This window comes from Humulus lupulus, chromosome 8, assembly GCF_963169125.1.
Source record: "Humulus lupulus chromosome 8, drHumLupu1.1, whole genome shotgun sequence".
NCBI classification, from domain to species: Eukaryota; Viridiplantae; Streptophyta; class Magnoliopsida; order Rosales; family Cannabaceae; genus Humulus; species Humulus lupulus.
In genome coordinates, this window is record NC_084800.1 from 8,180,643 (window position 1) to 8,319,061 (window position 138,419).

At 34.6% G+C, this 138,419-nt stretch overlaps 11 protein-coding genes and 8 non-coding genes across 24 annotated transcripts; 5 read left to right on the forward strand and 14 right to left on the reverse strand.

Moving 5' to 3' along the window:
• The first annotated feature begins 5,030 nt into the window (after positions 1-5,030).
• LOC133794430 (ESCRT-related protein CHMP1B-like) lies at positions 5,031-6,572 on the forward strand. Its single transcript, XM_062231650.1, has one exon. It carries the CDS (start codon positions 5,699-5,701, stop codon positions 6,308-6,310), a length of 612 nt encoding a protein of 203 aa, XP_062087634.1. The 5' UTR covers positions 5,031-5,698; the 3' UTR covers positions 6,311-6,572.
• A 3,728-nt stretch (positions 6,573-10,300) lies between these two features.
• LOC133794431 (anoctamin-like protein At1g73020) lies at positions 10,301-15,443 on the forward strand. 2 transcript variants are annotated; one of them, XM_062231652.1, is made up of 17 exons: positions 10,301-10,427; positions 10,833-11,017; positions 11,194-11,263; positions 11,387-11,502; positions 11,914-12,040; positions 12,119-12,219; positions 12,287-12,378; positions 12,480-12,584; positions 12,696-12,965; positions 13,156-13,288; positions 13,379-13,492; positions 13,576-13,643; positions 13,752-13,882; positions 14,134-14,216; positions 14,302-14,409; positions 14,514-14,672; positions 14,808-15,443. In XM_062231652.1, exons 2-17 carry the CDS (start codon positions 10,844-10,846, stop codon positions 14,982-14,984), a joined length of 2,028 nt encoding a protein of 675 aa, XP_062087636.1. In that variant the 5' UTR covers positions 10,301-10,427; positions 10,833-10,843; the 3' UTR covers positions 14,985-15,443. The 2 variants fall into 2 exon arrangements, with proteins under 2 accessions (XP_062087636.1, XP_062087635.1); XM_062231651.1 differs by having other exon boundaries at positions 10,338-10,467.
• A 1,475-nt stretch (positions 15,444-16,918) lies between these two features.
• Positions 16,919-19,172, forward strand: LOC133794432 (ras-related protein RIC1-like). Its single transcript, XM_062231653.1, has 8 exons — positions 16,919-17,212; positions 17,716-17,788; positions 18,013-18,060; positions 18,147-18,194; positions 18,280-18,351; positions 18,446-18,601; positions 18,713-18,816; positions 18,894-19,172. Exons 1-8 carry the CDS (start codon positions 17,199-17,201, stop codon positions 18,985-18,987), a joined length of 609 nt encoding a protein of 202 aa, XP_062087637.1. The 5' UTR covers positions 16,919-17,198; the 3' UTR covers positions 18,988-19,172.
• Positions 19,173-19,442: 270 nt separating this feature from the next.
• Positions 19,443-22,994, reverse strand: LOC133794433 (large ribosomal subunit protein eL28y-like). The gene is made up of 4 exons (XM_062231654.1): positions 22,843-22,994; positions 22,602-22,760; positions 22,068-22,231; positions 19,443-19,810 (listed from the first exon to the last, which is right to left on the reverse strand). The coding sequence occupies exons 2-4, from the start codon at positions 22,747-22,749 to the stop codon at positions 19,670-19,672; spliced, it is 453 nt and encodes a 150-aa protein (XP_062087638.1). The 5' UTR covers positions 22,750-22,760; positions 22,843-22,994; the 3' UTR covers positions 19,443-19,669.
• Positions 19,946-20,037, reverse strand: LOC133799158 (small nucleolar RNA R24). Its single transcript, XR_009876354.1, has one exon. It is a non-coding gene; the product is annotated as a small nucleolar RNA R24 (small nucleolar RNA).
• LOC133799157 (small nucleolar RNA R24) lies at positions 20,198-20,288 on the reverse strand. The gene has a single exon (XR_009876353.1). It is a non-coding gene; the product is annotated as a small nucleolar RNA R24 (small nucleolar RNA).
• On the reverse strand, positions 20,466-20,556 carry LOC133799159 (small nucleolar RNA R24). The gene has a single exon (XR_009876355.1). It is a non-coding gene; the product is annotated as a small nucleolar RNA R24 (small nucleolar RNA).
• Positions 20,710-20,799, reverse strand: LOC133799160 (small nucleolar RNA R24). The gene has a single exon (XR_009876356.1). It is a non-coding gene; the product is annotated as a small nucleolar RNA R24 (small nucleolar RNA).
• LOC133799162 (small nucleolar RNA R24) lies at positions 20,978-21,068 on the reverse strand. Its single transcript, XR_009876358.1, has one exon. It is a non-coding gene; the product is annotated as a small nucleolar RNA R24 (small nucleolar RNA).
• LOC133799161 (small nucleolar RNA R24) lies at positions 21,255-21,345 on the reverse strand. The gene has a single exon (XR_009876357.1). It is a non-coding gene; the product is annotated as a small nucleolar RNA R24 (small nucleolar RNA).
• On the reverse strand, positions 21,532-21,622 carry LOC133799163 (small nucleolar RNA R24). The gene has a single exon (XR_009876359.1). It is a non-coding gene; the product is annotated as a small nucleolar RNA R24 (small nucleolar RNA).
• Positions 21,789-21,880, reverse strand: LOC133799156 (small nucleolar RNA R24). Its single transcript, XR_009876352.1, has one exon. It is a non-coding gene; the product is annotated as a small nucleolar RNA R24 (small nucleolar RNA).
• Positions 22,995-64,471: 41,477 nt separating the features above from the next.
• Positions 64,472-69,362, reverse strand: LOC133794434 (uncharacterized protein At1g51745-like). Of its 2 annotated transcripts, XM_062231656.1 has the most exons (5): positions 68,967-69,362; positions 68,446-68,807; positions 67,284-67,581; positions 66,530-67,175; positions 64,472-65,871 (listed from the first exon to the last, which is right to left on the reverse strand). In XM_062231656.1, exons 2-5 carry the CDS (start codon positions 68,634-68,636, stop codon positions 64,769-64,771), a joined length of 2,238 nt encoding a protein of 745 aa, XP_062087640.1. In that variant the 5' UTR covers positions 68,637-68,807; positions 68,967-69,362; the 3' UTR covers positions 64,472-64,768. The 2 variants fall into 2 exon arrangements, with proteins under 2 accessions (XP_062087640.1, XP_062087639.1); XM_062231655.1 differs by having other exon boundaries at positions 66,530-67,581.
• A 2,711-nt stretch (positions 69,363-72,073) lies between these two features.
• Positions 72,074-76,803, forward strand: LOC133794437 (uncharacterized). The gene is made up of 11 exons (XM_062231662.1): positions 72,074-72,327; positions 73,369-73,434; positions 73,555-73,622; positions 73,893-73,923; positions 74,019-74,088; positions 74,643-74,700; positions 75,002-75,130; positions 75,585-75,676; positions 75,902-75,980; positions 76,185-76,266; positions 76,421-76,803. The coding sequence occupies exons 1-11, from the start codon at positions 72,321-72,323 to the stop codon at positions 76,498-76,500; spliced, it is 762 nt and encodes a 253-aa protein (XP_062087646.1). The 5' UTR covers positions 72,074-72,320; the 3' UTR covers positions 76,501-76,803.
• An 88-nt stretch (positions 76,804-76,891) lies between these two features.
• On the reverse strand, positions 76,892-83,922 carry LOC133794436 (uncharacterized). Of its 4 annotated transcripts, none has more exons than XM_062231657.1 (17): positions 83,610-83,922; positions 82,770-82,898; positions 82,056-82,665; positions 81,267-81,396; positions 80,963-81,164; positions 80,616-80,702; positions 80,467-80,526; positions 80,300-80,386; positions 80,017-80,088; positions 79,763-79,818; positions 79,344-79,429; positions 78,833-78,923; positions 78,594-78,751; positions 78,380-78,471; positions 77,926-78,006; positions 77,705-77,778; positions 76,892-77,414 (listed from the first exon to the last, which is right to left on the reverse strand). In XM_062231657.1, the coding sequence occupies exons 3-17, from the start codon at positions 82,615-82,617 to the stop codon at positions 77,339-77,341; spliced, it is 1,914 nt and encodes a 637-aa protein (XP_062087641.1). In that variant the 5' UTR covers positions 82,618-82,665; positions 82,770-82,898; positions 83,610-83,922; the 3' UTR covers positions 76,892-77,338. The 4 variants fall into 4 exon arrangements, with proteins under 4 accessions (XP_062087641.1, XP_062087643.1, XP_062087644.1 ...); XM_062231659.1 differs by having other exon boundaries at positions 82,770-82,904; XM_062231660.1 differs by having other exon boundaries at positions 83,576-83,922.
• Positions 83,923-86,832: 2,910 nt separating this feature from the next.
• Positions 86,833-94,272, reverse strand: LOC133794438 (uncharacterized). The gene is made up of 12 exons (XM_062231663.1): positions 93,792-94,272; positions 93,173-93,399; positions 92,991-93,061; positions 92,654-92,725; positions 91,972-92,324; positions 91,734-91,802; positions 91,564-91,652; positions 88,696-90,891; positions 88,471-88,548; positions 88,239-88,350; positions 87,559-87,609; positions 86,833-87,431 (listed from the first exon to the last, which is right to left on the reverse strand). Exons 1-12 carry the CDS (start codon positions 94,158-94,160, stop codon positions 87,381-87,383), a joined length of 3,738 nt encoding a protein of 1,245 aa, XP_062087647.1. The 5' UTR covers positions 94,161-94,272; the 3' UTR covers positions 86,833-87,380.
• Positions 94,273-101,311: 7,039 nt separating this feature from the next.
• On the forward strand, positions 101,312-107,519 carry LOC133794439 (ubiquitin carboxyl-terminal hydrolase 6-like). Its single transcript, XM_062231664.1, has 18 exons — positions 101,312-101,439; positions 101,969-102,114; positions 102,290-102,325; positions 102,427-102,534; positions 103,059-103,159; positions 103,240-103,366; positions 104,248-104,307; positions 104,395-104,462; positions 104,864-104,914; positions 105,240-105,348; positions 105,564-105,652; positions 106,008-106,077; positions 106,300-106,380; positions 106,486-106,575; positions 106,665-106,713; positions 106,806-106,925; positions 107,022-107,096; positions 107,185-107,519. Exons 1-18 carry the CDS (start codon positions 101,430-101,432, stop codon positions 107,238-107,240), a joined length of 1,446 nt encoding a protein of 481 aa, XP_062087648.1. The 5' UTR covers positions 101,312-101,429; the 3' UTR covers positions 107,241-107,519.
• A 4,060-nt stretch (positions 107,520-111,579) lies between these two features.
• Positions 111,580-113,265, reverse strand: LOC133794440 (inorganic pyrophosphatase 1). The gene is made up of 4 exons (XM_062231665.1): positions 113,000-113,265; positions 112,771-112,892; positions 112,462-112,669; positions 111,580-112,138 (listed from the first exon to the last, which is right to left on the reverse strand). The coding sequence occupies exons 1-4, from the start codon at positions 113,138-113,140 to the stop codon at positions 111,788-111,790; spliced, it is 822 nt and encodes a 273-aa protein (XP_062087649.1). The 5' UTR covers positions 113,141-113,265; the 3' UTR covers positions 111,580-111,787.
• Positions 113,266-116,829: 3,564 nt separating this feature from the next.
• LOC133794441 (inorganic pyrophosphatase 1-like) lies at positions 116,830-118,640 on the reverse strand. The gene is made up of 4 exons (XM_062231666.1): positions 118,401-118,640; positions 118,133-118,254; positions 117,800-118,007; positions 116,830-117,424 (listed from the first exon to the last, which is right to left on the reverse strand). The coding sequence occupies exons 1-4, from the start codon at positions 118,539-118,541 to the stop codon at positions 117,074-117,076; spliced, it is 822 nt and encodes a 273-aa protein (XP_062087650.1). The 5' UTR covers positions 118,542-118,640; the 3' UTR covers positions 116,830-117,073.
• Between the last annotated feature and the right edge of the window lie 19,779 nt (positions 118,641-138,419).

Sequence of the window (138,419 nt, forward strand, 5' to 3'; positions counted from 1 at the left end):
CACAAAAAGTCATATTTTGGTAGCATTATTTTTTTTTTTGTCCATATTTATAAAGGCAAATTCTTTAGTCCCCCACGGGACTTAGTCCAACAAGTGGGACCCAAAAAAGTTGCCAAGTGTCAAGCTATTAAATTCTTTGGTGTTTTATTATTAAAATTTTATACTTGAAGAGCCAGTAATGTGAACCGGTTGTGAAAAAATATGTTAGGATGGTTTGAAAAGTATGGGCAAAACAATAATTTGCAGGTAAAAAAAGTCTACAGTGGAGGGCAATAAGGTAAAATTAGTATTGTGTTTATTTACGATATTGGGAAAGTAATGTTTAGGGGTCACTTAGTAATTTTTAAAGGAGTGGTGAGGAATAACGTTGTATCTAAAAGTAATGAATTTTCCAGTAACTTATTTGCACATAAGTAACATTTTGATGTTGGTAAGTAATATTCAATAGAGTGGTTAGTAATAACATAATAGCTGAAAGTAAAAAAAAAACCGAAAGTAATTATTGTTTGTTTTTTTGCGAGTAACAAATGAATTATCTTAGTGAATATCTCAGTTTTGTTTGACTTGTTTAATGGTTAGAAGAATGAATTACATTTTATTATGTAGCTTTAGGTTGTATAGTTAATATAGAATGAATTTTGGCCATTATATGGTATTTGGTATGTAAGACTTTCCCTTTGCATAAGTAATTTTATAATCCCTTGATGTGTAACACAATTAGAGTATCATAATAATAATACCACTAAACGTACCATATTAAGTTAAAATAATTATATAGTTGCTCGATTAGGAGTCACTACTTGGTTAAAAAAAAAGTGTGATTGAAATATTTCTGTCATAAATTGAGAATAAAAATTTAATCTCATACAATATAAAAAGATGATTAATTGATGAATCATTGGTACTATACTTTTGTAAGTTCATTTGACATGTACGATAAAGTACATAGGTTTAAATTGCAAACCACATTGGTGGCTTAGTTGACGAGGAACCAAAAACTAAAGTGTTTAATCATGGTTATGAACAAAATAGAGACATTAGTCACAAAATAAATTGTATGACTAAGCTTTTGATGTACAAAATTAATAATTGTAGCACGTAATTATCAACAAATTGACTTTTATGGGTCAACAATCATGAAATCAACCACCAATTTGTTACTTTCTCATTATCTTACATCATTTCTTACAATCCATGATTGTCCATTTTTGACAAACAAATCCATACTCAGGAGCAGGAGTAGTAGAACTATCGGGGATAAATTGGAACCTAGAGCAATTAAATGCATGCTTCTAGGATACCCAGAAGGAGTCAAAGCATACAGGTTATGGTGCTTAGAACCTGGTTACAAGAAATGTATTATTAGTCGTGATGTGGTCTTTAATGAGAACAAAATGGCCTACAAATCTGATGCTGAAAAGACTCAGTCCAGTTTAAATCCCAGCAAAGTTCATAGTACTAAAAGTGTAGAGTTTGAGGTGGAGCATAATGGAAAACTTGAAGAAGAACAAACTGGAAGTTGGTTACTTGAAGAGGAGGAACCAGATAAAGAGTAGCAAGGAACTGATAGCTATTGGTTAGCACGTGACAGAAGCAGAAGAGAGATTAAGCCTCCTTAAAGATATGGATATGCAGCTTTAATTGCATTCTCTTTGATTGCTGCAAGTGAAGTGCTAGAAGAAGAACCAAGAAGTTTCAAGGCAGCTTTAGCTAGTAAGGAGAGGCGTGAATGGCTTAAGGCTATGAATGAAGAAATAAAGTCCCTGCATGACAATCATACTTGGGGCTTGATTGTGAACCCTACGAACTCCAAAATAGTAAGTTGCAAGTGGATTTTCAAAAGGAAGGAAGGGATTCCTGGAGTTGAACCAGCTCAGTTTAAAGAAAGACTTGTTGCTCGTGGCTTCACTCAAAAGGAGGGTATCGATTTTAATGATGTTTTTTCACCTGTGGTTAAACATAGATCTATAAGAATTCTTTTGGCAATGGTAGCAGAATTTGATCTAGAATTGGAACAGATGGATGTAAAAACTGCATTCTTATATGGTGAGCTTGATGAAAACATTTTAATGGCTCAACCTGAAGGATTTAAGGTCAGAGGAAAATAATATCATGTATGCAAGTTAAATAAGTCCTTATATGGATTAAAGCAATCCCCTACACAGTGGAATAGGAGATTTGATGACTTCATGACCAAAATCAAGTTTCACAGAAGCATGTATGATAATTGTGTATATTTCAAGTTCCTTTCTAACAATGATTTTGTTATATTACTGTTATATGTTGATGTTATTCTAATAACAAGTAACAGTAAGTATGAGATAGAAAAGGTAAAAGAAAAGCTAATAATGGAATTTGAGATGAAGGATCTTGGAGCTGCAAAGAAGATCCTGGGAATTGAGATTAGCCGAGACAGGGAAAGGAAACTACTGTATTTGTCTCAGGAAATATATCTCAAGAAGATCCTTAGTAAGTTTGGTATGTTTAATTCTAAACCTGTAATAACTCCTATATCTCAGCAGTATAAACTGAGTGTGGATCAAGCACCAAAGACCAATGAAGATAAGGAATATATGGATAGTATACCATATGCAAATATTGTGGGATCTCTAATGTATGCTATGATTTGTACTCGTCCAAACATAGCTTATGCAGTGAGTATTGTGAGTAGATTTATGTCAAATCCTGGAAAGTCTCATTGGCAAGCTCTAAAGTGGATTCTTAGGTATATCAAAGGATCACTTGGAAGAGTTTTTGTTTATGGTGGAGCTAGAGAGAAGAGTAGAACAGGTGTTATTGAAGGGTTTGTCAACTCAGACTATGCTGGCTGTCTTGATGCAAGGAAGTCACTCACTAGCTATGTTTTTACTGCTTTTGGCACTGCTATCTGCTGGAAAGCAAACTTGCAAAAGGTTGTAGCCTTATCTACCACTAAGGCAGAATACATGGCACTCACCGAAGTTGTTAAGGAAGCTCTATGGTTGGGAGGCATTGCTAGAGAATTGAAGCTGCAGAACCAAGTCATCACAATTTATTGTGATAACCAAAGTGTCATTCACATGTCCAAGAACCAAGTCTATCATGAAAGGACAAAGCATGTAGACATTAAACTACACTTTGTTAGGGAAGTTATAGCTCGTGGATCAGTTATAGTTGAGAAGAATTCTACTGATCATAACCCTTCAGATATGATCACCAAAGTTCTTCCAAGCAATAAGTTCTTTCACTGCTTGGATCTGATTCAGCTGAAAGGAGATTAAGCCCTTTAGGGGGCTTGAAGTGCAGTCACTAAATCTGGACGTGTTACTGATCCAAGGTGGAGATTTATTAGTTATTTGGCTCAGTCAACATTCTGTTATAACATCCTTTTATCGTTTGTAAATCTGTTTTGACAGTTAATAGTCGGTTGCTACTACTATATATATAACTTTTATTGTATAGTTTTATATGATTTCCAGAAACAGAGAAAAACTTGTAATTTGAGAGATTCAGTACTAGAAGAGAGAGTAGTGAGATCTGTACTCAAAGAAAGTTGAAGATCAAGTTCTAATAAAAGTGACTGCCCGTGGATGTAGGTTAGAGTTGTCTTGTCTCTAATTCGAACCACGTAAAAGAATGTTCTGCATTGTGTTTTTCCAGCTCTGTTTTACTGATTTGTTTATGAGTTATTGTGACTTTTAACTTGGTTGTTTAGTTGTGATTCTTGGAGGTTTGTTTTCTATGGTGAACTTCTTTATTGATCCCTACAATCTTAGCATTATCGAACTCCGAAAATGCATCTTAAACTTCACAACTTACAAAATTTCATAAATTGAAGCAATGCCCACTGCAAATTTCGCTAATTTCTACATTTTAAGAAAAAATATTGCCTGAATAAATTCCAAACCTCAGAAGTTTCATAACTACCCAAAGTCAAGATTCATGCAAATATCTTAACTAGTAATTACAAAATGAGGATTTTTGCAAAAAAAAAAAAACCAACACCGAGAGAGATAACAACATACCAATAACAGAACAATTCTTTTCTCCAACTCAGACACTACAAAAGGTGAAATCCACGTAACCAAACACTTTAAACAGTACGTAACCAGGTTCCACCCACAACCCACGAAGCCACTCCAACGATATCTCAATAATAAAAAAACCAGAACGTTATTTCTCAGTCAAACTCGGAGGAGTTGGAGAGGAAGAGGCATTTTTTTTTATCTTGTTTGCTTAAACAAATTAAAAACAAACTAAAGGGTAAATGGCAATCGGTACCCAGTTAAAGGGGGTGCCCAAGAGTATATATGTACTTTTGTATCACTCAATCAACAAATTCAAATCCAACCATCCAACCTAAAAGTTAACACATCTTATGGCTCACAACACTTGTTGGACTAAGTCCTGCAACCGAGGGAGTAAAGAATTACCCATTTATAAAAACTAAGTTTAAATGTACCATTTTTTTTTATAAAAGGTAAATTACCTTCCCGGCAATATATGCTACATCAAAACTGTTGAGGAAACTCTTTTGCGTAAAAAGTTGGTCTAGATCAAGGCCTGAGGGATAAGGAAGCTTTTGAATGGTCGTACTAATAATACAGAAAGGTGTGAATGGGTGATTAGCCCAAAGCATAGCCAAGAGTGAGATAGTTGATCATAATTGGAATATTTTTTTTTTTAAAAAAACTCACATTTATGGATATGGATAACTCATCAATTTGTTACAACTTTGTGATGTTGCAAGAGAAGCCAAAAACAGAACAACTTGAGAGCCAATATGAAGGAGAAAGCAATATACCAAAAGGCAATACGGAGAAAGTTACAATTACAGGAACCTGTGTAATTAATTAATTAATAGTACTAACATAAGTAAGAAGAAAATGTAGATAACAAATTGCAGTAGAAAGAAGAAGAAAAAACAGTAACAAAAGTGAAAAATGAGAGAACTTGAAAAACCCATATTCATATTCAAAGAAATATGCAAATAAAGCAAAAGGCTTTAGTTTGGAAGTAATAACAAGCCCTCCAAGCTCATCAAACATTGAAAAATGACCACTCGAACTGGAATGGAAGGATCTATTCTTGAACACTGATTATTAATACCAACTCAACTCAATATATATATATATATGGAAAGTACAAAGATTAAGTAATCATTTCGAGTCAAATAATCAAACAGTTTGAAGACATGGATAGAGTATCCAATCCCAAATGAAACAGGAAAGATCACTTCTCTACACGTATGTTACCAATGGAGTGATGTACTTACCACATGAAAATTTTGGTGGTGGTGGTGATGGTGGCTCGGGGTGATTCCGAAAAGATGTATTTTGAGTTCGGCGTCGGCGAAATTGATGGATGGAAGCAAATTGCTAGAGTCGAAGCAAGTTACGGCGACGATCGGATTTTCGACGGTGGAAGGATGAGGTCGCCGCCGGTCGTAAAAAAGAAGATCAGTTGGTAAAAAAAAGAAAAAAAAGATATTTTTTTTGTTGTAAAAAAATATTGAAATAGTATAAGGCCCATATGAGCCGCGTTATGTGATGTGAAGTTAGGTCATTTCTTAACCGCGTTTCTCTAAAAGAAAGATATTTAATTAGTCAATATTCACAGATCGAAGGAAGAATCTCATCCTTCTCTTTTGTGCAATTTCAATTTAATCAACAAAAACCTAGAATCTCATCCCAATTTCAAATCCTTCGAAGCGATCGCCATGGGAAACACAGAGAAGCTGCTTAATCAGATCATGGAGTTGAAATTCACATCCAAATCGCTACAACGCCAGTCCCGAAAGTGTGAGAAGGAAGAGAAGTCGGAGAAGCTCAAGATCAAGAAGGCCATGGAGAAAGGCAACGTCGACGGCGCTAGAATCTACGCTGAGAACGCCATCCGTAAGCGAACCGAGCAGATGAACTATCTCAGGCTATCTTCGCGGCTCGATGCCGTTGTGGCTCGCCTCGACACCCAGGCCAAGATGTCCACCATTAACAAGTCCATGGGCTCGATCGTCAAGTCTCTGGAATCTACTTTGGCTACAGGAAACCTACAGAAGATGTCCGAGACAATGGACCAGTTCGAGAAGCAATTCGTGAACATGGAGGTGCAGGCCGAGTTCATGGAGAGCGCCATGGCTGGGTCAACCTCATTGTCCACTCCCGAGGGCGAGGTCAACAGCCTCATGCAACAGGTGGCCGACGATTACGGCCTCGAGGTCTCGGTGGGGCTGCCGCAGCCGGGCGCGCACGCTGTGCCTACCAAGGAGACCGAGACGATCGACGAAGACAATCTTTCCAGGCGCCTTGCCGAGCTCAAGGCTAAAGGTTAAGAATTTTAAAGAACTCATCCCCTGTAAAGAGGATAAAGGATTTCATATGCGATCTCATTACATATATGTGAGGCCATTAATGTGTATCGATTCGAAACTGAGGCTGCTTTTCGAGAAGTTGGAATTTCATATGTAAATTATAGATATTGCATTTGGGTATTTCTCATTTATCTTTTTCTTAACAATGGTGTCAATTTTCTTCCATATTGGCCAGACATTTCCATGATATTTATGGTCTTTGTGAATAACTTAACTTGGAGCAGTGTCTATGGATTTCTTTTCTGGCTTTTAGGTATGATTAGCTAACGTGTGCAATCGGAATATGTACTATCGATATCAACTTCTGTTAAGAGCATTCTCAAATACAGTATTCGTTTGAAGCACTTGTGTTTGATTGAATTCCAGGTTTGCAACATGATTAGTATCATACTTCTATATTTCTAAACATGTATCTTACAGACTTGCATTGTTCTTTTGTATATAGATATGATATGCATTTCTCTCTTTTTGCTCGAGTTTTTTTGGTCTTACACTAGTTACTTATCTTCATAGTTCATACTTTTTGTAGTAAGTTTTTTATAGTTTGGAGTTGGCCTATTATCTTCTATTTATATTATTGGCTGCTTAGCTTCGAAGGTATTCTCCTAAATGCTATGGTCTTGTTGGTCAAACCATCAAATATGAATTGAAAGCTTGCCTTTTTATCAGAAAAGGAATACATCTCGATAGAAATTGTTTTAGTACCCCTTTAGATTGATTGTACCTCGGATAAATTTCAGTCTATTTAGTGAAAAAAGATTAGTGGATTTGAAGAATGCTACTTTGTGAAGCCTCTTCCTTGGCAGTTTTGAAAATTCTCTTTACATCCGAGAATTTGATTCTTGTCTACGTGAAGTGGATTAGCAATTGGGTTGGGTTCTGCATGTATAAGCTTTGAAGCCAAGTTTGCTGCTTTTTTGGATGTTACACCAAACCAGTTTATGAGTCTGTTTTGTTCTCTTTTTGGGGTTTAAGATCTGATCTGGCTGGTTGATTTGGGTGTTTTTATTTACTTTATGCTATAGATTCAAGTTTCTCGAGTTCAGAACTGTTATCTTTTGTGGACGAGCATTTTAGAGACTATTTTCCTTTGGTTAATTGTTTGAACTGTTACCCTTTTGCTTCTATCTAGTTGCTGTTATTGTTTTTATCTAATTGCTGTCATGTACTAACTACATGTCTATCGGATCCAAGGTTATTTTGAGGTGAGGATCCAAGTTTAAACTTTGAAATCAAATAATGTTATACTGATCAATGATCATATTGCTAGTGAATATTGAATAAGGTGATCAAAATTTATCCGATCAAATTCAGGTAACTGTATTTTGGATTAAAAAATCTTAAAATTTGCATTTGTATAAATTAGATACAATTCAATATCAAAAGTAACCGATTCAATACAGTTAGTATAATAAAATATTATTGTTTATGACTTGTGAGTTTAAGAACTTATTGTTGCTATTTATGACTTGTGGGGTAAATAAAAATGGATGTTTTATTATTTCAATATTTGAATGATTTATTAATTTTGTTGATAAAAAAAATATGAATTTCAGTGATTAACTATCAAAATTAATTAACATTTAAAAGAATAATTATTCTGAAACAAACTATCTAATTGAATTGGTCATTAAAAACCAAAAAAAATTGGATGGACTCCCCTAATCTTGCATTCTGTGTTCACTTTAATTTATTAAGAACTAATTGATTTTGACATCTAGAATCTGATTCATGCTATTGTGTTCTCATAATCTTCTTTATCTCCTTAACATTCTCACAGTCACAGGGGTGCGTAAGAATATCGTTATCCTTATCTGCGGTGTTATTTTTGGTCAGAGTCAACAAAAAAAGAGAAAAATAATCTTATGGCTTATTTCCCAGTTCATCCGAATCCAAATCTTGTTATTCATTTAAGATATATACTTTGGTGCCATTCACTGAAATAATCTGTTTCTATATGTGGAAAATTTCATTATATTCAGAAATGAAAATAGGAAATAACAAGAAACGTTGAATTTATTTTCTTTCCAAAACACCTGAAAACAATGAGAGTGCGTTCTAATTGAAATCCATCAAACAAATAAAATGATGAACACACCTACACTTTTTAAATTTCATTTTATTTAGTATTTCTTTTCTGGATACATTTCTCCCATTTTTCTTTAGGTATTATCTTTGATAATTATGCAAATATTACTCAGTTTATAGAAGTCAAAGAGAAAGCAAAAAAGGCAAAAAAAATGAAGAGAAGAAGAGAGGAGCTAAGTATATTGCAAAAAAAGAACAAATGTCTTCTCACCTTAAAATAATCAGTCAAACTTTATAAATATAAGACAAAAAATAATAATAAAACATAAAACACTAAAAAGACTAAAATAACATTTATTTGTGTTTAGTGTGAAGATGGAGTAATGGAATAATAAATAAGTGTATATTTATAAAATTATTTTTTTAGTCTTATAATTATTTTTAATAATATCTTAAAAAATATAATTATAATTTTAAACAAATTATGACGGAAAATATGAATCATTCTATTAATGGAAGGATTCTACATAAGAGGCTAGAGAATTTACTATCCTCTCATCTATTGTCTATTTTCCTCAATCTTTTTTACAAAATAAGAGCACTTATAATCTCCTCTCACATTTTTTCCGTCCAACCAAACATAATATAAGATAATAATTCTATCAATCTTTATTTACCTTCATTGTATCTTCCTATTCTTTTTTATGTAATTGGTTAAGACTATTTTTTTTATAATAAAAAAAATCCAAACAAAAAAACGAAAGTACATTAGGCAGGGATATGTTGTTCCAATGATTGAGGTTAGAAGAAGAGAGTGACAATTACAGAAAAACAAGAGGTGCCTGCAAAATGCCATGGCAGAGTACTGACAAGGAGGAAGTGGATAAAATGTTATTACTGCATTGGAAACCAAACCCTTCTCTCCAATGCTCACAATACAATACAATATTACAATAAATATATCCCAATTTTTCGAATTTATCGCTTCCTATCTTCGTGACCCCTCTTGCTATAATAACAACTAATGACACCATACTTACTACTGCCCAATTTTTATTATTATTTATGGAGAGTTAAAATGAAAATGAAATTTGCCACTTCTGCCTATTTTATTACAAACTAGACAGACACTATATATCCCCTTGAAATGTGTTATACAATTCTAAAGAATAATTAAATGTAATAACATAAATATAATTAAATAATACATTACCTAAAATTGATACTAAATTTGAAAAAAATTGAAATAATAAGAAAAAAATATAATCTACTTTAATAAACTGAATAGGATAGTTGTATAAAATAAAAGGACAATTGTATCTTCAATAATTGATATTGATAGTTTAGATATACTTAATTTGGATTTGCAAAATAAAAAATAAAAATAAATAAATGGACTTTTAAGTTTTTACTAACTCTCTCTTTTATTAGATGGAGTATTTAAAAATAAGAAAATTAACATTGAACTAGGGAACTTATATGAGATGAGACTTTCCATCAAAATTTACCATAATTGTTTTAAGAATATTTGACAATTAATAAAATAAAGATATAAAATTGGGTGATCAAATATATACTAAAATTGGGTATAATATATAGTTAAAATATTTGAGAATGAAATTAGGTAACTGATTAATAATAAAAATGAGGCAGTTGTTAGCATGGTGATTTGCAAGTTTTGGCACGTCCTTATACACCCACAACAAAATGTGTTTTCTTTCCGTAATTCAATTTTTTCTTTAAAAAGAGTTAAGTTCCCTTGTTTATATTTCTATTTTGGGACTAAAAAATAATAATAATAGAAAAAGTTGAGCAAAATAGCTCTAAATTGAAAAAACAAAAGAGGGAAACTTTTGCTTTCTTAACTTTTTTTATTAGCAAGTAATGAAATCCACGAGTCCATGTTACTCGATTGAATGACTAATCTTTGTTATAGCTTCCCTAAGAAGAATAGCAACAAGTGAAAAAGAAGAAAAAAAAGACAGAAGCTTGGCGAGTTCCAGACAAGTGAACAGCGTGTCTGTCTGTCTACATGGTTTGCTTAATCATCGTAAGCCTCACTTCCCCAATACACGTCCACTCGAACACCTGTACTGTTCTGTTCTGTTCTCTCTTTTGCTCTTTTTCGTTACATTCGAAAATTCCCAACATTTTTCAAATGTCATTTAATAACAACAATTAAACAAACAAATCAAATTGCCTTTACATCTCATCACTCATCTCAATCTAAACCCCACCACAGAGGTAGACAGACGCCCGTTATGAGTGAAAGGCATGGACATTTTTTAGTTATTTCTCAACCCAAAACCAAAAGTCTTGTTCTTTGCTCCGAGCGTTCTTTCTTCGATCCATTAATTAAACAATTGGCATAGCAGTGTTTTTGTCGATTTCTGGGTCTGGGGTTGTAAATATTGGTGAAGTTGTTTCCTTTTTGGGACTAATAAGCTTGTTGCAGTGGGGCTGGAGATGAATGAGCCCGAGGAAGAACAGCCTGCGTTCGAGATTGGGGTAGTGGTTCCAAAGAGGAATGTGAAGGCAGAGGATTCGACTTCTGATTCTGTGGAGGTTCTTGTACGCGAATTTAAGAAACTGGGTCTTATAGTTGAGAGAGTCATTGGTGTTGCTGATGAGTTTATCAAGGTTTTACTATTCTCAATTCCTTTCTCCATTAAAGCACTTTCCTTTTTCTTCATGGAATATTCACTTGTGATGTATAAATGTTTTCCCTTTACTGATTTGATAAATTTGCAAAAGGAACACATGTTTTTGTCATGGCTAACAGTAAAGTTTTTAAATTTTAAACCAAATTATCGCAGCTAGCTGCACCTTTAGAGACTTTGGGGAGGGCGGCAGTCAGTTTGCAAATAAAGAAACGGACCCATATTGGTATAATAGTTAGCATATAATGCAAAGATCATCTCAACTTTTTTATTTATTTTCAAATTTGTCCTGTTCTACCTTTCAATTAGTCCAATAATTGAAGGAATTTATCCTAATACCTGATTTCAGGAGTGGATTTACAATTTGAATGGGAGGAGTTTGAAGCTTTTGTGAGACAACCTGATGGTTCACTGTTCAGTTGGAGTGAGCGGTTTCACTGTTATCAGCACTTGATATATAGAATTGTATGTCATTCAATGACTTCGTATGAAAATATTAATTTCCCTTCAGTGTAATAGAGTTTTATATGCTCTCTCTTCGAATTTTAACCATTAGTATTTTATACATGGTTATACTTCTGCCTGTTGTCACCTTTTGGTGTGATGCATCCAATAATTGAGCTTAGATGGTTCAAGGTTGGATAAGTCACTAATGAATACAACTAACTTCAACTTGATTCCTTTTAATGATGATTAAATGCTTTCCATGTAGTCATGTCTGTCATTGGATTTGAAACAAGTAATTACTATGGCTGTCCAATTAGTATTTGTATGCCTACTTTTGTCTATGATCAATAAAATCCCATCAAGGTAGAAGTAAATTTGAACTTACTGTGAGCTTCTCATCTGTTTGCAAATTTGACAAATGTTTAACAGGAGAATAAGAGCCAGTCAGCTATAATACTGAAACATGATGATAAAGAATTAAAGTGGGAAATTGGGGAATGTTTGCTGCAGAAGTTAAAATCGGAGAGTATTGTTAAAGATGTCTTTCCATTGCATGGTACGCATTAATCTCCTAGCAATGGATGCTTATTAGGTATCAATTTAACTCTAAATGAGATATTTCTTTGGTTGATAGATGAAATAAAGAGAAAGAAACTCATTCACAGTTGGGCCTTACATTGGCGGGACTTCACAAAGCAGCCAATAGATGAGATTTACTCGTACTATGGAACAAAGGTTAGTAATTTTATAGAAAATTATTATTGAGGTACTTGTTTGCCTAGCATATTAATCTTTTTCACAGATTGCAGTCTATTTTGCTTTCCTTGGAATGTATACAAGATGGTTGCTGTTTCCAGCTTTCTTCGGCCTCACCTTGCAGATGATTGATTTTGGGTAAGTCTGCAGTCTACTTCTTAATATCCCTACATATTGTTATCACATATTCGTGCATGTGGTGTGATATTGTTTGTAAGAAAGGTTTCTTGCTTTCTTAGGTCATTGCAGTTACTGGTGCTTCCCATTTTCTTCATATGCATTATACTATGGGCAATCATGTTTTCCCAGTTCTGGAAACGTAAAAATGCTGCCCTTTTGGCGAGGTAACTTTTTTGTGTGAATGGCCTTTTCATAATTTTCAGTTTACTTTGTCTTATATTTATATAATGTTTTCCTTTAACTTCTTCTTGTCTCTGTTGGTTTGGGTATTATAGATGGCAAATTAGTTATCCAATTGGAGCTGATGCTGGATGTAAAATTTTGGGCATGGAGTGGGGTTCCTTACAGTCACCCATAGAAATTATAAGAAAATGGGGAACTGACAACACAAAAGAGAAAGAAGTTTTTCAAAGGAATGAGTGGTTTGGACGAATCAAGAGATTCAGAAATGATGCTTTCGTCATCTTAAGTATTATATGCCTCCAATTGCCATTTGAACTGGCCTATGCTCATACTTACGAGGTTATGGAGTCTGATCTTTTGAAGTAAGGAACCAAGTTATCTTGGCAATATTTTCTTTTCATACTTTCCAAACCAACATTCTCTTCGTTCACAGGGATGGACTAAGTTGCTCAACCTAGTTACATTTTAAAAATTAGTGCATATAACATTCATTGTTTCGGTTGTGTGGATCTGTGTCATGAGAATTGACATTTTAATTCTCTTTGTTTTCAGATTTGGGCTTACAACCATTTATCTTTTTGCCATTCAATATGTTACACAAATCGGGGGTAAGATCTCTGTCAAGCTCATTAAGCATGAAAACAATGAAAACACTGAAAAAAGAGCTGACAGCTTGGTGTATAAGGTATTTAACAGAAAGTGATGCACATCTTGGGTTTTCCTTCCTCCCTAAACGATTATTTTCATATATTTAACAGGATTAATTTCCTTGCAGGTGTTTGGTCTGTATTTTATGCAATCATATATAGGTATTTTCTATCATGCACTACTGCACCGCAGTTTTTCGACTCTCCGCCAAGTCTTGATACAGCGCCTTCTTGTGTCTGAGGTAAACTACATAGATGAATTTTCCTCTTTTTTTCCTTTTTTCTTTTCACTACTCACTAATGTGCTTGAAATATCTTTTGTTAGGTGTTGGAAAACCTGTTGGAGAATTCTTTACCTTATCTTAAATATAGTTATAAGAAATATAGAATTAGGTAAGCTTTCTATTTAACTATCCCCCTGGAACTTCTACATTGCTGGTCGTGCCTTGTAGGTTGCCTAAACTCTTCAGCTGATGCATTTATAAATTTTCTTGTATCTAGACGCAAGAAAAAACAAGAAAAGGGATCGCCAGCTGGGAAGATTCTGTTTTCTTTCAGGGTAGAGAAAGAGTATTTGAAACCTTCTTATTCTGCAAGCATAGGCAACGAGCTTGAAGATGGACTCTTTGATGGTAAAATTCAGTGCATCCAAACACATTCTAATATAATGCTAATCTTGTTCTTATATTTCTAAGAATATACTTCCTATAGGTAGAGTGTTCATATCACTTTAGAAACAAGCTTTCATGGAGTTAGCCACTTTGTTATCCTTAATTTTCTTGTATGAAAAATGTGGGATCCTGGATGTAACTTGAAAAATTAGGAATTTCATGGAGCAATTTGATACTTGTTTTGACTAATCAGGTCCTTGAACCACTTGCAGACTTTTTGGAGTTGGCATTGCAGTTTGGACTCATCATGATGTTTGCTTGTGCATTTCCGCTAACATTTGCCTTTGCTTTTCTGGTATATAATGACCTTAATAACACTTGTATCATTGTTCTATCTGGTTCTTGTTAGTTTTTGTATTCTGAAAGGCCACTCCTTGCAGAACAACATCACTGAAATCAGAACAGATGCAGTAAAGCTGCTTACCATGTTTAGGAGGCCTGTTCCTCGTGCTGCCGTAACTGTTGGAGCTTGGCTGAACATTTTTCAGGTACTTGGACCAAAATAAGGTTCTGGACAGCATATATTTCATTGTCATATTAAGTATGATTGTCTAACTAATGTGCGGATCCTATCATGCTATCCTATTTTCAGTTTCTGGTTGTGATGTCTATATGCACCAACTGCGCACTTTTAGCGTGGTTATACGATCAGGAGGGTAAATGGAAGATAGAACCCGGACTTGCCGCTATCCTTATAATGGAACATGTTCTACTCCTGATAAAGTTTGGATTTTCTCGCTTTGTTCCAGAGGTGATTTCTCTCCTCTTGCTCCGGCATTTTTCATCCAAACCTACTTGTCTTTGTTTAACGAGTAGAATTTCAATTGGTGAAAACAAAAGCATAAACCATCTGGGGTAATCTGCATCTGACTCTGGTTTCTTGTAGGAACCGGCATGGGTGAGAGCTAACCGAATGAAGAATGCTACACAGGCTCAGAACATGTGTTCTAAGCAGCTTTTGCGGACCATGTCTGGAGGAGAGAAGGCATTTGGTCAGGTAAAATGTTCTAATCCGGAGTGTAAAACGGTACCCTCATCTGAACCCATTCAGGAAGATCTTTAAACTAACAAGAGTTCGGCAGAATCAGATAGTTCAGTTGTCATGAAGGTGTAGTTTCATCTAGAAGAAGGCCTTTAATTTGCAGAGATCTATATATAAATATATATATCTATACATATTCATTTCGTGGAATGGAAAAGCTTACCATTCTTGGTTTTGTTCATAGCTAAAGTATCTACTATGATAATATCATATATAGAATAGACCATTTCAGGGATTGGCCCAAGTTTCTTACCACTAACCCCATGAAAAAGGCAGCGCATTCAGAATCAGAACGTGCTCTAAACAGCTTATCAGAACCATGTTTTAGAGGAGAAAAGGATTTTTGTTAAGGTAAAGATTAATGGTTGAGTCACATCATGTCATATGAACAAAGAATTCTATGGCTGAATTGCTTTTGCCTATGTAAGTTTTGACATTTCTTGAGACCCTGTTTTTTCAATCAATACAAATTTTTTTGTACATTGGTATTTGACTATCATGTAAACTATAATATGAAATTGAGCAATGAAATTCTATTAACAGAGCGGGCAACAATAGTTTGAGCCATTTGAAAATCGCTGAATATAACACGTAATAAAGCTAAGCAGCAAGAACAATAAGGGGAAATGTCGATTATATATGTATAAATATGTACATCACTTGAGGCAGAGCTCTTTATTTATGTAACCAAGCTGTCTCAAAAGAATTGTTGTCAACCACTATACAAATATTTCCAATTCAATCCAGTGCAGCAAAAAATAAAACAATCAATCAAGCTAATCTAATCCAACTCATATTTACATCTCAAATTTGCATTGTGACTATCCAAGACAAAAATGTTGCTCTTCTTTCCGATCAAAACCAGAGAAAGCATGCTAAAATCATACTTGAATTGGCCTGTCGTAATTAGCTACGGGAGCCTCCGAAACGACCACTGACTTGGCGAGCATAAGCAACAACAGCCTTAGCCCATCTCTTGATATCATATTTCAACTTGTTTGAGTCCATTTCTTTCAGAGTTTTGCCTGGTTCCATCCTCACCTCCGTGAAAGAGAAACAGCGGCCATACTTGCTACGTTTTGCTGAGATTTCGCGGCCTTTCACAGCTTCACCACGGTTTAGAGAAAGAGTTTTCTTGACAGACATGGTGTTTTGGGAGCCTTTTGATTGACCTGTCTAAGCAACTAATTATGCTATTTGATTCGTATTATACGTGTTGGGTCTACATTTATAAAGGTAGAGAATTAAACCAAGACAAGTAACTTGGATGCAAATACGTGTGGCAACATTGACTTGACCATTTCAAAATTCCCATTACATAGTACAATAGACACAAGGTTTTAGTGTCTAAAATACATATATTACTTTATACACAGTTGTTTAGATAACTTGTTCTCACGAAAGAGAATAAAAATATATGATACATCAGAGCTATACCAAATGGTAAGTAGTTTAGTTTATGTTTCAGGTGACTATATTGTCTTTTTATAACTTTGTACTTTAAAATATTCCTTTATTAGTAGTCTCTGCCTTCTTTCCTCTTGGTCAAAGGAATAAACAGTTAAATGAAACACCACACGTTTTCATGTACAATACAAAGACATTAGTTATCTCAGAAAACTCTATTTGAATTTTCTTACGGAGAAAAGTAGATACGTATAATAAAATAGTAACAAGTAATTGAGATCGATAGCGAGCAAGGCTTCTATTTCAGATTCTTGATACGAATATCTTTTCTAGGCCTAAGAACATTCAAATCAAATCAAATAATATATGAAGTTACTATAGTATTCAGTGTGGCAACTACCAATGATTATAATGTTGACTTTTATTTTAAATTAAAAAAATGTATATTTATAAATATCTTTATGTGCAAGTAACCATCATATATACACATAAATATTAGCAAGTTGAATCTTAAAGAACTTTTGCCACTTCCACACAACACCATAATTAATATAAGACCAACTACAGCAATAGATCCTTATATTCCCTTGTTTGACATGAACTGCAAACCTTTCATTAGCAGTACTAATTGGACCAACAAACCAAATCATTAACAAGCGCCCAAGAGAGATACTTTAGCTGCGGTTGAGTACCAAGTCTTTATAAGTCTTCTTCCATTTCTGACTTGCAACTTCTCATTTGTAAGCTCCATTACCCATTTTTTTTGTAACTGGAACACAATAATTCTGCGATTTCTGAAGCTGAAGATCCTTCAACCGTCACTAAGCTATGAATCCAGAATAGTAATCTCTTTAACACTACATATAAGCTTTATTGATGATCTATATGTTAAATAACATATTTATGCTGCGCTTAATTTGATCAATATTGGATTTTGTATCAAACCCACCTCATATTTTTTTCTTGGGAACTATATAAAAAGTAATGGTTTCCAAAATTTTGATATCTGGGTTGCAGTTTATAGTCTTCGATTGAAAGCTTGGTTAGTTGATATGGGTGTTTGACTACTTTGTCAAATGAATTGCCTTTATTTTGAATTGTGTTAGATGTAATAGATTACCCTCTTGTAACGAGTTGAATACTTTTTGGTTCTGACTTTGAATGGTAAAATAGTACGTTAACTTTATGGCTGAAGAACCTTGCTGTTCTCTCCTCAACATTTATTTAGTACTTTGTGTGATGAGAATTTACAGAACGATAATAACTTTTTTGCTTATACAGTTTATGTTTACTATGAGCTTAAAAACATATGACATAAAAGTTTGATCTTTTCCTTTTGTTGCAGTGATTATCTTTTTAAACTTTTGCTAATCGGAGACTCTGCTGTTGGCAAGTCATGTCTTCTGCTGAGATTTGCGGTAGGAATTCAATATTTCATTACTTTACTTCTGGACAATTAAACCAACCAAAAGACACTATAAAATATTTAAACCACAAGAATTTTCTTGTAAATGAAAAACAAAGTACTTATGATACTGATAGAAGATATAGATTGATTTGAGTACTTGTTATAGTTTTGCTTCAATAATGAATGAACAATCCTTATTTTTTTTTTCTGAAAATTTAGTTTCATGTTTTGTAGGATGACTCCTACGTAGAAACTTACATCAGTACCATCGGAGTGGACTTTGTAAGTACAGTAAAGGGAAATGATTGTTCAAGGTTTCATCATTAGAGCTCAACATTTTTTATTACAACTATGCTTTTTCTATGTAGAAAATTCGAACAGTGGAGCAAGATGAGAAGACCATCAAACTTCAGATTGTAAGTACATTTTTTTGGTCTAGAAATGAATGTTTCCCCATCCAGATCATTGAATCTCCATTTTTTTGTTTCCACTTCTTTGTAGTGGGATACCGCTGGTCAAGAACGTTTTCGTACAATCACAAACAGCTACTACCGTGGTGCTCATGGCATTATTGTATGTATTAGTATTATTAACCTTTTCATTTCTTAATTTTGGAACTTGTTTCTGCAAGAATCATAAAGGACTTGTTTTTTTTTCGTTCTGCAAGGTTGTATATGATGTAACTGATGAAGAAAGTTTCAAACATGTCAAAGGCTGGCTGCAAGAAATTGATAAATATACCAAAGGAAATGTGACCAAGCTTTTAGTTGGAAACAAGTGTGACTTAACTGACAAGAAAGTGGTTTCTTATGATACTGCCAAGGTAATATTAGTTGCTAACTTTTCGTTCATAATCATATATGATATATCAGAAATTTTGTTAGAATTCTTTATATATTCGTATTGTTTTAAATGTATTTATGATTTTTGAAAGGCATTTGCCGATGAGGTCGGAATACCATTCTTTGAAACAAGTGCTAAAGATGCCACTAATGTTGAGCAGACTTTCCTGACTATGGTTGCAGATATAAAGAGTCGGTCAGTCATCTAATTTTTTCATTTGTTTAGCAATCAATAATAAAATCTCTCTTACGATTTGTTTTTCCCTTCTTTAGGATGGTCAGTCAACCAACAACTTCGGACAAACCCGCTGTGTGGCGTATGCAGGGCAAGCCAGTGGCTCAAAACTCTTCCTGTTGTTCCTCCTAACCTGCTGCTTTTGACTAACTATATAGTTGTAAAATTCAGCCACGAACAACTTTGTTTTTCGAATTGTTGCTTTGTTTATTTAAATTAGCCCAGTATACAGAAACTCTTTAAAATTTTTAGCTATATTTTATTAACTAATATTAAAAATGGGCAGTTGTCAAATTTAACTTGCCTTTTCTTTCTCAGATAGCAGTTACAGTTAATGCATCTTCCGCTTGATTAATCTCCATCTTGAGATATGATGTTCCTCTTAATAATAATGGTGTTAACAAGTGACCAAAACTGACCAATTTTGTATTTTGTTAGTCTTCTTCAAGGTCAAAATGTTGAGAAATAAGACATTTACGCCCGTCAGTTGAGTAGGAATAAGGAAGTTATGTTAGAATGTTAAGCTTCTTGTTTAGGCAGTCAGCTACTAAAAAGGTCGAATAGCTTCATGCACGTAACACGGTACGAGAAGATAAATATAATTTGTTTACCATGTAATAAGTATTCTCCATTTGAACAAAAAGTGCGCGTCAAGTCGAGAAAAACAAACTTAATCTTTATCCAAAAAAATCCTAATACTGAAACATAAATCATATCCAAAATTAAGATTAACAACCTTAATAAAGAAATTCCAAAATCCATAAGACATCTGGAAATAAAGGACTCAAAATCAGGAATAAAACTAGGGCATCTCTCACTTCCTACCACGGATCTTCAGAGCCTGTCTGTTCCTCTTCTTAACACCAGACTTGGAAACCTTGAGGCTTCTGTGCACAACGCTCAACCTTGCAAGGGCTGCATGCTTTAAATCAGGCCTGTAGTAGTTATCAGACACCTGCATTTAGCGGGAAAAAAACAATAAATACTTGTACAACTTGACATGCAAATTAAAAAAGCGAGCTATTATTTCAAAACAGGAAGATCCTATCTAGAAAGACAAAGTTAGCATCATTGACAACAAACAATAGCATTTGCTCAGAAGCCAAGCGTAACAAAAATATTTCATTGAAGAAACCATTCAGGATGGTCCATCTTACATGTTAAAAGCCTCATCACCGCGAAAGACAAGATCAGATATAAGATTATAGGAATTCTCTACAAAGGTGGATGTAAAGAAAAGTTCTAACAAAAGTACAAAGTATCTAGAGGGACAAGCTGACATCTTTCCTACAAACACAAATCGTATCAACAATGCAAGCCAAAGTGCCAAAAACCTATATCGTGTGCTCAGAAGCCAAGCGTAACAAGAATATCTCATTGAAGAAACCATTCAAGATGGTCCTTCTTACATGTTAAAGCCTCATCACTGCAGAAGACAATCAGCTACAAGAAGATAGGAGTAGTCTGCAAAGGTACAAAAAGTTGGGAGCAATTCATCCTTAAGATAATGGTTTAACAAACGTGTGAAACTATCCAGAGAGACAAGCTAACATCTTTCCTACAGACACAATTATCTACAAGAAAGGCAGAGCCAGAAACAAGCAATAGCATATGCTCAGAAGCCAAGCGTAACAAGAATATCTCATTGAAGAAACCATTCAAGATGGTCCGTCTTACATGTTAAAGCCTCATCACCGCAGAAGACAATCTAAGCTAAACAATATGGGAGCAACCCTATAGAGGTACATGATCCTAATGAACTATATAGAGAGACGAGCTGTCATTTTTCTTACAATGACACACTATCTTCAAAACTTTATACAATAAGGGCAAAGCTTGATTCCATCAATAACATATGCTCAGAAGCCAAGCGTAACAAGAATATCTCATTGACAGACCATCCAAGATAATCCGTCTTACATGTTAAAGCCTCATCACCGCAGAAGACAATATATCAGCTAGACAAGGTTGAGTTTAAAACCACAAAAGGTCATTGTCCTAAAATTATGATTCAAAAAAAGTACAAACTACCTAGAGAGACAATCTGATGTCCTTCCTACAACCACACCACTATCTTCAAAACATTCTCCAAGAAAGGCAAAGTTAGAAACCATCTATGGCATATGCTCAGAAGCCAAGCGTAACAAGAATATCTCACTGACAAAACCATTCAAGATGGGCTGTCTTACATGTTAAAGCCTCATCACCGCAGAAGACAATATATCAGCTAGACGAGGTTGAGTTAAACCCACAAAAGGACGTATTCCTAAAGATAATGATTCTACAAAAGTACAAGCTACCTAGAGAGACTGAGAGACAAGCTGACGTCTTTCCTACAAACACACCACTATCTTCAAAACATTCTGCATGAAAGGCAAAGCTAGAAACCATCTATGGCATATGCTCAGAAGCCAAGCGTAACAAGAATATCTCACTGACAAAACCATTCAAGATGGGCTGTCTTACATGTTAAAGCCTCATCACTGCAGAAGACAATATATCAGCTAGACGAGGTTGAGTTAAACCCACAAAAGGATATATTCCTAAAGATAATGATTCTACAAAAGTACAAGCTACCTAGAGAGACTGAGAGACAAGCTGACGTCTTTCCTACAAACACACCACTATCTTCAAAACATTCTGCATGAAAGGCAAAGCTAGAGACCGTCAATAGCATATCCTCAGAAGCCAGGCGTAACAAGAATAACTCGTTGAAGAAATCATCCAAGATGGTCTGTGTTACATGCTAAAGCCTCTTCACCGCAGAGACTATACGAGTTTAATCCTCAAATTTACACGTTCCTAAAGATAGTAGTGTAACACAAGTACAAAACTAGTAGGAATCATCTAGGAATCTAGATGACATCATACCTACAAAGATGCAACTATCTTCAAAACATTCTATAAAAAGGCAAGCTAGATGCCATTAATGAAATGCTCAGAAGCCAAGCGTAACAAGAGTATTTCATTGAAGAAACCATTCATGATGGATACCTCTTACATGTTAGAGGCTCATCACCGCAGAAGACAATTTACAAACAAGGCATGCATATAAACTTGAAGCAAGCATTCACTGGATCTCACAATTCCTAACTTGACATTCTATTTTGCTAACTAGAGAGAACATGTAAACCAGGGCCAAATCATTCATACAAATAGATTAGTGATTAGTAAAAATAAAACAAAACAATATTATAAGAGACTTGTAATACCTGGTTTTTGACAGCATCAGCCATCCTGCCGAACTCTTTCTTCATAACAGACTTGTGAAGCAAAGCAGCAGGCTTGTTCTGCTTCTTGGTCTTAGATGTTGCAAGCAACACGCCTTGATCTTTACCAGCGGGTTGAACGGTGACAGTCTTCTTGTTAGACAAACCTAATAAAAGAATCCAACAATTGAGTAAACTAACAATATTTAAAATAACCAAGTGTTAAAGCTTCCGACTTTGAACTAGGAGAAATGAAATTTAGCAAAAACATAAAAAAACCTCCATTTTATCATCCAAACTTTCTTATCATTTAACTCATCCATTATTTGAAAATCAAATGACAAACCGGTTTAAGATCTCATCAAACATAATTCACAGTTTCAAATATTCTACGAATTGGCAAACATTAGATATTAAATCATAAAACAAAGGCAAACGAAACGGAAAACAAAAAACAAAAACAAATCTCATCAACCAAACAGTGAAAGCAACATAATCAAATAAAAAAGATCAGCTCAACAAAGCAAATGTAAGTACCAGAGTGCTTGTACGAGTTAAGATTGCACAAGTTGTTGCTCTCCTTGCTGAACTGCACACTTGCGTTTCCTCGCCCGAACTGCTTCACCAGAAATGAGTTGTTCTTCTTAACGATCTCCCAGATCAACTGCCCAGGTACGGTGGCCATTGCTTCCTACCCTGCAACACAGAACAAACATAAGATCACCCATAGCAATCGCTTCAAAACCATTACGTATACACTTTGAGGAAGAGCAAGAACCTCTAGGGTTTTTCTTCGGGCTCTATCGGCGGATCTTCGAAAGAGAGTGAGAGCAGTTAGCAGAAGAAGGCGCCGATGTTAGGTTTTATATACTGAAAAACCCTAATTGCCTCGCACAGAAGCCCTGAAGGAACTTTCTTTATTACATTTAAGCCCTCCAAGAAAATGACCAGACTACCCATGCTCAATATTACTGTAATAGCTACTTTTTGCTATACGACACATCATTTGTTTTGAAAGTGATAAGTATAATGTCGTTTGATTGTAAACCGACATGTCGCTTAAAAACTCAGCAGTATAGATTTATGTTATAAACGACAAACTCTCTGTCAGCCCCTTCCTAAGTTTGCCACTATCCATCAAAAAAACGACAGTCGTTTAAAGTTAACAAGTCACCCTTGGCCCTCGGGGCTGATGTAATTTTTTTTTTAACAAAAGACATGATGAGGTATGTAATTTTTTTTTTTTTTTTTGTCAAAAAGAGAGTATTACAATTACTAGTTGAGTAATGTGCACATAATTTTTGCTACAAAAATTATATAAAAAATGGGGCATCAATTTTATGTCACTATTTTTTTCATACTAATAACAATCGGTACCTAGGATTTCAGTTCATGCTAACTAACTCATAGTAGAATGTAATCTTGCACCAACAACCACTGCTCCTCTATGCTTTTTCCTATGGTTCTTCAATTTGTGCTCAAATCAATTGGGATGATTGTGCTTTCTTCTCTGATTGTTTGATGCTATGTAAGGTATGATTCTTCACTTTTCTATTCTTGTGTTTATGAGTTGTTTGCATTTATGAAATTTTTTTTGTTTTGGATTAGGCATATAATAAGAATGTTCATTCTCTTGTTACTTAGCCTTTAACAACAAAGAGCCCCTGATGTAGTCATCACTTTTCTTTCGGAGATTTAGTTTTGTGAATTTTTTTTTATCAAAAATAAAAAAAAAGTGTGTGGTATAATTTATAAATAAATGGTTCATTCAAATTGTATCACTCACCAACCTAAGTTTTTCAATTAAAGTCATATATAAGGGTTTTTTATTTTTATTTTAAAAAATTGAAGTGCTAATTAAGCTAAGCCTGTTTACTTGTTTTTAAAAAAAAGAGTAATGAATATTTTATTCAATGGCTATAATGAATCATAGTCTTAATTGGTCAAGCAATACTTAAAAAGTGGCATAGTTTTCACAATAGAGAAAGCCTAATAAAGGCTAACCAAAACAAGTACACTAACATAGTAAATCAGCCCAAGTACAATAGTCATTCCTAAATAAGGATAGGCCCTCGTAAGTAGAAAATTGAAAAATACATATCTAATGCCCCATCCAAATGCGTAACACATAAGGTCACATTTTAAAGATCTTGCAATTGAGTAACGGTGCTCCAAATGGAATCGACGACACTATCAAAATACAAACTAGATGAGAGAAGAGATCCTACAAAAATGGTTCAACCCGTTGTGATACAACACCATCATTCTAAAACTAACCTCAATAGAAACAAAACAAACATTTAAACCAAGACAAAATTAGTTAAATCTAAATCCAAACAGCACCAACACTACTACGGAAAAGGTCCACTGTGACCTATATGAACACCCCTACCTCCTTCAGCTCTCAGTAGACCCCAAAAACCCAAGGTTGCCAAGCCCACTCCGAAGCCGCTTGAACATCCCACATTCTACCAAAAGGCGCCAGCCAAACGAATATGAGACCACCACCAAATTGAAGCATGGAGAGAAAGCCCGACAAAGGAAAGCCATTGAGAAGGCAGGAGTCGAGAACCATATAACACAAGTTTAGCCACTACATTCGAAGAAGCCAACCTGTAAAGGGTGATAGCCTCTCGGCTGAAGCATCATTGACGCACATATAGGCGCTAGAGACACTCCAACCGAGATAAAGCCAAAAGACTAAGAAAACCCTGGGGTAGCTAGGGTTTCTTAGGGAGAGCTTTATGAGAGAGTCATTTCGTCCCTTTTTAGATATTAAGTATGTTTGCTTTATATGATACCAAAAGTTAAATTACTTCTTAGAATTTGAAGTAAGAGGTTGATGAACATGAAACTGCTAGTACATTGTGACCATCCTACTAAATGTGTATATATATGAGATATTATTTTCAATAATAAGGAATTTAAATATATAATAATCATTCAGTCATCCAATCCAATTACTCTCGTTACTAATAGGAATGCAAAGAATGAGGCTGAATAAATGTAGGCAATTGAGGTTGTAATAAGCCTTCAATAGTAGTAGCTGTTAGGAATTAATTTATTTGGGGCCACAATTGTATATATTAATTGTGTATTGGGTCATCATATAAATGAGTCAAAATTATGTGATCTATTTTGGAATAAAGTTTATGATTTAAGGGCATGATTTTAATATGTGGAGACCATGAGGATAATAGCTAATCTGATGAGAGGCCAAATTAGAAATAGTCAATAAATATTAGTTACTGTTTTGAGAGTTATTAATAAACAGGTAATGGTCCCCAATTTGTATTACGTACCATTTCACTCTTGAATCCCCATCATCAAGAGACTAAGGTTCCCAAAAGATTTGACTACAAATTCGGAAGATCATAACCTTTGTACAATCGATTCAATGGACTCTGGTACGCTTCTGCTAATCTTTGTTATTCATTGTTTGATTTCTCATGAATTAATTAGGGCTAAATTCATATTAAAATATTTCTACATGTGGTACCAGAGTCATCCCTAAATTAATTCTTGAGGATTTACTATAATATTGTTATGATCTTCTATTATGTTTTGTTTCTTTTAGGTTTATGATGCATATGCGATATCACAATAATGCGATTGGTGATTATTTAGTTTTGTTTCTATAAATTGTGATACGCCTCTATGCATATACATATTTGGTTTGTTTTATATACATTTTATTTCACAAGTCGTAGCTGACATGTAAAGAATATTGATTGTTAGAATAATCATTGTTTTGTTCCTTGTTGAATATAGGAAGGTTTAAAGGATTGATGCGACGATAATATGATATATATTTTTTTTTTTAAATCTTCTTATATATATGTGTGTTTGAATTGATCATAAAGGTGGTTGCCTAAGTAAATGAACTACACTTCCACAATCAATATTAGTATAATATATATATATATGAATGATGGAGGCGTTTAAAACAAACAGAATATTAACAAGGAGATGATAATTATATATGTTCTTAATTGATCGCACAAAGTATAACCATGACACACTGTAGTGTGATATAAATCTCGTCTCTTATAATTTAGGCGCCACCCTATATATATATGATATTGATCTGTTTCTTTTGATTACCCCATATTAGACCTATATATTCTCTCTTAATATTCAAATTTTGTTTCAGATTTTCTTAAGGGTATCTAATATTTTAAATAGATTAATTGAAACAAAATATCACCAAAATGATCACTTTTGTGTAGATTAATTTAATTAAAATATTAAGATAATTGTATGTATGTAATTCATGCGTTTATTAACGAACCCAAAGGTGAGTTAGCATTTGCCCGAATTTCATGCATACATGTGGTGATAAATGTGTGACAATTATATGGTATTTTGTGAGAGCAATATGTTAGTCCAAAGATTGCATATTGTTTGACATAACTCATTGTCAATGTTTGATCGCTACAACAAGAGTATCACTTATAGTTAATATTATTGTCCAAAGACTTGATATTGATGTTATATTTGGTATCTTGAGATGGGATTAACCATTATTTGAATTTATTGTTTTATATGGATTCTTATGTGAGCTTGTTTTGTTATTTTGTTATATATTCAGTTAATTCATCTACTCCTGCCACAATAACTACCAACATTAACTCTATTCCCATGCAAAATGGGACAAATTTCAAGAATTGGAAAGGGAAATTACTTGTAAACCTTGGTTGCATGGAAGTAGACTATGCATTAATGCAAGAACAACCTTCACCTCTTACTGCAGAAAGCACTCCTGATGAAAAGATGGAGTTTGAGAGATCGGATCCTTCTAATCGCATGAGTCTAATGATCATGCAACAATGCATTCCAGAAGCCTTCGGAGGCACAGAATCTGAAGAGATCACTAAGGCCAAGGATTTCCTCGATGCAATTGAAAAACGTTTCGCTATAAATGATAAGGCTGAAATGACTTCACTTCTGGCTTCCTTGATGTCCATGAAGTATAAGGGTCGAGGAAATGTTAGGGAGTACATTATGGAAATGTACCAAATTGCTTCGAAACTTAAGGCACTTAAGATCGAGCTTTATGAGGATTTGCTTGTTCTTATGGTTTTGATATCGCTTCCTGCACAGTTTAACTAATTCAAAATTAGTTATAACTGTCAAAGGGAGAAATGGAATCTAAATGAGCTCATTTCTCACTGTGTGCAAGAGGAAGAAAGGTTGAAGCAAGATAAAACTGAAAGTGCTCATTTGGCCAGCGCCTCTACAGATAAGGGCAAGAAAAGGAAATCTGAGAATGAAGCTGCTAAGGGTCCAACCCAAAAGAAACAACAGAAGGATTCAGATAGTTGTTTCTTTTGTAACAAGCCTGGACATGTGAAGAAAAATTGTACCAAGTATCATGCATGGCGTGTAAACAAAGGTATGATTCTTACGTTGGTTTGTTCTGAGGTTAATTTAGTTTCTATACCTAGAAACACTTGGTGGATAGATTCTGGTGCTACTACTCACATAAGTGTTTTTATGCAGGGTTGCCTGAGCAACCAAAAGCCAAGTGATGATGAAAGACACATCTTCGTGGGCGATGGAAAATCGGTGGAAGTGGAAGCAATTGGGCATTTTAGGTTGTTGTTAGGAACTGGTTTTTATTTGGATTTGAAAGACACTTTTGTTGTACCGTCTTTTAGACAGAATTTAGTTTCTGTTTCTTTGTTGGAAAAATTTGGATATTGTTGTTCTTTTGGAAACAATCAGTTTAGTTTGTCTTTAGATTCAAATGTTGTTGGAACTGGTTATTTGAATGCTTATGACAACCTTTATTTACTAGAAACAATTGTATCCTATAATGAAACCTTGCATGTGGAATCACGTGGTACTAAACGCAAATTAAATAAAGCAAATTCAGCGTCACTATGGCATAAACGCTTAGGTCACATTTCATAAGGTAGAATTGAGCGTTTTGTGTCTGGTGACATTTTAGAGTATCTTGACTTCACAGAATTTGATGTTTGTGTAGACTGCATCAAGGGAAAACAGACCAAAACCAAGAGATTAGGTGCCAACAGAGCTTCAAATGTCTTAGAATTGATTCATTCAGATATTTGTGGGTCATCCACTACGGCATCATGGAATGGTCAACAATATTTTATATCATTCATGGACGATTACTCACGTTATGGGTATCTATATCTCATTCATGAAAAATCTCAATCCGTGGACGTGTTCAAAGCTTATAAAGCTAAAGTTAAGGATCAACTCAACAAAAGGATTAAAAACGTCAGATCCGATCGTGGTGGTGAGTACTACAGTAGATATGATGGCTCAGGCGAACAACGTCTAGGACCATTTGCTAAATTCCTAAAGGAATGTGGTATTGTCCCAAAGTACACCATGTCAGGCTCACCTAGCATGAATGGTGTTGCTGAAAGATGAAATAGGACTCTTAAGGATATGGTAAAGAGCATGATTGCTCATTCTACCTTACTTGAGTCCCTCTGGGGAGAAGCTTTAAAGACACCAGCTTACATTCTAAATAGAGTACCAACTAAAGCAGTTGCAAAAACACCTTATGAGCTTTGGACAGGTCAAAAGCCTAGTCTAAAACACTTTCACATTTGAGGATGTTGTAATGCCCCGAATTTCCTAATAAGGGGTAGGACCTTGAATAGGAGGGCGGGAGGGCCATAATTGAATTATGATGCTATTTAATGATTATATGCATGTTAATGTGAATTATATTATTATATGATGGTAAATGCATGCATATGGGTGTATTTATAATTATAAGGGCATTTTGGTAATTTGGCCTGTTGAGGGCATATTTGTATATTTGGGTGCATATTGTAATTTGTGAATGAGATTTCATTATTATGGAGATATATTCAAGTTATTCGGCATGAGACGATCTTATATTATGAGTTAGCGGTTTTGTCATAACGGGGTCGATTATTGGGTAATAAGAATGTTTATTTGATGATAAATTGGGAGTATTTGAGGTCAGGAGGAAATTCTGGAAGTTTTGACTATTATGTCCCCAGGGGTGTTTTTGAGACCCCGAGCACTAGGTTTTATTTGAGGTTACTTAAGCTTTAAGTAGCTTGTCAGATAGAACGTACGTTAGAAAACAATTCATCTCTCCTTCGTTAGCTCATTTTACCATTCGAAGCCTCTTTGAAGAAATCTTGAGTTCCAGGAGTTGGAATTAAGTGAGGATCGAGGCATAGCGATCCTAGGAAAGATTAGAAGCTTCTTAACCAAAGGATTCGACGGAAAACAACCCAATCGAAGGTAATCTAAGTTTAAGTTTTGAGTTTTTAGAGTTTCTAAGCTTATAATTGGCTTTTGTGAATCGTTGAGTTTTTTGTTCAATTGAGCCTTGGGTTTTGATGGTTTTGGACCATTGGGAAGCTTGGGAACTTTGATTTGATGATTTGGTAATGTTTAGGCATGAATTTGGAGGCTTTGGGATGTTGAAAATCGTGTTTAGGGATGGCTCTGGGTTGGAGGCTGCGGCCCTGTTCTTGGGCGCCGCGGCCCTTGCTTCTAGAGTGGCTGGGGGCCGCGGCCCAAGGTGCTAGGGTCGCAGCCCTTGAGCAAGGTTGAGCCCGTTTGTGCGTTTTGACCTCGGGAACATGGTTTTAGGCCTCGGGATCGTTCCTACTACCTGGATTAGTGGGGATTGATGTCCCGGAGGCTAGATCTTGGTTTGGGAACCCTTGATTATCATTTTATTGATGGTGTCCCGTATTTGGTTATGACTAGGTGGCTGCTAAAGGACTAAAAGTTGATCGTTCTCAAGGGTCGTTCTTTTATTCATTCTATCTCGAATCTTAGGTAAGAAAACTGCACCCTGTGTATATATGACATGCATGGTTATTATTGATGCATGTTGGACTATTAAATGTGGCATGCATGATTATTGTTGAGGCATGTCAAGTGGTTAAATATGATGCATATGATGCACGAGAAACATGTGATTAGGACATGCTTCGTATACTGAGTATGATATTATTCAGAGCTTGAGCCTCTGTGTTTATGCATGATCCTAATTGTGCTAGTATTTGTTAAGTAATCATGTTGAATGCCTTGTATTCGGATATTGGATATGTGATATATGTTTGGTGGCATTGCTTACTTGTATATGGCACTGACTAGTCAGGGATACTGACCTAAGAGTCAGAACCAGCTTAAGCATCCTGAACGCAGGGCCGAATGAAGATTAGATCTAATCGATATCAGCGTTGAATGGCTCTAAGGCATTAACGCTGGACCGACCCTAAGGTCGATGAACTTATAAGTGCTTGGCTAGTCTAGGACTAGTTACTCTCAGAGCCAGGGCCTAAGGCCCAGGTGACCGTTTGTCACATGGCTAGGGAACGATGTTCCAAAGTTATGACTCTATGGTCATGAGGGAGGTTATGTTGGTGACTAGTCACCAAGCATCTATCCTGTTTGAACTAATAAAAGTTCACTTGTCTGTTAAGCCCTGATGACCCTATCGTCACAAGGCTAAAGGGAGCTAGACCCATCTCAGTGACTTTTGCGACTATCACCTATCTGGTTGGACTGAAAGTCCTGGATGATTATTATGATCATTGGTTGATGTGTTATACTCAACATTACATTTCTATTCTGGGTTAAAAGCCCTGGATGACTATTATTGTCATCGGTTGATGTGTTATACTCAACATTACGTGGATCTGTTGCCTACTGGAATAGGGCTATATCTGCTAGGCGTGTGCCTTATGATTTGATGATGTGTACATATGCAGCTGCTCGACCACCACGGCCGAGGTTTGAAGGGGAACTAGGGTTTAACCTTGTTTTGCCGCTTAGATCGGCCGGTTGTAAATATTTTCTTGTAGTAGACTCTGAAATTATATTTTGGGATCCCAATGTATATATTAAACGTTCTAATGAAACATTATATCTTAACCAAAAATTTTAATCCCTAAACCGCTAATCATACTTAGTTACACGATTTTGGCCAAATGAATCGATTAGCGGGTTTAACACTGTTTACAAGGCACACCATAACGGTCCCTGGAGTTAGGGCGTTACAACTTGGTATCAGAGCGAGCCAAGGTTTATGGTTCCTGAAGACAAGCTGGGCATGTACACTCATCACTGAAGATAGCTTCACTTAGGGAATGGTAACTATTTCTATAGTTAAGTGCTTAACTACTTAAATAGAATGCAAATGCTTTACCTGCACATTGTATTAAGGAGCATGAGATTCTGATAAGAGCCAGGCTAAACTCTTGACTATATGATTATATGCTCCATGGATATATTTGTGGATGGGATTATGTGATTACCTGCTCCATGAATTTATTTAAATGTGACATTTGCATGCTGGAGTCGGAGGCATGGTATGAATATTGGAAGAGCAGGGATTATGATAAATGTATGAATGCCATGGGCATGTTTTTAGCACTGCAAGTGGTTGTGATTGTGATGTGGTAAAGATTTATTCAGTGGGGAAAGCTCTTGATATGCTCATCATGTTTAATGGGTCAAATTATTGACTGCAAATTCAATCAGCAGGTTTATATCCCAGGCAGATTATGAGGCCTGGTGGTGGTTATAATGAGGCTGGGAGTTACAGCCTGGGTATCAGTTCTTCATCTGCACCTATGAATTTTCAGCAGATGCTTACAGATTTGCAATCAAAGTTGCAGAAGCATGAGGAAGAGATTAGGTGTTTGAAGCAACAACAGAATCTATTGGGGAGCACCTCTTCCTTTGCTATGCCAGGAGTGGCATCAGCTTTGGCTTAGCCTAGGCTTGAGAATAGATGGAAATTTCTTTGTGGAGGATTCCAGGAATATTACCCTCCAGTCTTCGAAGAAGGCCTAGATCCATTCGGAGCTAAGCAATGGATAGGCATGATCAGTTCCATTCTAGACAGTATGGGGCTGGTAGGTCACGATAGGGTGATCTGTGCGACATATGTATTGCGGGATGATGCCCGGACGTGGTGGGAGGTAGTGTCCCAGACACGAGATATAGCTATGATGGATTGGAAATAATTTAGGCAGCTGTTTAATGAGAAGTATTACCGTGATGCAGCTAAGACTGCTAAGATGAATGAGTTTCTGAATCTTGTTCAAGGAAAGGCAATAGTAACCGAGTATGTTAATAAATTTGATGGGTTGGCCAAGTTTGCTTTTGACATGGTACCCACAGATATAGCTCGGAAGTAAAAGTTTGTTCAGGGATTGAATCCTGGAATAGCTAAGGGCATTAGAGTTGCCCCAGTGCATGAAGTCTCTACCTATGCTAAGGTGGTAGAGAAGGCTCTTGCTGTTGAGAGCATAAAAGATGAGAAGAAGAGTTCCAGGGAGCACGGAGCTCAGATAGTGGTATCTCCACTTATTGGAGCAAGTAAGAATGAAAGCTGGAAAACTCGTCCAATATGCACGCGGTGCAAGAGGCGTCATCTGGGAGAATGCCGAGCGAGGGCATGTTTCGCATGTGTCATGGTTAGGCATTTCAAAAAGGATTGCCCAAGGCTAAGAGAGCTTGAGAAAAAGGGGATAGACCACTCGATTCCAACTCGAGTGTTTATTCCGAGGCAGTCAGAGTCTGAGACCGAGACTAGTTCCTCGGGGGTGGCAGGTCAGTTTTCTAGTTTTGAGTTATGCTGACTGGTTTTGGTGCCATGTTGTTCCTTTATTTGATGTATATAGAGAGGTATAAAGTTGATATACAGGTCATATGGTTATGTTATGATGAAAAGTGATATTGTATCGGTAGTTTAAGTGATCAGGTGTGTTATTGTGGAAGGACTTATCAGTAACTTGGATAAAGCTGGTTATGACTGGCTTTGGTTTGATCCAGGGTATGGATTGGTTAAGTAGTTATGGGGCAATGCTAAATGGCAAGGGAAGTATAGTAACTCTTGAGCTTGAGAGTAGGAAGCTTTGTGGCAGTTGGCACTGTGCATAGATTTGGTATGTTGATGACATCTGTATTGAGAACTAGAGTTTTATGGCAGAGAGATGCATAGAACTCTTAGCTAGTGTGGTGGATACCACTTAGATCGTGCCAGTGAGATCAGGACAGACTGGATTTGTCTGTGAGTTTCTGGATGTGTTTCCAGGTGGTTTGCCAGGGTTTCTTTTATATGAAAGGAGACTAGAATGGTGATTAGATTAGTGCCAGGGATGGAATCAGATGTAAGCACTGTTTTGAATGGCTCAGCGGAGCTGTAAGAATTAAAGGCTTAGTTATGGAGTAAGAGGGAATTCTCTAAGGTGGACCTTGGATCTGGTTAGGACCAGTTAGAGATCAGAGAGGAAGTTATATAAAAGATTGTGTTTGTATTAGATAAGAGCACTGAGAGTGCTGAGTATGCCTTGAGAATTGGTTTAGTGCCAAGTGTTTGTAAATCAGATGAATAGAGCATTCAAAGGTTTATCTGAATGGGATTTGTGATTGTCCTGAACAATGATTTGTGGTATTTTCTCAGCGGAAATTTGCCAAGGTTGAAGAATGCCTTAGGGGCAGGAGTGTTCTTGAGGTGGTAAGGATATTACAGGTGCCTTGGGAAATAGTTCTGAGTCTTCTTGCAGATCAGAACCAGTTAGTAGGTTGTTATGACATCTCAGTGACAGAGAAAAGTAATTGCCTAAGCAATATGTTGGTTAAAGGATCTGGCCAGAACTAGAGTAGAGTTTCTGGTGGGCCAGGTGGCTAGTTTTATGTTTGAGATTATTATCTCAGGGAAGATAAAAAGGAAAGATGGTTAAGTGAGCCACAGATAGGAAAGATTGAATGGAAAGTGTAACATCCTAAATTTCCTAATAAGGCATAGTGCCTGGATTAGGGGGCCGGGAGGCAATAATTGAATTATTATGTGAATTATGTTACAATATAAATCATGCTTGTATTTTAAAGATATTAAATATGTGCATGTGGGCCCGTTTCTTATAAGAAGGGTATATTGGTAAATTGACCCGTTAGGGGTATAAATGCGAATATGTGCTTGTGTGATTGAGACCACATTATTATGTGGATATATTTTGGTTACTTGACGAGAGGCAGTTCCGATGAGCAAGTTAGCGAAAAAGTCACAACGGAATCTAGATACCCGGTTCGAGGTATTCTAGTAATTTAGTACATTACCGGGAAATAGTGGGTAATGGGAATTTATTGGTAACCATGTGAGAATATTGGAAATAGCGGGAATTATAGGATGCAAATTGTGGATGGCGGGATTTAAAGCAAAGGACAAAATTGCCCTTGTGGATATTTGAGGTATAAGCTAAGAGTGAGGGGTATGTAGAGTCCAAGAACTTTACTTAGCTAGTTAGATAGTAGTATAATAGTAATAGTAGTATTATTCTTATGACTGTGGATTTATTGGTTCAAACCGGGATTTATTTGGATACTCATAGTAACACTTGTAGATTTTCTAAGTTTAACCTATAGTCTAGGAATATTAATTTTAACCTAAGATTTGATTAATATGACTGATATTGAGGGTAATATTTATTATATTACAAGGTTTAGATAAGACCCAATAAGATAATAGCACATGTCATGTGTATGTTTAATAATGATTAAGTATTTTGAGGATTAAATTTATTAAGGTTAAAATTTGAATATCCTAGGGTCAGTCAACAGCTTTGAAAACCTTAGAGGGCTTAGTCAAGGTTGTTTACTCAATTCAAATTAAGCTAAAAATGTGTAATTTCGTGTTTAAATATTCAGCGTATGTCGATATATCGCAACTATAGGAGGCGATATATCGCAGCACGAAAGAAAAAAAAAACGTCGCACGATTGCCTCGGGCATACTGGCCCAGGCGATATATCGCCTCCTTCAGGGCATTTTGAAACATTTTGAAAATGTTCTCCATTCAAATCTTCAACCTCTTGATAAGTCCAGTATCTTTCTGAACGAGTCTTCAGCCTCTGCTGAACGATAATTCAAATGTTTTTCACTTAAAAAGCCATTATTTTTATTCAAATTAAATGAAGATCTTTTCATTCCTAAAATCTACAAATAAAACCTAGTGCCCAGCCATTTATTCATTCTTCAAGCTAAGTTCAGAGGCTGCAAGTTGCTAGGTTATTGTGAGAGTGTAAACACTTGGGTTGGGGATCATAAGCTTGATCACTATAAGCTTACCAAACACTTGGGGAAGTAAGGTTTATTCACATTTCGGTTCAAGGTTTAGATTGGTCATATAAGTCTTCAAGGTATTTCCAAACTCTACTTCAATTGGTTTTATTTTCTTTAAGTTCTCATAGTCTTCTACTCAGCATTCTAACCTTATTCTTTATTCTTGGTTAGGAAATCTAAGTTCTTGAGCATAAGATTCTTGGTAAGTGTATTTTGATGGTATAGTTCCTTCATCACTTCCATCCCTTTTCTTCAATATACTCACCCTATTATAAATGGTTTTTAGGAGTGTTCCAAGGTCCCAAACCTATTCTCATATCCCGGTAATTTTGGTAAGGAAAATAGGATAGGATTTATGTGCTATATGATTTATATGTTATCTTATGATTTTATGTTATGTAATATGCTATGCTAAGTATGTTTGTAGACTTGGGCATATGACCTATACAACTAACAAGCCTCAAATAGATTATGGCATATAACTTGTTTAGCTAGCAAGCCCCACTAATCTAATGGGCATATGACTTGTTTAGTTTATGGGACCCCAAGTAATAATGGTCATTATAGTATGTATGTGACATAAGTGTTATGATATGTTTTATGTTTCTTTATGAAATTTATGTATTGGTTTATGTGTTAGATTTTCCTTGCTGGGCATTAGGCTCACTCCTTTTATGTTTATATGTGCAGGAAAATAGCTTTGGTGGCGGGAAAGCTTCTTGGTAGTTTTGGGCATGTGTATTGAGGCGGAATGGATTCAAAGAGCCGAGAGTTTCGATTCGAGGATGAAGTCTTTACTTATGGTTTTATGTGTATTTTTCCGCACTTATATATGTAATCCTTTTTAATTAAAATTATGTTATGTTTTGATTTTAAAACAATGGGATCCCATATCCTACTTGAGTTTTATGTAAGTTTAACATTTGTTTTTACAAGTTTCTAATAAAGTTATGATCATTTCACTTGTAAGTTCTATTAAGGATTAGGGTCTATGTGTAGTTTTCATTAATGGTCCAAAGTCTAGAGTAGTTGGGTCATTACAGGGTAACACAGTCTTTTCCACTCAGGTTTAGAATTTGGCTGGCTGGGATATACACAGAAAGTTTAGGAAATTTCAAGAAAAATGAATTCAGCAGCTCCCTTTCTCTCTCCCTCGTTTATTCTAGGTGCCATGGAAGTTTGAGGAGTTTTTGGAAAATTAAAGAGGATCAAAGCTTTGGAAATTAAGGTGTTGGGCTTGAGGAAAAACATAAGCTAAGTTCCAGTGATTCATTCCAACTGAGGTTTTCGCTAAGGGCTTGAATCGGGGATCGTGCTCAGAGGATTGTCGCTAGTAACCTGCATACGGACCAAAGGTAAGAAGGTGCACCTGTTATGTGAATGCATGATTAGAGCTTAGTTAAGGTGAGGAACATGATTATAATTATGTTGCGAATGTCTACTAAGTATGCTATATGAAACATGTGGTTGTCTGTTATGACTGTGAGGCTTAGTTTATAAACTAGGGTATCATTAGAATGTTAAATGGGGATCAACTTATTAGTTTAGAATATGATGGGCTCTGGGAGATTCTTAATGGTTGAAAATCCTAAGGCTTCAACTTATAAGTTGGAGGCACGTGGTGGCTTGACTTATAAGTCAAGGGCATAAGGAACTTAGTTTATGAACTAAGATTGGCATAATGCACGTGGAGTGCAGGCCACCATGGCTGGGCCACCCTGGGAGTGCGACATGCACTTGACTGGCTCGAATGCCAACAACTTGAAAGAAAGTGCGACATGCGCTTGTGTGACTCTATGGTCTCCAATTGGGTTTAATGAATGCACTGGATTCAGTTATTACTGTTTGATGGTTATTTTATTCACTGAACTGTTGATTAAGTTTTCTTGCTGAGTCTTCCGGCTCACAGGTGCTTTGTGGTGTAGGTAAAGGTAAAGAGAAGCTCAACCAGCCATGAGTCGGAGGGCATTAGCAGTGGTATGTACATATGCAGTCCGCTCGACCATCACAGCCGAGATGCTCAAAGGAACTAGGGTTAAACCCAGCTTTTGCCGCTTAAGACGGCTTAATGTGTAATCTGAGTTTTGTAACAGGCTTTTAAACTAATGTTTTTGGGATCCCATGTAAAGAACTGGTTGTTAACTTAATGGAAATGTTTATGACATGATCAAAAGTTTTTAATATCCAAACCTTAGTGGCTTAATCACATGTTTAGTCCAAATGACTTGTTAGGAAGTCCAGCACTGGTTTCAAAACACACCTGGTAATGGACCCTAATTAGCAGGGCATTACAGAAAGCTTTAGCTGGATTAGCTAAGAGTTGTGTAGTGTCAGATATGAATTTATTGTGGTATAAAGGTCGGATTTGGAATCCGATGGACATTGACATTAATTGGGAGATTCTGGATGAATCTTGTGTTATTCTTCTGTTCTTTTCATTCAGTCATCATGAGAATGTAACAGGATATGGAAGCTTTATATTGGTGGCCTGAGATGAAGAGGGATGTAATGGGACGCGTGGTAAAGTTCTTAACCTATTAGCAGGCCAAGACAGAGTATCAGGAATCAGCAAGGCCATTACAACCTTTGAATATTTCATAATGGGAATAAGAGGGCATCGCGATGGGTTTCGCGGTGGGATTTCCAAGTTAGTGGTTAGCATGAGTTGGCATTGAGTCATTGTGGACCAGTGATCCAAGTGAGTTCACTTTTATCAATAAGGATAAGTAATAATACAGCTGATTAGTGTTCAGATCCCTATGTGAGAAAGGAATAGAGCGCCTTCTTGAGAACTCAAGGCCTATCTTATCACATGAAGACTCCATTGCGACTTCCAGGTTTTGGAAGGGTTAAGAAGGCCGTGAGTAGATAGATGGAATTCAGTACAGTTTACTACTCTCAGACTGGTGGTAAATCAGAGAGAGAGGGTTATCCAATTATTATTGGAAGAACATCTTATAAGATGAATGAGTTAGTATATATCTGGATCCTGAGGTGGTTCAGGGGACTATTGAGATTATAAAAGGGTGGAACTTGGATGCTCACTTCTCAGAATAAATGGAAAAGTTTTACTGAATTGAAAAGTAGGAACGTGGAATTCCAGGTAAAGGAATGTATATTCTTTAAAGTATCACCATGGAAAGGAGTTAGGGAAAGCTAAGCCCTAGATTATCTCGGTCGTTGAATCCTGGATAGGTCTGTTTGGGTTTGTTGGAAAAACTCATTGTAGGATCTTTATTTATTTTCATGCAATTTACATATTATCAAACAACACAAGCAAATTCCTAGAACATGCTCCTATGAAATTGATACAAATACAGAGTAAAGTAAAAACTTACATTACGCAGCGGAACTGGAACAACTCCATCCTTCAATCTCTCTAACCCTTGATTCCTTTCTGTAGCAGAGTATTATCAAGAGATTGAATAAGATCAGCAACACAGTCTTCCTCACCAAGCCTTTGATCAACCTAGAACTAGTGTGGGCTGGTTCTCAACACATGAGATAGAGATCTTGAAGAGAAGAAGAAGAGAGAGTGGCCAAGAAAGGTTAGACTGTCTAGGTTTTCACTTACCCAAATCAACTGAGACTGACTTGCTTATTAAAACCCTAGATATCATATTCCTTATATAGGCAACTTAATGGGATTTATTTAAATTTAAATTAATTAAAATTAATAAACAAAAATAAAAGTCTTGGGCTGCCATAAATGGACTTGGGCCCAATCTCTTTGTTTTGAATTTAAATCCCAACTGGGCCTAAATTCAAAACTTTTATTTATTTATTTTTTAATTAATTAATTAAATCCTTATTCAAATTAACTAATTATAATTTGAAACTTGATTTAATATTATTTATTTATATTGATACCAATTTATCAATATTAACAAATTTACCCAAAGATTCTCTTTTATTCTCTAAATCTCATATCTCTGTAAATTTTCCAAAATTGACCTAGTCAACTTTAAAAATCATAAAGGTCGGAATGGGATCGGGTGTTTTCACGTCTCACCGTAGTGCCCGGTTTGTCTTTCTTTCCGATTGATGAACAAGAAGGAAAATGGAACTCTTGGATTTTTTGACTCGCCCCTGGCTACGTGTCCTTTGCCCGCCCGCCACCAGTGGAAGCTAGCCCCCTATGTTGCCCCTTTCCCCTTTTTTCTTTGAAATCAAAAGGGAAAGCATTCAAGCCCAGCAAAGCAATAAATGGCCCCAACCTATAGATGGCGCCTTTTTTTCTTATATAATTAATTAGTTATTGATAATTAAATCAATTAATTGAGACATTCTAGATGATTTACTCAAAGGTGATACGGGGATCATGGATCCATGAAATCAAGCTCCAACAAGTTACCATGAATTTATTTACAAATAATTTCACTACCTTATTAATTCATCGTGACTCCACTATAGACTCGGAATTGAACTCTTGAATTCATAGAACGTATTTTCAAAACCATAAATACGTTTCCCATTGTTATAACCATTACAATCAATCAATCCTCTATCGATGACTTACTAACGAGCTGGGTGCAAATTACCATTTTACCCCTCATCAGTATTTTATCCTTAACTCCCACTAAGTTCCTTATAAATGATATTTCCGTGAACTTAATCACAGAAATGAGATCTCAATCATTTAACCTTTTGAACAAAGCAATTAAGGAAATCATCTTTTCACTTCTCATACAGAAGTTATAGATTTCGTATCTATGAATAATGCTCCCACTCAATTACACTAATAAATCTCCAAGATGTAAGTATGGGCTAGACCGTAGGGTAAGCTGGTAACGAACAAGTCAAAAGATTTAAATAATATAATTAGCAGAATATTATCACTCAGAATTAAGATCGACTTAATATATGGTCAACGTTGTGACATTGATTAGATTTGATAACAACGATACTTATTTATCAATCAATAATCAATATCGGTCCTAGTCCGATGTAACTAACTACATCTGATCTAATCTACTTGGTCGAAGCCTTGGACAAGACATCACACCCTGAATGTGTAAGTAGATCATATCTTAGATTGCCTAATCAGTGAAAATCCAATGCACTGATCTAATCTTAGGACTCGTTCTTTTGAACATATAATTACAACTATAATCCACTGTGACCTAGTCATTATAATTGTAACTATCCATATGTTCGGGATTTTATAAATGTTTGTATTATTTTAATAATCATGTAATAAAACAAGCAAGCAACACGGTTGTTAAACTAAATGATTTCTACTACTTTTATTGATAATATGAAATTGTGCTACATGTCCGACAGGGTTTTATAAGGGCATAAAACCCAACAGGGTTGACTCTAGATCAACCTTATCTTTGGCACTGTCAGTTGTATACAGTGTGTTATGTACTTCCATGCAATGGACATGGGTTAAAGGAACTCATAAGTTGAGTAATAAGAATATGAAGGTTAAGGTTAAGTATTCTGGTAAGGAATAGCCAGTTCAGACTGTAACAGAAGTAATAAGGTTCTGTTGAACAGAGTGTACCTTGGGTTAAGGTAATGTTATAGAGACAGTGAGGTCGAGGAAGCGACCTAGGAAATTGGAGTCAATTGTGCGAAATTCTTATTCCGAGCTGTTTGAGTAAATTTCGAGGATGAAATTTCTATAAGAAGGGGATAGTTGTAATGCCCCGAATTTCCTAATAAGGGTTAGGACCTTGATTAGGAGGCCGGGAGGGCCATAATTGAATTATGATGCTATTTAATGATTATATGCATGTTAATGTGAATTATATTATTATATGATGGTAAATGCATGCATATGGGTGTATTTATAATTATAAGGGCATTTTGGTAATTTGGCCTGTTGAGGGCATATTTGTATATTTGGGTGCATATTGTAATTTGTGAATGAGATTTCATTATTATGGAGATATATTCGAGCTATTCGGCATGAGACGATCTTATATTATGAGTTAGCGGTTTTGTCATAACGGGGTCGATTATTGGGTAATAAGAATGTTTATTTGATGATAAATTGGGAGTATTTGAGGTCAGGAGGAAATTCTGGAAGTTTTGACTATTATGTCCCCGGGGTGTTTTTGAGACCCCGAGCACTATGTTTTATTTGAGGTTACTTAAGCTTTAAGTAGCTTGTCAGATAGAACGTACGTTAGAAAACATTTCCTCTCTCCTTCGTTAGCTCATTTTACCGTTCGAAGCCTCTTTGAAGAAATCTTGAGTTCCAAGAGTTGGAATTAAGCGAGGATCGAGGCATAGCGATCCTAGGAAAGATTAGAAGCTTCTTAACCGAAGGATTCGATGGAAAATAACCCAATCGAAGGTAATCTAAGTTTAAGTTTTGAGTTTTAAGAGTTTCTAAGCTTATAATTGGCTTTTGTGAATCGTTGAGTTTTTGGTTTGATTGAGCCTTGGGTTTTGATGGTTTTGGACCATTGGGAAGCTTGGAAACTTTGATTTGATGATTTGGTAATGTTTAGGCATGAATTTGGAGGCTTTGGGATGTTGAAAATCGTGTTTGGGGATGGCTCTGGGTTAGGGGCCGCGGCCCTGTTCTTGGGCGCCGCGGCCCTAGCTCAAAGAAGCAGGTGGAGCAGTTTTGTGCTTGCTGGGCGCCGCGGCCCTTGCTTCTGGAGTGGCTGGGGGCCGCGACCCAAGGTGCTAGGGTCGCAGCCCTTGAGCAGGGTTGAGCCCGTTTGTGCGTTTTGACCCCGGGAACATGGTTTTAGGCCTTGGGATCGTTCCTACTACCTAGATTAGTGGGGATTGATGTCTCGGAGGCTAGATCTTGGTTTGGGAACCCTTGATTATCATTTATTGATGGTGTCCCATATTTGGTTATGACTAGGTGGCTGCTAAAGGACTAAAAGTTTATCGTTCTCAAGGGTCGTTCTTTTATTCATTCTATCTCGAATCTTAGGTAAGAAAACTGCACCCTGTGTATATATGACATGCATGGTTATTATTGATGCATGTTGGACTATTAAATGTGGCATGCATGATTATTGTTGAGGCATGTCAAGTGGTTAAATATGATGCATATGATGCACGAGAAACATGTGATTAGGACATGCTTCGTATACTGAGTATGATATTATTCAGAGCTTGAGCCTCTGTGTTTATGCATGATCCTAATTGTGCTAGTATTTGTTAAGTAAGCATGTTGAATGCCTTGTATTCAGATATTGGATATGTGATATATGTTTGGTGGCATTGCTTACTTGTATATGGCACTGACTAGTCAGGGATACTGACCTAAGAGTCAGAACCAGCTTAAGCATCCTGAACGCAGGGCCGAATGAAGATTAGATCTAATCGATATCAGCGTTGAATGGCTCTAAGGCACTAACGCTGGACCGACCCTAAGGTCGATGAACTTATAAGTGCTTGGCTAGTCTAGGACTAGTTAGTCTCAGAGCCAGGGCCTAAGGCCCAGGTGACCGTTTGTCACATGGCTAGGGAACGATGTTCCAAAGTTATGACTCTATGGTCATGAGGAAGGTTATGTTGGTGACTAGTCACCAAGCACCTATCCTGTTTGAACTAATAAAAGTTCACTTGTCTGTTAAGCCCCGGTGACCCTATCATCACAAGGCTAAAGGGAGCTAGACCCATCTCAGTGACTTTTGCGACTGTCACCTATATGGTTGGACTGAAAGTCCTGGATGATTATTATGATCATTGGTTGATGTGTTATACTCAACATTACATTTCTATTCTGGGTTAAAAGCCCTAAATGACTACTATGGTCATCGGTTGATGTGTTATACTCAACATTACGTGGATGCACTGTTTACATGCTTAAAGGCAAAAGAAAGCTGGACCATCCTTGAGTTGGAGAGCTTAGGTGATGATGTGTACATATGTAGCTGCTCGACCACCACGGCCGAGGTTTGAAGGGGAACTAGGGTTTAACCCTGTTTTGCCGCTTAGATCGGTCGGTTGTAAATATTTTCTTGTAGTAGACTCTGAAATTATATTTTGGGATCCCAATGTATATATTAAACGTTCTAATGAAACGTTATATCTTAACCAAAAATTTTAATCGCTAAACCGCTAGTCATACTTAGTTACACGATTTTGGCCAAATGAATCGATTAGCGGGTTTAGCACTATTTACAAGGCACACCGTAATGGTCCCTGGAGTTGGGGCGTTACAAATGTCCAGCTGAAGCAAGGCCTTATAAGCCACATGAAAAGAAATTGGACTCCAAAACAGTGAGCAGCTACTTTATTGGTTATTCTGAGCGATCTAGGGGCTATAAGTTTTATGTTCCCACAATTAGAAATATTTTTGAGACAGGAACTGCAACATTTTTTGAGGATGTTGAGTTTGGGGGGAGAAATAAGGTAAGAGACATTGCTTTTGAGGAGGAATTGAATTCATACCCAATTTCTACTATCACTTTTGACAATATTCAGGTTCCTATACCTATCATTCATCAAGAAGTGAATCCAGAACCTCAACAAGACAATGTTGAACAAACACCTATTCCAAATGAGGAAATTGTTTGAGAAGAACAAACTCAACAACCTCAAGAACCAGTGTCATTAAGGAGATCCACGAGAGAAAGGAGAAGTACAATTTCTGATGATTATATTATATTTCTCCAAGAACATGAGGATGACAATGGAATAATGGAAGATGACCCAATCAACTTTCATCAAGCCGTGAAAAGTTATAACTCTCAAATTTGGATTGAAGCAATGAATGAAGAGTATAAGTCTATGCAAGACAATAAAGTTTGGGAACTTGTCCCATTACCAGAAAGAAAAAAACCGATTGGTTGCAAATGGATTTTTAAGACCAAACGGGATTCAAAAGGTAATGTGGAAAGGTATAAAGCTCGTTTTGTAGCAAAAGGATTTACTCAAAAGGAAGGGATTGACTTTAAGGAGACTTTTTCTCCAGTTTCATCAAAGGATTCTTTTAGGGCAATCATGGCACTTGTTGCACATTATGATTTAGAGCTTCATTAAATGGATGTGAAAACAACATTTCTCAATGGAAACATTGATGAAACAATATATATGATGCAGCCTAAAAATTTTGTGTCAGGAGACCCAAAGAAGATGGTTTGCAAATTGACCAAATCCATTTATGGGCTCAAACAAGCTTCCCGTCAATGGTACCACAAATTTCATCAAGTAATTCTCTCGTTTGGTTTTGAGATGAATGTTGTTGATGATTGTGTGTATCACAAGTTCAGTGGGAGTAAACATGTTTTCCTGGTTTTGTATGTTGATGACATACTGCTTGCCAAGAGATTTATGTCAAGAAATTTTGAGATGAAAGATCTTGGTGATGCCTCTTTTGTTTTAGGAATTCAAATACATCGAGATCATTCTCGGGGTATTCTTGGGTTATCACAAAAGAGCTATATTGATAAAGTGCTTAAAAAATTTAGCATGCAGAACTGCAAACCATGTGATACCCCTGTCGTTAAAGGAGACAAATTTAGTCTTAAGCAATGCCCTAAAGGAAGCCTTGAAGTTCAAGAAATGCAAAAGATTCCTTACGCTTCAGCTGTTGGGAGTCTAATGTATGCTCAAGTTTATACGCGTCCAGATATTGCGTACATTGTTGGAGTGGTAGGCAGATACTTAAGCAATCCAGGAATTGATCATTGGAATGCAGCCAAAAAGGTTATGAGATATTTGAAGAAAACAAGAGATTACATGCTCACATATAGGAGGTCAGATCACTTTGAGATCATTGGGTATTCTGACTCCGACTTTGCGGGATGCCAAGATAGTAGGAGATCTACTTCAGGCTACATATATATGTTAGGTGGTGAAGCTATATCGTGGAGAAGTGCGAAACAAACTCTCATAGCTTCATCCACTATGGCAACAAAATTTGTTGCATGTTATGAGGCATCCAACCATGGTATATGGTTGAGGAACCTTGTCACCGGGCTGCTCATTCTAGATGGAATAGAAAGACCACTTAAGTTGTATTGTGACAATAAATCAGCCGTATTGTATTCCAACAACAACAGGAGCTCGACAAAGTCAAAACATATTGACATCAAGTTCCTTGTTGTGAAAGAAAGAGTGCAGAGTGGACAGATTTGTATAGAACACTTAGGTACAAACTCCATGATCGCAGACCCCATTACAAAGGGTTTGCCACCCAAGGTCTTTCATGAGTACATTGCTCATATGGGTGTTTTAGAGTATGATTATATCTAGATTCAATGGGAGTTTGTCTTTATTATCCTTTGTGTTTTATTTTATTTTATTTCTTTTCACGAAACTTGTGTATTTGGATATTTTTCTGATCAGAAATTAAGTTATTCAGTTTATTTTACTTTGCATATTTAAGCTAAAGTTTTGATCTCCATAAAGTAAAGTAGGACCAAATGAAAATTGACATGGATAGATCACCATGCATGTAATTTTCATACCACATCATCGTGATTGATCTATGTCATTTGACTATGTCGACATATGTGACCATTGATGGGATTAGTTGTGATTGATACATCGAAAACCGCTTTGATCCTATGTTGATATAGTCAATGGACGAGATTGCACATGCCTATGGTTGTGATGACAAAGTTATGAGCTCAATAAGGTTAACACATTTATATGGATACATATGTGGCCCGGTGGGAGATTGTTAGGAATTAATTTATTTGGGGCCACAATTGTATATATTAATTGTGTGTTGGGTCATCATATAAATGAGTCAAAATTATGTGATCTATTTTGGAATAAAGTTTATGATTTAAGGGCATGATTGTCATGATTTTAATATGTGGATACCATGAGGACAATTTCTAATCTGATGAGGGGCCAAGTTAGAAATAGTCAATAAATATTAGTTACTGTTTTGGCAGTTATTAATAAACAGGTAATGGTCCCCAATTTGTAGTACATACCATTTCACTCTTGAATCCCCATCATCAAGAGACTAAGGTTCCCAAAAGATTTGACTGCAAATTCGGAAGATCATAACCTTTGTACAATCGATTCAATGGACTCCGGTACGCTTCCGCTAAACTTTGTTATTCATTGTTTGATTTCTCATGAATTAATTAGGGCTAAATTCAGATTAAAGTATTTCTACAGTAGTAGGATAGTTATACCACGAGGTCAATGACACGAATGAATTTGTGTAAAGTACTAGAGATATTCTGGCAAGATTGGGGTAGCCCATTGTGTCCATGGTCACGACAATTACCATCTCCATGGTTTTATCATGGACATTTGAATTTGTTGTTGCATAACCATTGGTAACATCACAGTCGACATGTTCATTATGTTCATCATTTGAACTCGACCTACAATTGTTTCAGACAATCGATCACTTCATTCAATATGGAAGCTTTGTCACTATAAAATTATTATATTAAAAAAAATTAGGAAGGTCATACATCTCGACCCGTATGATTAAATTTTTAATTTTACTTATAGCTAAAAGCATATGATAAGTAAAATGTGTATGTTATTCTCAAATTGTTTGAATATCAATAAAAAAAAATATCTTTTATGAGTAAATTTTGAATTATGAGAATTATTATAATTTAAAAAATAACTTCTCAAAATGACTTTTAAATTAAATAAGAATTTTTTTTTAAATTTACATAATACACTTAATTTCGCTAAAAATTACACGTTTACGGACTGTTAAGCAAAATTTTCATATTTAGAAAATAAAAAAATAAATGCGAAACACAATTTCACCTATACCGAATTTATAGCATAAGATTTTATTTATTTAAGTTCGACCCATCCGAGATTATAAGAATAGCCTCTTAATTACAGTCCTTTTATTTAAATGAAATACCATTTGATTCCAACTACGATGATATTAAATAATTTGAAATAATTTAGGGAAAACTTGAATGAATTTGGAATTGCAGCTGAACTCAGTACTTTTGGCTAACTGAGTTGCCTACATACCTTATTTGTGAAGGATCAAGCCACTTGTAGTTCAGATTGAGATATTTTAGAATTTGAATATAAGAATTCCAGTATATGACCATTTTCAGGAATTCTTTGCCATTTGAAAATTTGGAAAAATTCCTAGGTGGATGACCTTTTATGGAATTTTGAGATTTGTGTTTTTATACCATTTTCTGGTATTGGCGACTACACTTAGTCTTAGCAACTAAGTTGCCTACGTATCCCTTTTTAGGAATCAAGTCTAACGTAGTTCCGTTCTTTTTCAAAGATTTTATGATGCTTTGATAATTAAGAGGTGAATGACCCCTTTTTGAGATACCATTTATTATGGCTTTTAAGTTTTAGTGCACTTTTGAATTTGTAGGTACAATAACCATTTTTTTGAGATGTTGTGAGGTAAATGACCTCTTTGAAATTTCAAAGTGATATTTCATTATTTGAATTGATTTTGGTGAGCTCATTTAGGATTTTGTACCATTTTGTATGGTTTTAAAATTTTATCACGTTTTGTGATAAATTGAGTTTTAAAATTCTCTTATTATATTTTATAAAATAAAAGAATTGTTTGACTGATATTTTAATTATTTGTTCCACAATTTGGGGAATAATAATTCTTTGTTTCATTAAATCAGATAACATCTCTTAATTCAAATTTAACTTATATATATATATATAAATTGAATTTTGAGAATAATATCTTAAAAGGAAGAAAATAATGTACGATAATTTATAATTCAAATTAAATTTTAAATTTGAATTAGAATCTATCGTACGATGATATTTTTCTTTTGGATTTGTTTACTTATTTATACTTCCTTAAATTTGAGATACATATGCAGTCACCCATATATTGAAGTGAAGTGATCTGATTGAAGCCTCAGGAAGTTATTTTGATACGCACACATTCAAGGTAATGCATTAAACTTCCCTTTTATATTCTCTTATTTTAGTATATGAGACAGTTGAACAGAAAGTCAAATACAGGTGTATATATGATCTTTTTTTTCTTGACTTTTCTTTACAAGGTACGAATTCTTCTGTTTTGATCAACAATTGAAACTTTGGGATTTAATTCAATTCAGAAGCTTTATATTCACTTTGAGTAAAGCAGAGAAATTCTTCAGGTAACACACATTGATTATTTTCAAATGAACCTGTTCTTTCTACCGTTCTCTCATATCAAGTTATTCCTGCATATGTATACATATTTACATATTTATCGATATATTTTGGTACAGACAATACATGTTTATATGTATATTTATATCAATATCATATGTCGTTTTTTATTTGGAGATATGACCACTGAGAAAGAAATAAAGTGCATATATGTTTTTTTGTTATATACTGTTGATATCGTGCATATATGCTTGATCCAAATTGGAGTGACTCATTCATTTATATATACATATATATATATAAAAATCCTATATGATTCATGATTTAATTGTATCTCACTTTTAGAAGAGTACATTACAAGACATTCTCTTCAGCCACGAAACTCTAAAAGCTTGGACCAATAATAATGATTCATTCATTTATATATATACATATATATATATATTGGTGCACTCTTAATGGTTACTACTCATAGATAGTTACTTTGATATTAACCATTGGATTAAGATCAATGGTCCATATTTATAGTTTTTAATTAAAATTTCTAAAAATAAATTGTGATTTTTTCAAATTTTTAGAAGAGTGACCTGATGACATGTCGGTCACATTATTATTAAATTAAATAATTAAAAAAATCTTATCTAAACATTATATAGAAAATTTGCATTATAAATGTAACTCATCACTTTAAGTAAATGTGACAAAAAGAAAAGGGAGGAAGGATCTTGTTTAAAACCACAAAAAAAGCAACATTAATATATTAATCATGTTAGCACGTTAATATATATTATCATTGAGTTGATAGAATAATTGAGAGATAGAAACACATGCATGCTAGCTCATTATTTGTTGTCCACCAAGTTTTCATCATTTTGAATTAAAAAAGAATATGTTTAAGGTTTTTGTATTATTAAAAAAAGGATCTTGTTTAAAATATAAATTAAATATTTTGATCACATTTAAAAGTTTGTTAGAACTAGTTTGTAAGTTATCGTGAGAAGTTGTTTTTCCTGTTTTAACAAGTTTAGATCCCAAAAAATTCAAGCAAGATATTCTATTGTGCAACTTCAGGTTTGACCCATTCTTCATGTGCATGAACATCATCATCCTCAGTACCTTCTATACGCAAACCCTCCGCATCGACTTCCACTTCATATTTCAAACGATGCATTTTCAGTATCTTTTTCTTCATTTTGCACATAATGTTCATAACTAGCATTTGCTGAAAACCAAATTTTCTTGTAGATTTAGAATGTGTACGAAGGATAAATGAACCATATTTATGTCAAAAGTCAATCAAAAAAGAAGAAGATAATATATTTGGAAACAAGATAATTATAATAAAAATTTATTATAATTAACTCAATTAGAGATGTGTAACATGTTTTAGTTTCCACATATAATTTGTAATTTTAATATTGGTGTGTACATATATTTATTATTTTAAAATTTTAATTAATAAAAAATTATAATTCTATTGGTTTATTCAATACTATTAAGTAGTTAATGAAAAATTATAATTCTATTTGTTTTCAAAAATAAAAATAGTAATTGATATATTTAATAGCCTGACATATACATAAAAAAATAATTTATTCATTAGCATCATATATAATATAATATTTGTTACAAAATATTTTCGTTATTTTGAGTTTTTATTAAAAAAAAATCAATATATTTTTAATAATAGGTTTTTTTACATAATAAAAAATTAAATAATAAAATATACATAAATGTTCTTTTGAAATAAACTTTCACTTAATTTTTTTTAACAAAAAACAATAAAAAAATATATAAAAAAAATCTGTCACATATTTATATTTATAGAACCTATTCCTTATTTTTACCATCCAAATAAAATTAATTTGACAGTGAACAATAAAAAACACAATTTATTTACATGATCATTGAAAAAATATCAAAGAATATAGTAAAAAAGAACATAATACTTTTAAATATCTTTTCATAATTCATAAATTTCTCACAATTACGTAAACTTAAAAATTTTCATTTAATTTATTAATAATATTAGGAAGATTTTATATTTTATAATAATTAAAACTATTATAATCTCTATATATATTGTGAGTATTTTTTTATTTTGAAATATCAATTAATTTTATATTTTAGAATTTATTTTATAATCTTATATCCCTCTATTTAAGATATATATTTTGCACTTTCAATTTTTTGTAAGAAGCATCTTGAATTATAATTTTATTGTATATTAAAGTAAATAACTTAAAATATGTTTATTGATTCACTTGTTATTTTTTTATAATAAATACTATTAGATTTTTGTTTAATGACCAAAGAGTATTAAATAATCAAGTAATCAAGACCATCTAATCTAAAATAATCTAATGGTTCCAACTGAAAGTAAAAATTGATGTGAAAATTAGTGTCCCTAGAACCTATCCCCCATTTTTTACATCAATTTTTAAACTTATTTTTAACCATTATATTAATTCAGATCTAATGTTATGGATTGTTTGGGTATTTTTAATAGCCTATAATAAATATAAAAAAACTATAATTCTATTGTTTCCATATATAAACACAGTAATTTTTTTTACATTTGTAATATATTTATTTATTAGAGGTTATTCATTGAAAAGTAATTACATTATTTTTTAAAAAAAATTAATTAATTACGTTTTTTTATTGGACATTATTTTTAATAACACCATAACTTAATTTTTTTTATAGGAAAAGAACATATGACCGAATTTTTTTTATAAGATCATTGTAGTGTTAGTCTCCAAATAATTTATTTCATAAAAAAATATTAAAATAAAGGGGTCAAATAGGAAAAAAACTTAAGCTTCCATTAATATAGATTATTTAAACAAAAACATAATATAAAATGATGAAATATTAAAAATAACACCAAACAATAATGACACATATGCTAAACAAACACAATTAAACTCATAAAAAAAACATATTAAAAAAAAACACATTGAATCTTCATAAAAAAATTATTCATTCTTCTTCATCGTCTTCTCATTCAACTGTTTTCCTTTCTTTACTTTCATTTTCACTTATTCCTCAAAAAAAGTTTGAATTGATTAACACGATTTTCTAGTGCACTGGAAAACTTTGCAACCTCTTCAAAAAGTCCATCCATGAACTTATTCATTTCAATCATACGACCGATACCGTAATCAAAATCTTTAAAAAAGAGATTAAATTCTAGGTCTTCGCCAAGAGAAACATCACATGGTTTGACATCTTTCTCATCATCACTAATTAGTTCAATCTTCATCTTCTTCAGTGGGGACTCTACTTCATCGTCATTACACATGTCATAGAGTAACACATCATGAACTCTGTCTTGATCATTGGAATGAGAAGATGGAGAGGTTTCTTTATTTTTGGAATAGGCTGTATCAGAAATGTTGATCGTAGACATGGTTGGTGATTGTGGATGAAGCTTTTTTTTTAGTAAAATAATATAGAATCTTGGTTTTGTGTGAGCGTGTGTGTTTTTTTGGAGAGATTGGGGAGTATTTATAGCATAAAACAATTTAATTATTAAAAAAAATGAACACATAATATTGAATTCATACAATTGTAACTTTCCAAATTAATCAAGTATTATGTGTTATTACAATTTATGTTATTTCATACTTCTTCTTTTTTTTTTTACAAATATTCCATAAAATTGTTACATATGAGTTTATATTATCTACACCATAATATGTGTGACATTAATTTCATAATAACATTAGTCATATATACAATTAAAAAATTAAATATTTTTGTTATTTGATAAATGACATTTTAGCGATAAATGATTTTTATGTTGTTACATATAGTTGTGAATTTTATTTTATATTAGCTATATTGTAGTGTGTGTGATATTTAATTTATCAAAATAACTTTCTTAAATAAAATATAAAAATTTATGTTTTTTGGAAACTATTTTTTTTATAATACATAATATGACATTAATGTTGTTACATATAATTACAAAATTGAGCTTATATTATACTATGTGTGAAATTTTTTTTCGAAAATATTAGTGAAAACAATAATATAAAAAAATTTAAATATTTTATTATTTTTTTAAAAAAATATATGACATCAATATTGTTACATATATTTATTAAATCGACTTTATATTATCTATACCATAGTATGTATGTTTGTGTTACACCCTGTTCTATCCGAATTTCGACACAGTCATAAATGATCCATGAAATGTAGGCTCGTAAAGTGTATGCTAAAAAATGACAAGCAGTGGCTGGACACTTGTACAAATTTGCATGATTCCTGACTTGTTCTTTTTGGCGATCGAGCATGAGTTGCAGTGTTCGAGCCTGAGTTGCATGCTCAAGCACATCAACCTTCTCCGAGGAATGAGTTCGGCCAAATTAGTGGATGGGGAGGAGGTTGTGACTAGAACGATGAGCTCGAAGCTTGGGTAGTCTCGAAAGTGTGTCAGCACAACGATTGAGCTCAATCACGCAAAAAGACAATACAATATGACAGAATCATGGCTAAGTACCAAGCCAAGTTGCTCGATATGTTCCTAATGCTGGTCAGTAGGCTGTTTTTCTGATCCCCCTCCACTGTGGTGGAGAGTTTGTATTTATACTGTCTCCTTCGTCCCTTTCTTCTCGCAAGTGGTTGTTGTGTTAGGAAAAATAGTTTTTGCCTCAATGGAAATGGTCAGAAAATACAACTCTATGCAATATATTACAAATAAATAATGATTTATTAAAAAGAGTTACAACTCTATAACTGAAAAATACAAATAAACAAGGAAAAGAAGAAGAAGAAGAAGAGAATAGTGAATAATACAACTCTAAGCAAAAGATTACAAGTAAAGTAATAGTGTTTGAAACAAAATAAAAAAATATTACAACTCTAAACAAAGGTTACAAGTTAAATGGGTCTCCTTTGGTACAATCTCCTCCGCCGGGTCTATCCTGTACGGTTGGTTGTTTTCAAAAAGTAGTGCAATCAAAAAGCATTCTATGAACGAATTCCTTCATAGTCTTCATAGAGTAAGTAGAGTAGAGAGAAATGGGAGTAAGCCTTTGGTATTCTGTTCTTATTACTTAGTTCCTGTCTATCTCTATCTAGAATAATGGATCATCTGTGAAGCGGAGAAACATTAGTCCAGTATTTAGAACTAGATTCGAAAAATTCACATACAGAAAAAAAAGGTGAGGCTTGAGTCTACTTTCGATTAGAGTTTCGATTACAAAAAAGTATAGTAGAAAGAAGACTCACTACTCAATTCGAAGGCGACACCCCTTGCAGCCTTTATAAAGATTTCCCTTCTTTGCTTCTTTTTTTTTGTTTGAAATAGGACTGGGACGGGTATAATCCGATTGTAAAGAAAGAAAACGCCAGAGTGGGGGATTGTCCTGTCCTCCTCACTGGCCCCAAAGAAGATGGCTCTATCGCTAAGCAGGCCGGCAGAGAGGACACCAAATGCCTAAACAAGACAAAACCCTACTAATATGCTTAACACAAACTTTCCAGTCTCCCTCTAGCACATGGGAATCGACCCTACGCACTGGGGACGAAGCGTAGAGGTCACTTTAGTTTGTTGTAATGGAGTGGTTCATCGTCAAAAGAACAACAATGGGTTGTAGCATTTCCTATTAATTTGTCTAAGGGATGTAAAAGAGGGCTTTCTCGTCTAAAGGCAGGGGCGAGCTTTCTCACTATACAATGACCACTACGAACGAAAGACCAATGAAAAACAACAGAATAAGAAGAAAAGCAATAGTGTAAAAAGTAAGAACAAAAACAAAAGTAAACTCTCACTTACACAACCTAAGTGAAGAGTGTTGAGGATCACCAACTTGAACAAGGTTTAAAACCTTTGTCCAAAAGCTTATTTCCCTCTAACTCAAGCACTAAGAGATCTCTCTCAGATATTGGAAATGCTTTATGGAATTATCAAGCCTCAAGGTGTTTCTAGCCAAGTGCTCTAATGGATATAAATATTGTGTCTTTCAAGTGAGCTATAGGCTCCTATTTATAGAGTTTAGAGACACCATTTGAATTTCAAATTCCACCAACCCCCATGACTGTTACCAATGATTAATTGGATTATTATGGAATTAAAAATGAGATTTGAGAGTTATTTGAGTTTTTGGAACCATTCAACATATTTGGAAAAAATTGAAAAATTGGCTTGAAATGCACTTGTGCCCGCGCCCACTGCTCTCTGTCCCCCAGGCCGCTCAGTGGTCGGTCACAGCCCAGTTTCAGTACACCAATTTGTGCTGTTTTTCCAAACGGATCTAAACCCTCCCAATTGATTTTGTAACCCCCAAAACACATTATTATGATTAAAATCATATCTCTAACAACCATTTCACATATGGATTTATGAAATTCATCTAAAATATTGTGTAACACCAAATTTACACAATAAAGGGTAATATTTGGAAGTTACAAATTTGTAACACCAAATATGTTACATTATTTGGATATATCTCATATATCTAAATATTGTAACTCTCTATTATATGTTACAATATGTGACACTCTTTGTCACACTTATTTAATCTAAAACATTATATTATAATATAATATTACATTATATTATAAAATAATATAACGTGATCACACACGTTTATATTACGTATCCGAGAATTAGGGGTAAACGGATATGTGATGTCTGATCACGCACGTTTATATATAACGTATCTAGCTTAATAAACTCTTGGACATGGCAGGTTGTCAGAGTACTACGACTTGAATATAATGCCAGCTCGTGCCCAGGATGTTGTATTTTATATCCATCTCCAACTCGTGCCTTAATGCGTCGTATTCCTCAGCTCGTGTTATTATCAACTTGTGGGCCCCTCATTACTCTTCTTAGCTAGCCAGCTGTACTTGAGCTGCACAAAAGACCCGGGCTGAATATCAGGGCGTACACTTATTATTTAAAAAAGTACAATAATTCTACTATCAAAGTCAGCTTTAGAATTTAATTTAACTAAAAAAAAAAACTATATGTTTTCCATTGGCATTTCATAAAAGCCAATATCCAATATATGGAAATAATAAAAAAAAAAAGCTACTATAAAAAAAAACTTATCATATTCGAAATTTATAAATATTTTTTATTTTTCTTTTATAAAAAAATGTCCCATTTAGAATATAATTAAAAATAAAAAAACTAAATGTAGTTTCTTATTGTAAAGTTAAAGTTTGAATTCCCAATATGTGTTTATTATTATCTAATAAACTTTAATACCCAATATATGTCATTTTTATTTGTCTCATAATAAAATTTATTTGAAGATTGGAAGTTACATTTTTTATTTAATAAGTTCACTAATTACAAAATTTGGCTATGATTAGTATTTAAATTTCAAATATTCAATCACCCTTTTGTGTATTTATATTCAAAATTCAAAATAAGAAAAATATATTTATTAAAATAATATATAAATTTCAAAGTTATTAATTTTATATGAAAATAATTTTAAAAAAAGCAACAATAACTTTTTGACTTTTTTCAAAACATTTTTATATTATTTGAAATTTATATATATTTTTTGAATTGTATATTAATCAAACAAATCATATTTGGAATATAAAAAGAAAATTCTATATTTAGTATCTTATTGAAATGTTAACATTTTTAATTCCCAAAAACTAAATATTTGTTTTTTTATTATTTAATAAATTTTTACACCCAGTATATGGCATTATTCTTTGTCTCATTAATTAATTAAGATATTATGGTCTAGATTGTTTGGTGTATTCAATACCATTTAGTAATTAATGAAAAATTATAATTCTATTTGTTTCCAAAAATATAAATGGCAATTGATATATTTAATACCCTTTAATATACATAAAAAAAATTTAGTAGCTTCGTATACAAATATAATATTCATTAAAAAGTCTTTTCATTATTTATAATTTTAATTAAAAAAAATCAATATATTCTTAATAATAGTTTTTCTCTATAATAAAAAATTAAATAATAAAATATACATAAATGTTCATTTTAAATAAACTATCACTTAATTTTTTTTAACAAAAACAATATAAATTATATAAAAAAATCTATCACATATTTATATTTATAGAACATATTTTTTATTTTTACCATTCCAATAAAATTATTTTTGCAGTGACCAATAAAAAACACAATTTATTTACATGATTATTGAAAAAATATTAGTGTCTTTCATATTTTTTTAAAGAAAACAATCAAAGACTAAAACAAAAGAAAATAACATATAATACTTTTAAATATCTTTTCATAGTTCATAAATATCTCACAATAGTGTACACTTAAGAAATTTCATTTTATTTATTAATAATATTAGAAAGATTTTAGATTTTATAATAATTAAAACTATTATAATCTCTATATATTGTGAGTATTTTTTATTTTACAATATCAATTTATTTTATATTTTAGAATTTGATATTAATTTGATATTTTATTTCTTTTATCACTCTATTTAAAATATATATTTTGCATCTTAAGTTTATGGAGGATGTTGAGGGAATTGTTTTCATCATATCATTGTAGAAAAGCTCTGTTTCTATTACTAATTATAACAAGTATTTTGACTACTCAATATTCACAACTTCTAAGAGTGTTTACATTCATACACATATATAATATAATTAATAAGAAGAAACCAAATACATCCTCCACCACCACCACCATCACCTACAGTACCTACATTTTACATTTTAGGCATAATGGTTTTCATAAGTGTGGCCCCTTTAAATATTAAAGTAAGATAAATAAAATTTTGTTCCCTTTTCGATTTCACCATCAAAGACTTAAGATTACATTGTTTTTTTATTAAAATAAATAACAATGACAGTACAAAGCATGACACCTGGACCACCCAACACATGTCAATTTCTATATAAAGATTAATATTTCTATATAAAGATTAATTATGGTAAAAAAATAATAATAACTAAATTCAACATTAACATAAAAAAAAATGACTTGTTGGTGACTTGCTATACCAAGTCATTATATTGACACATCATCATAATTATTAATACTCATATATGGATAGTAACTATTGAGAAGTCTTCCATATATATATATATATATAAATCATATATGATTCATGATTTAATTGTATCTCACTTTTGGAAGAGAATTTAATCTTCAGCCACGAAACTCTAAAGGCTTGGACCAATAATAGTGATTCATTCATTTATATATACATATATATATATATATATAAATATATAAATCATATATGACTCATGATTTAATTGTATCTCACTTTTGGAAGAGAATTTAATTCTCTTCAGCCACGAAACACGAAACTCTAAAGGCTTGGACCAACAATATATATCTATTCTTTTAATCTTGTAAACCGACTCATTTTTTTTCTTTCTCTCATATGTGTGTTGATCTCTTTTGAACCCGACGGCTCAGCGGAATGATTTAGTCGCAACTTTTATACCAATTAAGTGATACATTTGGTGCAAGTAGTTTGACGATAACTTTATGGATGAGGGCATCCAATTTGCTGGTAGAATGAGGGCATTCCATGGATGAGGGCATCCAATTTGTTGGTGGAACGAGGGCATCCAATTTCATTTATGGAATGAGGGCATTCCATATATGAATAGAGAAAAAAATAAATAAATAAGAGAGACAATGAACATCAAAATAAACAAAGAAAGAAAGAGGAATGAGAGCATTCCACAGATCCTTACCCTTGAAGCTTGTTGTCCTTTGCAGAAATATATCGTAGTATTTTTTTTTGTTTCTTTTCTCTCCTTCTTTCCCATATTTTTTTCAAAGTGTTGGTCCCCTTTTTTGTTCTCAACTCCTCCTATTTATAGAGCCTATTTTTAATTTTTTTTTTTTTTTTTAACTTCTCAACCCATGTAACGTAATAGGTGAGAAGAAATAGGGGAGTGGGCAGTTAAGAGAGTGGAGAGAGTCTCCTAATTTTGCTCTCAATTTGACTGACCATTTGTTTTTTTATTATTGTTATTATTATTATTTTAATAATCAATTATTTCCTTTCAGCCTTTAAAAAGAAATACTTGTATATAAAAAATAATAATTTATTATTTTTTTTTTCGTTCAACACGGACGGACAAAGTTTTTTTTTTTAATTTTATGATTTTAAGGAAATTTTTACTTTTTTACGGTTTTGCCTATTTTTTTTTCTTTTGTGTTGTTTAAGTTTATGAATTGTTGTTTTCATGTTGTTTAAATTTATGTATAGTTGTTCTGTTGTTGTGTTATGTCTAATTATTGCTTAGTTGTTTTCGAATATATATTTTGATTTTTTAAAAAAAAGAGTGTTAGTATGCAATGAGTTGACTTCTAGTTGTTATCCAACTGTTATTTTTTAATGTGTTAGTATGTAGTGGGTTGATGTCTAGTTGTTGTCCAATTATTGTTTTTTAGTTATTTTTTGACACTGTACTTTTATAAATAAAAAACTATGAAAATCATATTTTTTAAAACTTAAGATTGTATTTAAAAAAAAAATCAGGAACCGTAAAAAAATAAATAAAAACAACAAAAAATATATTTTTGAAAAACTTTTTTTACCTAAACACTTTCAAAAGACACTTATATTCCTATAAGTTGAAAGAGCTTAAAAGGGAAATTTTCCGATTTATGGGATTTACTCATACTATTTGCAAAATTGTGGGGATTTACTTTTCCAAAAATTTATGGGAATAGTTTTGTTGACTGCGTTTTTAGCCAACGACGTGAGAACGTCAATAACGACAAGCCTTCAAGAGAAATAAAAACGACAACAGACGGTATAATAATGAAAATAAAGAACACACAAGAGATTTTTATAGTGGTTCAGCCCCGATTGTCGGTAATAGCCTAATCCACTTAGAGTTTTGATTTATAGATCCGTACTCAAGATCAGATGGACTGAGCCAACTAAGTTTCTTCAGTACAAATTGCAAAAATACAATAATTCTCTCTTATTTCAGCACTTTCTCTCTCTCTAGAATAGACAGACCCAATTTTCTCTCTCTAGAAAGAAGAAGCAGAAGGAAGCCCCTCTCTCATCCCATAAGCTCTCTATTTATAGGTCTGGGATCCTCAACTGATATCCCCTTATGATAGGGATATTTTATTATATTTATTACATTTAAACATTCAAAATTCGAAATGTAACAAACCCCCCATTTGTGGGAAGAATGAGAGATTCCCGCGTATGTTGTTGAAGCTGACTCTGGGAATCTTGACTTAGTCTCCTCTAGCTAGTTGATCCACCTCCTACTGACCACCCATGCAAGTGTTGGTCGGACGTGCATGGTGGTAGGACACGCATGGTGGTAGGACATGTTTTCGTGGGTTGAACGTGCATGGTGGTAGGACATGCACTTCTTTCCTCTAACATGACACTCTCCTCTAGCATGCCATGTTCCCCCTTGAACCAATCTCCTTGGCTTCTCCTCGGACCAAGGTGGTCCGAGGCAACCTCCTTGGCACCTCACCTTGGACAACATTGAGGCAACCTCCTTGGCACCTCACCTTGGACAACATTGAGGCAACCTCCTCCATGACATCTCACCTTGGACAAGTTCAAGGCATCCTCCTTTAGCATCTCCCAAACATGTCCGATCGAACATTGTATAAGCTCTCCTTATCAAAATCTAAGTCTCCATCCTCTTGCATGAGACTCCTCTTCCTTAGCTACTTACCTTGGACACTTTCGAGCCAACACTTAGGAAACCTTGGGAGGCTTGCCTCCTACACACCCTTGGGGTTTCTTAGGACCACATCCTCCTTGGGGTCTCCTAAGACCACTTTCTCCTTGGGGTCTCCTAGGACCACATCCTCCTTGGGGTCTCCTAGGACCACTCCCCTTAGCTCTCCTAGAATGCATTCTCCTTAGCTTCCTAGGATGCATTCTCCAATTTTTGGGTATAACAAGTTTAAAAAAAAGTTTAGAGAATATGGGAATCGAATTAGTAGCTAAACAAAAATAAGAAACTTTAATTTAAAAGGAAAACACGTTAAACAAGACACGGGTAGATTGGGAAATAATGATCTCATCACTCCCAAAAACATACATTGACAAATTATCTCCCAAAAAAAGTCATTGATGAAACCGATCTCCATCTCCAAGCAGTGATGAACTCTGCAACAAGTTCTATAAGCTTCAACAACCTGAAGCTTGGACTCTTCGGCAATCTCCACCTCAAGAAAATAATCAAGACTCGGGCCACCTGTACATCCGACAATTGTTCAAAAATACCAACTCTGATCTCCACCTCAAGAAAATAATAAAGACTTCGACCACCTGCAACGACAACGACAATCTCCTAAAGCTCCGACCAACTATTTTTACTCTTCTTTTTCAATTTTTAGATATGATTTTTTATTTTCTGTGTCTAATTTTTTTTTTAGATCTGGAACTAACTTGTAAAATAGTTTAAGTTTAGGTAAACAATTACACATATTATTACAAATATACTTTATTCTTCTTGTGTTGCAGATCAAATATCGTTTATTTTCTTTGGATCTGTTTTTTTTTTCTATCTTCATATCTGCGATAGATAATCAGTTACTTTCACGTTCTGATATGTGTGTATATTTATGGGTTCTTTATGGTAACTGATTACATATGTTACTAACGTTATAGTTATTTTTTCTTCCTTTTTTAACGAAGTGTCTTTCTTCTTTTTCTTCAATACTTTTTTTTTTAAAAATAAATTATAATTGCTTATAAGATTAGATAAGGTCTTTTTTTCCTTGGCAAGCGATTACATATGTTACTAAAATTATAGTTACTTTTTTTTTTTTAATAAACCGTTTTTATTCTTTTTCTCCAATACTTATTTTTTAAATTTTTTATAATTGCTTTATAAGATCATATTAAGTTTTTTTTTTCTTCAAATTTGATGTTTTTTTCATATTTTATATAAGTAACCTGTCACTCATCTTATGGTAACTGGTTACCCCTCTTATAGCAGAAGATTACTTCTCTTAGTGTAACTGGTTACCCTTCATAATAACATGTTATTTAACCTAGATCTAGGATTTTTTTGTTCATATTTGAAATCGAGTAACTAGTTACCTTACCAGGACTTGAAAAAAACATACAATTTTTTTAAAAAAGAAAAAATTATTTATAATAAATAAAAATAACTAATAAAAACAATTCATATTTAAAAAAAATGCAAAACAACCACAGTAAATTTAATATAAAATTAGTTATATAATATTGATATAAATAAAATCAATCAAGCTAAAAAATAATAATTAAATTACAAAAATACCATTTTAATTTAGTAAAACTTGATTAAGAGATAAACCAAATATTATACAAAAATATGGGAAAATAAATTCACAACAGAAAAAATTCATAAAAAAAAAAGCCACAGAATAGGTTTTTTTTTTTTTTAATATTTTTGTAAACTTGATTAAAAAAGTCATATAAAATGTAATTTGCAATTAAAAAACTTAGAGGGGCCGTTTAGATGAAGTTTTGTCTTTTGACCCATTGTCTTGCGTGAAATCTAATTGTTGAATGTGACTTGACTACGAGTATCTCATCAAGATTAAAGATATTTTGGAAAAGTTCTTGTGGTGAAAAGAACCATGGTGGATCTTATTTCTCCTTAGGAGAGAGACTACTCGAAGATTTTGGATAAAAGGCCTTGGCTTATAAACGACGAACTTCTTAACTATCTATTAGGTTCAGGCCCACGAACTCCCTATCCTCTTCCTATCACAAGAGAACATCGTAACTTGGTGGCAAACCAAGTTGGTACAGTTGGAAAAGAAATCTTGAGTGGACATGGCGAGACAGGGTTTCATTGATTTTCAACTGACATTTTGGTGACACAGACCTTTCTCCAAGTATTTTCTCGAATCAAAATGACAAAGAACCCACATGGATTCAATTCAAATACAATAAATTATCACATCTCTATTTCGATTATGGTAATTTTGGTCATGTCACAATTCTATGTTCTTCTGTATGTCTCCCCTATTGGAGAAAAAGGGGTTGAAGGATAATATTCAAGACGCAAAGATCATCCAGGAATAGGTACTAGAGACCAATGCTGACCCATTCAAAAGGCAAATTGATACCACTAAGAGCATCAATAATCCAGAGTTGCCAAAATTATTTAAATATTAATATTTTTATATTCTCTTATTCACCTAAACAAAAAATAATTTTATAAAAATAAAAAATAAGAAGTAACGTTGCCAAAATTTGGCAATCTCTCTTGGCCAGTTTCTGACTTAGGGATTCACATTTAACTATAGCAACACCTCTAACATCAGCATTGGAGGTACTCTAATGAAGCCTACCATTGGGCTGATGGCGAGTATCCCTAATAATATTAAGATTTTGGACCATAACTTGGAATGTATCAATGTGTTTAGAAATCCTCTTTTTTCTGTTAAGGATTTTTATTGGCAAGACTAGCATGAGAGTTTCAACCATGATAATCCAAATTGGAATGAGTTATGGAAGTATCCCTTTCATGAGAGGTTGAAGCTAATCCTATGGAATATTGTTCAACAGGCTCTCCCCACTTTTGATGGACTTTCCTTCTAGGATTTTGGCAAGCACTAGCTACCTCTATGGTTTAAACAATATTTTGCAAAAAATCCATCTTTAGGTTCAGTGAGTTCTTAAATAGCTCTCGTGAGGATCTTTTGCTAATTGACAATACAAAGATACAAAGACAATCGTTAGTGCAACCTCACTTTCCCATTATTAAGGGTGTGTTTGTTTGGTGCGCCGTATTATATTGTATTGTATTATAATGAATTGTGTTTTATAGCATATTTTTATATAATAATATGTTTTATATAAATTTTTAGTAAAATATTATATATTTATATATAAATACCAAATATATTTATATATAAAAATATGTTATAAAACACAATTCATTATAATACAATAAAATACGATATAATACAGAATAACAAACGTAGCCTAAGTGTGTTTATATATTCGTTAATGCTTATTTTCTTTGTATTGCAGGCTCAGGTGGAGTGTTTTATGGAAGCAATCATTCATTCTGTGCTTGCTCTCCTCTACAAGCGAAAGCTAGGCTATTGATTCATGGTAACTGTGTTGTCCTAACTAACTTTTTCAATATGGTAGTCCTGCTGTAAAATTATTGGAGTGGTATATGTAGGGGAGCTACCTCTAATGTGTTGCCCTTTTTTAGTTTATATAAAGTTTTTATTTGGCAAAAAAAAATAACACAATTGAAAAAAAATTCTGGAAAAATAAAATTACACCATTTTCTTACAAATGCTTGAATAAAGTGAAAATAAATATGTTTATTTTTATAATATATATTATATAAATTCTTTGAACTATCAAAGCTACTAGATCTAAGATTATTTTATATTTGCCACCTGAAGATATAGTATAGAATATAAATGCTTAAGATTGACTCCAACTACAAATCTCATTTTGTTTTTATTGGTACAAGGGATGAGAATAATAATAAAAGAGAAAATGAATGATAAAGATAAAAAGTGAGAGATAAATAGATGAGGGAAAGAAAGAGTAAAGAGAAAATTATATGAATAGGTGGTTTAGAAAAAATAAGAATAAAGATATAAAAATTATAAAAGTAGTAATCAGGGAGTTTGGTTTGTTGGAATGAAATTGTATTGGTAATGAGAATAGTAATCTAATAGAATAAGAATAATTTAAAATTAATATTATAATTAAAGTTATATTGTTTGGTACAATAAAATAATTGTTGCATCTTTATTTTATCGACTAAGGTACACAAATAAAAGAGTGAAATGATAATTTTATTGACTAAGGTACAAAAATAATAGAGGAAGATTGAAAACTTGTTTCCATTATATATATATATATATATATATATATATAAATATCTTAAATAACAAGCTCAACACTAAAATAATCTAATTTAAAAATGTGTAAAACATGGAAAAAATAAGACAGATTTTACTTGCATGAGTTTGACATCGTTTGTAGTTTAAAAAATTTCTTGTATAAAACTTCCCCATTATTTATTAAATCAGTAACTGTAATGAAGTAAAAGAGAAACGATGCAATACTCAATACTCTCTCTTCATCATAGTTGAGATTATACCATTTTCAAATCATATAGTTGAAATTAAAATTTAAAAATACAAGCTACCCTAAAATGAATCGTGTCCAATGGTTAAACTTGGAAGTGCTTGTTAAGTTGCTATTAACCTCCGGAAACAAAATTCACTGAAAAAAGAAAAGAAAACCTAATACGAGGTCGTCAACACCTTGTACTAGATTAGATCATCTTTACAACCTCAACTAATGTTACAGTATATATACAGAGCCCAAAAAACAGCCTCCATTAATCGTAATACTACCAGTTCTCTTTCTACAAATTACTAAAAAAAAAGGTGTGAAATTGTACAAATGGAAATGGGTATATTAATGCTGCCAACAAAACATGGTCAAAGATGAGAGGGAAGCAAATGCTGGGAGAACTGAATCAACACCCCACCACTGCCAAAGGGGTCAAATCTAATTCATGGGTACCAAACCAACCATGTAGTTTTAGCAGCAACTATTACATTTTCTCAAGAAGACAAAGAAGCAACTTTCATGAAATGCCTGCTGCTCTTAACCACGATGTGTTTGTCGTGCCGAGCCATTCACTGCTTCGTTTATTCTGCTAAATACTAGTTTGAGGGGAATGCAAGCTATTACAGGCCCCTTTGGTTTCAATACCACTGCTTTCCTCTCTTCAGATTTCTTGTTACCCGTCAGTGAAGATAGTTTCCTTATCTTTTTGGTCAAAAGCCCAGATTTCTTTGTTTTGGTTGATTTATTAGGCGAACGCCGCTGCAAAATCATATGATGCTTTGTTGGAATTCTTCCACGTACTGAAGTTCGCTTACCATAACTCATTCGACCACCACCTTCCACCGGAATGCGCTCCACTCTGCTCAATAGAGTATCGCAGTGGCCATCCTCCAATGCCTCCACCGCAAGAGGGTGGCCTACAATAGCTTTACCATTCAACTTACTCATCAGGGAAACCAATGGAACATGAGGTGGCCTATAGTTGGCTTTCACCTCAACCTTTACATCATGTAATGAGGAATCAGATGGACCATTTCTGGTGGAAAAATCTGACATCCGATATCTAGAGTGAACCGTAAAGCGGGATTGACGATAAGGAAGTAATCGTTGAGGTGGCAACAAACCATCTTGCGAAACCTTCATCTCAGGAGTTGGCTCTTTCGTGCTCGGTTTCCTTTCAGACAGATGTTTGCCCCAGCCATGGGGACCATCTCCCTGGTCTTCAGCAACTGGTTTGGACTTAGCCTGTAAAGCACAGTTGTACAAACCCGAGGACCCACTAACGCCATTGCAATCAATTTTTTTATCGAAACCCTGAGGAAGTCCATCCAACTGTTCTGTACCTGCTGAATAAACATTGGATTCATCATCCATGTCAACGTGCTTTCTTGACTCTTCTTTTCTATTTTTACTTGTTTGTCTTGAATTCCTCTTGCCTTTCAACTGCCACTTTGAAGTGCCTTTCTCCATCCTCTGCTCCATGTCAGTATGGACAGCTTCTGAACTGGTACAACCAGTCTCGTTAATGCCCTCGTTTCTCAATGATACAGCTTCTGCCTGACTAATTTGACTAGATTGCCTTCTCAATGCACCATTTTGAGGTTTTTCGGATGAACAAGAAACAACTACAGGAGAAACACCTGACAGAGAAAGAAGTAAAACCTGTTTCAGCAAAATTCCATGCAATTCTACACAAAGCCCCATAACTACTGTTTAATATGTACTTAATGGATATGCAATTACAAAAAAGAAGAAAAGGATAAAAGAAATGGAAGAAAGAGATGTAGGCCTAGGAGTACTTGTATAGTTATATATCATCTAACCGCACATAATTGGTGTGTATATTTGGCCCATTCAAAAAATGTTTATGATGAAATGGTAAATTATACATCATTCATGAAGGACAACACACAAACAGATTCAAAATACAAAACAAAAATGAACACTTGCCACGTAATAATACCAAGATGCTCATGAGCATATGCATACTGACACAGCTCAAATATGGTTGATATAGGACTCGACTAGACATATATAAATAGCTTTTAAATACGATTAGCTACCAAACATAAAAAGTCTGACATGTACATAGATATAAGACCCTAACTCCATATTTCATAAAGAACCTAGAAACTTTAATGCACCAGAAAGTAGTTTGGATTCCTCCCAAGTCAGAACAATTGTCACATCCTCATTAGTGTTATCAATAATATCAGTTGACTTTTTGTATATAGAACAAACTTATTAGGGAGAAATCACTGGCAAACTCTAAATTATAAACATCTACATCTAAGATACCTGCAGAGGGCTTTTGCTCTCCACTGAATGGCACATCGATTAATCTTTCAGAAGAATCATTCTCAACAAATCCAGACAGGCTGGAATTTTCATTTTCTTTCAGCTTGTTGATATGGGAAGTATCACAAGCAGGTTCTGAAGTATTTAAAGAGGTCCCATTCTCACATGAACCTCCATTACAGTCTGCATTGTTGTTGGCCACCACAGAGAGACTTCTCTTTGATTCAGTAGATTCTAGTCCAGAAACCCTGCCATCAGATAACCCCTGGAGAGGTGAACCACATGAATTGGGAGCTTGGTCACAATTAACTGGAACAGAAACCATAGCTGTACTCTCCAAAACCTTTGTGAGTGGACGCCGACGGTTTTTCTTTTTCAAGAACTCATGGACATTTGCCACTGGAGTTCTCTTTCTTTTCAGAGAAGAGTTACCTTTACTACCATTTGCAGTAGTTCCATTAGACACACAGTTCCCATTGTTTGAATCCGATAGTGAAGCATTGTCTTGTTGAACTAGCTCAAGTAGACCACCAGCCTGGACCTTTCTTTTCGATGCTGTACCAACTCCCAGATCCTCAAGCCCTCTCATTCGCTTAACTCCTTCTGTTCCATCATCCTCTGAATCATTTGGGGTTCTCCTCCTTCCCTGCACAGATTGCACTTTAGAAGAACTGATATGATTTGGCTCTTCAAAAGATATACCAGATTGAGATAATTCCAGGGCTGAATCTGAATTCTCTTTTGAATCACTCACATAATCATCCATATTGCCATTTCCATTGCCAGAATGAGACATGGAAGGTGATTCCCTGGCCGAACTACCATTCTCACCACCCAAACTATCCATTCTAGGACTACAGTCTGTACGATCTTTCCCCAGTCGAGCATGCTCAATCTCAAGAGCATGGAGAATGGCATCTTCTCTCCGTGCATATTTTACTGCCTTCTTATTAGAACTAGCTGCAGACGCTTTTGCTTTTTCAATACAGTCATCATACTCTCCACATCGAAAAGCTTTCACCCTCTTCGATTTTTCAAGGTTATACCAATCTCTGAACCAAAAGTAACACCATCAGATCAGGTTTATAACAAAAGTATAAAACAGAAATGTAAACAATTTATCTAGGACACATTTATAAACTATGAGAGACAATTTTCATCAACATATAAAAAACATAACAAAGTCAATAAAAAAGGACAGGAACAAAGATCGTTAACTTTCATCACTATTCTGGAACAGAATGTCATACAGAAACATCACATCAGAATATAATCTCTAAGGCTACTAGCCCGAGTAAAAGCTTTTCCTTGAAGTTTAAAAAGTGCAAAACTTATCTATTCAAGCTACCTAAATATACTTTAATCTTCCATTTCATTCTGGAACAAAATTTCTATAGAAATAAATCAGTAAGTATAGAAGTATACTTTCTGAAGCTCCGCAAACTATCCAAACAAAACATTAACTCTTACTAACAAAACACAGACAAAAATGTGGCATAGTGTTTTTTCAAGTTACCATCCAATTCCAAACAAGAATTTAATGAAGTATACATACATACAAACAACATTGCGCCTTCCTAACCTTTACATCATCATTATAAATTAATTATGTTCTTTTAACTTGTGCTGAAAAGCAACATAACCACAGTAAAACAAAGACCAAGGAAGTGACTTGAGTGGTTCTTGGAACAGTCCAAGAGAATGAACAAGTAAAAATTGGTACATATCATATATATATACAAATCTCTTAAACACACAAACAACGACATTTTTAATTTCACAATAGCATATTATCAAATGAGCCGAATATAAGTTTATATCAATGAAGCAAGTCAATAAACAATCAAAACTAAGTTCTAATCCAAAAATAAATGAGAGAAAACGAACCCAATTAAAAAAAATATGAGAACACTTACACGCTTGCGTCCTCGCGACCCAGAAGCTTTACAGGGGTACCCGATCTCGGCGAAACTAAGCAACTCTCAGACAACTCATCGAGACCCATTATCCTACCGGGCCACCATGACCCGTTTCTGCGGCGGACCCAAACCAACCCGCCTACCGACGGGTCAATGCCCTTGTTACTGGTCTCACCGGCGCTTCCCATCTCAACCAAACCCTCCTACCCAAAAAGAAAAACCCAAAAGAAATCGAACCCTGATTCACCCAAACAAAAAGCCAATGTCAACCCTCCATTTTCAACCGCCCCAAAGTCCCAAAAATCTCCCAGAGCCAGCGCCTAGCCTTCACAAACAAATGCACATCTTGTTTCTTGAACCTGAAGGGAACCAACTAAAAAAATTAAAAATAAAATAAAAGAAAAAAAAATCAAATATCGATCTCGCATACAGCGAAACTCCAACAAAAAAATAATAATAATAAGCAAACCAGAAAAATAAATAAATTAAATTTTCAGTTCAGTGGAAAAAGGAATGACCTTATACGAGGGTTTATAGCAAAGAAAATATGTATTAAAACATGGAAAGAAGATCTGGTATCTCCTTCCCTGAAAACCCAATAACTATTTCTTTAATCTGAGCCTTTTCTGATCTTAACGGCTTGATTTTACTCTCTCTTTTTTCTTCTTCTTCTAATTATTGTCTTGGAGCTGAGCTACGTTTTCACAGTTCACAGAGTTGAAGAGAGAGAAAGATAGAGAGTTTTGGAGGAGAGAGAGAGAGTGTGTGTGTGTGTGTGTGAGTTGGGTTTATGTTATGAAGTGTTCTGTGTTTGGATCAAACCGTACCCTTTTTTTTTTGGTATCTCTCTGCGCGGAGATGGATTTTTCAGAGATAGAGAGAGCGAGAAGATGCAAATGAGGTAGAAAAACCAAGAGAAATTAAAAATAAAAAATAAAACTTAATTATCAAGAAAAATAAATCAAAATCAAAATCAAAATATAATATAATATAAATATGAACAAAAATCATTTGATGTCGTATGTCGTTCGTAGCCTACAACTTCCTAAATTTCGCATCGTGTCAGCAAAAAACGACAAATGCACGAATAATTAAAAGCAAAAAGATTAAATGTACATGTTCCTCCTCCACTTTATTATGTTCTCATTATAAATTTAATCAAACTTGTAAATCACCAAACTTATTTTATTGATAATGCTAACATCATATCATAAAAACTCAAAAAAATTCAATGTTTTAATAGGATGATTATAACAACATTTGAAATCTACCACTTTTCACAATATTGGAAGAATTGTGATAAATAAGAGAAGTAAAAATAATAATATGATATAATTCTAAAGATACGAAAAAAGTAGGTGAATAAACCAATCCATAGCCTCACAATATACCATGTTTTTAAAAAAAATAGTATTGGATGTGAAATTGGTGTCTATTAATTTGAATAATAATATTTATTGTAAAAAAGAAAGAGTAATATGTGGATGTAAAATTTAAGGGATTTTTTTTTTTTTTTTGCAAAATGGTCTATTTAATTTTTATTTTTATATTCTAGTCTAATTTTAATAATTTTCTGCAAAATAATCTCTTATAATTTTGACAGCTAATCAAAAATTTAGACAGGTGATCGAAAAATTCAAACAGTTGGTCGAAAATTTTAGACAGCTAATCATAATATTTAAGTAACTGATAGAATTTTAGACAGATACTATTTTGCAAAAATTTATCAAAAGTATAAACTAGTGCAAAATCACTTAAAAAAATATCATTTTCACTCATTTATCAAAATTTAATTATAAAAGTATTTTTTTTTTGGAAAAGTATTATTACTCTATCACATTTACAGTAATTTATGGAACTTGTGTAATACTTCAGTGTTAATTAATATCATCAAATATTTTTCGTGGCATTGATTTATTTTTTCTTCCATATTTGTTTTATTATTTGGAAAAATAAAAAATAGAGAAGTGTTTTGATATTGTACAGACAAGTATTAAAGTTTAAGTTCTACACTTGTCCCACATGCCTAATGCCCCCACCAATCTACGGTTACGAAAAAAAGAAGATAATTGTGGCATAAGTACCTGATGTTTGGGTTTTGTACGCGGCATCAACTCAATGTTTATTTTTAGTGGCAAAAGTATCCAAAGTCAGTAAAACTGTAATTCCGTCAGTCTCCTCCGTTGGGCAGACATGTGTCACGTTTTTATTGATCCAAATCATAATTATTTTTAAAATATTATTGAGTTGGACCAATCACGAAGTGACACATGTTGGTCCAGTCATCACAAATGGAAACCTAACGGAGGAGACTGACGGAATTACATGGGTACTTTTGCCACTAAAAATAAACATTGGGTCTATGCCGCGTACAAAACCCAAACATTGAGTACGTGTACCACAAATATACTAAAAAAAAAGTATAAATCCTTTTTGGTGAATTACAAATGATCTAATTAACTTGATAAATTTTGATAAAATAAATAAATAAAGTAAAAAAGTAATGATCTAATAATACTCACCATATACTACTTTAGTTAAGATGATTTTTTTATGTTTCCCGAGACTTGAAAAAACTGTCCTTTTTTATATTATTATTGTTATTATACTACGAGTAGTATTGACTTTGCACTATGAAGAGTTTACATATGGTCAATGTGTTGACGTTTGCAAAATCCATTTATTTGTGAGGTAAATCTTTAGTGAAATATATTTGTCAAAATAAAAATATCTTTAGTGATACATATAGTGACATGCACTACTTTTAAAAGGTTGATTTTTTTTTGTTAAGCACCTTTAAATGGATGATTTTGGTGTGATTTTTTTTAAAATAAACGTAATCCAATTATTTTACTTTATGATAAAAGCAAAGATTGAAATGTATAGTTGCGTATGATTCCATTCTTTCTTAAATTTTTGTGATTATTAGAGTTTCTGTAATGGAGTGTGAAATTGATGATATATTGCTATAATATAATTCATTTTAAAAAAAAAAATTTGTTTCAATAATGTGTCAAATTTGACACAAGTTAAAAATTGTGTCAAATTTGGCACACAATATATAACATATGCATATTTTGTATCACCATAAATGTTTTTTATTTACTTTTATGTCATTTATATTATTTTAGTATTATTTTTAATAATCACCTCATTATTTTATTATTATCTTTGACTATCAATAATAAAATTTTAAAAAAATTAATAATTTTTTATATATTTTAAAAAAATATCAAATAAACATTAATAAAATATTAATTTTCGCATCAATTTTTATAATTATCTAATGGAGTATAATATTAAAAATTATGCCAAATATACCGCATGTTAATTTTTTTTATGCTAAATATAACACAATATTTACCTCACCAATTAGAAATGTTCGTGTGATATTTACTATTTTGGAATATAGTAATTGTGTATTACTTTTTATAAAAATAAATAGTAAGAATAGGGATAGCTTTTTTTTTTTTAAGAAAAACTAATAATAAAGTTTAAAAATATTCTCTTACATTTTTTTTAAAATAAGACTTACCTTACCTCTCCTCTAAAAACTTAAAATTATAAAATAGGTCACTACTTGACAATTGAAAACTTGGGGCTTGGGTGACGTTACTCATCTCCTAAAATAATAGTACCCCAAGAAAAAAAAAATCTAATTAAGGCAAGAACGACAATGAGATAGAAAAACGACAATAGAGGAAAAAGGAAAAGAAAATACAGAACGACGTGGTTTGGTAGGAGGGGTAGGGTTTGTTCAGTTGGAAGTGTGAGTAGGGAGGGAGTGTTTTTGCTGAGAAGTTGGGGAAGTACGAGACTCAATTCCAAACTCAGTCCTCCGAACAGCTCAATCCAAGAATTACATCGCAACCATGACGGGTAATTGATCAAATGCCTATTGTTTTTAATTCCCAATTACTTCAATTTCGGTTGATCAAGAAAGAAAAGGTTTTCCTTTTAGTATTTGTTTTGTTGATTTTATGAAAGGCGTGAAAAAGTTGTGTTTTCACAGCTCTATCTATTGAAAAAAATTTGGTTTTGAATTGTTAAATTTTCATGTGTATCCGTTGGGTTTTGTTGTGTGTGTGTGTGTGGGGGCCAAAGTTCAATTGGGATTGGTATATTTAATTTATTATGTGTTGGGATATTATGGATCTAGAATGATAAAAAGTTTGTTTTTTTATTAGAATATGTGAATTTTGCTTCTTAATTAATGTTTTAGGTTAGATTTAATCATTCTAAAACTTGTGTATGATAACAATGGTATTAACAGGAATTCTTGTATTTTTAATGGTTACTCATTTAGGGTGAATGTTATTGTTGAGATGATAAAAAGAGATATAGTGCATAGAGTTAGTTTTTTCTCTCAAAAGAAAATGACAGCCAATGAGAGACTCTTTGTGAGGAATTTATGTTCAGTGTAATGTTGTTTGAGCCTTCTATTTGAGGGAGGTTTTTGATTGTATTTGGGTTAGTGATTAATGAAATATTTCTTTCTTGATAAAAAAAAAACAATGGTATTAACATGGCATGAGTTATTTTGTTTATATAGTCGTTTGGGTTTTGATGATCCCTAAGAAATAGTTGCTACTGCTCAATTTCCACCGAAGAAAACCAATTGAATGCGTTGAGCACCAAACCCAAATCCAACCCACATGCTCAAAGTACTTAAACGTTGAGCAAACACAGCTGACTATTGGATAGAATGCTGAATATTTATCAGTGAGCTTAATACCAAAATGCAAAACTCAAATATATTTTAAATTCCAGTTCACCTTTTAAGGTTTCATTCAAATATACTTTTAAAATAAGTATTTTATCTAGAGATTGGTATATTTGATTTTAGATGTAACCCTACACTGTATTTTCTTAAAACTTTGGTCGCTATTATATTTAGTTTTGTGAACTATATATCCACAGACTATGCACAGGAGCAAGAGATGGAAATCGAAGCATTAGAAGCAATTCTTATGGATGAGTTCAAAGGTTTAATGTTTACTATGCTCATTACTTCATATATAGAAATTTTCAATATTTTGTCATTTTCTTCTTCCAAACAGTAAATTGTCACTGTTTTCTTATTTTGTGTTTGATTTTACATGCTAGAAATTCACTCTGGAGAGAGTGGGTTAAATACTTCCAACCGGTGCTTCCAAATAAAAGTGGTTCCACAGGTATGCAATCTTTACAGTGTAATTTGTTTATAGTTGCACTTGCACTGTTAGTGGTGCTCGCTCCAATTTTTGGAGGAAGTGATTAGAACTTAGAAAGATTCTGTTAGATTGTCAATGATTTGTGATGCTCTTCTCAATTATACTTGTTTATCTGTGTTATTTCCAACTAAGAACTCCCATTTAATTGTGGTCCTTTCCATAATATGACTTAACAAAGCATTAAAATAAGAATTCTTATGTGTACATATTCTTTTGTTCTATGTTCAACAGGATGATGAAGCAGATTTTGATTCTTCTCCAGGTTATTAATTTATAAAATTGAAGTTTGAATTTTTTTTGTTTTAATCATTGAATCTTTCGACTTTAACCTTGTGGTTTCAAAATATTCTGTTGCAGTTCAGCTAGGTTTGATTTTTTCGCACACAGAAAAATATCCTGATGAACCTCCACTTTTAAATGTTACAAGGTACATTCTGACTGCTCAAGTTATGCTTCAGAGAGCTACACTGTAATCATATAATCTAATATGATAAATTTTGTAATCCAAGAGAGGTAGCTCAAACGGTCAGGCTTGTAGTCTGCTCCCAAATGGTCAGGGGTTTGAGTGGTACCTACACAACAATTGCTATAGTTTCGTGCTCCTCAAATATTGTAGAGTTAGGCAAATAGCCCTGTTAAAAAAATCATAATTAATTTTGTAAGAGAACACTAATTTTTCTATTTATTATACAGATAGTATATCAATTGAAAGTTGCTTAAGGGGGGAATCCATGCTTTTTCTAAAATATACAAAAGTTTCAGCTAAATGTGTACACACACAGTAATTGGGAATTTTTTTAAATTATTAAAGAAGTGAAGGAACAATGTCTCACTGGTCGCCACTTAGATCATAACTTTTTTCTAGCAGTATTTTATTTTGCAGATAGATCAGTTCTCCCAGTCTTGTGCTGTTTAGATTAATCATTGATGAGAACATATTTTGGTTCCCCCAATAATAGTTATTTACTTTTCTATATCCAGTTTACGAGGAATTCGACCCGAAGATCTTAGAATAATGAAAGAAAAGCTTCAACAAGAGGTTTATTTTGCAATGCCCTGTTCTTAAGCATTTTTCTTGTAAAATATGTCTAGTCAAGTTAATGCTAGTAATGATTCCTACTCTTTGTAAGTGTAAAAATATGTTGATTTTCTGTTAATTTATTTGAAAAGTTTTTTTTTTTACTAAACTAAGGTTTACTCTCTTAACTTAGAGACCACATATAATATACTATCAGGTAATTGGTAGACTTTAAAATATGTGCCATGGGGATGAACAACTATAAGACATGATGCGAGTTCATTCATATAAGGCTGATTTAATGCCATACTAACTTTTACAGGCATCTGAAAATCTTGGTATGGCCATGATGTACACCCTTGTCTCATCAGCTAAGGAATGGCTCTCTGAACGATTTGCTCAAGACACTGACACTGATAATGCTGAAGCAGAAGAAGCAACAAAAGATGATGTATGTTCTTTATTCAGCATCTTGATACCTTTTACTCTGGAGGCTACAAATTTTCAGTTTATAATTGTGTGTTGTGAGAATTGAGTTTTACTTCTAAGCTAACCTTTTTGACGTAGTGGGACTTATTGATCGATTGTGGAAGGAAAAAAAGAAGTTGTCACTTGATTGTGTGTGTTTGTTTTCATTGCTAACCTCCCTGTTTGAATCAAATTTTGAGGTTCAATAGCCAAAAGCTGCTTTGTAAAAGCATGCTAAGCAAGCACCAAGTAGAGTTGCAAGCTGCTTGTCACCATGGGAATTAAACTTGACATGTCGCCTATGTATTGGCACTTATTTTCGTTCACTATTTGTAACTTTCATTGGGCGTTTGTGCTTATTGTGTCATGGACGTGTTTTATATTATATTTAAGGAGTTACTTTGCTCATTTCTTTACCACTCCTTTCTTATTTTCAGGTAATCATCCCACATGGTGAACCAGTGACAGTTGAAACGTTCCTAGCTTGGAGAGAGAGGTTTGAAGCGGAGTTGGCACTCGAACGAGCAAAGTAAGTACAACGTACAATTTCTTTACAAGGTCTAGTTTACAAAAACTCAAGCTCAATAGTATGATTGTAGTGCATACATCTAGTTGGAAATGTTATTAGCCACTCTTTTCTTGTATAAACTCACTGTTGAGGCTTTCCAACCCCACTCGGTGGCTTATTCAAAAAGTAGATAACTCTAACAATCTTGTGTTCAGCCTTCACTAGCAGATGTGTTCTAACTTTCAGGCTAATGCCCGAGTCTGCGCTTGCAGCACCTAAGGAAAAGAAGCTTTCGGGAAGACAATGGTTTGAAAGTGGAAGAATGGTACTTCTATTCTCCTAGATTTTGTTCCTTGAAGATGGTGAAATTTAGCATGAAACAACCAAAAAATCAATATTTACTAAGAAAAAAATAATGTACACACTTATATAGAATTGGCCATTCATATCCAATAATTTAGTCAGTTTCCTGGCAAGAATATGATCTTTTTAATGAACATGCAATACTAAACGTGCATCTTTTTTGCAGAAAGGTACAGTTACAGTCAATGAAGTTTCTGACGAAGAAGATGATGAAGATATTGACTTCGATGATGATGATGATTTTGAAGGTGATTCTCTCTCTATATGATAATTTTTTTCCCCTTTGTATAATATAATAGTATAATCAGATTAATTATCTCGGTTATATTGAGGTTAATACACATTTATCATCTGAAATTTTCTAATGTTGAAGCCATCTTTGTCTCCTTGTTGTGATGACAGATGACGAAGAAGATATGCTTGAGCACTACTTGGCTGAGAAATCAGACTCATCCGCACATTCGTCCAAGAGAGGCAACTGAAAGATAAAAGTTAGTTTGTGGAGTATTATTGATTGGCCTGAAAAAGTTGTACCACTTTTCTTGGTATTATCTTTGGTCGTACTCGGGATGATACATGTGTCAAAGGCTAAAAGAAATCATGTTGTAATTTGGATAGTTTACTAAGCAATTAAAGTCTTTATTTTGCATGAGGAGAAATATAAGAAAAGTTTTGTCATCAGACTTCAGACATGTATATGTATCTGCCTTCCTAGGTGTGTACTTTTGAGAGATGCTTCATTCTTGTTTTATAAATCGGAAAGCATAAATTATCATGGTCCCAAATATTCAAAACCAAGCTCATTACTACTTTCACTTTACTACAAGTTTCATACATTTTCACATAAACAAATAATGTCAAGGGTGTAAAAAATTACAACAAATGGCTAATTTTTATTTCAAATATTTTTAGTAGGACAAGAATGCGATATGCGCATTTACATCTCAACTGAGCCCCATACCGAACACTTGCTCAGCTTGAATTTTGGGGCACTTACATAATCATTTATAGACTCACTAAAGTTTACAACTACACAATTTTTTTGCATTATGCGTATACTTCAATTCTCTTCCCCACAAGCTACCCTTTTCCACGCAGAGCTATTATGCTGCATGTATGTTACAGAGAAATTTCCTATAACTTCCATTATAACATTATACCATTACCTGGCCTGTAACAAAAACAGTGATCTCCAACCATTTAAAACAATTTCCGCAATGTTCCACAGCTTGTTGCTTGCATCAATATCTCTCAATTAGCAGAAGCCATCTTTTGAAGAGTAATTAGGTTCCTCTGCTACATGGTTTGATTGAGCTTTTTCTATACACATCCTTGATCAGTCATGGCTTGAGCAACAGTCAGAAAAGCCGAGATGACAGCTCCATGAGCCAAAGCCCTGTGATGTTATTGGTGAGTTAGAGAAAAATTAAGTGTCCGAGAGCAACACAGTGTATGTATAGGGTGAATTACTGACATGGCTGCTTTTATGCAATGTCATATGGAGATTGAACTTGCAGCACAACTGCTTTATGCAAAGTGAGAGACCGGTGGAAGGAAAAATGAGAAAAAAGTAGCAAACAGGTTTTGATGGGTCCTTGTCTGTATTTTAGTCGAAAATGATGTCTTAAAAAAGAAAAGACATACATCTGATATAACAGAAGATATTGTCTAAGAAAAAATACTTACTCAGGGCTCTCTTTCTGATATCCAAAATCAGTTGCTGCTTTGAGTGCTCTCTGGTAAGTCTGTTTCATTGCTTCCTGGAGATTGCCAAACAAATGGGATCAGAAATCATAAAACATATAAACCAGTTCAAGTTCAAATCTGACAGACACGCTCCAAGGAGGATTTTTGCTCTGTAATCATGTTTAGTTGAAAAGCTCCATAGCTTGTCAATAGAATATCACCTGCAACTTAGATTCAAAGTCCTCAGGTGACCAGTTCATTGAATTGCACTCGTGGTTTAACTCAAGTTCTCCAGCAACAACCTGCGGCCAAGTAGACAGCATATCTTTAACACTCAGAAAATAATGGGCAAAGCCAAAAGCCATGTATATGAGGATGAGTATCACTACATCCCTACTATGTTAGCTGTTACAAACACTTTCAGGTTAATCACACAGTGACAAAGTTTTGAGATAATAGTCTAGATCAGACATCCCACTGAGAAATTATGCTTTGCATGTCATAGTCCATGGTTATCCAATTATTTCTAAACTAGTAATTCCGGATATCAAAGTTCTTATTAAGACTAAGCCTGTATTCGCTAAAACTAAATCTTTTATTAAGTTTAAGCGTGAATTGCATAGTTCTGATTGTGAAAATAAACTTCATATGATATCTAGAAAATGAAGGTCGCACCCCTCCAGCACCAGCAGCCACTGCAGGAGCAATGAGAACATTGGCTTTTCTCAAAACATCAATGGCTTCAGGAGTGCACGGCATGTTTGAACCTACAACATTCAGGGAAAAAAAATTCATATTCATAGTTATCTCTTGCAATAGTGAACATCCATTAACAGATATGAAAGAACCAAAATAACACTGCGCACATGTGCTGAGAAATCCCACCCACCTTCTACTAGTATACGACAGCCTGAATTAACCAAATTAATGGCATCAGATTGATCGATTTCATTCTGTGAAGCACATGGAAATGCTACATCACACCTCTCATTCCAAGGTTTTGCTTCATCATAATACTTGGATCTAGCATAAGTCTTTGAATAGTCTCTGCAAATGCCACACACAATATAATGGGGCCTAAAAGTTAATGGAGCAATTTGGTATAAAATGGTTTAGACACACACACACCTCAAGCTTCTTTGTTGTGCTTTAATATCTCTCAGGAAGGATATTTTCATATAATCAAATCCATCTTCATCCACCAAATATCCTTTCGAATCTGCACAAAAGATTTCTTCACAAAAGGTATCTACCTTTAAACTGATAATAAAAATAAAAGCTTCACTAGATTAAATTTTAATTTCCTGAATAATTAGTGGTCTTTAAAAAAAAGTAGGGAGTGGGAACAATATTTAAAAGTATGCAGATGTTGCATTGCACTCATTGAAAATAATTCAAAGATTATATAAAAGACAAAATTTATCGTGTCATTATAGAATGTATGTGCACAGCTAATAGCAGCTTCACATTTGTGAACGATTTTAATGTGCCAAGATCATTGATGACAGATCATGGGTACATCAGATCCACTGAGCTACAAATAAAAACTTGCATGTAGACCTACTTAAATATCTACAAAATAAAAATTGAAGTCACTTTATACCTGGCTCTAATGAGAAATGAATAAATGATTACATACCTGATACTGAGATTGGAAGAGCACCATAAGCAATAAGCTTCTCCAGAACATGCAATGCTATTTTTCCAGAACCACTTACAGCACATCTGGAGATTAAATTCATAGAGTATTTCAATGTGTGTTTCAAAGCTTAAAACAGCAAAACAAAAAATATTCCAGCTAAATTTGGTTAATTATGCTCCTGACATTTTCTTTACTACACTATATGTAAAGTCACATTTGTTCATAATTGATAAACATGCCATTTTTTGCACAATCTGGAAAGATTATGTAATTCCAGGTTTTTCAGCCATCATAAGTTGATTAAAAGTTGTGAAATTGAGAACAGAATAATTCCTAGTATGGTATAATGTTCCTAGACAACAAAACTGGCTCCAGATACTTGTGAATATCTTCTAAAGGTTTTTGAAGTAACAAACCTTAATCCTTTAAGCTCCTTATTCATGTCAGAAAGTATGAGCTGGGCAAAGAATACCTACAAAAGCATGGGAACTTTGTCAGCTTCTAAGCTGACCATGACAAAATATAGACTACTTTAAATTCACAATTAATTCAGATACCCTAATAAAGAAACTAAGCACTCATAGATAGGTAACATGAAAGAAACCTCAATTTCAATCCCATTCCCACCCACTACATGCTGAGTTCATCAGAGAGTAATGAAAGTGATTACCAGCCCATATCCAGTAGCTTCAGTTCGAAGGCTAGAGCCAGACCAAAATATCCTTGGCCCTGTAAAACTTCCCTGCATAAGTAACGCATAAATATGAAAACAAAAAAAAAATCATTTCTTATTTTCCATAATGAGCACATAAGAGCATATGAATGAGTATCTATATGTGTGGCCTTCATGTGCACATGCAGAGACGTACTTTCATAAAATAAGAATGAGATTGCCTCACGAAAAAAATAAAACTTGGGGAAGTAGTGATTAGTTGTTACAAGAATTGAGATACCTGATAATGGCCTGCTAAGCGTCTATATTGTCCGAACAGATAACCCATTTCCCGAGTACCAACACCCATTTCTTCAGAAGGGAGGTCCTAGATTGTACCCCAAAAAATATTAAACCTGACATGAAAAATATTCACATAGATAGAATACTAGGCTCTTCTCAAACTACCTTGTCAGGACCCAAATAGCGATAGATCTCATTCATGAAACTTTGGCAAAAGCGCATTACCTGCCAGCTTACATGTCATTACTTATTATTATCCATATCATTATTCCAGTACGAATGGAGATAGTGACATTCTATACCAAAAGACCTACCTCGTTATCACTTTTTCCTTTTGGATCAAAATCACTTCCACCAGCTGCCCCTCCTATTTTGTATGGTGATAATGCATTCTTTAAAGTCTGTAGAGAAGAAAAGGTCAGTTTTTAATGAATCAGTCGTAGAACTGAAGCGCCCTGATCTAATAATTCCAAATCATTGTGGTTGATTGAGGGATTTAAAATATATATCCCTATTGAATTTAAACAAGCTACAAATCAATACACGAAATATCCACATATCAAAAGCAATGTAAGGAAATATGAGATTTTTCATTTTTTTTTTATTTTACTCTTAACTATTATAATATAGAGGACAAATCAAACAAAGATACACTAAGTACCTGTTCAAATCCAAGGAACTTTGCGATACTTAAGTTCATCGATGGATGAAATCGTATACCACCCCTACAGGGACCTAAGGCCTGGTTAAATTGTACTCGAAAGCCTCGGTTTACATGTGTCTCACCTCTATCATCCACCCATGGAATTCTGAAGAGAATCATACGTTCAGGTTCTAACAAGCGTTCCATGATGTTGACATAACTGAAAACATGTAAGAGACGCATCTTTAGATTTCTTAAACCCACTTCAAAAAAAAATGGAATAAGCAGAAGATGACAAAGACAAATCTTTAAGAGAACTCACTGAGAATTTTTTGCAATCACTCTTTCTAGAGCATGAACAACTTCTTGCACTGATTGCACAAACTCAACCTCATGAGGATCCCTTTTAAGTGCAGCTTCAACAATTGATCCAGCCGTTTTTGACATAAGAGCTACAATTAAACAGAATCCGGATGCATTGTCAAAGAGATTGTAATGTAACATAATTAATGAACTCTAACATTTGCAGCTCATTCAAAAATTACAGGGAAAATGTAATCGGTAAACAAAGATCAAAACAATTATTATTCAACTCGAATATTTCATCTAAGTTCTCCAAAACTTTACAAATCCAACTATCACTGCTGGTCAGTATACATTAGGAGCCCAATAATTTTGACATGATAAGAAGTTTTTGTACAATAACACAGCACAAAACAACAAACTAAGGCCTTGATTGGCTAAGCTTCTACTTATGACTTTGGGCTTATCAAAAAGCTCTTCTTAAAGAAACTACAGATATAAACTTCACAGGGAAGAGCTTTTTAGACTAAAAAACTAAATTGCATGGTAAATCCAACCAAGCTTTTAAAATTGCTTTTACATTTTAAAGGCTCAAAAGTGTTTTTAAAAGCCTAGCCAACCACAGCCTAAGATCATTACTCACAAGGATCAACTTCTAAAAATTATTAAAACCAGAAACAAGTTTCACCGTTTTTTTATAACGCATAAGCCAAAGCACAAACCAACAGAGCACAACATCAAAGTAGAATGTCCTAAAGAAGGAATCTACAAAAAGAAAATTAAAGTGTTCAAAGCATACTGTACAAACCTTTAACATATATGGGTTTGTCAACAATAATTTTATCCTTAGAAGCCATCTGAAGTCGAAGAGCTTCTTTGTGAAGTAAACTGTTGTTGTGCTCTTCCAATGCACTCATCTGCATATTCCGGCTGCCCTCGTTTCCATAAGGGTTTCTTCTATGCTTCCTTCCATATTCTCTACAAACTGAACAAAAAATCCTTGCTGTCCCCTCCTTGACGTCAACATAAGCCCATTTATAGGTATCAGCCCATTCCTCTCTCCATCTTTTGACCACCTTCTTCTTCCTCTTTGCTGGTTGTGATTTTGACATATCCTGATCATCACTGGGGAGTTGAGATACCATTACCATATGCTTACTATCATCTTGCTCTTCAGCAGAAGGTTCTCGAGGTGGGCCACCAATAAGGGGTGTGTTAGAAAATGAAGGATCATCATCACCAGGACCAATTTCTAAATCAATTTCTTCACCAATCTCTCTGACCACCAAGTGGTGCCTTTGTGCCTGCTGAATCAAGTTCATGTCATCCATCGCAGAATTCATCCCTAATCCACTGACCGGAAGCAGCATTCAGCATAGCAATCTTTCGGACAAGTTACAACATAAACTCCGAAATGTCTGTTAAACATAAGACAAGAAACTGCTTTGTATAAACTGTCCTATTTTTTAATGCAAATAGTTTCCAAAACATGACAGAAATGAAATCTTAATCTTCAAAGTACCAATGTCACAAACTTCATTCGTTGGGAATTTTTGGAATACCCTTCCAAACCAAGCGCAGAGTTGACAGTTGGCTTAGCTAAGCTGAGCTACAAAAAGCACGTATCTTCAATTTTGCATTATTACTTACCCTGCAGCTTTTTAACAATTGATAGGTGTAAGTATACATAAACGTACACGCAAATCAAATCCAGTAATAAAACACAAAATAGCTCAACTACTTGGCATTTCAGACCTACAACATGATTTAAATCCTCTAAATCTAATAAGAGATTCAGAGACAATCAACCACCACGGTGTAATTCTATAAATACATGTGTTTATGGAACTGCAATTCCCTACTAGTCTAGCACTTAATGCTCAACTTCAGTTACCATTCAAGAATCCAGTCTACATAAACAAGACTTCTCAGGGACAGAATAAGCTAAGCAAGCAATTCGTTACACACGCACACACACACATATAAACTATACTTCTCCGGTCCGAAAAACAAGAAAACAAAGTTGTACGGATCCTAGCAGCCAAAATAGCATTTTAAAGAGACCCAATTCTCGTACAGCATAGTTTCCCAGGGTACCTTTGACTCTTTGAGACTCCCCAAGCGCAAACAACACAATTATCGATTTAGACAATCCTTAAATTACGCCAAAACAAAAAACAAAATAGATACGCATAAAGTTCAATTTTTTAGCTAATAGTCAAAAACCCAGAACTACAGTTGCAACAATTCTTCGGCTTTTATAAAACTATGCTATATCTTTCGATTTTAAACAGTACCCAGAGGCTAATTTACAATTTTAAGGCATACCCAGAAGTCAAGATCAAGAAAGATCATCGTGTACCGTAGAAATGGAAGAGAAGAAAGATGAAGTTAGCGACAACAAGTTGCGGTTTCTTCAGACTGAAACTGGCGCTTATTAAAAAACTGTCCCTTCTCCAAAACTTGAATTCATAGCAAAGCCAGGTCCAAAATTCTCGAACAGAAAGAGTGAGAGTGAGTGAGATCTTGCTCCGGCGGTAGATAATTTGGGCCTTCAATCAGATTCTTCAGCGAGAGAAACTGTCTGTGGATAGTTTAATGACCAAAAAAAAATGGAAACTTTACTCGGCTGCGAGAGGAGGTGAGTTCTACTAACTGCAATTATTTTTGTGCATACGTAATTATAAACAAAAATGCTAATTCATATTAAAATATTATCACTGACGAAATCCACATTTTAATCGTCATTTGTCGCGCGTGTTATGCACGCCTTTTTTCAATTGAGTTAAAAAATTATGATTTAGATTTACTTAAAAAAAAAACTACTATGAATATAATTTCAGTTTAAGTTTACTACCTTTTTGATATAAACGCAATTTTAAGTTGACTAATTCATCGTGGATTTTTTTTTAAAAAAAAGTATGTAATGTAAATAAAATATAAAATTATTTTTAAACCTCCACTTAAACTTAAAGCATGAGCATCTATGACTATAATGCAATATTAATAATAATGTAAATAGCTATTACACTAATTTCATAGTACCTATGAATTTTTTTGTTTGTTTGTTTTAATAAGACAAAATTAAGAAATATTTATATTATATATATTTTTGTGGTAATATTTATCTTTTTTTTAAGTAACATTTATCACGTTTTGATACAAGAGAATTATATCAACTATTTAAAATAAATAAAAAAATTAAATGTGAATAGTAATTAACAATGTTTGTTGATAATGGTTATATTTTCAGTATAGATTGTTACTAATATTAAAATTACATAAGAAATTTTAAATAACATCATTTAAGTAAAAAATTCGATATGGCTTCTTAAGGAAATTAAAATCAATTTGGTGGCAAATATAGTATTATGAATAAACCAGTATTAATATTAACACTTGTATATTAGAAGAATTGACTAATTAAATAGAATCCTGATTTATTAAATGACTCTCATTTGTTTAAATTAATAAACGGTAATAAATTCATTTATAATCAGTAAAGCATATAAACTAACCATGTAGTAATTTGATAAAAACTAGGTTTATAAACGGTAGACATAATCATTTCATAAAATATAATAAAAATTTTGTAATGATAATGCTTAAACTATATTAATCACTATATTTAAATATTCAAATTTTATTTATGACGGCAAAAATTCTATGATAAATATTTAAGTATTACTAACGGCCGTATTTTTTTTTTTGTTGTAGCAACGGCCATTATTATTATTATTATTTTACAGCTTGATATGATTTAATAAACAATTGTAGTAGTAGTAGTAGTTGTATTGTATAATATTGGAGTTATTTTGTTTAGATCTATTATATATATTTTTATACAATAATTATCTTAAATTTAATATTTTGAGATATTTATTTTATTTAGGTCAGTCAATTTTTTTTTTAAAAATATTCTTAATTCAGTCAATTAATTTGATCGTATTTTCCAATTATTTTGGCATTTTATAATTATATTATATATATTAGATTTTATTAATGTTATTGTGATAATTTTTTTCTTTATTATTGTTGTTCTTAATGTTATTCTAAGTTATTGAAGTTATTTATTGTTATAAGTTTTATTACAATGAATTGTTATGGTAAGCACTATAAATTTTGACAATTTCGGAAGATGATTGCAATTTTCAGTTTTAGTTATTGGACTCTTTTCATTAAAGCATCAATATAAAGATAAAAAAATTTCTTCTTGTTTCTTTCTAATTTATAAGTATAGTTTTTTCTTTATTCGTTTTTTCTAACTCATTAAAATATTTTTATTGTATTTCATTTTAATTGCAATTGATTAAACTTAATAGTATAGTATTTGTTATTACTATTATATTTTCATTGGATATTTGGATGTTGTACAAGAAAGATACAGATTTGTAGAGGTTGAATGTGTGTATTTAATGATGTCGCTGGTTCAGAGTTATCTATTTAGTATTTTTTTTGCACTTTGTTATATTTGCATAAAACTCTTTAGCTGTTGTATCTTCCTTTTTGTATGACTTCAAGTCTTTTTTATTAGAGGATATTGTAAAGTCATTGTAAAAAATTTCAAAAGTATCATTAATTCATGTTCATCATCATGAATTAATTGTGCATAATCTTTGGTTGGGTGTGTGAATAACTTATTTGGTTACTAGTTTCTAGGATGTATGACATTATACTATTTTTTTCAACATAATAGATTTCATTGCAACAAAAAAAAACAGTTAAATATCAAATAATTTTGTAAACCTATTAATTATCAAGCTTAAGGCTAGTAGAAAAGACCACACAACTTATCCAAACTTCCACTGCCACGAAAATAAAATATGATATTTTTAGTAAAAACAATTTCTACCCCGTATATTTAATGACTTCAAAATTATTTATTCCAAACAGCCGATATATAAACAAACAAAAGATTATAAGTCAAATTTCATGACTTATTTATTCCTCTCATAGACTTCTATATACACATAAAAATTTATTACTAAACATGCCTTTAGAAAAGTAAAGTTAGTATATTTCATTAAACTTACGCACAAAATTCTCATGAAATTTCAACAGATTATCCATTCCAAAAAAAATCCCTCAATTTCCAAAAGTGATACTACGTGACATATAGAAATCAAAGTTCATAGTATAGAAACTGGATTTTGTAGATCAATTGATATTATTCATTATAGCTGTCAGTATAAAAATGATGTACTTTGTATATATGTATAATCAGTCATTATTAAAGTGTAAAAAAACCACATTAATCATGATCGATTCTCTGTAAAAGTAATGACATCAAAAAAGGAAAGATAACAATTAAAGGGATTATATATTCAGTATTCACACTTCATAATTCCTAAAATAATTGTAATATACCTTGTGAATTTGTTCTCACATTATTTTTAACATTGTTTTCCCTTAGCTTTGGTTCGAGATCTACCAATGTTTAATTATTGTGAATAATTTCATCTTTTTTTTTGCTCAACCATCAACAAGATGTACGAGAAATGAGTTATAAGTTTGGACAGAACGGGTGTATTATTATACACTCGATTTCAACAACAACAATTATTTTAAAAAGTACTTAATGTCACTTATTGAGTGTAAATACTTGTGAATTTCACAAAGTACATTTATATTAAAAATAAAAAAAAAAGGCAAATGTGAGGATGAGTTGGTTCTCTCAAAAAAAATTTTTTTACATAAACATGGACATGGACATGACTCCTATTATCCTCTCCAAACTCCTGCCTCGTGAATTCACAAAATAGACAAAAGTATAAACAATACTCAGCAAAAATGGTAAAGTCCAAAACCAGACGATCAAAAACAAGGTCAGGCTAAACAAAAACAAAAAGCCTGATCCCAAAGGTACAACTACTTGGAGAAAGAAATGTACAAAAACAGAAAGTTGAATGTACACATTGAGATGAGTTGGGTTGGGTCGGGTCGGGCCGGGCTCTGTTAGGTTCTTCCTGGGGCTGAAGCTGCACCTGCTACTGCAGCTGCAGCTCCACTGGACTGGACAAGGGAACCAATTTCATATGGAGAAGATAACACTGTGACCAGGTTCCATCATCTTCAAAGCACCCGTCCAATTTTGAAAATAAATGATAAGTTAGGATTCAGCTCTCTCTTCTCTTCAATCTTTTGCATAAGAAACAGCGAAATCTTTAATCCTCTCCTTAAGGTGCTGCAATGAAATGAGATAGAAGATGTACAGAATCAGTTATTTGAAAACATCAAGCAAAAATTCTAGAAGGCTAGAATTTCGAAATGTTGAAATTTTCGAGAGGGTCGACAAAGTTTGCAGGAATAACCTTCAATTCTTCATGAAGCACCACAAATATTTTCTTCAGCCTCTTGTGTCTCTGCAGGTTACAACATTTACTCAGTCATGTAATTGCCAGTAGGAAAAAGAGCTATCACACCACACTACTGTTTAATAACCCATTTCAGAATTTCAATAAGCACCAGCAGTTGGATATATACTAATGCCTACTGTATTATTTACAGATCCTGAGGCTTAATATGGAAAATTGCAATTAAGAGATGGGAGATGTACAGGACGTGAATAGTGTTTTGTAGGTTAAAAATGGTGTGAAAAAGATAAATCTTGAAAACAACAAAAATAGCACAGAAAGAGAAATCGACTGCTTGAATTTTGCAGCAAAAATACTTCCAAGACTCATCGCTATTTGAACAATAGTTCAATTAAAAAGAAAAGAACAAAAAGACATAATGAATCGATGTCAGTATCCAAAGAAAAAACTAGCCAAGTATGCAAAATTGAGAAAGGAGATGCAATAAAAGACAAACTGGAATGCTCGCAGCACACATGGTTAAATATATCATATATTTATGTATATCATGGTTGTCTAACAGTGCATCTGACCAAGAAAGCAGTCACCGATAAATATCTTAAGACAAGGATCTTGGTTAAACACTTCAAGCCTAATATACCAACCAAAAAAAGTGTAGGAAATCTAGACGAGCATACCGTCCCACACTGGCGATATGAATCCTTCAGTTGCTCCAAGATGTTATAATATTTCTCCATATCCCTGCCTTTAGCAAACTCAAGGTCCTTTCCAAGTTGATCAAAGTCTTTCCTGCATTCAAGAAGGTGTATGCATACTTTTAAAATACATGAAAGCTGAAACATAAAAAATAAATGCAACTACACATTGAAGAAGTTCATCATTTAATCTAATTACGTTTCCTTGGCATACCTGTAACTATCTAGTATCTTGTTGAGGGAACAGTAAGAATCATATTTGTCATGATACTCCTGCACATACTCCTTGTATCTAACAGTGGGGAAAAAAAGAGTTAAAAATAAAACACTTAATCCAGCAAAACCAGCAGTAAAATATAACAGAAACCCACCCAAAAAAGTGTGGGGACAGGGGTATTCAGGGTTAGAAGCAATTAATTAACACAAAATTTCTACTTACTGAGAGTAATCTTTTATTGGTCCCTTGAGATCTGGCTCATCTTTTTCATACTTAGAGTAAGAACAGCTATTTTCATCTGAGGAGGAATCTCTTCTCTTTCGTTCACTATTATTGCCATCTGCCAAAATTGACTCATTTCGTCCATCAGTTAATTCTGCCACTGTATTAGATGTGCCTTTTTTCGTTTCTTTTATGGAGTGGGAAACTTGTCCTCCCCGTCTGGTTTCAAACTGCTGAGTAGCAGGTGCTTTCTTATTACTTTCTCCATAACCTTCCAGATTATTCCCAAATTTCACTCCATCATTTTGTCGAGAATTACCATTTGTCTCTACTTTGCCGGACTGAGGAAATTCGGCATTGTCTACTTTTGAATGGTACTGCGGTTGAGATTGTGCAACCCTCTGTTGAGACCGTATTGAATCTTCAGCACGGTCTTCATGATTCCTCTTTTTATTTGAGCCTTCCAAATTGCTTGGAACCTTGGCATTCTGGTCGGGTGAAGAGGATTTTAGCAAAAGTAAAGTTGCCTTTCCTGCAGGCTTCCCTTTACTATCTGAGTTCCAGTTGTCTGAAGCGCTTAGTTTATTCTCTGACTGTTTAAACGAGCTTTTTCTATCAAATTGCCTTTTAACAGGTGTTTCCTCAGGTAGGGGCTCACGAAGTTCACCTAACTCCAAGTCTGAATGCTCTCGTTGGAGTCTACTGCCTCTCCCATTAACAGCAGGGGATCTCTCAGCAACTGCTCTGTTATCATTAGGTGAAGTACCCAAAAATGAGCCAGAAACCTGTCCACCATCCTTAAACTTCCCAACTCCTCCACTGTGTTTCCTATGATGCAAATCCAAGGACACCGACTGTTTGCCACTCACACCACTTTCCTTCAAATTTCTTGAAACCTTTTTCTCAATAGCATAACCATCCTCATAATGAGCATCCTTGTGAAATTTAGACTTTTGTGAAGGGAAATCTTCATGAACGTGAGAACTCTTGTCAGAATGTTTACGGATGCGTCCCATGCTTTCAGCATTATGAGGTTTCTCTGATGAATCGAGAGCCTTTGCTGGTGCACTTTGTTCAAACGACCTTCGATTTGATTGCTGGAAATCTGCACTGGATTTTCCAGAAAATGTTTGGTCATTTACTTTCTGTGAAGTCAGTTCACCATTCACATCCCTATCAGCTCCATTTATGGCTTGAACGATGGCTCCCCTATTAGGGTCTTCAACAAGTCTGTCAGAAGGCAATCTGTGGAAACTCTCCTGGTAGTGGGCATCCCTACTACCAGAAACAGGAGGTTCGGATGACTTTTCTGTTTTTGACCTTTTTCCCCTCTCAAACTTGTTATCTGAGTGTTTTACCTCCGCACCCCTTTTGTGTTTTCCTTTAGACATCCTCTCAGAGCTATCTGATTGTTCATACCTAGAGCCATCCTTAACAACATTGCCCCCTTCATCAAACAAACTTCCTGTAAAATTTTGATGGTTTTGAAGCTTATCATGATCAGGCGAAAAGCTATTAGTTCTTTCTACAGGTTTCTCATCATATTTGGAAGGAGCAGACATACCAACTACATCTATTTCAGTCTCCTGTTTGCCATCAGGCCCATCTTTCTCTATCTCAACAGCCTCTGATTCATGATCATCTTGCTTCTCATCATTACCGCCCTGAATGGGCTTGCCATCAGGACTTCTCAATGGAATGGGCGATCTAGAAAATACAGGTTCAGATTGCAATTTATTCTTGGGCTCTTTGTCATCATCACTCGTCATAATATCCACATCCTCATCAGAACCCTCCTTACTGTTGGAAGACGCATCACTATCACTATCGCTACTACTCCCACTCCCGCTGCCAACTGGGCTTTTACTTTTGCTTCTGCTTCTACTGGGGCTCCCGGTATCACTTTCACTGTCACTGCTGTCACTTTCACTATCACTGTCACTTCCACTATCACTAGAACTGCCTACATGCCCTTCATTGTCAGAGACCTTTTTTTCACCAAAAAGATCAGGTGAATGCTGCTGGATATCAATTTTTTCTAACTCATTAGGCTCTTCTCCAAGCTTACAGTTGGACTGTCCTTGCTCATCAAATTCCTGAGATGGGACTTTGTCTTTAAAATCCAATTCTGACTCAAGTGTCTGATTATGCTTGTCTTCAGGAGCGGGTATCTGATGAAGGTTCTCATCTGGAGAACTGGAACATTAAGTAGATTCAGATAAAAAATTCTTAATTAGCTTTTATAAAAGCAGATTTACTGAATGTATCAAACTACTAAAAAAGGCCCAGAGAAGCTTTATCAAAAGAAAATGTGAAAACATCTTTCTTTCTTTACATTACATTCCAGTTTGAAAGAGAACAATAAGGTTGGGTCCGATAAAAATCGGTTGAAGTTCTACAAAACCTGCCTACTTGAAGAAATCCTATAAAGGATGCCTCCATTTCTAGATAAAGAGTATGGAGCTAACACAGAATATCAAAGATATGAGAACCCAAAATGTTCAGAATTTGAGTAAATGTATACCAACTAGCAAGGAATAGAAATGAGAATACAGAACTAAGAAAATTATTATAAGCACCTAGAAAAGGAATGAGGGAGCAGATAAATCATGCTGAAATGTTATGGCCATAACGAGTACAAGCTACCCATTCTCCAACTACTCTCCTCCCCAGTACTAGACACCCCAGACATTGCAACCCAAAAAATTTGTAGCTAGAGTTGTGCAGAAAATGGATAGTACTGTACAAGTGGTGATAGATATTCTGGTTGCTACTCTCTTTTTACTTCATTTAATTCTTTAATGCAGAAAAAAAAATTAACTTAAAAGTGAAGAAACTATAAGAGAGACATGAAGAAAAGTCAGATACCTTCCACTATCAGGCGAACGTTTTTTGGAGCTTCCTGTCTCCACTCCTGGTTTCAAGAGATATTTTCCAGGATATTGGAAAGTTGCAATCTAATGTCAAGATTAAAAATGAAAACATAAGACCACCTGATTTTATTTAAAAAATCATAAAGAGGGGGATTGTTCACTTACTTTCTTCATAATGGCTTCAATTTGCCTAACTGAGGCTGGAACTGAATCCCCAACAGCTTTCTCCAGAAACTATGCAAGATTGAAAAAGAAAGATTAAGAAAAATTACTCGAGAACCAACAGGAAAAGCATAAGTTACTTTTTTTTTTTAAAAAAAACATAAGATTAGACAATTTATTTTTAGCAGATTTAGACAAGTACAAAAGAAAAGAAAAAAAAAAGAGTAAATCTTCTACCAACCTTCAAGGTACACCCCTTTGGATTATCCATTAGCAAATTAATCAGCATACTCTGCAAATCCACTGAATTAGATCCAATACTGCTTTTACGTCCCACCATTTCCCGTGCTACACTGTTAGCCTTGGCTGGGAGTTCCTTGTCAGAGTTAGCAACAGCTTTGTCTTTACCAGTCATTTGATTGGGTATAACATCTACACTTGTTTGACTTTTGGAAATATTTACAGTTCTTAACGGAGATGCTACAGGACCAAATTGCTCTGGGGGAGATGGAAGTGGAGATGATGAGGGTCTGCCCTTGATGGTAGCTGTGGATGATATCCCATGTTTGTACACAGATTTGGGAGGACCTCCAACTGCAAGTGATGCAACCCCACATAATAATTTATACAATAAATTAAATTAAAAGAAGTTTATTATTGGTAGAAGAAACTACATCTATCTAAGAATATGTTATGGGCTCTAAAGCATAAAACATCCATTATTGGTAGTGGCAACTAAAGCTAAGAATATGCCATGGGACTAAAACATAAAACATCTAGATCAAGATTAAAATCTAAGAAAAGAAACATACCTACATATATATTTGAAAATAAAACTAGGATGTACACATTGCACAGTATACCACGTACCATTTTAAACCTAGACCCATCAAAAAATACAGTTGGAACTGAAAATCACTGACCTGGAGGTGGTTCAATTTTCCTTTTCTTAGATGGAGGCTCTTTCTTCTGTTTGAAATGCTTCCACGGGGTAGCTAGGAAAAAAAAAAGACACCAGAGTTTTAACATAGATCAATCACATTTTGATTATAACATCAATTCAAGAAAAATAACAAAGAATGTTCAAGTGGACTACATAAAATCAGCAATTCTAAGAAAATCAACGTCACTAATATTGCAACAATCTTTTAGTACAGATGAAGAGGGCAAGAAGACATCCAACGCTTCAATCTCAAAAACCGCACAAAAAGCATATTACAAAAAAATCTCCCTGATTCGTGCCCACAGATAAAAACTTACTCTCAGCAGCAGCTAGCTTCTTCTTTATTTGGCTGTTCATAGATGGGTTCCCATGGTCTAAGATGATGGCCCTGTATTCATGATGAATGTCAACAAGTTAAAACAAAATATTCCAGACATAACAATACAATGACAAAAACTAATAGTAAGTATGCTACAATTTCATAGAAATCTGGACATACTTGCGTGATTTATGCTTGCGTTCAGCTTCCTCTGAACGCATTTTAACATGGTTCGCAGTGGACTCGTCCAAAAATCGATTCACATTTACCTTGCGCCATGCTGCCCCAGATTCAACAAGCAAACCGTTTCCATCTTCACCGCTTTGCCGTTCTTCGTAAATATCACACTTATCACCAAATTCTCTTGACCACGTAAACCTAAACTCCTTCCCACCAACATCAATAGCCTGATGCAATAAGGAGCAACATGAAAAAAAAACTTCATTCCTAACGAAATTTATATAAACGTCCCTCCCTGGTACCAACATAATAATTGCTACAGTGACATATTTTCTAAAAGAAATAGTACAGTACCCATTAAACAGTTCAAAGACGCAAAACGCAAAACTAATCTAGACAGAACAAGCTTAGCCAAGGAAAAACAATAAGTAACGTATGAATTGAATGAAACTACATTGTTCCCCAAACAAAACATGGTAAGCAACGCCCAATTGCGAACTAACCATGAAAACAGGCAAGTTATACACAGTTACAAACCACAAAATATGGCAAAAAAATTGAAATTCTAAATCAGCACCTATTTGAAATTGAATTCGAGAAACTCGAAAAACGAACTCACATTTCCGTTGGGATTATTAGCTATGGTGCCGAATTTGATACGGGGGGTTCCGCCTTGGGCTTCGACACGCCTGATCTCATCGACCAAGTCGGGCGCCAGTCTAATGATCATGGCAAAAGCAGGCGGGTTATTGCCCGCCACTAAGCTAAATGACTCTTCAACGGCCGGCGCCGGAGCAATTGCTCCGGACGCGCGGTTTCGGGGATTGGAAGTTGAGGCGGAGCCACCAAGTGAGAGGCGTCCGGCCCCAGCTGACGCAGAGGAACGGTGAGGGGGAGGCATAGGAAAGGGTGAACTAAGTCGCTTAGCTCCGGCACCTCTTCCGGCGCCGGCGCCGCCCCGACCGAGCTTGGATTGACCACCGTACATTGAAAAGTTTTGGGCGGAGGAAAAGGACGAGAGCGAGAAGTGGCGTCTAAGGGGCGCGTTTGGTCCCGAAAACAACCCACCGATTATACACACCTGGTATATCCCTTGTTTTTTTTTCTGTATTTTAATTTTATTTGTTTTTATTTTATTTATTTTATCGGAGGTCAGCAAGGGAAGGTTTTACTTTTTGGAGGAGAGCCCTACCGCTCGGGATATTTTGTATTTCTTAATCGTTAAATAACAGTTTTCCTTTAGATTTTTTTTTTTATAAAGGTGAATATTTTAATTATTTAGATTTTTTTTTTGTAAATTTTTAAAAATTATAAATAAGTTATAAGGCTGAAAACTAGGTTAAGGTGCATAACACAAATTAATTACGTATACACTAATTTATTTTTAAACTAATTTTCGTTATTATAAATTATTTATAATTTTTTTTAAATTTACAGTATATTCTAAATATAAAAAATTATTCACAAATTAAAAATATAAATGAGTCACGCAGAAATTTCCTTAAATTTTAATTGTTATTATGAACATTTTCTCTTTTTAGTGTATAAAAATATCTTAAGAATAATTAATTTCATTTTTTATTTAAAAGAATAATACAAAAAAGGCGATGAACTACAATTAAAGTGGGGTTTGTATATCATTTTAAGTTAGTGTATTTAATATAAGTTTCAATGTGTATCTTCTAATTTTGAAAAAAAAAAACTTGTATTTTGTGCTTAAAATAGTCTCAACTTAATTTTGATAAGAATAATTTCAAATAGGACTAACATATAAAAAGTGTGGAGATAACATAAATTTTTTATTTTAACGATTTCTTTCGTTAAATTCAAATATATTAATATAAATTCAAAATTATTGATTTATTAATTATATTAATATAAATTCAAATGTTATAATATATCATTATTATAATAATATGTAATACAATATTAAATATTTAAGGGTTTATATTTTTTTGGACCTTATGTTTTTTCTCATTACCTATTTGGACCCTGTATTTTGACAAATTACTTTTTGGACCCTATGTTTTGTAAAATAGTTAAAATAGAACTCTAAACTCAATTTTGATGAAGAAAAAATTTAATATAACAATACAGTTTTTAAGAATGATTTTATTTTTATTCTGAATTGTTAGTTTGGTAAATTATTTATGATTTTAGTTGATAAAACATTGACCAAAATCAGGTTTATGATTCTATTTTAACTATTTTACAAAACATAGGGTCCAAAAAATAATATGTCAAAACACAGGGTCTAAACAGGTAATGAGAAAAAATACAGGGTCTAAACAGGTAATGGGAAAAAACACAGGGTCCAAAAAGGTATAAACCCAATATTTAATAATTATATCAATATAAATTCAAATGTTATGAAATATTAATATTACAATAATATATAATACATAATGAATATATTATGTATAAGTGTCGTGTGTGTATAAATAGTATGAATATGTAACTAAATAATAAATTATAATAACATTTATCTTCTATCAATAATAAACAAGTTTCTTCTTTTATCATTATGGTGTGATTTGAATAATATAATAAATGTTTGTATCTTAAATAGGGTATGTAGTTTGTGATCTAAAATGTTATCATATTATTATTATTTTTAAAACCATAAACAATATTTTGGTTTAACTTTTCTTTTAATATGTTTATGTAATTCTTTTATATATAATATTGTTTATTTATTTAAAATTTATATGATAATTATAAGAACTTAATAAAAATAATTAATAAATTTTATAAATAAAACTAAGCAAACATGCATTGCACGTTGCTTGCAGCTAGTGACTAAAATATAACTAAAGAGTTTAGTTAATTAAAAACTTAAAAAAATATTAATTAAAATAAAAAAAAATCGAACTAAACCAAACCATATTTAAAATTACAATTAAAGCCATAATTCTAACATAAATTACTACTATCACTGCATATTATTCTTCCATTAAAACCCTATACATATAATATATTTTTTTCTTTTTATTCCATTAAAACCCTAAATCTAATAGCTAAAATATTAATTCTTCTTTTCTCGAGACTTGCAGCAGAGGACAACAGGGTTGGGTTCATGGGCGCGAATCTTCACCTTAAGCCAATAGGCTTCTAAATGATGGGGCTAGGTTCATGGGCGCGAATTCCAAATACGAGATGAGTTGACATAGAGGTGGCAGAAGGATTGGTGTATGGTTGTTTTATCCAACCAACAAATTCCTCATAAACACAAAAAAAAAATGGCCAATTTCAACTTTGCCCATGCCTTCACCCAGCTTGACTTCATCTATGCCTCTAAGCTGCTTGATTCCGCCCTTGCCTACGACAAACTCAACACCGGCCAACTCGATCCTTCAATCTCCTTTCTTATGCACTTTGGTGCTAAAGTTTGCGGAGAATTTGTAATTGTGGTGCAAACCTCATTGTACCGCTTCTTTATAAATATATCAATTTTTTATATATTATAATTTTATCATTTAAAAATTTTAATTTAAGATTTAATTTTACACGTGTTGTTTAAACTCTAGTTATCTTATTCAAATTTGAAATGTTGGTTGTATTACTCAAATTTAGCGTTGAATTATTTATGCAATTTTCATGAATGTGGAATGTTGCTATTTTATTTTTATTTTTTATGTTTAATTGCAAACCGGTACCACCTCACATTGAAGATTTACGATGCATAGCAATGCAATTTAAGGTCAAAAGCGGAGTAGTCGTGGTTTGAAAAATTGCTCAAACCATATGTACAATGTATTAAATTAAATAGCCTTAAACAAACTACACTATCCCTACAAACCACGAACACTCGGGGGCGTTTGGTATGGGGTAATCCTAAGGTGGGAATGAGAATGTGGAGACAAACCCATGTTTGGTATGTCATTTTTGACATTTTTAGCTGATGGTTTTATTTTTCCGTGGGGTTCACGTGACTTTATTTGGGGGTAATATCTTAACTTAAAAATATTTGAGTTTTATTTTACTCGAATCTCAACTCTTCTCTCAGACATATTTCCTATTCTCTTCATCTCCTTCTAGCTATGAAGCCCTAGCTGCCTCTTCTCTTCATCTCCTTCATCAATTCTAGTTGAACCAGGTATGAAATCTCTCTCTCTCTGATTTTGATTGAAGTGTTTGTGTATGCTTTGCATTTTTTTTTGTCTATGATCTGTAATAGTTGAACCATTTTTTTTTTTTTTGCTAAAATAGTTTGTTGAATTAGTTCGAATCTGAGTTTTGTTGATAATAATAAGTCATTTTTGTCATACTTGTGCTCCGTTTTGTGTTTTCTCGCTCTGTTTTCCATGAGAAGTTGTTGATGATGGTAGAGTTGAAATCTAGAGGTGGGTTTAGGATTTTAAGGTGATCATTATTCATATAAGTTAAGTGGGCAAAGTTGATGAGGTAGACTCCTCCTCCTCAAATATTTGCACTGTGCTCTATGTGTTGGACATGTGCTCTATGTGTTGGACATGTCATAGTCAGTTATAAATAAGCAAAATGAGTTTGGGCAATTTCATTTGAATTTTACACTTATCTCTCTATTAAGTGGAAAATCATTGGGGATGCAGAAATAGAGAGTTGCATGATCAACATTCCAAAACCGCTTCAACTCTTAAAGTATATTGGAGGACATTTTACTCCAATATATAATGTTATTTCGGACATGTATGTTATTTTTTGTTTAATATATACTTTGCTATTATCTATTTTCTCACTTATGAATTAATTACTATATATGATATCTATATTTTTTCTATATAAAAACGTGTATATAAGGAAAATTCTTGATTTTAACGGTTTGTCTTGTTAACTTTAATAAAATATCATAAATATTTAACGAAATATACTTTCAAAACTAATAAAAAATAGATATTTATTAATTATATTAATATAAATTCAAATTCAAATGTTATAAAATATTATAATTATAATAATATATAATACAATAATATGAATAAATATTTGATAATTATATTAATATAAATTCACATGTTATACAATATTATTATTATTATAATATTTAATACAAGACTATATATTTAATACTTATATTAATATAAATTTAAATATTATAAAATATAATTATAACAATAATATATAATACATAATGCTAATTTTTGTTAAAAAAATTATCATTTATATTTAAAAATGTTAACACATTATATGTATTTCAAAAATAATAATAAACAATATTTTGGTTTAATTTTTAATTTAATATGTTTATGTCAATTTTTTTATATATAATATTGTTTATTTATTTGAAATTTATACGACAATGATACAAATTTAATAAAAATAATTAATAAATTATCTATAAATAAAACTAAGCAAACGTGCATTGCTTGTTGCTTGTATCTAGGATATACATCTCTTCTATATAAAAAGTGTGTAGATAACATAAATTTTTTATTTTAACGGTTTCTTTTGTTTACTTTAACGGAATATTCTAAATATTTAACGAAATATTTTAAATATTTGGCGGAATATACATTTAAAATTAATTAAAAATAGATATTTATTAATTATATTAATATAAATTTAAATTCAAATTCAAATGTTATAAAATATCATTATTATAATAATATTTAATATAAGACCACAAATATAATAATTATATTAATATAAATTCAAATTCAAATGTGATAAAATACCATTATTATAATAATATAAAATACATGACTAGATATTTAATAATTATATTAATATGAATTTTAAATATTATAATAATATATAATATAAGACTAGATATTTAATACTTATATTAATTTAAATTTAAATATTAAAAAAATATTGTTATAATAATAATACATAATACATAATCTTCATTTTTATTAAAAAAAATTATCATTTATATTTAAAAAAGTTATCATATTATATATATTTAAAAAAAAATCATAAAGAGTGATTTGGTTTAGTTTTTCTTTTGATATGTTTATGTCATATTTTTATATATAATATTGTTTATTTATTTGAAATTTACATAAGAATGATATAAATTTACCAAAAATTATTAATAAATTATATAAATAAAACTAAGCAAACGTGCATTGCAAGTTGTTCGTATCTAGTAAATATATATTTATTAATCTCAAATTACATTTTTTTTTCATTAATTCCCAAGTCCAAAGTTAATTGTCTTATGCACTATTTTAGTCATATATAGTTATACATATATAGAAAATTTTAGAAGCAAGGTTGCTTAAGGAGTTTTACGAGTTGCTTTATAAGTTGTTTAAGTAATTTTATAAGTTGCTCAACATGTTGCTTTATTGGTTGCTTAATGAGTTACTTTAAGAGTTTTATGGGCTTCTTAAAGAGTTTTATAAGCTGTCTAACAAGTTGCTTAAAGAGTTTTATGGTTGCTTATGGAGTTTTACGAGTTGGTTATGCAATTTTATAAGTTGCTTAACATATTTATTGAGTTGCTTAAGGAGTTTCATGGGTTGCTTAACAAGTTGTTTTGAGAGTTTTATGAGTTCCTTATAAGTTTTATGAAATACTTTATAGTAGGGCTGTGTAGAAATTTTCCCAACCCGAATAATCCGCCCAAACCAATCCGAAAAAACCGCCAAAAAATGCAACCAGAATAAACCGTCCAATTGTTACATTGGGCAGGTTGAAAATAATTATCAACCCGCCCAATATAACCCAACCCGCCAAATTAAGAATAAAAATATATAAATTAATTAAGTTTTGTTTTAATTTTTTTACTATAAATTTAAAATATTGTTTTAAGCTTAAAAAGATAAATTTCACATTATTATTACTAGTATTTAAAAGAAAAAAATTACAAAAATGTAAAAAAAAAAAATACCACTTTTGTTTGGGCGGGTTGACCCGACCAACCCGCCCAAAAAAAATATCATTTCAGTTTGGGCGGGTTAACCCGACCAACCTGCCCAAATTATTGGACGGGTTAAAAAAAAAAATTTATTAATTGGGCAAGTTACGGGTCACTTTTGCTAACCCAATTATAACATTGAACAGGTAAAAATACTTTGTAACTCGACCATCCCGCCCAATGATTAGCCTACTTTATAGGTTGCTAAAGATTTTTAAGGTTAATTTGGTTGTTTATACAAATTGATTTGGTTGCATTAACAAATTAATTAAGTTGTTTTTTTATAATAATTTGGAAATTATCAAAGAAAGACATTCAATTTTTGAAAAATTATATAAAGAATTAGACTTATAAAAATAAAATATCAACCATACACCAATTATCTCTCAAGTAGAAACACATTGTTTTTTGCCGTTGTCATTAAGTAGCTAAGAGAGCAATAATAGCACAAACAAAGAGTTTGATGATATATTAATTATTCTATCATTGTTTGTTAATACTAGAATAAAAAAATTGGATATTCAAATTTACAAAAAGAATTATGTGTTGTTGGTGTTGCCCATTTACAAGGTAAATATATTTATATGATTGTCTATAAATATATATATATATACATAATAGATGACTTTGCAAGTAGAGAGTCCTTGTTAATTGATAGAGAAATCAGTAAAAATGAAATGATTAAACTAATAAAGGTGAAAAGAAATAAATGAGATAATAAAAATGAAAAAATAAATAAATCAAGCGTATATAGGTAAATTCCTTTTTAATTATTTTTAAATAAGATTTGTACTGTTTAGAACATCTGATTTAAGCAAGATAATATATTTATCTATAGTTTAAACCATCAATTTTTCAATTCAAAATAGATAGCTTATTTTTGGTCAATTTAATTTTTTAAGATCTAAATACTCTTAATTTTTTTTGATACTGTTAGTGTTTAATATAAAAATAGGATAATAACATTTTATAGTGTTAATACAATGGCATTGTCCTTTATGTTATGATGAAGAAGAAAACATATAATTTAGATCGATTTCAATTTTTTGGTTGTCGTTTGAGGTTAAAATGACAGAACATTTAAGGAAATGACTACTTTATCCTTACAAAGAATTTTAAAGTATATTTTGGATCCGAATTTTTAAAATTATTTTGCATAATAGTTTAGTTTTAATATTTTTTTTTGCAAAATTTAAATTTTAGACTGACGTCGTTTAGCAAGAAAAATAATTCAGTTTAAAAAAAATAAAAATAAAACTATTTTCAACAACTTTTCGTATATAAATTAAAATATCCAACAATGCAACGACACTTCGTTGAGATACTTGCCCTCTCTCCAAGCCAAGTTCTGCAAAACCCGAATACCCTTTCCTTCTTCCTCATCGATACTTGAAGCACTCGAGCTCTTCAACCATGATTACAGGTTCAATAACCTTTCCAGCTTCATTTCTATGTCTTAATTTCTTTGATTTACTCGTGCCCCAACTGGGGATTTTTATTTTCTCTGGAGTATTTGCCTTGCTTGATATTTGATATGTGGACGAGTTGCAACTTTACTTTTATCTTTATCTTTCTAACAATCGAGGATTATCTTTATCTGATACGGGCTTTCATATTCTTCGTTCATCGATGTATTTTAGAAGCAAATATAGCTGTTTTATATGGAATATATTTGAATATTAGATCTGGGTAATCGAGATTAATAGATTTCTCATATGGGTGTTCAAGGATTTTTAGTGTATGCAATGCTTGTTTATCATATTCGTTTTAAAGAGAGCTAAACATACTAGAGTTCTCAACCAAACTGAAACTTAAGCCTTTGATTAAAAAAAAAAAAAGTATTGGATAGCAAAGTATGGAAATCAATGTGGACAATGAACTTTAGTTGACAGTCTTGTAGGTTTTAAAGATTTCAAAATAAATGTTTTTGACAGTTCTAATTACTTTTACAGTGAGTGTAAAATGGCAAAAGGAGCTCCTTAAAGCTGTGGAAATTGACACTACCCAGCCCCCTTATGTGTTCAAATGCCAGCTGTACGATCTAACAGGGGTACCTCCTGAAAGGCAGAAAATTATGGTTAAAGGTGGTTTGCTGAAGGTAAAAGTTGGGTGGTACATATGAAATGTCTTAGTGAAATCGATCCAGTTATCTATTTTTTTTCAATCAAGATGACAAATGTAATTCGTGTAAATCCTTATGCATATGGTTGAATAATACTCTACGTGATGTGTCTAAATCAAAGTTAAATCACTGATTTTTTCCCACAATGCAGGACGATGCAGATTGGTCAACCTTAGGAGTAAAAGAGGTGATTATGTTGTGGTGGTCTGTTTGTCTTTTACTGTGCTTTTATTGTGCTTACTGATATGTATAACCTGTACTTTGTTTTTTGTTTCCTTTTCTGTATAGGGTCAAAAATTGATGATGATGGGAACCGCAGATGAGATAGTAAAGGCTCCTGAAAAGGGTCCTGTTTTCATGGAAGATCTTCCAGAAGAAGAACAAGCTATTTCTTTGGTATAGTCACGACAGTTCATTATAAATGTGCTAATTGATGCACTCTCACTTTATGAAAATAACTTCTGCGTGATGTTTCCCTCTGACCACATTCTCCAATTGCCTTATGCTTACTTGTATTTATGCAAGGTCTGTAGTATCTAGTATGAGACTTAGAGTTTTGTTACCATTTTTTTTTTCATTTTTAGGATTTTTTCTGTACTTCTGGTTGTTATTAAGTGGGGTAGTAAAAAACTTTGTTTGTATTATTTGTGAATAATTAACATTAATAATCTGATATTGTTTAAGATCTTGCGAAACTGTATTTTTCTTTCCTGCTTAGCCTATCTTTAAAAGGCTGGTCCTTTAAATTAACATCACCTTCTTAATTTTTTGTTTCACCTTCTTGATTGATTTTTTTAAAAGCTTAGTTTATCATTCTCATTTTTTATTATGCCCCTAGGAATATCACTTTTTTTTCCTCTTTAATTTCTTCCTTTGCATCATGATGTAATATTCTCTTCCAATGCTTTTTGTGATTCCAGGGTCATAGTGCTGGCTTATTTAATTTGGGAAACACCTGCTACATGAATTCCACTGTACAATGTCTGCATTCTGTTCCAGAATTGAAGTCAGCTTTAATAAAGTGAGTTTTTTTTCCTAGCAAATGATGTTTTTACTTTGAGAGTATTTCAGTGACGAAGATGTAAAATTGTTCTTGCTCAGCTATTCACAGTCTGGGAAAAGCAACGATGTGGATCAGACTTCTCACATGTTGACCATGGCAACCCATGATTTGTTTAATGAGCTGGATAAAAGTGGCAAGGCTGTAGCGCCAATGCAATTTTGGATGGTTTGTTATTTTATTTCACTTTGTTATTTAAGATACTGTACTGGCGTTTATCCCAAGCTCCTACTTCTATCGCATCGTCAAGATTAATTTGAATGATGCCTACAGTGAATAAAAATTCATAATAAGTTAATGGTAAACTTTTCTGGTAATAATGGGTTGTATCATAAGTAAATCCAACCTTGTTTCTAGGTAGAAAGCTACACTCTTAGTATTGGCATTTTGCTGTCTTAGAAAAGACTTCGTTTGAAAGAATTTTAATATCTGTATTAAATTTTGGCCCAAATTTGAGCTGTTCATTTTGTTTCTATAGCCTTTTTTATTTTAATAACATTTGCTCAGCACCTAGAATGCAATAGCTGATGCGTTAGTGACTTTAAAAAACTTGATCTCATTAGTACTTTATATTGCAATTTATGCTGTTATATTCTTAATATTTTTTTTCTTGTTTTTGTCATCTTAGGCACTTTGAGGGGCCTAGAATGTCCCAAGAGAGCTCCCACTCTCTACAATTTCACTCACTAATTTTCCATGCTTTCCACTCAGCCCCAAACACTGATTATATACCCGATTTGTGTGTGTCATCCTTTTGTCCCATTTCTTATGCTAGCCACTAACCTATAAACATGACACCTGTCCTCTCAACCAATCCCCTTAACAAATAATTAAATGAGTCTAATAGCCAGCTGTTCATGCTTATAATGCAGCCTAACATAAACTTCTTTTTGTTGTTTCAGAAATTGAGCAAAACAGAGTTTTCTATATAAAACTGTCATTGCAATCTCATCGAAACTATTATTGTAATCTCATAAAGGATTTGTTTTGGTTTGCTGTTTACTGATTAATGCAAATGTTGAATGATGTTGATTGCAATATTCTTGCAGGTATTACGTAAAAAGTACCCTCAGTTTGGTCAGATGCATAATAATTACTTCATGCAACAGGTTTTTAAGTTCTCTTTGACTAATTGTAACTTTACTGCTTTCTTAATCTGATATTAGATTGATCAATTCAATAAAAATCTGTAATAGGATGCTGAAGAATGTTGGACCCAACTTCTATACACGCTCTCTCAGTCTCTGAGGTCAGCAGGTTCCAGGTAACATATATTATTATTTTTCTGTTTAATGACATATAGGAATGAGTGTGCTTGGGCAGTCTAGAGACTGAAACATTTTCTTTAGCTACTGATAACATGTCTCAAATGACCTTCATTCTAGGTCACCCACCTAATTTAATATTCACCTGGAACTCAAACAAGTGATACAAGAGAGGAGAGGGCCCTCTAAAAGCTGTATTGCTGCTGTTGTTTCTAAAGCTATTAGCTATCTATGATTTGAACTTGACCATTTTTCCTTCATAGAATTCAAACCAGCTTTTTATACATCAATCTGTTGAAGTTTAGTAGCATTTTTTTCCTTGGATTATTTTATTTGTTAGTCTGTTCTAAAGTGTGTACTTATTGACATTGTATTAATTGTTATCATGTTGTCTTGACAGTGAAAATCCAGATGCAGTTAAGTCCCTATTTGGCATCGACTTTGTAAGCAGGTTAGATATCTGCAATGTATTATTTTTTATTCTAACTAGAAACTAAAATATTCTGCAGATTAAAATTTCATTAGAGATAGATTTATGTGCTTCTTAATCTTGGATTAAACTAAATGTTTTAGTAATGTGGCTTGGATTTGCAACTAAGAGCTCATTTAATTCTACTTGTCAACTTATGTGTGCTGCTCTTTTATATTGTTCGCAATAAAGTGGCTTTTTCACGAGCACAATGATTAGAATTATGGTAGGAAAGCCATATTTCGCAATGTCTGAAGCCTCCTGCTAACTGTAAAATTTCTTTACTATTGTTGTGCTGGGTTGCTAGGGTTCACTGCCAGGAAAGTGGTGAAGAAAGCTCAGAATCAGAATCAGTTCATTCCCTTAAATGCCACATATCTCATGAGGTGAACCATTTGCACGAAGGATTGAAACATGTGAGTCTAATAACATTCCGAAGATTATATTACTGCATGCATTACTTCTTCTCTATGGCAGTTACAGCTTGATCCTTTTATTTTGTTCTTGTCCATGCCTCTTTCTAAATTCTATATGTGCATCTATCCCTTTCTGTAAGCAATTCATTTATTTTTCCTTTTCATTCTAGTAATTTATGTGAAACATTCTTTCTTTGTTTTTGTGATTTATGTAGGGTTTAAAATCAGAACTGGAAAAGAATTCTCCTTCTTTGGGGCGTAGTGCAATCTATGTGAAGGAGTCTCGCATCAATGGCCTGCCAAGGTAAAGATGGCTCTGTCCCCCTTATTTTCTTCCTTTTCTCTTAATACACACATAGCCTTGACAGACAAGATTGCATAACTTTTTGACTTGTGTCAATACCCAATAGAATTCCCTCTTACCTCTTTATGTTGGTTGTATTAACCAGATTGATTAGGACCTAACATTCATAACGAGAGAGGAAAAAGAAAGCTCTTAGTTCTTGCTTCATTTTCATAGCATTTTTTAATCTTTTTATTTATTTATGAAAATCTCCACCAATTATTTCACTTGAAAATAAAAATAGTTGCGTTGGCGAAACTTCTTAGTTTTGAGCAGTTCCTCTTACTGCTTCTAACTTTTTTTAAAATTTTCAAAGGTACTTAACTATTCAGTTTGTTCGCTTTTTCTGGAAGAGGGAATCAAATCAGAAGGCCAAGATTTTGCGGGTGATGCTTCTTTTCTTTCCTCGTGACATACAAATGCATAATGGAATTTAGTTATGTTATTGATATGTTAACATCAGTCTCCGAATGTTGATTTCCTTGATGAGGCTAGAAATTGTTCATATGCTATACAGTGATTTTCTTAACACCAACTGTGGTGTGCATCTTCTTTTTCTCTTCTTTTAATGGAAAATGTTATCATCATTATTCATTTACGTATCTCAGAAAGTGGATTATCCTTTGGAGTTGGATGTTTTTGATCTCTGCTCAGAAGAACTTCGCAAAAAGTTGGAAGTTCCTCGTCAGGTACCTACTTGTTCATGAATTTGTATAAACTTGAATTTTCATTAACCGCACACAATATTGATGGATGCTCTTGTTCTGTGATGTCTATTTTGATTTCTGAAAAAGAAACTGCGGGATGAAGAAGGCAAAAAGCTTGGTCTGAAAGCCAAGGGCTCTGCTTCAGAAGACAATGATGTCAAGATGTCTGAGGCAGAGGTAACTAACTATGCACAATCCATCTACACAATATTTTGAAAGCCCATATGTGATTTTGTGCTCTAAGCATCTTTTTCTTCTACGTACAGGGCTCCTCCAACGAAAGTGGAGAACCATCTAATTCTAAGTCCTCTGAAGGTAATAATTTCTGTATTTTAGACAGGTCACTGAATCCCCTGATGCTGGTGCTCGTTTTCACCTTTTTCACTGTTTGGCTCATCCTTCTGCAGGTGGTCCATCTGAGAAGGAGACACAATTGACCGGAGTTTATGATTTGGTTGCGGTGTTGACACACAAGGGTCGGAGTGCTGACTCGGGGCATTATGTGGCCTGGGTCAAGCAAGAAAGTGGTGAGTTGTATACAATGATGAGTTAGTTATATGCATGAAAGGTTGTCTGCATCCCAGAAGTTTCAAACTGATCCATTGTTTCATTTTTGGACTTAGGGAAATGGATTGAATATGATGATGATAATCCCATCCCACAGAGGGAGGAAGACATCACAAAACTCTCTGGAGGAGGTAAATTAAACAACTCCCAAAAATATTCCACATGAAAATTCTAGTTACTGTCCAACTTTTCTGATCAGAAGGTTTCTTATTTCTTCAGGTGATTGGCATATGGCCTACATTTGCATGTACAAGGCCCGTGTTGTTCCAATGTGACTTTCGTTCTCATAAATCAATTGAATTGGAGATCAAGACGGCCATTTATATTCTATATATCTATCTGTGTACTGTGATCATGATATATAGTCAGAAGATTTATATTGTTGTAGCTCATCTGTACCATTAGACATTTCAATTTGTTCTAATTGTGCGTTGTAGAACCGTATGGTTTGTCAGATGTTTCAATTTGTAGTGGTCAAATTTTGATGGTGATAAATTGCACGTATCATTAAGAAAAATTACGATTTAAAAGCAACAACTGAAAGGCTTTTTTTATTTGCAGTATTTGCGCATCTCAGTCAGTTGGCTCGGCCATTTATCTCATTAGTCAATGATATACCAGAAATTCTTCTTTTTTGTTTTTGGGAAATCTATGGTACATCACTGGTTTTGTGAACTACATATACCTATCGATTGGTGTTGAAAATAAATTTTAAACAACCTATTACATGCGTGTTTATTTTATTTACTAGTGAGAGTGTACATGCAACTGCACGTGCTTTTACCAAATTAGTATAAGACAATCCTACGAAATTAGTATGAAACAGTTTTTGATTGTGCTGTAAACTAAATGATCCTTTTTGATTGTGTTGTAAACTGAATGATCTATCTTGCTTTTTTGGCTCTTAGTTAAAAAATGTATAATCTTAAATATTAAATTCCACCAAGGTTGTATGGTTCAACATCACGAAGACCAAATCACAATATATACCTTTTTTTTAGTGAAATCACAGCATATATATATACTTAGTACAATGTAATATGCTAAGTTTCAGTTGGCTATCATTTATGGATTCTTTGTAGTTCTTTTACTAAATATTACAATAAAATTTAAGGCTGCTTTATAGTCTTTTGTATATAAGACATTCTTTTATTCACTTAGTGATTCTACATCCACTTAAGCAAATTGAATTGATGTCCTATGATACTACAACAAATGAATTCAGCAATAAATCTAAGCTATGAGCATTATCATATGCAACCAGGGCCGTTTTAAATATTTTGGAGGCCCTGTTATAATCTAAAATTTTGGGCCCCTAAACAAAAAAAAAAGTTTAACAATTTAACATCAAAAGTGGGATTGGGAATAGAAACAGCCTTTAGAAATAGAACTTAATAATTGTTCATTTAAAAATGGAAATAATGTTTCATTTCATTTATTTAAAAAAAAAAAAACTGAAAAGGTAAGTAAATAAATTGGGTCATTTAGTTTATTGGGCCCTGGGCAATAGACCAGGTTGCACAACCACATAGCCGGCCCTGTATGCAACACAATACTTAGAGCATCACCAACCGAACGGTATTACTCCATATATATATATATGGGGTTGGTGTGCATAAATCCCTCCAACCAAACAGTATAGGTTACTGCATTTAGCTGTGTGTCAACAGTGACAAGGCATATATGCCGCGACAAATTTTTTTTTTAATATATATATTTTATATATTTTTTAGAAGATAAATATATTTATATCTTATATATCTCTTCTATATAATAAGTGTGTAGATAACAAAAATTATTGGTTTTAAAGGTTTTTTATTTTTTTAAGGTTAACTTTAACAAAATATTCTTATATTTAACAGAATATTCTTATATTTAACTGTAGTTTGTAGTCACTTAAACTTAAATAAAATAAATAATAAAAAAAAAGAAGATATTTTTGAGATATTTTATAATGATAATTATTTTAAAATAATAAATAATTAAACAAATTAAAATATGATATTTTTGATATATTTTACACTGATTATTATTTAAAAATAATAAATACTTAAACAAATTAAACTATGATATTTTGAGTTATTTTACAATGATAATTATTTAAAAATAATAAAATCATACGTTTTATAACTTAAATAAAATTTAATTAAATTTAAACTCACTTATTAGAATAATATCATATTAAATCTATAATATAATCTACTGTCAATTAGCAACAAATTGTTTTTTTTTTAAATTAGCAAGAAACTTAAATTTAAAATCCACGTGTAATATTTAATATTACATTAAACATATAATATATAATCTCTTGTTGTGACTTTCAAATTCAAAAACTAGAACAAACATTAACTTAAACAAAAATAAATAAATTATTTAATTAAAATAAAATATTTATTTGAAATTTATATAATATTAATATAAATTTAATAAAAATAATTAATAAATTATATAAATAAATAAAACTAAGCAACATACATATTGCTTTGTATCTAGTATATATAAACATATGAGTATTATTTGGGTCTATATTTTATGTTGGGTTTTTTAAATTATAAATACACATATAATTTAATTTTCTAAATAAAATTTCAAATATTTCATAATTAATTTTTTATATAATTTATTTTAATTTGTGTGAAAATTCTTACTCTACAGAAAATAAAATTAACATTGAAATTGATTAAATATACAAAAGATAATTAAAATATTACAAACTTACATCCTAATATTAAAATCAAATACACCAAACATAAAATGGAAAACAATATATATATATATATATATATATATATATTTATAGAACACCAAACATAAAATGGAAAACAATATATATATATATCAAATACACCAAATAGGAAAATGTAATGTGTTACTATAATTTTCAAGTTTTAATATTTATGAAATAAGTTTCATGTAATTAATAATGATATTTTTACTTAATTGATTAATTAAATAAATGATAAAATAATATAATAATAATAAAAAGAATATTCTATTTTATTAAAAAATAATATAATAATAAAGAAAATATTTTTTGGTGTAATTTTTGGTGTTGTGGTTGGAATGAAAAAAAATATGGTACTAAGATTATTTAGTTTTGGTGTTGGTGCAACACCATATATGTGGTTATGGGTTGGAGATGCTCTTATACTAAAATTATCATAGAAATAACAACTCGAATTAGAGATAAATCATGAACTAAAGGATAATCAATCAAGCCGTCATTAATTTACAAGAACAAATTTATTCTCCTCTCAATAAATAAGGATTACCAGCAAATAATCAAGTACATAAGTGATGCAATTTTTTAGAATTGAAAATAGTTTGCTTTTCTCTTGTAAATGATGCAACATAGTCTAAGAACAAAAATACATTTATGCATCAAATTTAAAAATAGAGAAAAGAGTACATTTATAGAGTACAATGGATAGTGTCACCAACCAACCAGAAGTGAAACATAGGATACCAAGACAACAGTTAGAGACCACTCTCTAACAAAAGCAATCATAATTAGAGTTGTAAATACGGACCGAGCTTTCTAGCATGGCACGAAACTGGCACGAGTCCAGGAGGCACAAGCACGACACGGCACGAAAAAATATGGGCCTGGGCCAGGCACGACACGAATTGAAAATTGGCACGGCACGATATTGGCCTGAGCACGGCACGGCACGACAAGCCCGAAGACACGACATGAAAGCACGAACAAACTAGCCCGAAAGCACGACATGATAAAAAGCCCGATATTTTGACATTAATAATCATAATAAATTTTTATTTGTCAATTATTAATAAATTAAAATGATATTAGAAGTCTTATTTTTCTCAATGCTTATATTTTTATAATTATATTAATTTATTTTAAGATTTGTGAGTTAAATTTTTTTAGCATTTATTAGTAGCTATTAAAATTCTAATAATTATTTTTGATATAATTTTGTGTAAAATATTGTTAAAAAGTATATAAATATATCTAAAATTATAATTTAAATAAAGAAATGTATTTGGTTTTGTGGTAAGACCATTGATGGTTAAAGAGAAGGTGAAGGGTTCAATTCTCCATCCTCACAATTTTTGGCAATAAGGAAAGTGGGTCAGCCCGATTTGGGCCCAACACGGCACGACATGGGCCGGACCTACTCTTTAAAAAATGGGCCGGCCCGATCTGGCACGAATTGAATATGGACCAGACCCAGCCCGAATTTATTGAAAGCACAAAAATGTGGGCCGGTCTTGGCCGGTCCGGCCCACATTTACACCTCACAATTCCTCCAAACAATGTCAATGCAAACTGTATAAACTTTCTACCTGCAAAACGTACTATGTAGTTCCTAAATGCACAACATTGCAGTGCACATTTTTCCATTGTTTCAACAATTAAGATTGCATCTTGGATATAGTGTCACCAGCCATTCTCCCCATGATTTCGCCTGTGTTCATCTTCTTATTAAAGAAATTCATATCTTGTCTCAATATAGTTTTCAGGTACAAACTTCTTATTCTTACTACTTGTCTCTCCCGTGTGGCCATCCAGTAAGCCACCTCTAAACAACATCAAAAAAGAATTGAGTTAATGTTGTATCAAATAAAGGAGAGATGGAAGAAAAGACAGAATTCTTAGAAGTCTAAAACATTGATTGGAATATGGTCAGTGATTTCAGCACAGAACAGTAAGAACTTTTGTCTCTAAATCCCAAAAGAAAAAGGGAAAAATAATCAAAGAATAAAAAAAAAAATCAAAGCTTCTGAATCTGGGCTATGCCTATAGGGATTACATTATTGGAGTAATAATTAAGTTATAAATCTAATATATGGTATTGGTCTACTGCTGAACTGGGAGTACTTTAGGTATGGCCGAAAGATCAATGTTGCTTGGCATTTTGAAGTAGGCTCTAGTGAAAGCAGACTTCTCATCAATGGAAATGGTGTCAATTAGGCTGAGCAGAACCTTCTCAAACTCCTCACCATCAGTCCATTCATGGATTTTGGACTTGATGAGAAGTGGGTTCTTGGAAATCAAGTCCCATACTGGGAAATTCTTCCTTGGCATCACAAAGTCACTCTCTTTCAGCTTCAGGCTTGGGCAGTAGTCACCAGCTCCATCACCCAAGTAGATGATTCTTTTGTTGCCTTCAGCTGCCACAGAGGCCTGTATTCTTTCTATAATCGCACCCTGCAAGTTGGAAAAGTATATGATCAATAATTACGATTAGGAAAATTCTTAAGAAAATATATATTCGTAATATTATGTGGGGTCATTGTCACAGAGCAAGTGGTCAAAATTCAAGGTTTACTGGCTGGTTTGGTTTAACAAGTAGTTAAACAAAACTGAGCAATATGTTCCACTTCCAGCATTAGTGGACCCAAATTGACTAAATTTTCTTGTTCTTCTTTGTATTTTAATGAAAAGTTTCTGGAAATTGTAAGAACCTGCCGCTTATTATTAAGAAACATAATTAGACAAAAACTATAGTACATAATTATATATATAAATACCTTGCACATGTTAGGAGGGCAGGTGCCAGTAGTGCAGCCATGTGAGGAGTTTTTGAAATCATGAAAAGGTTGAATCCGAAGTCTTCCTTGTTCATCGACAAAGCTGGGATTTGTGTTGATCTCTGAAAAGTATTCCCTTAACCCAAGATGCTTCAGCATTGTCTCAATGAAGAACAGATTTGCATCGCTAACAATCCTCAAATCACACCTGAAATACATAAAAAAAAATATAATAAGAAAACAAATTCATATGTGAAAAGCGAAAACAGAGAGAAATAAGGAAAAAATAGAAAAAATTCTTATACGTACCCAAGAGCGTGAGCGGCCTTAATGGCAGGGACAACTCTGGGATGTATGGGGATCCGATTAAGAACCTCAGCAATATCCTCAATGGTTTTTCCTTGTTCATGAAGCTCCTTCATCATCCTATCCTGAAATTTTTGTATTTTCAAGTTTTCAAACGGTCAGAAAACAAATAATAACACATTAAACAAAGTAGCAGAAAAGAAAAATGCAATAACAAAAATAGTTTAATTACCATGAGAGAGTTCCATGGCATGGTTGGGAGAAGCTGATTGAAGAGATCTGTGGCACCCAATTCATCGACGACCCAATTATCGCTGTCACATTCGATGATGGTCTTGTCAAAGTCGAAGATCACAATGGTATTTCCGGCCATTCTTGTGAGAAAACGACTAACTTTGCGGGAAAACGAAGACGAGAAAACTAATCAAGAATAGAAGCGCAGAAAAACAGTAAGAACAGGGATTTTTTTGTCTGTTGGTTTGGTTTGTGAGATGTGAGAAAAACAGTGGAGGAGAGTGGTTTATATAGTCACGGATTTGGGTTTGTATTTCGGAGAAGGAATGATTTTATTATATGAATAAAAGAGTGTCACGTTCCAACAATGTTCGTATAAAAATGTACGTACAGTCGTCAGATTTGATGACTGTTTTGAGTTTGAAAAGGTTGACCATGTGCTGAATGTGTTATTATTATTAATAATATTAGGGTTAGGAATAGCAAACAACGCGGGTATAAAATAATATTCTAGTTTCTAGAGGTATAGAATTGAATTGAATTGAATTTAAGTTGAATGAAATCCAAGAAGAGAAGGTGGGAATATTCGGAGGATTATTCTGTGTCTGCCCCATATTCTAATTAGGACTAATTCAAGTTTCTTTTAATTAAATGGTAATCGAGTTTGTTTTATTTTTACTATTCTTTCGGAACTTTTTTAAGAATTAATTGTTATGATGATTTATGAGATGATTCTAATAATATTAACAAATTTTATTAGATTCAATTCAATAAAATTAAAGTTCTCTGAACTTCTACTACTACAACAACGTGACCTTTTAAAAAAAAAAATTAAACTCGCGAGGCGCGAATTCTTTATTTGAGAGTTTTAAAAAGTAAGATTTGTTAGGATTCGCAATAATATTTTTAGGGTCTGCATTGCAACTCCTGAAAAGTTTTATTTTTAATTTTTAAAAAATTAATAGGTAGCTAGAGCTCCGACGATGACGGCGGCACCACCACCCCACGGTGGTGGTTCGGTCCAATCCTTTAGTGGGTTTTGAAGCCCAAAGCACAAAGAATACAGTGGTGCTGGTCATTTGGCTCGGGGTGGCTCGAGGTGGTCGGAAAATGCCCAAAACGTTTTAGAAACTCACTTAGTCGTCGAACTTTGGAGGCTCTGTCAAGGGGCTAGGGGGCGCGTGCGGCTAGATGCTCGTGGGGTTGGGGGGTTTCGGGGGCTGGCGAAGATGCTTGGGCAGCGCGTGTAGGCAGGGGGTGGTCGGAGAGCCACCGTTCGTCTAGTGGCAGCAAGTTGCGAGAGAGAGAAAGAGAAAGACAAATGGGGGAAGAGAGAGGGAATCCAAGGAAGAGAGAGAGAGAATGGGTTGAGTGTTTTTTTTTTTTTTCTAATTTAATATATAATAAAACTTTTGTAAAAAAAATATTTAAACTTTTAGGACACACATAAGTTTTTAGAGCTCGCAGTGCGTGTCCTAAAACAAATTTTTTAAGAACTCTCAATGAATGTCTTAAAAAGTCTATGAATTTTTGTTAGAAAAAATTCAAACTTTTAGGACACACATCAGTTTTTAGGGCTGGCACCGCGTATCCTAAAAGAAATTATTTAAGAACTCTCAATGAATGTCCTAAAAAATCCAGGAGTTGTTTTTAGGGCTCACATCTAGGTGAGTGCCCTAAAATAGTGTTATAAAAACATGTTATTGTAGTAGTGTTCTTTTAAATTTCATTAAGTAAAAAATTAGTCATTAATTTAAAAATAAAAATAAAAAATCTTTCCTTACCCGTGTATTTTATTATAGGGGTGCACACGGGTCGAATTTTTGGGTTTCAAGTGCATCGAGTTCGGATTTTGCGGGTTTTGGGTGGAGAAAAGTGGTACTGAATATGGTATGATTTTTTTAGGTTTTTGTTCAAATTCGGGTTTTGTCGGATTGGGGTGGGGTCGGGTTCGGGTTGGCATGACAGTTGAGGATTGGTTTCCATATTGGAATAATATGGAGATTGTGAATTGAATCTTATTACTTACATAGTTGGAGAAGGTGATGAACAGTTCGGGCAGAGCTGTCCTGTGTGTTTGGAGGAATTAAAAGTGGGAATGAGCTATGCACATATGCCATAATGTTTACGTTTGTGTTCATGTGGATTGTATTGTTAACTGGCTTTGTCGAAATCATTTTTGCCTAATTTTTTGAGCTTAATTATTTTGTTTAATTTGGTTGTAACATGTTATAGTTTAATATATTATGTTATTCAAACAATCACTCTTTGAAAATGTACCTCAAAGTAATTCTTCAGATAATACGACAACAATATTTTTACTTAAATCATATTGTAGATTTGAATGATTTATCAACTTCTAATTTATGTTATGGGGTTTACTTATTTCAAAACCATTAGGCTTGTTTGGACCTTGGATTTTATTGTGGAAAATTTTTATGAGGGAAACTAAAAGGGAAAAAATAGAGGAAAATATTTTCCACAAATTTAATTAGAGACTTTTTTTTTAATATTTTATTTTTTTGTAGATATTTATAATTGTTGTAAATTTTAAAAAATTTACTTCATTTAAGTTTTAATTTTTCTAGAATTTTTTTTTAATTGATTGATTTAATCAAAACATGAAAAAATGAAATACTTTGGATTTCATTTTTTCCCTTTTAAAATCTAAGATCAAAACAATGTCTTAGTATATAAAAATATTATCTAATTAATTTTATTTGAATATTACATTATTTCTAAAATATATCGTACATTGCAGCACGTATTTTCTACCTAGTATATTAATATTTGTATAAAACACAAAAGCCTCAACAACATGACTGCTAGATTCCAAATGAATAATTATATACAAAATATCACATAATTACTTGACAGTTTTTTTAGCAATTCATATTTATTTAATACAAATTTATTATTATATACCCTATGTTTGATAAAGGAGAAAAAAAAGAGGAAAAAAAAGTGTTCAGAAGAAAAAATATATATTTGTTTGATGGAGAGAAAAGAGAATGGAAAAAAATTAGTAAGGCCACCAAATTTTGTTCTTCCACAAATAGGGAGAAAAGTTAAAAAAAAAAGTTTTTTACTATATATATATAGTAATGAACTTACCAATTTATCTGAATGTCTTATTAAAAAAATTATACAAAATTATTCAATTATAATTTTATTTATTTTTTCTTTCTTTTTTCTATTGTTTTCCACTCCAATTTTCTGTCTCTTCATTTTTTTTATCTTCTCATTTTTTTTCCTCAATACCAAATATAGATTTAAAAAACAATACCAATCACTACAGATCATTACTCCTTGAATTCATTAATTAATTTAAAATTCTATTTGCAGATATAATAATCTTTAAGGCGTTGCATCTGTTATAGTTTTTAGGTCGAGAAATATTTTTAGTTGTATATTATAATTATTTAGAGCAACTTACACATTTTTTAGAAATTTTAAATAATTTATAATACTAAAAACAGTGTTCAATTAAACTATTTTTAATGCGTTTATTTTTCGACACTTTAAATTATTATTTATTATATATTTTACAAAATACTATAAATTAATTAAAATATACACCCCATAACACAATTACAACAAAAATCCTTTATGAGCGAGCCGCAGCGGTGTGACATATATACACATTGTATTTTTCTAATATAAAAACATAGTTACGTACGTAGAGCCAAACAACGATCATGGGATGTGACATGAAGAAATCATGGTCAAGCAGTGTCAGATCAAATATTAGGCTGACAATTTTGTCCTTTGATTAATTCTTTTCTTTGAGTTGATACTGTTTTATTAAATAAAAAGAGAAACCGATAGTAGAAATTAAAGAGGGAATTCTTAGAAGTATAGAGTCTAAAGACATTTATTGGAATTTGGTCAGTGATTTTAGCACAACCACAGATCAGTTAGCACTTTTGCTTCTAAATCCCAAAAGAAAAAGGGGAAAAATACTAAAAAAGTTTAAAAAATAAAACAAAACAAAATGATATGAAAGCTTTAGGATCTGTGCTAGGGATGACATTAATTACTGTAGTATAGATCTAATGTATTTGGTATTGGTCTACTGCTGAACTGGGAGTACTTTAGGTATGGCCGAAACATCAATGTTGCTTGGCATTTTGAAGTAAGCTCTAGTGAAAGCAGACTTCTCATCAGTGGAAATGGTGTCAATAAGGCTGAGCAGAACCTTCTCTAACTCTTCACCATCAGTCCATTCATGGATTTTGGCCTTGATGAGAAGTGGGTTCTTGGAAATCAAGTCCCATACTGGGAAATTCTTCCTTGGCATCACAAAGTCACTCTCTTTCAGCTTCAGGCTTGGGCAATAGTCACCAGCACCATCACCCAAGTAGATGATTCTTTTGTTGCCTTCAGCTGCCACAGAGGCCTGTATTCTTTCTATAATCACACCCTGCAAATTGGAAAGTAGTAGAATATGATTAATAAATTATGATTTGGAAAAATATACACATAGTATTAATTAAGTGGGGACAGAGTCAGTGTCTAATAAGTAGACCAAGTGGTCAAAATTCAAGATTTATTGGCTGGTTTTGGTTCAATATATATTATTTTAACAAAACTAAGGACTATGTTCCAACATTTGTGGACCCAATGGACTAATTTTTCTTTTCTTTTCTTTTTTTGGATTTTAAGAATTTCTTAAAAGTGTGAACATGATCTGAACTTTAAGAATTATTTAAAAAACTCACCATTCCTCCTGAACAGATTAACATCAACAAAGAATAGACAAGAACTTTATTAGCATACAATTATATGTTATGTATACCTTGCACATGTTAGGAGGGCAGGTGCCTGTAGTGCAGCCATGTGAGGAGTTTTTGAAATCATGAAAAGGTTGAATCCGAAGCCTTCCTTGTTCATCGACAAAGCTGGGATTTGTGTTGATCTCTGAAAAGTACTCCCTCAGCCCAAGATGCTTCAACATTGTTTCAATGAAGAACAGATTTGCATCACTCACAATCCTCAGATCACACCTGAAATATATCACAAACACAAACATAAATAAGAAAACAATTTCATGGAAAACGAAAACAGAGAGAGAAATATAAGGACAAAAAAAAACAAGAGTAGTCTTATATTTACATATATATTTACGTACCCAAGAGCGTGAGCGGCCTTAATGGCAGGAACAACTCTGGGATGTATGGGGATTCGATTGAGAACCTCAACAATGTCATCAATGGTTTTTCCTTGTTCGTGAAGCTCCATCATCATCCTATCCTGAATTTTTTTTTCATGTATTTAAACCGTCAGAAACCATATAATAATTGTAGTATTGGTTTTTAATAAAAAAAATTGAAACAAGAAAACCAAGAGAAACAAAGTATAACAAAAGAAAAATGCAATAACAAAAATAGTGTAATTACCATGAGAGAGTTCCATGGCATAGTTGGGAGAAGCTGATTGAAGAGATCTGTGGCACCCAATTCATCGACGACCCAGTTATCGCTGTCACATTCGATGATGGTCTTGTCAAAGTCGAAAATCACAATAGTATTTCCGGCCATTCTTACGAGAAAACGACTAACTTTGCGGGAGAAAACGAAGAAATAAAAGTGCAGAAGAACAAGAGACTATGTTCTTATTTTGGTGTTTGTGAGATGTGAAAAAATAGGAGGAGGAGTCTGCTTTATATAGACACGGATTTGGAAAGGAATATTATGTGAATAAACCTTTTTGTTTTTATTTTTAAATTTTGAATTTAAAATCAATTAGAAGATTTGCTTAGACTCCTAAGCGATAAATGCATGTCACGTTCGAATAACCTTCTCCTATAAATTTTTAGAGCCGTCAGATTAAATGACTGTTTTTTTTTAGTAAAAAAGGTTGACCATTTGTTGAATTGTATTTAGGTTAGGAAATGGGAATAGAGAATAGGGATTAGGAAAAGCAAAATAGGCGGGAATAAGATAGAGAATATTCGAGAGGGTATTGAATCAAATTGTAGCAAAGGCGAGAGGAGGTGGGAATATTCGGAGGAAGGTCCAGTTCATTATTCTGTTCTGTGGCTGCTTTCCTAGTTAGCCCCATCTACATTTATCATGCTTTGCCTATATTAATTTGCTATTAATAGTTAGAGAAATGTCTAGTGGTCCCGATACGAAGTTGTCAAACTATTTTTGGTGCAATTCAATATCAAGACCCACACAATTTAATTTAATAATAAACATGAAATATTGCTAATTAATTATGAAGAATGATCTCATTCGTTGTTAGAACTTAAGTTGACTAATAGCAACACTCTAATAGATAGGTTCATATTACCATGCTCAACACCACTAAATTTTAATATTCTAAATTAAAATATATGAAATTGATGAATATTACAAAATAAATATTAAAAAAGAATTGGCATGTACAATTTTATTTAGACGAAGGGACTCCGTTTCTGTATGCTGGTGTTCGTCTTTAATTTTTTTGTTTTATTTTTTAATTTTTTAAATAATTTTAACTTATAAGTCTTGTTTGGTTTCTAGGGGCTCTCATTCGGTTGTAGTGCTTTTTTTTTTGTCTAAATTTAAGAGGAAATTCTCATTATTATTAGTAATTTTTCTTTGAAAGCTGCTAACAAATTGGATTGTGTGTCCTTTAGCTAAATAATAAACTTTTTATATGGAAAACTAGTAAGCATGTTTACTAATCATCGGCAATCAGAATGATACGTGTTGTAATCATTCTTATTTATTTGTTTATTTTATTTATGGTGCATTTGGAAAGTAATTATGTAATTAGAATTGATTGTAATTTAAAATAATTACTCAATTTGGCTTATTTATCTGACTATGTAATTACACAATATATATATATATAATTAAAGGTAATTGAGAGGTCTCAATTACACTCTTTAATTCTAATAGCCTCATGAGAATTAGTATAATTACACCGTGTAATTACTAATTACTATCAATTTTAAATAGTATTTATCACATAATATTCTTTTTTGTGTAATTACTAATTGTTTTGCCAAACATGGCAATATGAATTCATAAGTGATTATCATTTTACATCCAAATTGTATTTTAAAATATAGTGGAATTACTCATATATGTAATTCATACCCTAGTAATTACATGACCTATAGTAATTACAAAATTGTTTCCAAACACACCCTTAGTAATATGAATATTTTATGGGGCCCACATAAATTACGGGTAATGGATTTCTATTTATTTTATTTGATTTTTATTATTAAAAATTAAAAGATAAATTTACCCTTACAAAATCTCCTCTTTAAAAAATGAGTAAAAATATGTGTATAAAAAATATGCACATAGACATTACACACATTGATGGCAAGTTAACATAACCAATCATATTTATCAATGTTGTGACCCACTATTTTAATAAACAGTACTCCATCACTGTGTAATATTTGAGTGAACATATCATTACTTTTAAAAAAATATACATTTTCCATAAGGTACAATTTAGTCAAATTAAAGCATTCTGATTATCTTTCACAGTTATGTAAACAAAATAAAATGTTTTCGATTCTTTTCCCGATCAGTTTACCAAACAACATAATAAAATAATAATTCTGATTTTTCAATATTTTATTCTCATTGATTTATTCCGATTATAATTACAGTTTAGTAAAAATAGTAATATTCTTAAGTAAATGATAATTGAGTTTTTTCTTTACTATTATTAATTATTTGGGAACTTTATTAAGATTATTATTATTATTATTATTATTATGTCGTCTTTTATGATAAAATAAATGTGAAGAAAAACTAACTACGTCTCATACTTGGCTTAATTGGTGATAAAGATGCATTATCCTTTGTATTTGTATAATATAATTCTAGTGTTCCTTAGTGTGTGGGTTGGAACTTGGAAATCGTTATCTCCACGTTAGACTAGACTAGACTAGACTAGACTGCCAAACTTAGAATTAATTATAGATATATTACATATCCCTTAATTCATCATCTCAACTCTCAACACACGCAAGAAACAAACCTATTATTTTAGAACTAATTTTTAAGATTGGCAATTTATGCTATATCACCATGTTTTTCCATGAAAAGATATATCATAAAAATGCACCAATTCAAACAAGATTAATAGATTAACTTTTGGAAAATTTAAAGGCTAGCTTGATGATAATACCATAAATATAATCTGCAAAATAATTTATTTTATTAAATTTGATAATTTTTTATGAATAAATATGATTAAAATTTAAAGATATTCTATGACATTTATTCTTTTCCTTTTCTCAACTCTTTCTAAATAAATTCTAATAGATATTAAAAATTCTAAAAAATTATTTTCACACACTTTATAAAAAGATTTCATCAACTACATACCAAATTGCCCATTAATAAAAGAAAATTGAAGATACTTGGGGGTGTGGGAGGGGTTGGTGTTCAAATCCCCCTTCTATATAAAAAAAATTAAAATTATTCAAAGAAAATTGAAAATATAGTTTCTTTTCTTCCTCTTATATTATATTATTCGTTAGATTTTTTCTATCAATATTATATATTTTTAACTAAAACAATAATAATAATACATATGGAGAAATACATATAGTTTATTATTATTTTATACAATTAATCTAATTTTTGAGTATTAAAGTAAATGTTTTGAAGGAGATGATTTTTTTTAAATATATTTTTTTTTTGTAGCAAGAATTATATATATGTTAGGTATTTAAAATTATGAAAAATATTTATGTCAATTTACATAAAAATATATTTATAAATAATTATAAAAAATATGAAGAGAAAAAAATAAAAATAATAAAATTACTAAATGTGGCCATATAGATATAGAAAAGTGATAATATTTCTCCGTCCAAGTTCAAACTTCACATTCACCTAAGTAAATATATTTAAAATTTAAATGAATAAATATATAATAATAATCTCTATAAAAACCTTATTCATTTACGGCAAGAGTATCATATTCGAATCAATCAAATAGTATTAACATCAAATTTATTTAGAAATATTTAAGTTTTTTTAATTATGGTATTTAAATAAGTTTTTTTTTTTTTTTTTTTGCGGTAAAAATATATTTTGTCACACTTTCTTGACAATCATAGATACATATCATTAATTGCAAGAACAACACCTATATGAAAACTTCTAATTAGTCCACATTATTTATTATTTAATTTTATTAAAAAAATTCATTTAAAATTTAAATAAAAAATAATTTAAAATCAAATAAATAATTAAAAATTACAAAATTCTTATTTTTAATAAATTAAGACTAGAAATTATTAAAAAATGAAAAACTAAAAATTAAAACTAAAGCTAAATCTAAACTTAAAAAATTAAAAATTAAAATAGAAAAGTATTCTCTCTAGGGGTTTTTGTGGTGCGGTTTTTCTCTAATTTTTTGGACCGCACCGCATATGCAGTTTGAACAATTTTTCAAACCGCAACCTGCACCGCATAGACATCTGTACGCCCTGGATTTCCCACGGGCTGTTTAGCAGGACGATCCTCGGACTAAACATGATTTAGCCCGAGGCTCCCACAGGCCAGAGGCTTTATCTTCAGGACGGGCCCTTTCTAGCTCGAGGGGATGGAGCGTCCTGCTCCCTCCTGTTGTTCCAGGAGCTGGGAACAACATCCGACGACCACTGACGGATCAGCTCGGGTTATGGATTGCTCCGGTAGCGAGCTTCTCAGGAAGCTCTGACCCTATGGGAAGTCAACACGCAAGATAAACGTGCATAATCCTGCCATCACGTGTCCGATATCCCCCTGACTTCTCGGACACACCGCAGGAACGTGCGTATTCAAACACCCACGGACGGGTTGGGCAGTGCGGCCCATTATCTCCTTCCATACTGATTAGACCACACTTATGTGTCAGGTTTAGGAAGTAATCATGAATATCACAGACTTGATATGACAAATGGTAAGGTCACGGGATGACCTCCCTACCAATTTCCAGGTGCCTTCTCCTATAAATATGGAGACCCTGGGAATTGATAGGGGTTGGAAAAAATAGTCTTGTAAGAACTATATATTTTGTAAACCAATTACCCAGAAAAGATCAATAATATTGACTAGTGGAGTAGAAGGATTTTAACCTTTGAACCACTTAAAAAACGTGTTTAGGGTCACCTAGTTCTTCTCACAAAGATTTCATATCTGCGGCGGTTCTACTTTTAAGTACTAATCTCTTTCTCTTCTTCTCTTAATTACCTGTTGCCGAAGAACCGCGTCAACAGTTTGGTGCTTTCATTGAGAGCAAGTCCAATTAGTACTACCACAAACATACAACTATGGTGACCACTCGATCCAAACATGGCAACGAGACAGAACAGCATGATGGGCAGGAGGCCCACCATGTTGCCCTCCCCGAGGAGCAAGTTCCTGAAGTCCAGCAAAGGCCAGGAAAGCAGCCGGCCGGCCAAGACGACACTGGTAGTTCGACGCCCCGGCCGCCTAATCCGAATCCAGGTTATTATACTGTGGTGGAGATGGAGAATGCTCAACTGAGGAGCCAGCTAGCAGCAGCTGGTCAGCAAATCCAGGATATTCTGAGTCGACTACCCCCTCTCACAACCAACGGTAACGTTGGAGAGAGGCAAGGCGAGGCTCCTAAGTCTCGCCGGAGTAATCGATCCAGGTACAGCCGTTCGGTTAGGACATCAACCCCTAGCTCTCAGCCTTCCTCGAGGACACCCGGAAGAGATAGGGGAAATTCCCAAAGGAGGGCCGAGGAGATCCGGAGACGTCAGCCCGTCCCCGAAGAGCGTCCAGTTCCTCGTCCAGATCGCCCAGCGCGAAACCATCAAGCTGGCAGGGCTGAGAGGCCCCCACCAAATTTAGTCCGTCCAGACGGCACTAGGATCGCCTCTCCGGTCAGGCATCCTCCTTCTCCCATCAGATACCCGTCTCCTCAGCCCGTCCGAGACATCCCGACCTACATAAATAGTAGGAGAGACCCGCCATCGGCCGGGCCTCCCCGGCGCAGCAGGGTGCCGGGGGAAGGATCAGGTCGGAGCCGCCAAAGACGCACATCGAGCCTGTCCAGCAGGAGTCACTGGACCGGTAGTGCACGGAGTGATCTTTCGGGAGGAGACCTGCGACAGCGACTAAGTTCAGCACAAAGTCACCATAATACCCAGGGAGGCGACCTTCGAGATCGCCTCAACTCTCACAGAGAGGATCGAGTTAGGGATGGTAGCCAGGCCCGCTCAGTTGGGGTCCGATCCGAAGTACGTAATGGCGGGAATGCCCCAAATGACCTATCTCCAGATAGGAGGGGCAATAACCCGCCTAATATGTACAACGGGTCCGGAGCTGTTGAACAGCCCCGGAATAACCCAGGATCTCAGGACAAAACCTTAGAGCGCTTAACTCAAATGGAGGAGCTGATGAAGAAGCTCCTGTCAGAGAAAGAAAAAGACGAATATGATTCAGGGGATGAGATGGAGCTCTTCGCCCCCAACATAGCAGCAACGGCATACCCTTCTGGCTTTCGTATGCCTCACTTGTCAAAGTTCAGCGGGGATGGAGACCCATCTGACCACTTAGGGATGTTCAACACCCTAATGATGGCTCATAACATCGGGCCAGAGCTTCGTTGCTTGATCTTTCCTTCCACCCTAACTGGACCTGCCAGGCAGTGGTTCAAACAAAGTAAAAGGCAGTCAATCAGCTCCTGGAAGACCTTTTCGGCTGACTTCAAGAGGGCATTCCGCGCCTCTCAGGCCGCCAGGGTCCAGGCCGACTCCCTAGCTAACGTGAGACAGCAACCTGGAGAAACGCTAAAAGCCTACTTGAGCAGATTTGCAAATGTCGCTGCTCGAGCCAGAGACGCCGACGACAGCTCCAAACTCATGGCTATGAGGACCGGGATCCTAGTAGGCGGAGATCTGTGGAAGGATATTCAAAGGAGGGGGGTCAGCTCAGTTAGTGAATTCCTTAACAGAGCCCAAGAATGGATAAACTTGGAGGAAGCTGAAGCTTCAGCCGCGGGGACCAGCCAGGTCCTCGAGAAGCCCGCTGGGGCGGGAACAGAGATCGTAGTAGCGACTCCCGACGTCACGCAGAGCAACCAGCCCGGTGGCGGCAAAAGAAAAGGAAATGGTGAAAACGTCCAGCACGGTCAAAAGAAGAATAAGTCCGTGGATAAATTCAAGCCCGTGTTCACAGCGTATACCGAGCTCACCCAAACCAGAGAGAATATTTTCCTGGCCAACGCTACGCGAGTCCCCTGGAGAAGACCGGAGCCAATAAAGCACCCTAAGGGAAAGAGAGACGCTTCCAAATTCTGCCGTTTTCATAACGACGTCGGGCACAATACCGACGACTGCAGACACCTCAAAGATGAAATCGAGACTCTCATCCGAGCAGGTCCGTTGGCGCAATACTCGCGGAACAGGGTCCCCACAGGTCGACCCGCTTCGGAGATCCCAGCCAGTCAACTTGGACCTCGAGTAGATCAGGACGTCCCTCCCCCCGTGGTCGAGGGAGAGATTTCCACCATCTCTGGAGGGCCACACATGGCTGGCACGAGCAGAGGCGCCCAGAAGAGGTACATAAATGAGTTGAAGGCCCACAATGGAGGGGAGTTCGTCCTGGAACAGCGTCAATCAAAACAACAAAGATTAGAGAAACAACCAGTCATTTTCACGGAGGAGGACGCGGGCCATGTCCAATTCCCTCATAACGATCCATTGGTCGTAGCAGTCCAGCTCGCCAACCGGAGAGTAAGGAGGGTGTTAGTGGACAATGGGAGCTCGGTGAATCTCCTATTCCGTTCAACCTTAGAAAAAATGGGTCTGACCGTCTCCGAGCTAAAGGCAACCTCGATGATGCTATATGGTTTTTCAGGCGAAGGGTCAGCAGCGATAGGAACGATCGAGCTGGTGATCACCCTAGGCGACGAGTCCCGAACAGTGTCCAAACTGCTCGAATTCGTAGTCATTGACTGCTCCGCTGCCTACAATGCAATTATGGGCCGACCAACGCTCGTTGCTTTCGAAGCTATCACATCCGTCCGGCACCTCGCCATGAAGTTCCCTACTTCGACAGGGGTCTGCACTATCAAGGGCGATCAGCTCGCTGCCAGGGAATGCTACAGCATTTCCATGAAGGGAAAATCTAAACCCGGGCAGGTGGCGATGGCCATTCAGGATGAAGAGGAATCGCAGGGACCCAAGGCGGCCCCTGAGATTGAAAAACCTCGGGTTTCCGAAGACGAAAAGCTCGCCTTAAGCGAGGACATTGACCCCCGAGTAGGCGAGGACAGGTCCGAGCTCCAAGCTATTGAAGATCTCGAGGAGGTAGGCATCGATGAACAAAATTCTTCACAGACGATGAAGCTCGGAAAGAACCTCTGCGATAGAAGAAAGGCGGATCTGACCGCGTTTCTGAAAAAGAACCTAGACGTATTCGCATGGTCGCACGAGGACATGATAGGGATCAGTCCGAGCGTAATCATGCACACGCTCCACCTAGACAAAAGCGTCCCTGCAAAGTCTCAAAAGCAGAGGCGTTTAGGGACAACCCGAGCCGAGGCCCTTGAAGAAGAAGTGGCCCGGCTCAAAAAATGTGGCTTTATCCGCGAAGCCAGATTTCCCATTTGGGTTGCCAATCCCGTGTTAGTTCCAAAGCCCAATGGCAAGTGGCGGACCTGTATTGATTTTTCCGATCTGAATAAAGCCTGCCCCAAGGATTGCTTTCCGTTGCCGAGGATCGATCAACTGGTGGATGCCACGGCGGGACACGAGCTCATGTCCTTCATGGACGCGTACTCGGGCTACAATCAGATCGCGATGAATCCAGCAGACCAGGATCATACCAGCTTTATGACCCCGACTAATGTCTATTGTTATAAGGTCATGCCGTTCGGTCTTAAGAATGCCGGGGCAACCTACCAAAGGCTGGTAAATAGAATGTTCGCGGATCAGATCGGGAAGAACATGGAAGTGTACGTCGATGATATGCTTGTCAAGTCAAAGACTGCCACCAACCACGTTGCCGACCTGGAAAAATGTTTTAACATACTGCGAGAATATGGCATGAGGCTCAATTCTCAGAAATGCACTTTCGGTGTCGCATCGGGGAAGTTCTTGGGTTTCATAGTCAATACCCGAGGAATCGAGGCAAATCCCGACAAGATCAGGTCACTGCTCGAGCTTCCATCCCCCAGGTCGCGGAAAGATGTCCAAGGCCTCACAGGAAGGGTGGCGGCACTGAACCGGTTCATTTCCAAATCGACCGACAAGTGCTTGCCTTTCTACAACCTGCTCCGCGGAAACAAGAAGTTCGAATGGACAGTAGAGTGCGAGGGCGCATTCCTCGACCTAAAAACGCACCTAGCTGAGCCACCTGTGCTATCAAAGCCCAGGGTAGGAGAACCTCTTTTCCTCTACATGGCCGTGACTGAGGACGCAGCTAGTGCCGTTCTGGTGCGAGAAGAGGACCAGGCTCAGAAACCGGTTTATTACATCAGCAAGAGACTCCTCGGAGCTGAGTCAAGGTACCCGTTGATGGAAAAGCTGGCGTTCTGCCTAATCACGGCCTCGCGAAAACTCAGGCCATACTTCCAGTCCCACTCTGTACACGTCATGACCGATCAGCCTCTAAGGCAGGTTTTGCAAAAGCCTGAAGCCTCGGGACGCTTGCTAAAGTGGGCGATCGAACTCAGTCAGTTCGAGATTTTCTATACTCCCCGAACTACCATAAAAAGTCAAGCCTTGGCCGACTTCGTGGCAGAATGCGCGAGATTCCGTGAGATCCCATCGGAAGATTCACAGCAGCTCACATCCTCAGGCTCATCGTGGAGGATCTTCGTTGATGGCTCATCTAACGAGAACGGCTCCGGGGCCGGAATCATTCTGATATCCCCAGAAGGACATAGATTCCATTCGGCGCTGAGGTTCGGGTTCAAGGCGTCCAACAACGAGGCAGAGTACGAGGCCTTGTTAGCCGGACTTAGGATAGCTAGCGAGCTAAAGGCAAGCTCTGTCCAATGCTTCAGCGACTCCCAGCTCGTGGTGAATCAGGTCTTAGGCGAGTATCAGGCGCGGGGTCCCAAGATGGCCTCTTATTTGGCTAAGGTAAAATCCGAATTGTCTACGTTTGGGCAAGGGTCGATCGAGCAGATACCTCGGGAGCAGAACGCCAATGCAGATGCTCTCACCAAGCTCGCCACCTCGGGGGAGGCAGAAACCCTGGGGTTGGTGCCAATTGAGTTCTTGGACAAACCAAGCATAGACGGAGATCGAGCGGATATTGAGGTGATTGACATCAGGCCGACCTGGATGACTCCCATTGTAGAGTACCTCGTCGAGGGCAAGTTACCCAAAGGGCGCAACGACGTACGGCGAGTCCTTTATCAAGCTCCGAGATATACGCTAGTCGAGGGGGTGTTGTACCGACGTGGGCATTCATTACCTCTCCTCCGGTGTGTTCTTCCAAGTGAGGCGAAGGCCATCCTGCAGGAAGTTCATGACGGATTCTGCGGAGATCACACTGGGGGGCAAAGCCTGGCCTTGAAGATCCTTCGGCAGGGTTTTTACTGGCCGACTCTGTCCAAAGACTCGATCTCATACGTAAAAAAGTGCGACAAATGTCAGCGGTTCGCCGCGGTTGCACGAGCCCCCCCGGCCGAGCTAAAAATGATATCGTCTCCCTGGCCCTTCGCCATTTGGGGCATAGATCTAATAGGCGCCCTGCCCACCGGAAAGGGCGGGGTCCGTTACGCCGTGGTAGCCATTGACTACTTCACAAAGTGGGCCGAAGCAGAGCCGTTGGCGACAATTACATCGAAAAAGGTGCTAGACTTCGTGGTTAAAAGCATCGTTTGTCGATTCGGCCTACCCAAAAAGATCGTTTCCGACAATGGCACTCAATTTGACAGCGACCTGTTCACCGAATTTTGCGAAAAGAACGGAATTGTGAAAAGTTTCTCATCCGTGGCCTATCCCCAGGCGAACGGCCAGGTCGAAGCTGTCAATAAAACTCTGAAGGCAAGCCTCAAGAAGAGGCTAGGTGAGGCAAAGGGGATCTGGCCAGAACAACTCCCCCATGTTCTGTGGGCCTATAGGACCTCACATCGGACTCCCACGGGTCACACTCCTTTCTCCCTAACCTTTGGAAGTGAAGCGGTCCTCCCCGTGGAGGTAAAGGTCCTGTCGCACAAGGTCCGGTCCTACGAACAGGACCAGAACCACGAGCTCCTATGCCACTCCTTAGACTTGATGGATGAGAGGCGAGAGGATTCACAACTCCAGCTCGCCCATTATCAACAGAAAATCACTCGCTACTTCAACACTAAGGTCAAAAGACGTGCCTTTAGCGTCGGCGATTTGGTCTTGAGGAGAGTTTTCCTGGCCGGGAAAGATCCCAAAGATGGGGTTCTGGGACCAAGCTGGGAAGGACCATACCAGGTCATCGAAGTCATCAAAGAAGGGACGTATAAATTAGCTCGACTTGGTGGAGGGGCGGTCCCGCGGACTTGGAATGCAATCCACCTAAAGAAATATTATCAATAAACATGTGTAAGACCTAGAAGGTCACCTCCCATGTATAAATAAAAATCAAATGTTTCTCGTTATTTGCAAGGGTAATTTTAAAGTAACAACGAAAGACCCTTTCCCAGTTACTTGGGGGGCATATGGTACCCGGATATATCCAGGTCTCCTTAACGACTTAGGTGTTAATTTTTATCTTTGGATAAGAGTTATCACAAACTAAGTCCTATCCTGGTCTTAACCAGGTCATAAAACTTAGAAGTTAGCTAAAATTTGTTGACCGAGGTTCTTCTTTAAAGAGCCCGGGATACGGATAAAAGTTGACACGATCTGAGTTTTTTCAAAATAAGCTCCTGGTCTTAACCAGGTCATAAAACTTAGAAGTTAGCTAAAATTTGTTGACCGAGGTTCTTCTTTAAAGAGTCCGGGATACGGATAAAAGTTGACGCGATCTGAGTTTTTTCGAAATAAGCTCCTGGTCTTAACCAGGTCATAAAACTTAAAAGTTAGCTAAAATTTGTTGACCGAGGTTCTTCTTTAAAGAGCCCGGGATACGGATAAAAGTTGACGCGAACTAAGTTTTTTCAAAATAAGTTTCTGGTCTTAACCAGGTCATAAAACTTAGAAGTTAGCTAAAATTTGTTGACCGAGGTTCTTCTTTAAAGAGCCCGGGATACGGATAAAAGTTGACGCGAACTAAGTTTTTTCAAAATAAGTTCCTGGTCTTAACCAGGTCATAAAACTTAGAAGTTAGCTAAAATTTGTTGACCGAGGTTCTTCTTTAAAGAGCCCGGGATACGGATAAAAGTTGACGCGAACTAAGTTTTTTCAAAATAAGTTCCTGGTCTTAACCAGGTCATAAAACTTAGAAGTTAGCTAAAATTTGTTGACCGAGGTTCTTCTTTAAAGAGCCCAAAGAGCAAAAAACACGGTTATCAGCAATCATACAGAAATAAAGGCAATAAGAAAGCAAATACTAGGGGAGCCCTACCCCCCGAGCTGGAAGAGCCTAGGACGATTATCTCACGAACTGGCGAAGGTTCTAGGTCCGGTTCTGAATCGGGGCTGGACTCTTCTACGTACTGCCTAATCCCCGGAGCGTAGACGCCCCTCTGAAGCGCAGGCCACGTGCGTAAATTGGTCCCGTACTCCTCAAAAATGGCCGACCTAAAGGCTAGGGTATTATCTACTACTACTGTACCCTTGGGCCGACTCTCTTGGTTGTCCAGCACGAGCTGGTCAACGCAGTGGAGCAGAAGCGTGTCCAGATCCGGATTCCTTGGGTGACGATGGACGAGCTGCCTAGGGTTGAACCTAACCAGCCGGGGGTCTGCAGTGGCCCTATCTACGTTCTTAAATAAGTAAAAGTTACCTTGACCGGAAGGACCCGCGGCTGCTCCGGATTGGGCCCTCTCCTCGATCATCCCCTGGGCGACCTCCAAGCTCCTCTTCCTGTTCCTCACCAGAGGAACTTCCTCACCTTCTTCCTCGCCTTCGTCATCTGCGACCTCCTCCGCGACGATCGGCCTGTTTTCGCGGGCTGGGGAGGCCCCCGGGGCCTTTTCAAATTCAAAGTCTGATTTGGGAAAATCAGCTTGCAGAATACCATCGTCTCGTCCGTCACGAGCACGCGGTAGTCTTTCTCACTGGGAGGCAGGTTCGCCAGTGTGTCGTATTGACCCCCGAGGGTCACGGACTTTTCGGTCCTCGAGTAGATGGCTGCAAGGTTGGTTGAAATCAGAATTGGAATAAGGGACGAGCTAAAATAAGATAACCGTTAAAAGGCGAGCTAAATGGAGGATTACTTACGAGGGCGGTTGAAATAATGATGATCGCAGTTTCGGAACCCAGTAGACATAAAAAACTGGTCTTTGAAGTCGTTTGGATGGCTCGGAAGCTCGATCACTGCTGCTGTGTTAGGGAAGCGGGTTAAGTAATAGAACCCATCGCCTCGCCCCCGCTGGTCCGGGATGGCTTTGAGGCAGAAGAAATACAAGATATCAGCAGGAGTGGGGACCTCCCACTCATGCTTTTGGAACAAATACCTCAGTCCCGCCAGCAGACGGTAGGAATTGGGGGGGAGCTGAAATGGGGCCAACCCCACATAGTTCAGAAAATCAGCAAAATACTGGTCCAGGGGGAGGAAGGCCCCTGCCTTGAAGTGTTCCCCGCTCCAGGCCGCGAACGACTCGTCGAGCGGCGTGCAGCTCCTCTCCCCATCCGCAGCAGGTCGGGCGATCACGGAGGTCTTCCCCAGAGGAATGTTGTGGTTAAGGAAGATTTTGGTGATCTTTGCCTGGCTGGTTATCTTCGAGACGATTCTCTCCGCCTCGAAAAACGCGTCAGGAGCCACCTCGGCCTGCTTCTCCACCGCCGGCCCAAAGTGAGGAATTGGCGAGCTGGTCACCACCGCCTTTCCTTTATCCTTCTGGGAGGCCGAACTTCCCACATTCTTCTGTGGCAGATTTCTCTTTGGAGCCATCTGGTCGCCTATCGAACAAAAGAAAACACTTTAGAAAAGGCGACCCAAGCAGGAGAGTGAGGCAAGTGTTAAGTACACGAGCTGGGGTAAGCCCAGCCCGTGGAGAGTGGTGCCACGCGTTCCAAGGAACACACGCCTATGCCCTCAACAGATCCCAGATTACTCGGAATTCGTGTGTCAGATGGCTCAGAGTAAGAAAAAAAAAAATTTGCCTTGGGGGGAAAGTTTCAACAGGCAAGGCGTGGCAAAACCGCTTTTAAGGCGTATTCCCTAAGCTACCCGGTTTTTGCACCCAAAGTTCCTACGGATCCTACCCAGAAATTGTTCCTAAGAGAGAATCATGGAACCCATGTTGTAAGGCGATGTCCCATGGCAAGTGTGCCCTAATCAAAGAAGGGCCATCACCCTCCATATCCGCGCGACCCAGAAAACATCTGCATGTGGCTACAGTAAAAAATTTTACCTAGGCTACAGTGGCATGCTTTCAAAAATAAACAGGGACAGAAGACTTACAGTATAGGGTTGGATGGTGAGCGAGGTTGCTGCGCTGGTAGGAGCTTCGTTGGCACAGTAGTCTCCAAGGCCTTGAAGGAACTCACACGCTTAAGCTTCGTGAACGGAGAAGATGAGAGCAATGGAAATGAGGGTTTTGCTCTTCGGAAGGTCAGAGAGAAAAGAAGGAAATTTGAGAGGTTCTGAATGGTAAGGTGGTCCGTGCGTGGGATGACCACCCCCTTTTTATACAAGGGGGGATCACGTGTAAAAGGCTCCTGGGAGACCCTCCACTCGAAATGTGAAACGACGGCTGGACAGTAGGCTAGGCCATTTAATGCGGTTCTCGTAGAATGTACCGTCGCCACCCACGGCGTTCCACGTATCAGACGCATGCGAAAAGCATGGAATGCGAAGGGTTGTGGGAGAAGTCTAAAAGCTCCAACTGTGGTCTCCCATGTCTGACGTCATGGACCACGAGCAGGAGCTTGGGGGGCAGATGTACGCCCTGGATTTCCCACGGACTGTTTAGCAGGACGATCCTCGGACTAAACATGATTTAGCCCGAGGCTCCCACAGGCCAGAGGCTTTATCTTCAGGACGGGCCCTTTCTAGCTCGAGGGGATGGAGCGTCCTGCTCCCTCCTGTTGTTCCAGGAGCTGGGAACAACATCCGACGACCACTGACGGATCAGCTCGGGTTATGGATTGCTCCGGTAGCGAGCTTCTCAGGAAGCTCTGACCCTATGGGAAGTCAACACGCAAGATAAACGTGCATAATCCTGCCATCACGTGTCCGATATCCCCCTGACTTCTCGGACACGCCGCAGGAACGTGCGTATTCAGACACCCACGGACGGGTTGGGCCGTGCGGCCCATTATCTCCTTCCATACTGATTAGACCACACTTATGTGTCAGGTTTAGGAAGTAATCATGAATATCACAGACTTGATATGACAAATGGTAAGGTCACGGGATGACCTCCCTACCAATTTCCAGGTGCCTTCTCCTATAAATATGGAGACCCTGGGAATTGATAGGGGTTGGAAAAAATAGTCTTGTAAGAACTATATATTTTGTAAACCAATTACCCAGAAAAGATCAATAATATTGACTAGTGGAGTAGAAGGATTTTAACCTTCGAACCACTTAAAAAACGTGTTTAGGGTCACCTAGTTCTTCTCACAAAGATTTCATATCTGCGGCGGTTCTACTTTTAAGTACTAATCTCTTTCTCTTCTTCTCTTAATTACCTGTTGCCGAAGAACCGCGTCAACAACATCAAAACGCACCACAAAAATGCGGTGTGGTACGGTACGGTTTTGGCGGTTTATACCTATCGCCAAATAATTTAACAATTAAATATTATAATTAAGAAAGATTCATAACAAATCTCATAAGCATAGAGTGTTTAACAAAATAATTAAATGTACAACAAACTAATAAATTTTAAGCAAAACAATAAAAATATAACAAACTAATAACAAATAAAAAATGTAATATAAAAGTAAATATTATTTTAATTAAGGAGGAATATCTTTAGATTGAAGTAGAATATGTGTTAGCATCCTATGAAACATTATATTTCTTTCTAGATATTGTATACATTATATTATACTATATAAATAGTTATGCATTAACTTTAAATGTAGTAAAATTGAAAAAAAAATATTGAAAAGTTAATATATATAATGATGCGGTGCGGTGTGGTTTGAATCGCATTTATAAAATTTAAAACCGTAAACTACACCGCACCGCGCAGTTTGGCAAAAATACAAACCGCAATCGCACCACGAAGGGTTCTAAACCGCAAATTATGGTGTGGTGTGAGCGATTTTATGAACACCCCTAATTCTCTCCATTTTTTTTCTCTCCTCATCTTTTTCTTTCCAAATACACTGGATTTCTCTAGTTTGATGAGGTGGAGTTATGCGATAGGATCAAGAGGAGTTGAAGTTCAATCGACGATCTGCGACACGATGGAGTTAAAGTGGCATCTCTCTTTTCCCCCTTACCTTTTTCCTTTGTTTTTTTTTTTGGATTAACAGGGATGACCTCTGCATTTTCAAGCAGCAAATCTAGGTTGAGAGCAGAGGTTGGGGTTGGGGTTCTTGGTTTGGGTCTGCTTCTTCATCCTTTTTTTTATTTACACAATACATTACCATAAATACCTAATTGCTATTTTCCAAAATCATCGACTTCATGCTCGCAACCTTTGAAGAAATTCGTAATCCTACATTCTTTTCATTTCATTTCAGAATGATGTCAGCCACACAGGGTCGGCTCAGCCATAAAGCTTAAGACCCACAATTTTTTTTATGAGAAATAAAGCCCGATTTTTCTTTTTTAAAAAAAGCTTGAAATTGTACGGTAAGGCCCCCGAAAAAAATTCTTCTAAAAGTAGGGCCCCAAAAAAATTTCTTCTAAAAATAAGGCCTGATTTTTTTTCTTCTAAATATAAGACCTCAAATTTTTTTTGCCCTAAGGCCTCATTAAGGGTTAAGCCGGCCGAGCCACATCGATGAGTTTCAAGTAGTTAGGGTGTTCAGAGGACTCTTCATGACCTCAAGCATCTTCGTCATCTTTCTTCAATGGGGATTTGAGTTCTGAATGAGTTTCAACCTAGTCAAAGTTTTCAAAGGCAATTTTTTAGAGTTTGATGAACGTTGATTTTATGTCTTTTTTTTTACTTGTTGTTGAATGAGACTACCCACTGGGTTTCACGAGGAAATTGTTTGAAAATTTTGGGATAATTTTGAGTGTAATGTTTGGATGAACAATTGTTTGATTATTTTGGGTTTGAAGAACTCAAGAACACAATAAATATGTTTGATTTAATTTAATTAATAAAATTAAGTTTATTTTTTATTTTAATTTTAATTTAGGTTAAACCAAATCATTTTGTTTTGCTAAATCTCACTTGATAAAAATTCATTAAAAAATTGGTTTATTAATTATAATAAATATTCTAAAAATTGAATTTAAATGTAAATTAATAATTTTGTATTGAATTTTTAATGATTTTATTAAATTGTTTTTAAAAAAATTAAATAATAAATAACGTGGATGAATCAGAAGTTGTAACGTAAGTGCTGGTTTGGTAGTTAACGATAAGATACTTACAACTAGGGGTACACACATGTCGGATTTTTGAGTTTCAAGTGCTTCAGGTTTTGCGGGTTTCGGGTTTGGTCGGATTGGGTGGGGTTGGTTTCGGGTTGGACTGGGCTGGGCCAATTGGGCTTTGGGCCGAAAATGGACATTGGTACAAAATTTTCATAAATACCATTTTTTTATACTTTTTTTAATTTTTAAAGTTTGTTGTTAGTTTGGTTCAATTGATTTTTTTACAAATTAGGCCTTAGTAAAAATTTTGAAAAAATTATAATCATGAAACATAAGTTTATGGAAAACTAGAAATTAGAAAAGAAATGTGTTTTTAATGTATTTCAAGAAACAAACTACAAAAGTAATATACATTTAAAGATAAAGTCCAAAGTCCAATCCCTTACCTATTATCTATCATCTCACTACAAAAAACAGGGCCTATACCGAGAACAAATGTCCTCGGTATAAGCCCAAATGTCCTCGGTATAACCTCTACCGAGACAATGTCGTCGGTAAAAAGTTATCGGTACATCCGCGTCGGTAAAACAAAATGTTATACCCAGATTTCGAGCCATAGTAAATATGACCTCGAAAGCTGAGTTCGCAACAAATGGTCTCGTGAGGATTAGAGTGATCTAGGATTGTAAGTCGAGCCTGCAAAGTATGATGTATGATCTCGAATGCGGTGATCTCGAAATGACCTCGATCTCGAAAGGTAGCTCCGAGAACACCTTCATCTTCAGGAACTTCGGAGCATGGTTCTTGAGCTCGATATCCTATCTCGAAAGAAACGTTAGCTCGGGAGATGTCAGTGGCTCGCACAATGACATGAGACCAGAAATGCTGGAGCCTTGAAGATACGCTATAACCACCTTGAATATCTACAAGTATTATAACTATGAGATGTAGCTCTCATTAATTGATGTAAATCCCCAAGAATTGTGGGATATTATTTAATACAGTTATACGCCCCCTGATCTTTGGGGGACGTTTCCTTTTATATCTGATTATTGGCATTTAAAGCCATTTATTTTTATTCACAAAAGAGTAACTACCCAAAATATGTGGGATAGTATTCTGCATCCTTCTCTATAAATAGAGAAGTCATGCACCATTGTAAAGGACCGAAATTCTGATCCTTGAGAGAAAACTCTGTAGAATTCATTATAAAGAATTGTTCAGAGATAATCTTGAGGTTAATAACAGAGACTCGTGGACTAGGCAGATTTAACTGCTGAACCACGTAAAAAACCGTGTGTTTGATTCGTTTGTTTCTTTTGGCCATCGTCTTTAATTGTTTACGTGCTCTCTTCTTTTATCTGTTGACGAAAAACGGCGTCAACAGTTTGGTGCTTTCATTGAGAGCCTCAAGCATCCATCCCTGAGAGATTCATGGCTGCAAACAATCAGGACGCTGATGAAAATTACCCAAGGCGTCCTGGAAAACAGCCAATGGAGAACCCGGACGCTGATGAAAGGAGTGGGTCCTCTGATTCCCGGGGACCACCTCCACAACCAAGGGATGAGGACATGTACTATAACCCTGAGCGTTATGTCCCTATTGTAGAATTGGAGAATCGGCAGCTGAAACAACTGTTGGCAGAAGCCAACAAACGTAACGAGGAGTTGACTAGGATAGCCGCAGAGGCGCAGGTGGCTCAGCCCCCGCCTCCACGCGAAGACCAAGTCCCTCCTCCAAGGGACGTGAACGTTCCTCCCCGGAGGCCCCGTGGACGTCCACGAAAAAATGCTGCCACAAGGAGGCCAGCACAACCTCCAGCACCAACAGAGCCATCTGCTCCTTCTAGGCCTCAGAGGAGTACCCGAGCTCGGGTCCCGCCTAATCCACCTGTGGAAGTGCCTGCAGGAACTGAGAACAACCGAGCTCCTGCCGAGGCTCGGACTCAGGTTCCTGGTAGTGCACCGAACGCAACTGGCCCATCTCGGGCAAATTCTGGACCCTCCAGGCCGAGGCAAGGACGACAACCACCGTCACCTATACGGTTCCCTCCGTCTCCCATAAGATATCCTTCACCTCCCCGCAGAAACGCTCAGTCTGGTCGAGATCAGGATCAAGGGCGTACAGGGGAAAGACAAGGAAACAGAGAGACGTTCCAGGGGCGGAGAGGCGCGCCATCTGAGAGAAGTCAGACGTCCCGATCTCGCACTGCGGAGACAAGGCGACGTAGAAAGGATCCACCACGAAATGACCGATCAATGAGTTTCACCAGTGATGAGTCCGGAGAAACTAGGTCCGTCAGTAAACACGACCGGGGTCGTAAAAATACTGGAAATCACAAGAGCCATCCTGACCTGCGAAATCATCTGAATCAGAGCAGGGGGAAAGGAGATCAGACAAATCCGGATCTAAGGAATCATCTGAATGGGCGTAGAGATCCCTCACGGAGACGCGAGCCTGGGATCGCGATTAATGACTATCAATTCCAGACACCCCCTAAGGACCCAGTCCAAGAAAGGATTGATCAGCTCGAAAAAGCCTTTAGGCTTTTGAAGAATGAACGAGGGAGTGGTCGATACGAGGACTCTGATGAGGAGCTCGAGCCGTTTGCTCCCAATATTTCTAACACTCAGTTTCCTCAAGGGTTCCGGATTCCTCACGTCCCAGCGTTTGAAGGAAAAACCGACCCATGTAGCCACCTGAGTACATTCAACACTATTATGAGAGCCAGTAACGTAGGTTACGAGCTCAGATGCATGTTGTTTCCGACATCATTGGCCGGACCTGCCAAGAGTTGGTTCGAGAAGTACAAGAGACACTCGATAACTTCGTGGGATCAGTTGTCTAGAGACTTCAAGAAGCAGTTCCGGGCTATGATGGGAGTCAGA

What these genes read in the sequence shown, in the direction of transcription:
- LOC133794430 (XM_062231650.1), top strand. Translation starts at nt 5,699, where the DNA reads ATGGGAAACACAGAGAAGCTGCTTAATCAGATCATGGAGTTGAAATTC.
- LOC133794431 (XM_062231651.1), top strand. Translation starts at nt 10,410, where the DNA reads ATGGTTTGCTTAATCATCGTAAGCCTCACTTCCCCAATACACGTCCAC. An exon ending in AGCACTTGATATATAGAATT is followed by an intron (nt 11,503 to 11,913) that starts GTATGTCATTCA and finishes AATGTTTAACAG; the next exon opens with GAGAATAAGAGCCAGTCAGC. An exon ending in AGATGTCTTTCCATTGCATG is followed by an intron (nt 12,041 to 12,118) that starts GTACGCATTAAT and finishes TTTGGTTGATAG; the next exon opens with ATGAAATAAAGAGAAAGAAA.
- LOC133794432 (XM_062231653.1), top strand. An exon ending in GTACCATCGGAGTGGACTTT is followed by an intron (nt 18,061 to 18,146) that starts GTAAGTACAGTA and finishes TTTTCTATGTAG; the next exon opens with AAAATTCGAACAGTGGAGCA. An exon ending in TTTCTTATGATACTGCCAAG is followed by an intron (nt 18,602 to 18,712) that starts GTAATATTAGTT and finishes GATTTTTGAAAG; the next exon opens with GCATTTGCCGATGAGGTCGG.
- LOC133794433 (XM_062231654.1), bottom strand. Translation starts at nt 22,749, where the DNA reads ATGGCCACCGTACCTGGGCAGTTGATCTGGGAGATCGTTAAGAAGAAC. An exon ending in TAACTCGTACAAGCACTCTG is followed by an intron (nt 22,232 to 22,601) that starts GTACTTACATTT and finishes TTCTTTTATTAG; the next exon opens with GTTTGTCTAACAAGAAGACT. An exon ending in CTGATGCTGTCAAAAACCAG is followed by an intron (nt 19,811 to 22,067) that starts GTATTACAAGTC and finishes CGCTAAATGCAG; the next exon opens with GTGTCTGATAACTACTACAG.
- LOC133794434 (XM_062231655.1), bottom strand. Translation starts at nt 68,636, where the DNA reads ATGGGAAGCGCCGGTGAGACCAGTAACAAGGGCATTGACCCGTCGGTA. An exon ending in GGTCGCGAGGACGCAAGCGT is followed by an intron (nt 67,582 to 68,445) that starts GTAAGTGTTCTC and finishes CTTTTGGTTCAG; the next exon opens with AGATTGGTATAACCTTGAAA. An exon ending in AGAGCAAAAGCCCTCTGCAG is followed by an intron (nt 65,872 to 66,529) that starts GTATCTTAGATG and finishes TTTCTCTGTCAG; the next exon opens with GTGTTTCTCCTGTAGTTGTT.
- LOC133794437 (XM_062231662.1), top strand. An exon ending in TCTTATGGATGAGTTCAAAG is followed by an intron (nt 73,435 to 73,554) that starts GTTTAATGTTTA and finishes TTTACATGCTAG; the next exon opens with AAATTCACTCTGGAGAGAGT. An exon ending in TGATGATGATGATTTTGAAG is followed by an intron (nt 76,267 to 76,420) that starts GTGATTCTCTCT and finishes TTGTGATGACAG; the next exon opens with ATGACGAAGAAGATATGCTT.
- LOC133794436 (XM_062231657.1), bottom strand. Translation starts at nt 82,617, where the DNA reads ATGCTGCTTCCGGTCAGTGGATTAGGGATGAATTCTGCGATGGATGAC. An exon ending in GCTATTTGGGTCCTGACAAG is followed by an intron (nt 80,387 to 80,466) that starts GTAGTTTGAGAA and finishes GGTACAATCTAG; the next exon opens with GACCTCCCTTCTGAAGAAAT. An exon ending in AAGCTACTGGATATGGGCTG is followed by an intron (nt 79,819 to 80,016) that starts GTAATCACTTTC and finishes ATGCTTTTGTAG; the next exon opens with GTATTCTTTGCCCAGCTCAT.
- LOC133794438 (XM_062231663.1), bottom strand. Translation starts at nt 94,160, where the DNA reads ATGTACGGTGGTCAATCCAAGCTCGGTCGGGGCGGCGCCGGCGCCGGA. An exon ending in GAAAATTGAACCACCTCCAG is followed by an intron (nt 92,325 to 92,653) that starts GTCAGTGATTTT and finishes CATCACTTGCAG; the next exon opens with TTGGAGGTCCTCCCAAATCT. An exon ending in CCAATAAAAGATTACTCTCA is followed by an intron (nt 88,549 to 88,695) that starts GTAAGTAGAAAT and finishes CCCCACTGTTAG; the next exon opens with ATACAAGGAGTATGTGCAGG.
- LOC133794439 (XM_062231664.1), top strand. An exon ending in TGCACGAAGGATTGAAACAT is followed by an intron (nt 105,349 to 105,563) that starts GTGAGTCTAATA and finishes TGATTTATGTAG; the next exon opens with GGTTTAAAATCAGAACTGGA. An exon ending in AGAAGGCCAAGATTTTGCGG is followed by an intron (nt 106,078 to 106,299) that starts GTGATGCTTCTT and finishes TACGTATCTCAG; the next exon opens with AAAGTGGATTATCCTTTGGA.
- LOC133794440 (XM_062231665.1), bottom strand. Translation starts at nt 113,140, where the DNA reads ATGGCCGGAAATACCATTGTGATCTTCGACTTTGACAAGACCATCATC. An exon ending in TGCCATGGAACTCTCTCATG is followed by an intron (nt 112,893 to 112,999) that starts GTAATTAAACTA and finishes CAAAAATTTCAG; the next exon opens with GATAGGATGATGAAGGAGCT. An exon ending in GCCCTCCTAACATGTGCAAG is followed by an intron (nt 112,139 to 112,461) that starts GTATTTATATAT and finishes TCCAACTTGCAG; the next exon opens with GGTGCGATTATAGAAAGAAT.
- LOC133794441 (XM_062231666.1), bottom strand. Translation starts at nt 118,541, where the DNA reads ATGGCCGGAAATACTATTGTGATTTTCGACTTTGACAAGACCATCATC. An exon ending in AAGGCCGCTCACGCTCTTGG is followed by an intron (nt 118,008 to 118,132) that starts GTACGTAAATAT and finishes GATATATTTCAG; the next exon opens with GTGTGATCTGAGGATTGTGA. An exon ending in GCCCTCCTAACATGTGCAAG is followed by an intron (nt 117,425 to 117,799) that starts GTATACATAACA and finishes TCCAATTTGCAG; the next exon opens with GGTGTGATTATAGAAAGAAT.